This window comes from Catharus ustulatus, chromosome 20 (genome assembly GCF_009819885.2).
Source record: "Catharus ustulatus isolate bCatUst1 chromosome 20, bCatUst1.pri.v2, whole genome shotgun sequence".
NCBI lineage: Eukaryota > Metazoa > Chordata > Aves > Passeriformes > Turdidae > Catharus > Catharus ustulatus.
This window is the reverse complement of record NC_046240.1, coordinates 6,304,407-6,422,553: the sequence shown is the minus strand read 5'-3', so window position 1 is coordinate 6,422,553 and position 118,147 is coordinate 6,304,407. Positions and strand designations below refer to the sequence as shown.

The 118,147-nt window shown below is 43.4% G+C and overlaps 1 protein-coding gene and 1 long non-coding RNA gene across 16 annotated transcripts; one reads left to right on the top strand and one right to left on the bottom strand.

Moving 5' to 3' along the window:
* Window positions 1–3,803: 3,803 nt before the first annotated feature.
* SPAG9 (sperm associated antigen 9) lies at window positions 3,804–65,485 on the top strand. Of its 12 annotated transcripts, XM_033076847.2 has the most exons (32): window positions 3,804–4,131; window positions 10,125–10,245; window positions 20,839–20,909; window positions 28,975–29,069; window positions 33,563–33,716; window positions 38,595–38,805; window positions 39,290–39,389; window positions 39,952–40,073; window positions 41,517–41,528; window positions 42,641–42,655; window positions 43,116–43,173; window positions 43,729–43,881; window positions 43,971–44,022; window positions 44,456–44,586; window positions 45,939–45,995; window positions 46,869–47,042; window positions 47,695–47,824; window positions 48,072–48,164; window positions 48,443–48,610; window positions 49,297–49,468; window positions 50,253–50,480; window positions 51,163–51,358; window positions 51,777–51,899; window positions 52,429–52,509; window positions 52,957–53,024; window positions 54,437–54,585; window positions 55,581–55,752; window positions 56,715–56,828; window positions 58,510–58,548; window positions 59,422–59,598; window positions 59,984–60,121; window positions 61,835–65,485. In XM_033076847.2, the coding sequence occupies exons 1-32, from the start codon at window positions 3,826–3,828 to the stop codon at window positions 61,948–61,950; spliced, it is 3,996 nt and encodes a 1,331-aa protein (XP_032932738.1). In that variant the 5' UTR covers window positions 3,804–3,825; the 3' UTR covers window positions 61,951–65,485. The 12 variants fall into 12 exon arrangements, with proteins under 12 accessions (XP_032932738.1, XP_032932739.1, XP_032932740.1 ...); XM_033076848.2 differs by lacking the exon at window positions 41,517–41,528; XM_033076849.2 differs by lacking the exon at window positions 42,641–42,655 and having other exon boundaries at window positions 3,805–4,131.
* A 29,272-nt stretch (window positions 65,486–94,757) lies between these two features.
* LOC117005367 lies at window positions 94,758–104,145 on the bottom strand. 4 transcript variants are annotated; one of them, XR_004419815.1, is made up of 4 exons: window positions 103,964–104,145; window positions 103,584–103,710; window positions 103,398–103,500; window positions 94,758–95,212 (listed from the first exon to the last, which is right to left on the bottom strand). It is a non-coding gene; the product is annotated as an uncharacterized LOC117005367 (long non-coding RNA). The 4 variants fall into 4 exon arrangements; XR_004419813.1 differs by having other exon boundaries at window positions 103,881–103,970; XR_004419814.1 differs by lacking the exon at window positions 103,964–104,145 and adding an exon at window positions 103,877–103,948.
* Between the last annotated feature and the right edge of the window lie 14,002 nt (window positions 104,146–118,147).

Sequence of the window (118,147 nt, the reverse complement as noted above, 5' to 3'; positions counted from 1 at the left end):
CCTTGAACGATTTTACCACAGAGCTGCTTTGCTTGAGCATTTTATTTCCTTTGAGAGAACTGAGAATAAAGCATCTGGATGGAAATCCACGCTTGTCCCGTTTTTGTTTCCAAACCCAGATGAACTTCCTGGGCTCCACTCCCTGGTTATTCCTGAAAGCAAAACTATGAAGATTTTGCTTCCCTTTGCTGCTTGACAGGGAAAAGTTCAGCTTTTTGCTAACATTGATTTCCTTACTTGGGATCCCTTCTCTTCACCACAACCCATCATACATCCAGAACTTTTAATTAACCTACTCAACCAACCTGCTTTCTTGTATTTAGGGTCTTTTCCCATCATACTTTTCAAGATCTCTGATTGAATAGATAATATTTTAAAAATCACAGCATCATACATTCTAGCAAGTCCTCCTTGAGTTTATTTTGCAATTAGAGTTTCTGAGTATTCTCCTGACAATGCTAATGCAATTTATTCTCTTGCTTTGATACACATTAATGTAAGATGTTTCATAGTACTGAAACAAACCCTAATGCTGTAATCTTCCCTATGGCAAAATAATGCACAAAAATAGAAGAAAGGTCTCTAGAAACAGGATGTTTATACAAATATTAAGTTCAAAGCAGCAATAGGACATCTATTTACAGCCTTATTAAATCTATGTCATTTAATGATTAAAGCTTAGGTGGGCAAGCAGGACTTCCAGCTTTACCATTCTGTGATCTTTGCCAAGTCTTTTAACCTCATTAAATACGGGTCAACTTTGTGACTTTTGAGATTAATCCATGATTAGCAGAGCAAGTTCTTCCTGTATAAATGAGCTTTTGCTGGTGTCTTGGTTTGAAAGACAGGTGTCTGCTAGGGGAGGCAGGAGCTTCCCTTGGGATGGAAAATGTAAACCCCTTTCCTCTGAATGATTATAACTTTGAAATTATGGGGCTTTCAGGCAAAGAGATGGGGAAAGGATATACATTAGTATAGAATTGCTATTCCTTTTCCCTCTCTTTGCCTGAAAACCCCTTATTGTCAAAGTTAAAATAATTCAGAGGGAAGGGGTTTACATTTTCCATTCCAAGAGAGGTTCCCTCCTTCCTTGGTGAACACCTGTCTTGTAAACTAGGGCAGTGTACAACTGCCAAAGAGAAACAGGAAAAAAAATAATCCCTTCATAGAGATAATTTCCAATAATTTAAATGAAAATTTAACTTGAGAAGATGTATGAGAGTACACATCATGTCTTTCAAAAAATATTTCTTAGCTGGAATGATGTAATTGTTTGGTAATAACTAAAAGTGAAACAGCTTTTCTTTCCTTTTGCCACGTTTACAAATTGTATTTCAACTGCCTGTGCCCTTCCTGTACCATGTTAAATATTAGCTTGGGAGGATGATGATGTCTAAAGAGGACTCACAATAAATCCAATATACAGAGCTGGAGTCTTTTTTCCTTTGTCATCCCTGCGCAGACTCAGTGGCTCAGGACATGAAGAGACAAGGCAGCACATGCATTTAAAGCACAGTTCCTGCCTTAGAACCAGCCCAAATCAGAGAAAATTAAGTGCAAGGCTCTGCTGCTCTCCAGTGGAACTGAATGCAATCAACACAGTTAAAATTCCACCCCTTCTCAAGCTTTCTGCCTTTTTAAAGCACATTTTCATTTCTTTGTTCCTGAACTGCTGCTGGGCCACCAGGTTCCTTAGCTGTACAAGTTACATTACCTGATGAAAAATACTGATTTCCCCAAGTTTGACTTGTATAATAGAAGTTACACCAGAGGAGGTTTAGAGGGGATATTAGGAAAAATTTATTCACTGAAAGTGCTGTCAAGCCCTGTCAGAGGCTTCCAGGGCAATGATAGTTACCATCCTGGAGGCATCTGAAAAATCTGCAGATGTGGCACCTGGGGACATGGTTTAGTGGTGGCCTTGGCAGTGCTGGGTTAATGGATGGACTTGGTGGTCCTAAAGGGTTTTTCCAATTTAAATAACTCCATGATAAAATGAGGGATGTGAAACAACTCAGAAAATTTTTAATCTCAGTAGGCATTTTCTTAAATGCCTCTAACAACTCCCATTGTTCCCATGACAGAGCACATGATCCAAGAATGGAACTCCTTGTTCCAAATCCTAGGAAAATCAATCTCTCTCAGCAAGTGCAAGATGCCTTCTAAGCTGCATTATTGCTATGAAAACAGGATTTCTGATATTATCTGGAGACCTGATTAGAAAGGAAAGGCCTTTTTGCTGCCAGACACCAGCCAACACAGAGCCCCGGGAGCAGTTTGGGAGCTGCAGAGTCCCAAGACCCAGAAGCTAAAATCCTACCTCCTTCAGTCATCCCCCAGTGAATCACTGGGTCTATTCATGCCTCTGTGGGTGTGATAAATAAATACCCTGGGAGCTGTTAGACTGCATTGCCTCACATCTGCCATGCACAGAGGGAGCTGCTATGGGACACCCTCACCCCTCAGCTCCCCACCCTGGTCCCACACTAAGGGACTAAAGAGACCTTTTAGAGATGTCCACTCTGGTGACCTGGGGCATTTTGACCTGTAACAGGAACAGTGTGGTCAACAGCCGCAGGAGTGACTGTCCCTGTGTTCTTGGCACTGCTGTGCTCAGTTTTGGGCTGCTCAGTTTAAAAAGGACATGGAAGGGCTGCAGCGTGTCCAGAGAAGAGGAACAAGGCTTGTAAAGGGACTAGAAAACATCTTATGAGGTTGGGTTTGTTTAGTCTTGAGAAGAGGAGGCATAGGGGGGACCTCACAACTCTCTAGAATACTGACAGGTGTGTGTGGTGAGGTGGGGATGGGGCTCTTCTGCTGGGCCTGCAGAGACAGGACCAAAGAAAACGGTCTTAAACTAAGGGAGATTTAGATTAAATACTACAAAAATTTATTTTTACTGTTTGTGTGGTCAGGAATTGGAAGGGGTTGCCCAGAGGGGTGGTGGAATCACCACACTGGAGCTGTTTAAGAGGACCTGGACCCAGCACTGTGTGATTTAGTGCAGTGTTTTAGGAGTTACAGTGGCAGGGCCAGGTGCACGGTCAGACCGGGTGACAGAACCACAGGATCCCAGAGTGAATGAGGTTGGAAAAGACCTTTGAGACCATCCAGCCCAACCTATGACCCAACAGCACCTTGTCACTCAGACTGTGGCACTGAGTGCCACATCCAGTCTGTCCTTAAACCCCTCCAGGGACGGTGACACCTCACCCATTCCAGTACCAGTCACCATTTCTGCAAAGAATTCCTTCCTCATGTCCAACCTGAGCCTCTCCTGGTGCACCTTAGGGCTGTGTTCTCGTGTCCTGTCTCTGTTCCCTGGAGCAGAGCCTGTCCTCACTTGGCTGCACCCTCCTGAGCTGGAGAGAGCGGTAAGATCTCTGAGCCTCCTTTTCTTCAGGCCAAGCTCCCCCCAGCTCCCTCAGCCGCTCCTCACACAAAGCGTGCTCCAGACCCTTCCCCAGCCCTACTGCCCTTTTAAAGGTCTCCTCCAATCTTGGTGATTCTGTGCCCGTGTCTCCGACAGCCCGGCCCGGCGCCGCCCGCTCGCACCGAACGCCATTTTCCGAATGGTGGCCCCGCCCCTCACCGTCACACAGCCCCGCCCCCGATGACATCATCACGCACGCCACACCCCCGGACGTCTCGGCCTTGGCCCCGCCCCACGCCGCCGTCGCGGCAGGCCCCGCCCGGCGCGGCGGGTGAGGTCAGAGCCGCGCGCCGCTCCCCCGGCCCCGCCGAGGCTCCGCCGCCGCCGCCGGGAGCCGCTCCGAGCAGCGCCTGCCGGGCCCCGCCAGGCCCCGCACAGCCCCCGCCGCCGCCATGGAGCTGGCGGACGGCGTGGTGTACCAGGAGGACCCCGGCGGGCCCGGCCCCGCCATGATGTCGGAGCGGGTGTCGGGGCTGGCGGGCTCCATCTACCGCGAGTTCGAGCGGCTCATCGGGCGCTACGATGAGGAGGTGGTGGCCGAGCTGATGCCGCTGGTGGTGGCCGTGCTGGAGAACCTGGACTCGGTGTGCGCGCACAGCCAGGAGACCAGCGTGGAGCTGGAGCTGCTGCGGGACGACAACGAGCAGCTGCTCACGCAGTACGAGCGGGAGAAGGCGCTGCGCAAACAGGCCGAGGAGGTGAGCGCGGCGCTAGGCCGGGGTGGCTCCGGGCGGGCGGCGGCGCCTCCCGGCCGGGCCTGCCCGGGGCAGAGCGGGCGGCCCCGGGAGCCACGAGCGGGGCTGCCCCGTCCGGCCGCGGGGCCGGAGCTGCCGGTGACGGGCTGGGGTCACGGAGCGGCTCGGCAGGAGGATGAGGAGGGCGGGGAGTCCCTCCCGGTGCTGTGGCTCCGGGTGCCCGCGGTGCCTGAGCCGCTGCTCCCGCAGGGATCCCCGATAGCCCCTGCGGAGCGCTGCGGGAGCGGAGCGGCCGTGGAACCGTGCGCTGGCTGCGCTGTCACGGCCCCGCGGGATGCTCCCCGCACAGGGAGACGGATTCTCCATTCTTGCAAAAATAATGACAACGCATTGTAAAAACCGTCGAGATGCACGGTGTCTAGGCTGAAGCCCTTCAGGGCTGGTACATAAAGCTGCACGCAGCAACAGGTGGTGTGGATTCTCCAGTGACATCGACTCCGATTGGGATGTTAGATGTTTTTATTTCACTTTTTGTACCAAGGATCATTTCAGCATAAATAAGGTTGTAAAGCATTAGATAAAGTGATGTTATAAAGCAATACAATAGGAGGCAGCTGTGCAGGATAACTTCCTCCAGCTCATTGTCTTGCCAAACTGCTGCAGGAAATTGGATTGGCAGCATTATCTGTAATAGAACAAGCCCTCTTACAAATCTATTTCCAGGCCCCTTGTTCCGTGCTAATCTCTCTGACTGTGCTCGCCCTCTAAATTTTCCAAAAATCAGAACAACAACCACACTGAGGGTAAACACAGTATTGACAGTGAAAGCTTAAATTAAAAACATTAACCCTGTACAAATATTTGTTTGATTCTAAGTGAGTGCACAGTGTTGTCTGCAGTTTATTCCGGGACTCAGTTTGTTATGGAGTGCTGTAGTATGAAGGGTGTCCCCCCAGCTCTTGGGCTGAGAGATCACTCATCCTGCTTGTCAAACACGTGGTGGTTTTATGATGCCTTATGGACTCCAGGCAGGGGATTGGTGTTACCACACTGTTTCCAGCACAAGCTGACGTGAAAGGGTTTTTGGAAAATCTGTTTTTATTGAGTGTAATAGGAAGGGATTGATAAATACTTTCTGAACTAATTTGTGAGAAAACCCATAAGGCTTGAAACACAGGCAGCATTTGCCAGATTGGAAAATGAAAAGGCCTTGGGGAGCAGGACAGAAACTGTACCAATGTGATGGGATAGAGCATGGGGTAATTATGTTGTTGTAGCTTTTCAGGAACTGTATGTGCCTGTATTGGTGCTGTCCTTCACTACCATTTCTATTTCGGTGTGTCATGATAAATTAACTTGAGGGGAAAGTTTTTATACAGTTTACCAGTGCTCATGCTGCCAGACAGCTGGCTGGTGCTTTCCAAAGTGCAGTTAGACCAAAGAACGTATTTTCATGGTAAGCACAAAGGTCATTTCTGTGATGTGCTGAGATCATTGTGCTGTACAGGTATGAAAGTGTACAGATACAGCCTGGTGTGTTCAGGAGAGGCAGCTGTTAGTCACCCATGGTTGTTGAATATTTTTTTCGATGCTGAGATAACCTGATGAGTGCAGTATGGTTGAAATAAAAGGAGGGAACAGAAATTTAACACTATTTTCCTTGGGCTGGCTTAGCCCATTTATTTTTCTGTGGAGTTTGCTTGTGTCATCTGGTGGCAAAATGGAGAATTTTGAGCTTCTGAGTTCCATATTTATTATTATCTGTTCATACAATCACACCATGGTTTGGGTTGGAAGGGACCTTAAAGTTTGTGTCACTCCAGCCCTGCCATGGGCAGGGACACCATCCACTGTCCAGCCTACCCTTGAGCACTTCAGAGATGAGGCAGCCACAGCTTCTCTGGACAATTAACACACCTTTTTTTACTTTCTGCTTGTTGTAGGAAATTTATTTGCAGCAGTATCTTAATGAACATTAAATAGTTTACTGTTTGGGTAGGGGTCTCCTTACCCCCTTTTTTTAATTTGCCTTCTTTTTTTCCTATGCTTAAAAAGTAAGCATCTTAAACATCTTAAAAGTTGTTGCCTGTGGATTTCTGAAATAATCTTTTAAAAGTCACCTTGACAGAAATTCTGGGCCTACTTCTCAACCCTCTGGGTACAGTCATGATCTTTGAAGTTGCTGCAGAATCACTTGTCTGACTTTTAACATGGTAGGTTTTTTGATAATGCTGAAGGAATGGAGGAACCAGCTGCTCTGCTGTTCTGCTTCCTGTTCTTACCTTCCCTCTTGGTGACTGAGGTAGCAATTACTGCCCCAAGGAAGTGGGAGAGGAATCAGCATTTGTGCTTCTGCTCTTTTATATCGTGATAAGAGTTACTTCTGCAGTAATGTTCTGTTTCATACCTGCACTTGTAGCTGGCATCTGTTTTGTGTGCACTTGCAAAGAGGATAAAATCTACTCCTTTTAGCCATGCCAAATCAGGATATCTTTTAGATTTTCTGCTGTTGGTGGGATTAAGCTGCAACCATGAAAAATGATTTACCACCACTAAAATTGGTTTAAGTCATAGCATGAACTTGATGTCTGCTTTTTGTTACTGTTCCCAGAGGTAACTTTCTTCCTTAGAATTGTATGTTGAGCAAACACTGTGCAGTAAGAGTTTAGGTATTTTTCATTTGAGAGAAGAAAACCAAGATGCATTTTACAGAAAACTTTCACTCTATTTTACACCTATCAGGTTGTTTTCATTTCCATGTGTTTTTCTGTGTCCCAAGTCCATCTGAACTGGCTTTTTAGGTGATTTTTTTTCCTCCCTGCTCCAAGAAGAACTTGCCATTGGCTGAGAATGTGTCATTGTTGCAATACACATTGCTGAAGGACATGTCATGGAGCAGTAAAGATTGCCAAGTGGGTGGGACCCTGACATCAGATCTGCTCAGCATTGCACCTGGGTCCTGTGACAGGAAAACAAGTCAAAGTGTAAAGAAACAGAAATGACATAAATATAGGAAGAGATATTTAATTTGGCTAATAGTGTGCTACTGATTGTGCAGATCAGAGGGTTTCTAATGTGCTGGCCTGTTGTGTAGTCTGAGTTATTTGTTCCAAAGATCTCTGCAAACTTTCAAGTAGGTGTAAAAATGATTACATAAAGATTTTTGAGTTTAGTTTGTGAGGGACTTTTTCACACTTTTTGTATGAGGTCTCTAAGAACAGGTTGGACAAAGGTCTGAAATGACACGCTTGGTGGTGCCTGGAGAAATTAGGATGGATTAAATGGGAGTTGCCAGACATGGCTGCTGGAGGTATCCCAGGCTGGGTTTCAATAGCAAGCACATTCAGGAGGAGCTGTGCATCACATCCTGTGTTGTACCTCATCATAACCTAATCAAAATTAGACTGAGAATCAGAACCTGGAAACAAGATGACCTTTTAAGGATCATTGCAGCTGTATTTTCTATAACCTTATATCATCTGGTCTGATTGTTTTGAAGACAGGTTGGTGTCCTTCAGCTTGCTCTTCAAAAAAAAAAGTACCAAAAATCTCACTTATCACACTTTTCATCTTTGTGGTCCAAACAGGGCATCACTTAAAATGAGAAAAACTATATTTTTGTCTACCTCAGTGTTTTGTATAACCAGTAGGGGTTGAAATGAGAGGATGGCTATTGGTTGCCTAACATGTTCCTACATATGCTGCTGGATTTACATTAAACAGTGCAGGAGATATGCAGTATTTCAGTGCATTGTCAATGTAAATGAAAAAAAAAGTCTTTTAGTGAGGGTGCTCAGCCTGTCCTTGGCTGCTGTGGTGGTTTATGTGACTAGTTCTTCTGTCATACTTCTGCAGGCTTAGTCAGGATGTGATGATCCATTTGCTGGGGCTGTGTCTGTGATTATGCTATCACCAGAAGGAGAAATGTAAAATAAAATAAAAATATTCAAAGTCCAAGGTTCTCAATCCCAAGATCTGATCAGACATAATCTGAGGGAGGGAGAAATACTCAGCTGTAATTACAGAAATGCTTTAAAGTGTAGTAAAGTAGATTTGAACTTAAGAAAATAAAGGTAAACTAGTGGAAGGTAGCAAAACCGTTTGAGGCAAAAGTAGTTTTACCACTTGCAGTTGAAGAACTTGAGAGGAAATGCAAAATTATATCTATCTGTAGTTTCATGAATAAGAATGACATTAATAGCTCTGAATGGCTGTTTGTTATTCATGACTATAATTGTCTCTGGCCATTAGCAAGCTATGACACATTTTTGGGAAAACGTCATAGAAACAACTAAACAAAGATGTTACAGTTTTATAATTCTTTTTTCATGTTTTCCTGTGTTCAGTGTAACAAACTGTGTTGGTCTTTAGCCCCAGTGCCAAATTTGTGTCAAACTTTGAAGCCCTTTTTGAAAAGGGAGTCTGCCAAGAATAGGCCAGCATGACTTGAATGTTAAAGGGGCAAAAGTCTTGAATCAGTTACTACAAAGAAGACATGAAACAAGCTTAAACATTGAGGTTTTCTAATTACATTGGCTAATTAATATTCCAAAACTTTGTTTGGAGGGAGTAGAAAGATTTCTGCACGTTTGTGTTTGAAGAGGGATTTTCGATGGCAGCACCCAAAGAGGAGCTACCTGGGCTATGTCAGCTGCTCCTCGATTGTGTGGTGGTTTAGCCTCAAGCACAGTCACATGAACACCATGCCCAGTCCTGTGACAGCTGTGCAGAGTTGGCTGAAAGGAACTCTTGTTTCACTTCATAGGTTTTGATGCATTTCTACATCTGAAGTACTTTTTAGTCAGAACTTCTTCTGATGACCCTGTTCAACTGAAGCCCTTTTCATAAGGTCATGAATTTCTGCTTTTGTAAAAGCTCTAAAACAAAATGGCTAAAATGTAGTAATAGTTCATTAACAGTTGATGTGTGAGCATTTGAAATATTTTTCCCACTAAAATTTCCTAACAATACATAAGAAAAAATGTTAAAATCAGATTACTGTTTTCAAGTTGCTACCTTCACTGTCTCTTTTCTTCCATGTGGTTCTCAGCTGCCTTTGCCTCTTTAGCTGTTGTGGATGTTTGGAATTTTTTTCCTGCAGAGGTTTCTGGTCAGCTTCTCCTCCCTGTTCTATGAACCTTTCTGCACAACTTGTGTTGGGGGCTTTGTCTTCTCCTTGCCATGCAGAACATAAAGCACTGCAAGACTTAAAACATCTCTGGCTTTTAGGAGTATTCTTTGTGCCAGCAATACACACTGAATTTCTTGATTATTTTTTTTTGGGGTAAGATAAATAGCAGAAAAATGTGCTTTTAAAGCTGCTATAATGGTGTATTGGTAATTTTTATGTTAGGGAATGTAAACACTGATGCATTCATCAGTGTACTCCAGAGTACAGGGAGTCACAAAGTTGGTAAACCAAGGAAACAGAAGGTGGTGGTGATCAGCACAGTTTCCTGTGCTGTTGAGAGATTATAGATGGTTATTAAGGATTTGATTAAGATGATGAGAATTTATAGCAGAATTGGGTGGGGATGGAAAAGATACCAAATAATTTTGGCTGGCACTACTGCTGGTGTGTCCCTTTTGCATTGTCTGTACCTTTGTGGCTAATGGGTGAAAATAACTTCACTGGTGATCAGTCAGAGGAAGGACACCAAGACTCCCTGTGTTCACATGCCCTGTTGGCAATTATTGTACATTAAGTTAAACAATAATGAAACAATTAATATTTATGCTAATCCCAAGCAGGTTCTCTGGAGTAGCTGGCAGTTGATTGAAAGTTATTACACAGCATAACCTAGGCTGGGTGCTTGACTGATGGACCTGACTGAAACAGTTCTTTGTGTTTAAATGTGACCTGTGGGTCTATTCAGTTGTTTTGGTGACCCCCTTGCCCCTTCCTGGCTGTGAAGGGCTGCTGTGTTGCTTCCTACCTGCTGTAAAATCTGTAATTAGTTGTTTAGTCTAACTTTAACTATTTTGTTGTTGTTTAGAAATTCATTGAGTTTGAAGATTCTCAAGAACAAGAGAAAAAGGACTTACAGACCAGAGTGGAAGCATTAGAGTCACAAACTCGACAGCTTGAACTAAAAGCAAAAAACTATGCTGATCAAAGTAAGTAAAACATGGTGCACTCCTTGTAAGTGATATTAGTGCATTTTAATTTTTGTTCTGTGAAGTGATAACACTTATGCTAAATATCTGTGCCCTCTGATTCCTGTACTTAGATAACTGGGTTTAACACTTGTGCAAGTCTGTTTTCTTTTGAATTTAGGCAAACAAATCAGATACGAGCTTGTGACTTGTAATCTGATTCTTCTGGTGTCCTGCTTGTATTGTTTGCCTTTTGGACAGTGCTGTTTTCACATTTAGCGACTTTTTCAGGAGATGCTTAGATTACTTCCTTGCTAGTGATGATAAAATCAGCTGTTTTCTTCCTATTAAACAGCTGTCTATGCTAAAATAAAGGTAATCTTCAGGTTTAGAAGCACAGCTGGGATGAGAACAGGATTGATGGTGATTCTCATTAACTTTTATATAATTTTTGCTGAATTATTTATTTCTGAGACATTTCGTTTTTATAGAAAAGTTTAGGGAGAGCACTTTCCTTTTTAGAGATGTTCTGTGTAATTAAAAAAAAAAATTCTGGAAGCTTTGGAAAAAGATGAGTTATCAGTTGTCTTGAAACGCTTGAAGTTACATATATTGTAGTTTAGACATTCTGCTGGGCTGCTTCTTATCCAACCACACAGTCATTGAATGAAATTTCATTATCTGTTTTTCTACTTTTCTACTTTGAGCTTTAAACCACCTTCTGTTGATGTGAGACTGGTGTGCTCATCAGTTAATATACAGCTTTTATTGCTGGGCCCTGCAGGAATGTAAAGTGAGACTGTGACAAGGCTGAGAGATGACCAGTTTCTAAAAGCAGTACCAGTCATCAAAATAACCCCTTTTCCCTCTTCTTTCTTCCTTTATTTCTGCCCAGCCACATTTCCTGCCCCTAACACAGCAAGTTACAGCTCTTTTCTAGATGAAACTCTAACAGTGCTTCTGTGAAGTTTAATTTTCAGTGACATGACTGAGTCTGTAGCAGGGCAGGAGTATTGGTCTGAGAGTGTTAAGATGAATGTAGGTGGCATCTAGGGCAGAATTTGTCTGAAATTTGGACAGTTCAGAATGGTGTTGGCAAATCTTGGAGGCATCACCTGCTTCATCTGCACTGTTCAAATATTCCCAGATTCTCTACAGGCAGGGGTGGAGGAACACTTCAGGCAATCTTTCCTACTGAAGACCAGGGTGATTATTTTCTAGGATTGTCTCTTTGCAGATGAAGTCAGGCTAAAATGGATAATTGCAGAGACTTGTACCAGAAACCCTGTGGTTCCTGTGAAATGGAGTTGTGTGTGTATTTAAGAGCCTCACTGGAGGGGAAAAGAAAACATGGTAGTAGGAGTTAAGTGGTCTGTTTTGCTAACAAAGACACTGTTTCTAGAAGGCCTGAGCTCTAAACACACAGCCCAGCTTGTTCATGGGAGACCCTGCTCCCTGACAAGATTATGGATCAAGTTTGCAGCCTATCTGTAGGCCATGGTTTATTCTGTTAGTGCAGTCCAAAGGACAAAGAAAAATCAGTTGCATTTCTGGCAATGTATGTGGCAGCATACCTGGAGCTTCTCTAGCAGAAATTACATTTACCATATATTGTGAGCACCATTTTATATTGCTGTATGATTCTGTTGGCATGAAATTCTATTTTTGCTTTGAAGCCTTCAAATATATGTATGATTTTAAAGTTTTATTTGTATCTTGTGTGTATATGTATGTATATATATGATAATAATGAAAATATTTGCCTTAGAAACTCAGTTGTTCCAGTAGAAGCACTGAGGGTTGCTACCTTTTTTTGTAAGAGGTAATATTGCTAAAAACATTAAAGTTATCATAACTACCTAAAGCTCTAGTAATAGAACAATGACTTTTAGATAGTTCCAAAATGCATTTGTTGGAGAAAAAAAATCTTTTTATTAGAGAAAAATCTTCTATGGTGGAAAAATTGTATATTTGGAGAAACAATTGGGCTGGGTTAAAGATGGAGTTTGCTTATGCTTGGCTTTGATAAGCTGTCTGGGACAACATGAAAGGCTGCTGGGAAGATTTGACATGCTGCTGATGCAGAGCAAGATCAAAGGGACATAAGCACATTTGTTGAACATCTAATTAATATTATGCAAGTGAACTGGTTTTCTTTTAGTGCTCTAAATTTCTGAGGTATGAAAACCATACAAGTGTCTATATTTGTGAAGCAGCTTAACCTTACTGCATTGTTTTTTGTTTTATAGACCAGGCAATTGGCATGTTGTACAATCCCAGTCACCCATGTGTCACTTTAATTTAGCTCCAAGTCTTTTAGCTATATTTCTTTTTCTCTTCTACTTCCTATAGTACTGCCTGTGCATCTAAATTAGGCTTTGGGATTGCCAACTGTGTTGCCACGTCAACATTCAAAACAGTGGCAGTGTTATCACTGGTAATGGGAGTTGCAAATGTCTGGCACAGAGCAAGTAAACAAATAAAACCTGACTTTGGAGTGCAGAGTGAGATCACAACATCAGTTTGTGACAGGAGTAATAAATTAGAATGAAAAACAGGTAAAACGTGGTTCTGTGTCACACTTTACCTACAAGACTTTTTGCTTCTTGTAGGCTGCCTGTGCTCTGTGTGCTTTTCCTTCAAGAAACAAAGCCTGTGAGAACAAGTTTTGTCTGTTAAAAAGTTTTGACTCATTCTCTTGAGCACTGTCAGTGCTGATAATTTAGTGAAGACTTGTCAGCTGGGGCAGCTCTTAAGTTACATGGTTGAGTTCAGCTTGATTGGATGTGCTTAAACCTGTGTGCCAGTTAAAATTGCTCAAGAAGTTATGTCCTGAATTTTAAGTGCTTGTTTGTGCAGTCTAAGTGATTGTTATACTAAATCAAAAGAATAAAAAAGTATTTCTTTACACTTAAATTTATCCTGTGGGTTTGCATCCATAGCCATGTATTCAACCAGTTAAGTTGGAATAAAGCTGCTGTTTGAAATTACAGAAGTGAAATCAGGAGGTTATTTTGTGCCAACCAGTTGCTGCATTCCTGTGGTTCACTGGCTTCTTTTCCCCACAGCAGAAATTGAAACAGTTGCTGGCAGATGAGTGAACCACCTTGAAGTGCTCAATCCTTTCTTAGGAGGATTTGGAAGGAAGGGGAGATGACAGCAAGACACTGCTGGGAGGACTGAGCCCAGCAGATGATGAAATCCCAGTGGTGGGAGCAGATGCACTGGAGTTTCCACTCCTGCATGGTGTGCAGCACTCAGTCCTGGTAGTTGATGGGCTGTGGTAGTTGCCTAAGTTGAGTTTGTTGCCAAAAAATGGTGTAATATGTGACTCCCTGGGATAATTAATTCAATTTTACAGCTGCTTAAAGGAGAGCAGAGGCGTAAGGATTTGCAGCTTCTGTTTGAGTGCAGGAATGTGCAGCACTGCTGAAGCTCCTTGGCTTGTGATCCAGCTTTTCATCTCATTTTGCACTGCTGCTCTTGGCTGTAACTTTCCCTGTCCCTTGTGTGGCCTGGCTCTCAGCAGTACCTGCACAGAGAGGGGGGAAGGCAGTGCCTGTGCTCTTGGGGTCTGTGCTGTGTGGAAGGTCAAATAAGTTAAATAGCACAAAGTTCCTGGGGATTTGTGTAGGAATGATGTTGGTACAGGCAGAGTTTTTAGAAGTTCTTGCTGTGGGTGTATAGTAAACTTTACTGAGTGTTGGCAAATGTCTATTTTTGGGTTTATGACTTATCTAGAATTCATGTCATTTTTTCCTTCTCAGCAGCAGAGGGCACCTGTGAATACAATGATGCTATGTGTTCAGTAAATAACATTCTTCTGTTCTGCACTGGTGTATCTGAGGCCAATGCCAATCTTTGATATCAAGTTAAATATTTCTTACAAGAACTTTAAAATAGACTTCCACATTATTTCAAATCTTTGCTGTTGTGAGACCCATAGTTCTACTTGTCATTTGTTTGAAGCATTGAAATGTTTGAAATGTCAATCCTGGACCTGGAAAATGGAAGGCTGTTAAAAACTTTTAATAGCAATACACAGCTCATTTGTCCTGCAGTGCTCTGTGAAGGCACATGATACTGCTGGGATAGTGTTCAGTTTCCAGTTACAGGAGGGGATAAGATCTTCTCAGAGCTCACGGGATGTTCCACTGACTTCTGCGGGGGGCTACAGAGGTTTATTTTAGTTTCCTTCCTTGCCTCTCTTTCTGGGAATGTCAGTTTTCTTTATGTATTACAGACCATAAGTTAATTAAAATTTTGGCAGTAAAAAATGTCTGGTGTATTTTGACTCACTCCAGGAATGGAAGAGCTTTGGCATAAGCTTTCTGGAGGAATCATTCTTGGAGTAACTTATTTATTAGAGGATCTGAAAAGCGCAATGTCTGCATGACTGAAGTGCTTTCTGATGGAGGTGGTAGGCTGTGGGAGTTGAGAGCTTTGGCTGCTTTTCTGGATCTGCCTAGTGCTAAACTAGATAACAAGATAAACTCAATTTGACAAGACAACAGCTATATCTACATGCCTGAGTTTATCCAACCTGAGCGTTGGGCACAACATATATTACATTTGGGGAAAGCTGCATTTGTAAAAGAAACCCAACAAAACAAACAAAAAACCCCAAACAAGTATAATCCCAAGAAACAGCTCCTGGGTTTTGGAGCTGTAAATGTTGTGACACAGCTGATGGTATTTCCCATGTCAGGTGACACCATGCAACTATTGCTTGCTGAAGGTTTTATTTGGGATATGAGACAAGCACTTTGCAAGCTGACCTAAAAACATTTGTTTTCCTCAGAAGCTAAACAGACCCACTGCTTCCATTGGCTTGAAGAGAAAATGCAAGGGCAGGTTTTGTTGCAGATGTTCTGCCAATGTTATTTGATATTTGATTTTCCTCTGAGCTCTCAGGACACCAGCACTGCTGTAATGTACACCCAGGCAGACAGCCACCCATGGGTAATCTGAAGGCATCCTGTATCTGAGATATCTCTGCACATGGGATATCATGCAGCTCATGTGGATCTGTAGTTAACAGAGAGACTCTGATGTGAACTTTCAGCTGTGAAGTTTAACAGAAACAGGAACTTCCCAGAAAATTGTTTTGAGGTTTGATTGGTGTATCTGCACAGATGGTGATGTGAATAACTAAACTGGTGTGAAACAGCTCTGTCAGTAAATGCTGCTTCTAGGGATGGCTCAACTGCTGTTTATCTCAAGGAATACAGGAAAGCTTTTCAATAGATCCTGGAGAGAAGTTGTAAAGTTCAGGTTTGTTCAGTGGGGGTCTGGCTTGTTCCTGCTTTATTTTCTCAGACTGACAGCAGCAGAACTAATCTGATTTCCAGCAAAGGAGGAACAGAATGGCTTGAGTTCTTGTATTTCTTGATTAGCAGATGTGGAACTGAGCTGTTTGCTGGTGTGTTCTCAGTGTAGGTGTTCCTTATCTCTGATAATGTCCATCCTTATCTCAGGTTTGTTTACCAGGCAGATTCCCCCTGCCCTTTGCTCCACTGTGCCTCAGGTATCAGTCACTACATCTGAAAAATCCTTCTGTAAGAAGTGTGACTATCAGGGTGTGCTGGAAAGGGAGGCTTTCCTCCTGCCTGTGCCTTTCCTGGCTGCCCAGTGCTGCTCCCAAAGAGCTGCTGTCTGTGTGCTTTTGGGAGCTAGCAGCCCACTAGATGGAGCAGGGGGTACAGATGGCTCCAGAGCAGGCACCAAGCCAAGCTACAGCACTCAAGGCTAAAATAAAATGGAGCAGGAAATTAGAACAGTGGTTGGCCTGCTTTAAGCTTAGCTGTTAATATACAAAAGTGGTGAGAAGAGCTTGAAATCCACTGGTGTATAATTAACTGCTCGTGTGTGTTTTTGTATTGTAGTTTATGTGCTGGAGTTTGGTTGTTACAGTGATTCTGTTGCTCAAAATATTGCAGTAATTAAGAAAATGACTTAAAATGTCTATCAGAATCTTACATTCTTGAGTTTTTTCTGGCTTTTAAAACAAATCCAGTCTGCTGAAGCTTTTGTGTCCACACTGACTTCATGTGGATTTTCTCAGACAGGGACTTGCTTCAATAGCCAAGTGTATAAATGGAGCATCCCACTGTTTGCAAAGCAACCAGTCAAAAGTTTTCTCAGTGAAACACTTCTTGTACAGAGACTGGGCAAGAAGTTGGATTTTTGGCTTGATTTTCTGTAGAAGTTTCTTGTATATATTCTTGGTTGTTTGAGTTTCATCCTATGTGAGGGATGTCCTGCTATGTGGTTGTCTTTATATTAAATGTTATAGCAGAATGTTTGAAGAGTTTGGTTTTTTTAAAGTTTTGTGTTGGGCTTTTGGTAACAAATTGCAGGGATTTTGTGTGCCTGAGCCATAGTGCAAATTTGAACAGTCCAGGAGTGTCAGGGGTAAGACCATTGCTGCTGCATGTGTTGATGTTTGCTATCAACACAGCATTCTTGACAGCTAAATTATCTTCATAATTTCAGGTACCCTACTTACTAAACTGAGATCTAGACCTGTAGTTCAGTGTAAGAGCCATTTGAAAATGTTGGTCTTGTCAAGTGGTTGATTTTTTTCACTTGTTTTACAAATCAGTTTTCTGTGCTGGTTTGATTTGCAGGTCTTGCCACTTCCAGGTTAAACACTTGTCTGATAGCTCAGTCCTCTTTTCAGTCCACGAGTGATGTGTGTGCTCTTTGGCAACTACTTGGAGGTCACAAGGTCCTTCTGAATCTACATCTTAACTTTGGTGTGGGACCTGCATTAAAGAATAGAGCTGGATGAAAGCTGTTCAAGGAGAGCCTTCAGACAGTCCTGGTGCCAGGAAAGGCTCCTTAATGAGCTGGATCTCTGTCCTGGCTTGTGTAGGAGGAACTTGTAATTCCTCTTGAAGGCATCACACTGGTTGGATTTGCCATTCTAGCAGGTCTGTTTCTCTTTCTCCCCCTCAGGCTTATCAGGAGTTTGAGGCAGAGGACAACATACAGATGAAGGGTGTTCCAAACTTGGTAAAAGCCATCAGACTTGGGAGGTAAGCTCTGACTTTTGAACAGGCAGGGTGGGCAGCTTGGCTGCCTAATTCCTCATAATGCTGTCAGCAGACAGACACTCCAGTTTCTCTAGTTTACTGTTATATTTAATCTCCCATTTTTAGGCTTAATCAGTTTTCTGTGAGAGAACTTTGATCAAGATTGGTACCTCAGGTCATTAAAGGTGTTAGAACATTGACAGTGAGAAGTTTGCACTAGGCCTTGAGTTTGAGTTTGTGGTCATGTTCCAGGGGGATGCCTTCTCATCACCCTAAAAGCACCAGAATATTTGCATTTTATGCTCATACTTATGATGCTTGAGTCTTCCTATTTTTTCCACATATGCTTATAAGAGTGAGTGATGCAACTTTTTTGTTGCATGTTAATTTTGCACATGTATTATCTTAAACAATGTAATCTTGCAATGTAAGGTCTTCCTTGATGTAACAAGGCTTTGTGAAGACACATTGCAACAGAGACAATGGATACTTTTGCTTTTAGTATATATATAATGAAACTAATTTTTTCATCCACCCATAAGAATTTGATATCTTAGTGGAAAAAGGTCTGAGACAGAAATATCAGAGGAACTTTTTGTATTGTTACTTAAGTCAGACTGATAGGAACTATGTCTGCTTGGCACTTGGCAGGCCCAGCATGTGGCAGGCAGTGCCAACACTCAGCTCTATTCCTCTTGGGTGTTACCAGGCCAGACTTCCACTCTTTTGTATGCTGGTGTATTAAAATGGAACTGATGGCAAGTCAGTTTAAAATGTGTTTCTGGGTGCCAGTGAAAGACATTTTGCTCTCCTATTTAGTTTCCCCTTACTGCTGATGGGAATGTTCCTTTAAATTCTTCTGACTGTGTTCAAGTCAGTGGTGACCTCTGATCCTCAGGGAATAGGTGGTCTCTTGCACAGTGTTTAATTGGAAAAAGAAAGTGTGTTCTGTTAGTTGTGTTGGCAAGATCTTATCTTGATGGGAGGCATATTTTGGGTAGAATAAATTTCTGGTGTGCTGTGGCTCATCCTGCTGGTATTGGAAAATCCAGTTCTGAGGACTGCTGATGTGGTGTCTGTTGAGGACATGTAACTTAGTGCCCATCCTCTTCTGACAAACTTCCAGCTCTAGGAGTGTCATGTACTGCACAGCTGGAAATGACTGCCAGAAGAAGGTGCTTAGTGTCAGTTATATCATCTCCTGGGCCTTTAATCATTTTAACCTTTGTACCTAATGAAAACAGTGGTCAGATCTAATGGAGATATCCCCCTTGACTATGCAGCAACACTAGCTATGTACATTTCAATGAACTATTTATTATAACTGGGCCATTAAAGTTTTAAAACATTTTAATTCCTTTCTTCACAGATGGAAAAAGTGGTGTGCTTCTTTATGGAACCTCAACCCTCTTGCAAGAGTGTGTTGTATCCATAACAGTGGGAAATGATTTTGTGGATTTGCTGAAGGCTGGTTTTGGGCAGCTGCATAGAAGGGTGTTGGCAACACTGATGTGGTGTTAACTTTTATTAAATGTACTGTTGAGTACTTTCTCAGAATCCACTTGCAGAATTCATCCCTAGACACAAACTCACTGAACAGTGTTGGGTGCATCACCCAGCTTTGTGTGGGAGCTCTGGGCAAAGCTGAATTGAGCCATGACTTCACCACCCAGCACAAAGCAGCAGGGAGGCTCCTTGGACACTTTGCTGGAGAGGGAGCTGGGCTCAGCAAACACGGGGCCCATCAGTCATGCAGTCTGCATTTTGTGCTCTCCTGTTTTCCCAAAGCAGGTTTAGCACAGTGGAAAGGTTATGAGGGAGATGCTCTGGGAGCTGTGGTGTGTGTACAGCCCAGGCATGGTGTGCTCACGTGGCAGCTGCTGAGTGTCTCTGATGGGCAGCTTCTGACATCTCATAACTCATGACTAGGATGTCAGTCAGGCAAAGATAGTGGATGAAATATGGTCTGTCACATCACAGCTTTGTTAATTGTAAGTTCTGACTCTTGTTTCTGTAGTCTCTTACCAAAGGCTTCCATAAAACTGCACTTCAAGTGTACAAGGAGACTTAAAGCACCTTGTGCCTCAAAACAATAAACTGAACTCTTCCATTCCATAGTGTTCTGCATCACATAAATATGTATTTTTAGATGCATGCATTGTGCTGCAAAGTACATTTTTCCCTGTTGTGTTATAGATACTTGTGGCTCCCCTGCTGCTATTTGATCCAAAGAGCTTCTGTTCCATTTGATAACAGGGCAGAAATGGAAACATTCGATCTGTTATAAATATTTGATGTAATATTTTGGCCAGATATTTATAGGTGGACTGCAAAAGGTTGTGTCAAGGAACTTAATGTTCTCGTAAGAGCAACATTAGATAGGAGTCCAGAATGTTTATACAGATTTGAGTAGGCAGTTACCTATTTTGGTTCCAGCATTTGACTCAGGCAAAGACTTTTTTCCATTAAAGCATACTTATGATAAAATGCTGTGCCAAAATACAGATACATAGATCAAAAATAAATGGTATATTGGGAATTAATTTTCAGGAGACCCAGTTGGCAACATGAAAATATGCAAAGATCTTGGCATTTGTCTTCAGATAGTGTGTGTCTGGCAGTGACTCTCTGGAAATGTGGAACTATGAATTTGAACTTTCTCAGGGATATCTAAACCTGGGCAAGTGTATATAAGCTCAGTTACACAATTTGATACACATGCCTATGTCACATAAATATTGTGTTCAGAAATACCTGAATAAAAAGATGGAATTCACATCTAAGCAGCAAAAATGTTTTGTGTTTGATTAATGCAGTAAGTTCTGTGTAGAAGGTTCTGAATTTTGGTAGTTTTTCTGCAAATTAATTACATTGGGATATCACAGTTTGTTCCAACTCAGTTTCACAGCACACACAGATGAGCTGAGCTGCTCAGTTTGTTTCTTCTCCCTCTTATAAGAGCTTACTGTCTAAAGTTCTGCTAAATCTACTCAATGTGTTTTTAGTTTCTTGCAATACCTACAGAAGTATTCAAATGTTTTCTCTTCATTGCCTTAATGCTCAGTGAAGTGTGATTGAATGCCAGCAGAAACCTTAATTTCTGTACACATAGGGTTTGAACCTTGCCTATGTTTGTCCTGGTTAAACACCTCTGGAAATGGTGTGAATGTGTTTAGGGATCTGATGTAGGCCCTTAGCTGGAGCCCGTGGCTTCATCTGGGATTGAGTGACTTGGCCTCTGCCTCTTCCTGCAGTTTCCATGTGAAACAATCTGGATTGGGGTGAGCAGTAAGCTGGCCTTGAACAGAAAAATCCCCTCTTACTGGCCTAGCAATCAGCAGGGGAAAATAGGGCCTGGGCTCTTCAGGGGAATGCAAATTGCAAGATTGTGCTGCTGTTGATGTACTTAGAAAGCTCAGTGGTAAGAGCTTAAAAACACAAACACTGACATACTTTTTATCCTGCTTTGTGCTGTTCACTACTAGGAATACTCTGATCTGCTTGCTTAGTCCATGGCAAGTCAGTCTCACTTACTACAACTATGAATTTAGTTTTAATTCCCTTTTTTTTTTTTCAGTTAGCAGACTTGAGGAGCGGGAGGCAGAACTCAAGAAGGAATACAATGCACTTCATTCAAGACATACAGAGGTAGGCTGTTACACCAAAATGATTTTGGGGTATCTGTAAAAATGTAGATCTGTGGAAAACCTTGTGTTTTGAGCAATTGGGAAAATTATTGAATATTTTGGTTTGTACACTGAGTTGTAACCAGACTTCATTTGGTGATGTAGTTTTCTTCATTTACATCTAAATGTCTATTCTGTTTCTCAGTGTTTGATTACACATCTGTCATTTTTATGGTTTGGTCAGATATTGAGAAATTTTAAAAAGTAATTTGTTCTTCTAATAAACTTCAAAGAAATACAAATGAAATCACATTTTCATACTCTTTTTGTCAATTTTCTGTGTTGGTTTTATTTGTACCATTGAAGGAACAATTGCTTTCAAAACCTGGCCTACTGGAATTTGTGATTGAAAGAGTTCCCTTGCATACCTTATTGATAGCTATTGAAAATGGGATTTGTTGATGAAGATGGAACAAGTTTGAATTTGTTAATTTAAATAAATAAGAACCACAATGTTTAAGTTGTGTACAAAACATAAAAACAGGACTTGCAGTGCTTCAGTTTTCAGTAGCAGGTTGTGCCTAAGTCATATCATATTTTGGTGGGGAAGTCACTAGGTCCTTTGAATTATTCTGGTTAATCTGGAGTCCCACTTGAGCACAGTTCTCCTTGCTCTCCTTGCTTTGCCTTTGGAAGGTCAGAGAGCTGGTTTTAGATCCTTGCTACCAGAGAGAGCAATGCCATGCTCACTGCTCCCAAAAGACCCATGTGGGGAAAGGAGAAGCAGATACAGATGTCAGATTTAGTTATCTTAAATACTTCCAGCAACTTTAAGTGTTGTATCCTGGCAGCAGCTGAAAAGTGAATTGGAACCATGACCAGTCTGTAGCACTTGTGTGACAAGACTTCTGAAGCTCTTAAAAATACTCATTTATTTACTGAAATCCCATTTGTTACTAGATAGTTGCTTTAGAATGGCACATCTGTTGAAAACTGGAGATCTAAATAGAATGAGAAGTGACAAATCTTAGTGCTGCCCATTGAGGTCTGGCATCCTTTTGATCTGGAAGTACTTCAGAGTATTGGGTGCTTGCAGAGTTCTGGTTATTGCAGTTAGGATCTGTGGGTTCTGTCACAACAGAACTGGCAGATTTTGATTGAATCCTGTTCATGGAGTTCAAGATTAAATGTATTGGGTGCCATTAAGTCAATGAAATGCTAATCACATGTTCTGAATATCTTTTTACATAGGTTTTGCTCCAAAATGGACAACAGCCTCTGCTGGTTAGATTCCAATTTATTAAATGCTTTCACATCTTAAATTCACTTTCTTTGGTGTAGGGAGAGATGTTTCCTTGGGTTTTCCTATTACTGGGGTGACTGTCCTTTCTTCATACAGAAATAATTTGTAGTGCACCATGGTATCTCTGTTCTCCTAAAATCAGAGCTCCTGTTTTCTGTACTTCTCCTTTCAGTATGATTGCTTCCTTGATTTTTTGGGGTTTTTTTTTTTTTTGGTTTACCAGACTATAGTGAATCTTGCAAAGATGCACCTCCTTAAAGAATAGAACATCTCAACATTTTAGTGCTGTATCTGGTGCATGTTTGAGACTCAGGGGTGGAAATCCTTGGGAACTGGAAAGGACTGGCTGATAATAATGCCCAACTTCCCGTTCCCTTTGTGATTTCCTGCTTCCCTTTCTCCCAGCAAATCCTAACACTTTAGGTCTGTGTAGTAACGTTTTTCTTTTAATGCAAGATATTTTGGCAGATATCCAACTTTCATCATTTAGATTTAGCAGTTTATTAGCTCAAATATTTCTATCAAATACTTGGTTCTTAAACTTTTTTCTTCCGTGTTTTACTAGGAAGGGATATTTCCTTCCTTCTGCCTCCACTGTTGTCTTTACAAGTGATCCATCTTTGGTGCTTACTGAAATGGCAATTGTTTTTCTTCAATTGACCAAATAATGAACAGAGCATTCAGAAAGATTTTTATTTTTTTAAATTTAACTCTAAGATGCTTACTTTGACAGATGTCATGTTAAAGATGCAATGTGACTGCAATTTTGTGCAATCTTAATTTCTAGCAATTTTTCTCTCTTCTCTCTTCATTATTTGTTTCCTTCCACCTCTCACTCCCTCTTATTCTTTATTTCACTGATGAATATTTCAGAATTGAATGTTTTTCTCTTCTGACTCTTGACTGAGTTTCTGTATCCATGTCCCTCACATTACCCACCCTTCAACCCTCCCTCCCTGTCTGTGGCTGCCTTTGCTGGAGTTCAGTGCCCAGCAAAGATACTGGCTCAGCACCCCAGGGAATGTCACCCATTTTCAGTCCCAATGGACCAAGCCCTGCTGAAACTGAGTTGCCCTGAGTTCTCCCAGGGATGTGAAGCAGAGAGCTGAATCAATCCCTCTCTGCAGTGTGTGTTGTGCTGAGGGCTGGGAGTTCTTGGAGCTCAGCCTGCCAGAGGCAGGGTCTGCATTGCAGTTCCAGCACTATCCTGCCCAACAGAGAGGTGTGTGCAGCTGCAGAGAGTAGGGCTGCCCTGGCAGGGGACAGCCTGGGGACAGGTTTTACCCTCAATCACCAGGGCTGCCCTGGCAGGGGACAGCTCTGGGGACAGGTTTTACCCTCCATCACCAGGGCTGCCCTGGCAGGGGACAGCTCTGGGGACAGGTTTTACCCTCCATCATCCTGCTGGTCAATCAGTGTCTGCCTTGCTGCCCTCTGGAGAGGGAGTTGGGCTGCCTGCTCTGAGTGCAGGATATCCCATTAAGCCTCCTTCCCACTAAGACTGTACTTGGGCTAAGTGGCTTGGTTCTAAATGGATTAGGGTGTGAGAACCTGAGCAGTTGGGATGGCAGATTGGAAGGTGGGGTGTAGCAGGCAGTGAAGGGATAAAATGTTTGGTCAGAACAGAATGGATGATGGAGCAGCCTGAACATGTTCTGACTTCTGTGCTCTGTTCCTTGTCTTTGCTGTGCTTGCAGTGGGTTTTGATCTTGTGCTGATCATGTGACAAAGCAGTGTGCTGGAGTTCCTGAGGTGGAACTTCTGGAACATAACTATGCAAAGTCTTGTTTCCATCTTCTGACTGTAGAGGACCAGATGCAGGAAGCAATGAGTGCCAAGGGCAGTGTGCTGGAAAGCAGAATGGTTGACAGCAGTCTGGCACAAAAGTCTTAAAGTCTTTGCTCTGACTTAGAAAAGAATTCTGTTAGTTGCCTCTTGTGTCTCAAATACTGTTCTGTTTAATAGAATCTGGCTTGTTTTTGTGCTTGGATAAAAGCAGGCCTGTCTGTTCTTTGTACCTGTGAGGGCTTTTTTGCCTTTGCTGCTGAGATGATGCATTGCTGCTGGTGCCTCTCAGAGCAAGCCATTCAGTGTGCTTTTGCCTGCTGAGTAGGAAGTAAAGGATCTTTCTTTGTTTTTCTGCAGAGTTAAAGGGCATAACTTCATAACTATGACTCTGGCTTTTTAAGGGCTTGGCTGAGGCATTATGTGTATTACTCAGTTGGAAAACTGAGGTAAAGCAATACTTGAGATTTGCTGGAGAATTGACTGATACCTGTGGCCTCTCTCTGCACAGGTTTCCAAAATAAACCTCTTTTTTCTCTACTCAAGGAAGTTATTCTCTCTCCTTTGGGAAACACCAGGCTGAGGTGGTTCGATCTCTTTCCCTGACACAGAATATCGGCTTAGTTTAATGAAGCATAATTGGGCCATGGAAGTTTCTCAGTGTTCTGCACTGATACAACGTGACAGAACAGTGAGCCTGGCTCTGGCATTGGGAATGGACTTTGTCAGGTTCATTAGGATCAACATATCCTCAGCAAGTCCCTGGCCAGGGAACAGGAAGAGAAGGCTGGTTGAGGTGTCTATGCACAATTGTAACTAAGCATGGACAGCTGTCACATTGTCTGTGAGATTAGACTGTGGATATCAGTTCAAGCAAATAGTTTTTCTAAAGCCTTATGCTGAGCATTAACAGCTTGATCTATAAAACCTGGATTTAACATCCTTACATACTAATGTGTCTGCCAGCATCACTGTCTTGTGTGTGGATAAAGATGCATCAAGCTCTCCAGTGGGATTGGTGTTTTTACTTGGGTGAGAAACTCACCACAAACCCTGGAAGGAAAAAAAGTACTTACATGGAAGTATGTTTAGAACTTTGATACTGAATCAAGGAGATTGTAGAAATATCTATTACCTCAATAAATCTAGATTATGTGGGACAGAGAAAGATCTATATACACACAGCTGGGTGCACATTCCCAAAGGGAGGAGCTGCTTGTGCCCAGCCTGATTGGATCTGCAGGATAAGCAGCGAGGGCTGCAGCACTGAGCCTGGTCTGACAGCCAAAGAATTACTGAAACCTGTCTGGGGGAACTAAAGCAGTGACACAGAAAGGAAGGAGGAGTGAAAGAGCAAGGAAGGTATAAAGGAGATGCTCTCAGCCTGGTTAAGGCAAAGGTGCAGGTAACAATATCCCCAGCATGGCATATCCACATTTGTTTGTGACAAGTGCCAGGCTTGTGTACACTGGGAGTGGTTGTATTTGTAAGGGTAGAAATGAAATAAGTGCCAGGGTGTTAATTGTCTTTTACTGAGTGCTGAAGTTCAAGAGGTAGAAAAACCTTGTAACACTTCTGCAGTTGTAAAACTTGTCACCTGCCATACGAGGAAACCAATCTGAGTGTTTTTATAAGGTGGAAAGACATTGCATTCAAAGGGAATGGATTTCATGTTCATGCTGTAATGTGTTCAAAAGTGTCTTGTAGCTGGTTTGTACATGTGCCTTAAAATCATTAACACCTAAACTGTGAAATGCTGTTAACTAAGGTAATTCTTCCAAGTTCTGAGTTTATCTTTAATCCCTTCAGCTAATGGTAATTGAGCAATGTGTTTAATTACAACAATGCTGAAGTGCTCTCTGTGTGTGTGATATGTGTCCTTGGAACAGCTGGTTGCATTCAAAATACTTAGACTTCATGGGCAGCAGAGCAAATTGTCCATAGTGAAAGGTTATGGATGATTAAATGTTAACTGCAGCTTGTATTGAAGAGAAGATGGGTAGACATAGTCAATTATTTATCATCTGTCCTCCAGCATAACTTCAGTAAAAATTGTGCTGAGTGGAGAGCAAATCAATCCATTTAGGTCTATTTTTAAGTCAGTAGTATTAAAACCTTTTTATTTCAACAGCTGAATAATCTCAAAACAGCAGAACTTGTAATCAGATTTTGGGTCCTCAGAATTCTAGTGCATTAATTCATTACATGTTTTTTGGATCAGAGTGGCACTTCATGGATATTCCAAGGCTTGAGGGTCACTTAGATTAAAAGGATTTTTGAATGTCATCTGGTTCAAATCCCAGTGGTTTTGGAGCGAGTCTTCAAATGAGCAGTTAGAGTGGGCTTGCTTCCCAAGAAGCTGCAGTATTTATTACTTCACCCATCAAATTAAGTTTGTGGAAGTTGGGAATTCAGATACCATTTCTTACAACTCTGCAGCACCAGCTGTGGAACTCCCATCCCATGGGGAGGGAGGGTGAGGAACTCATTTCTTTGTGAATGCTATTCCAGTATTGTCAGCTTTTATCCTTGGATCCCTGGGTTGGGGCAGAGAGTGGCCTTTACATGGTGGTACCAATGTTGAGATTTTTTTTGACACCACAGGCACAAATAGCCTGGATCTTTGGAGAAATTGCTGTGCTGAACTGCACATGCACATGGAACCTTATGATTCTATTGATCTTAAACTGTCATGCAGCCCTGCACATTTTGTTTTTCATTTTGTTTTTGGGTTCCTATAGCTTATATGTATTGTGCTGAAGTATGTGATCTACAGATTTGCTTATTTTATTTTCAGCATCATTTTCAGCTGCAGAGCAATATGAACTGAACAGTCCTTTAAATTGACCTGCCCTCCAGCCTCTGTGGGTAATAAATGTGATGAGACATTGCAGTAAACAAAAGAACAGACTGAGAGGAGGGAAGAGAGTAGGTTAAAACCATGTCCTTTGCAAAACATGAAAGTTCTGTGGGTTTTCCTGACCCTGTTCTCTCTTCCCATGTGTTAGCAGTTCCCTGGAGAGGTACTAGACACTCATCTTCTGTTCACTGGCTGAAAACACAATAGTTGTTCTATTTAAAATTTGACTTTAAGAAACCAAATGGTGTGCTGCAAATGGGAATGTTAGTAGGCAGGTCAGAAATACCTTCCTCCCATGAAAAGGGAATGCATGAACAGGATACAGAATGGTCTAATGGTCTAATTTTAAAGTCATGCACTCTTGGGGTATGACCCCAACCACCCCCCTTGGAATTTCTAATCTGTCTGCATTATAATACATTTTTATAAAACTATGTAAAGGAACAATTAGAATACCTAGTTCTGGCTGCTTGGTTAAAATGGAAAAAAACAAATGTGGATAGTTGAAGGTGGAGCTTTCAGTCCTTTTGTTTGCCTCTGTGTGAGCAAGCATTAAAAAATCAGAAAACAAATGGGATGGCCTGGTGCAACACTGCGTTTTGTTGGAGGATAAGTGTTGTAAGCTTTTGACAGCAGTCCAAGTATATTATATAATGTTTCTCTGAAAATAGCATGATATTTTGTTCTGGTCTGAATTATATTTATTAGTTCAGGTGAATGCTGGTAAAACCAACATCTCTGTGTAACCAGCACTTAACATAAGTTACTGTTTTGTAGAATATCCATCAGTCAGGATGTCTTAAACTGGTTTGTTTGAAACTAAGAATATTTATTCCTATGTGGCTAATGCTGGCAAGCAGCATTTGAGAAGATGGCACTAGCTGAGGTTGGTGGCATCTGAAGGTCACACTCAGATACATGAAAGCTGTCTTGAGAGTAACACATAAATGTAGGTTTCCAGGTCCTGCTGAGTTCAGTAGTCATGTGTGCAGCTGTCCCTAAAAGAAAAGATTATATAAACTGGTTGTACAAATGCTTGGTAATATCACTATTCTGAAGTGTTTGTATACTCTGAGTAGAATAGCAAAGAAATTAGTTTTAAAGAATAGTTGTTTGGGTTTTTTTTTTCCTAGAGGAAGCTGTTAAGATATGACCTGAATATGTCTCAGGAAAAAAAAAGTACATTAAATTCATCTTCAGTACATCTGTGATTTTTCCTCTTTTATTGTTCCTAGAGCCCTGTTCATCTGTGAACATGAATGCTGGAAATGCTAATAATACCAAATTGCACATAGGCTTTTCCTCAGGCTTTCCCAGTTTCAAGTTCAGGGATGTGTGTCCAAATGAAGCCTTGGAAGGATGCAGTGATACCTGGTCCTTCTCCCCATGCATGTCCTGGATCAGTTACTGCTGAGAGCAGCATCCTTTGGCTGTGGCAGTAGGGGCTCTAAATAAATCATGACTGCAGGAATGCCATGTTGGTCTGTACTTGTCTCTTGTGAGAGAGAGAGAGAGCAGAGCTCGTCTTGAGTGCTAAAAATCCACAACCCCTCTGTCCTTTTAATGAGATGTCAGTCTAGATAATTTAAAACCAAATTTCCCTTGTAGAAAATATAGAAATCTTATTTGTACTTTAGAAGAAATGGGGACTTCATATTTCTGCCTACAGAAATAATCTCATTATTAGCCTGTGGATTCAGTGTTTAATATTTGAGGGGCATATTGTCTGACCTTCACTGTACTTTGCAATTAGGCCTGTAGTGCCTGTTATGTATCATGTAAAAAATGCTGTTATCTGCTGGACATAGAGGTCTCAGACTCCAAAACTGATTTGAACATGGCACTTCTTTTCCAAACTCCTGTTTGAAATATTGCATGCACTTTCTTTACCCTTAGGGTGTTTCCTGTGCATGAATGTACAAGGAAGTTCTCCAGTATTTTTAATTTATTATGGACTTCTCTTCTGGTTTGTGGTTTTACACACTGTATAATTTTGCTTCTTTCTTTGTTTCCTTAATGCCTCTAAATGCTTTTACTATGTAACATTACAGGGGGAGAATATATTGGTCAAGAACTATGCAGTTGTAGTAAGAGTAAATGTTACTAAAAATTTGTTGCTGTTTCTGTCCTTTTAAACAGATGATACACAATTATATGGAGCACTTGGAAAGAACCAAACTTCATCAGCTAACAGGGGGTGATCAGCTAGAATCCACAACACACAGTAGAATTAGGTAAGCTATTTATTGCTCTCTCACCCTGAAATGAGAAAAAAAAATTCCATTCATTTGTGTTTGCAAGACTTTGTTCTTTAATCCTACAACAACGGTTCGGCTGAATCAGAAAGATTTGTTGCATGATTAGATTGCGGTAAAAGAACAGCGTAGAAATCCGTAGAAAGAGGCTTTTACTGTTGTGCTGCTAAGCGTTGAGATCTACTTCCTACATTAATGAACCTTAAACCATTTCAGCTTTTTGGGGGTGTTTGTGTTGGGGCAGGCAGGAGAATGTCAGCGGCTGTCCCGGCACGGCGTGGCCGCGCCTTTGTGCGCGGAGCAGTGCAGGTGCGTGCCTGGAAACCGCTGCTCCTCAGGGCTCGCTGGGAATAGATTATGCAGATTTGGGAGCTTTGGAACCTCTGAACCCTGCGTGCAAGGAGGGAGAAGCACTCTGGGGCTGGCTGAGCCTCTGCGCTACTGCATCGCCGCTGTGAGGAGCGGCAGGGGGAGGAGGGCGGTGATGTCATTGCTTTGGAGCTGCTGCAGAAGAGTGGAACGCGCTGCTGCCGCTGCTGCTGATGGCATTGTTTTTGTGGTGGCGGCTGAATGACAGACTTTGCCTACAAAGATCCCCCCTTGGCCCCTGCGTAGCCTTCTCGGAGTCGGCGTTCCACCATGCCAGCGCAGCGCCATGAATCCGGGCTGCATGCTGCTGTTTGTGTTTGGCTTCGTTGGCGGGGCGGTGGTCATTAACTCAGCCATCCTGGTGTCGCTCTCTGTTCTGCTGCTCGTGCACTTTTCCATTTCCACTGGGGTGCCAGCCTTGACACAGAACCTCCCAAGGATCCTCAGGTACTCTGAACCACTGAACCCCCTCTTCGTGTGCTCTCGCTGCTCCTCTGCTTTCTGTTCCGCTTTTTCAAACGGATTAATTCGAGAAATAAATTACATATAAATGTCAGGTTTTGTTGTGAATGTGTCTATGATTGTACAGAGATACAATCTGTTTTTTCATTGCCTTTTATTTAAGGTCATTTATGTATCCCTTCTGTGCAAAGCTCTCAACATCAGTTCATTGTAACCTGCTGCAAAAGCTGCAGTGTTAATGTCAGATAAAGCTCACGTTCAGTGTATTGTCAGGTGCTTGGCTGATCTTGTGTAGCGTAAATGTATGCAGCCTGAGGCTTTGTACTATTAACCTGCACCTGTTTTAACCAAAAGGCTTATGTAAGATCAGTTAATTGATGTTAAAACCACGGTAATTAGTCGATCATGTTATTTTCCAAAAATCTGATTATTGGTTGGTTCGGGGGAAAAAAATCTTTCATTATTTAAGCATTAGAGTTCTTAAAGCCTATTCACTATTGTTCAGCCAAATGTTCCCCTCTCCCCTGTTTCTGTACTTGTATGGCAAGTTGCCAGCTGTCTGTCCCCAGTCCCTCCCCCCCAGGTTTGTCCTACGTGCCTGGAGCAGTAGCAGACACAAATGCATTAGAATATTGTGGCTAAAAGTAGTCTTGCTGTGTTTTAATACTGTAATTACAGATGGAAAACAGCTGGAAAAGTTTTAAAAGGCAGCTTTTTGGTCTGAAAACTTGACATGTTTCACTTGTGGTTATAAATTTAATAGTATATTTAATTTAAATGGGAAAAACGCAGGAAATAAGTGTTCTCTGAACAGCTGTATGACTTTCCTCCTTAATTCTTGGTGCATGTAGACTTTGTATGGTACTGTGCTTTTAACTTGGGGCTGTGAGCACAGAAGTGTTGTTACAAAGGTTAAAGCAAATCAATAGATGAAAGAAATACCAATTTATACCAGTAACTGATAAAAAACTTGAATGAATATTTAAATATGAAGAAATAAAATAAATTCAAAGTCAGACTCTGTTGATTCAGCTAGTTAGGAAGGCTGTGTTTGTTTAAAAGGAGGGGAAACACAAACCCAGAACAAATATTTCCCAGCTCTAAAACAAATCAAAACCAAAACAAAACCTCATATTCAGTAACCAGTCAGATGGTTTAAGAAGTAGATTTCTATTTTTTTTTTTTCTTTTTCTCCCCTGGAGTACTTAATGGATTTGAGGGGTTTGGGGAAGCTATGCTTTTTCCTGCCTTTCTGATTTGCTTTAGGAATCATAAATTAGAATTCGCTTTCTGAGTCTTTATTCATTTTTAAAAAGAGATAAAAATATAGGATGAAGGAATCTAACTGTAGAAGAATTGGGGTTTTTTTTAACACTAGTCAGATTTTAGAACTGAGTATCTAAAAGTTCCTAAAGGTTCCTGTAAATGCTTCAGTGCATCACTTCAGAATATTAGTTTAGGCTTTTAAAATATTCTGCTCACTGTGGCATTTTCAGGTATTTTTGGGCACTGGGGAAGCAGAAGAGGTTCTTTGCTTTCTACTCAACAAGCAGTGAAATAAATTGAAATTGCTTCAGTCGAATTGGATCACTTCTTTTAATGCAGACAGTCACATAATAAGATGAATTTCCAAAATTAGTCTCTTTTGCAAACTTCATTTACTGTACAGCATGCCAATGCACCTGACCTCTGTTCTAACACATCAAAATGTGTTTGTTATAAAATTTCTTTCAAACTAATCTGGAAAAAATAGCGATACCACATATGAACTGTGTTGGTGCCCATTTAATATTCTCTCCTTTGAGGACTGCAAAGCAGATCAGCTTTGTGGCATGTCCTGCAGTAAGGAAATGTGCTGGCCCCATAGTGCAGCCCTAGCAGCCACTGAAGGGCAGCTTTTCTTCCTCCTTTTTGTTCCTGCACTTCTTATCCAATGAAATGGTCTCAGCCCTCTTTTGACATAATCTCAGCTTCTGTGCTTGTCTTTTGTTCCCCACATGCCTGAGAGTTGTGGGAAATCTAAAGCAAAGCAGGACCTGTTACAATAGTGGGAATCCTTGGAATCCACTGTGGGCTTTCTCATTCCAGCAGTTGCAGATGCTGGAACATTATCTGTTGTTTTGAGTTTTGTAACCCAGACTGATTTTGCTTTTCTCACTTTGCTGCCTGCTTTGTTGTGCTAAACTACTTCACAATTCATGACTTAATTTGGAATAATTTTTCTGAAAGGCCAACATAGCTCCAATGTGAGAGTTAGATGCAATTACCCTTGTGAAAAGGAGCATCTTTGTACACCTGGACTAAAGAAGGTCCATGCCAATTAGAATTGTTTGCTGTTTGAACATTGTGATTTTGACACTGTAAAATTTTCCAACTAGAGTTTACTGATTAATTGCTAAGTAAAATCCTTTCTTCACTAACTTTTCTTCAAATAAACAAAATCAAAAATATGTCCAAAAATGCTTAGCTTTTGCTTTTCAGCATTCCCTGCCATATATTTATTTGCATGTATTTTGTATGCAGATACTAATTCTGCCTAGGTTATATTTAATTTGTGAAGGGCCTTGTGAAAGAAAGCACGTGTGGTTGTGACTTGACTTTTTATAATGCTAAAATGTGAAAACTATGCCATCACTTCTGCACACTTTTATCTTCTACCTCTACTATACTTAAAGCTGTGCTAGTTGATTACAATCACTTTTTTCTGCATTACATTGTTCTGCCTGAACAAACACTTTGCTTATCTCAGTTCTAGGCCTGGCTGATATTTTTCCTTTTCGGGGCTGGCCACAGCATCCTATGAATGGCATTGCACACAATGGTTTTGTCTCTTGCTAGCAGAGACAAATGAAGCAGGAAGAATGAATCCTTTTGTTCACTTAGCACGCTACTGACCTGGGGATTTTGTGTTTCTTTTGAGGGTTACTACATAAACCTTTGGAATTGCCAAATGCGATTTGCCATAGGGACGTAGAAAGAGTGAAGAAGTGAAAATTTGGGATGAAATAATTTGCTTTGCTGGCACAAGCTTTTGTGCTGCTTTAGGGTGAAGTAGAGTGTTGAACTGATCTTGGGTAAAACTACACAATTTTTAGTTGAGCCAGTTGTAGCATTGGTAATTCCCTGACCCAGTTCTTTTCTCTTACACAAATCCTTGTAATTTCTGTGATCTTCAGGAATAAAATACCCAATGATTTGAGAAGAGGCTTACTGTTTACAATTTTGCAAATGCTTCAGTTGATGATTTAGCTGTTGTAGAAATTATGTGCTTATATCTTGGAGAAAAAGGTACAGAATAGTATTTTCAGTGGTGGCTGCTGAAAACTATTTTCAATCTGAAGTTAGGAAACGTTTTTGTTTTATGTTTCTGTTGGTGTTTCATTTCTGTAAAACTTTTGTTTGCTACAGATTAGCTGCAGTGTAAATCAATAACTGCTATTTAAAGCCATGGAATTGACTTGGCAATTGTGAAATGAGGAATTATTGGGTGCTGTGGCACAGTCTGGGAGTGCTGCACTGTGCATTTAATGGATGTTTGAACCTGGAACTTCTCCACTTCCCTGCTGATTTCAGAGGCCTGCAGGAAAACAAACTGTGGCACATGTGAGATGGCTGATGAACCCTGCCTGTCTTTCCAACAGGAAGGAGCGTCCAATATCCCTGGGCATCTTCCCATTACCTGCAGGAGATGCTCTCCTCACGCCCGAGGCTCAGAAGGACGCGGCAGAAACACCTGCAGCAGAGCACTGGAAATTCCACGAGCTGAGCCAGCCACGCTCTCACACCAGCCTCAAGGTGAGCACAGCCTGGGTGCCAGGAAAAACTCCCATAACAGCTGGTAGGTCTTTTGGAGAATGGAAAAAAAACCAAACTAAATTGAAAGAGAGGAGGTAGATCCCTAAAATATCTCTGTGTAAGCCGAGTGTGTTGCTTATTCCAGTGAGCTTTGAGGGAACTTTCCTAGTACAAGGAACCAAGTTTTGGGGGCATTTTCCAAATGGGTGATAATAACAGTTTAGTTCTCTTATTCTCAACAGTGGGTCTTTTCTTTCTGACTAAGGACTCTTTCCAAAGGTCCTAACTTGTTTCCCCACACTAGATAGTGGGAACAGTCTAATTTGTTTTATTAATGCTGCTTTAGAAGGAAAACTTTGGTTACTACATGGTAGTGCTCTTCATACAGCCTCTGCCCACTACCAGGTGTGTGGTGCAGGTAGACACAGAGCTGAGAATGACCTCACTGTCCTAAATCAGTCTGTGATCATGACTTCCCTTAGTTGTAGCTTGGCTATAATTCCTGCAATTGTTCTGTGTTCCAACTGTGAGAGGGTGGAATAAAACAATCTGCAGGAGTGGAGGAATGGGTGCAGCGGGGTTGGAGTGTGAGTCTGGCAGTCTAGGGTGCAGTCACAGCACAGCAGGAGGAGGATCTGCAGGGTGAAGAACTCCAGAATGTGTAAATCCTCCAAGATGTATTTCTTGATGAGGTTTTTTGGAAGCCTGTGGATGTGCTGTTATTTCTGGAAAGGCATACAGCTGAGAAGAGTTTCCTCTTAAGTGAACTTAATACCTGTCTAGAGGGGAATATTAACTGATCAGAACTACAAGAACTGTGTGGGGGTAATAGGAATCCATTTACTTATCATAGAGGTCATAAGGAGATAATGGGAAGAGTAAGCAGTGGTTAATTATAGGGCTATCAACGTGACAGTGTGTGTTTGCTTCTAAAAATTTGGCACTTAAAAAGGATGCCAGTCAGGAGGTTGGATCTTGAATATGTCCAATTCCCTTTGTCTTATGTTATTAACATCACTGAATGGGCAGATTTTAGGAAAGCTGACTGAAATATAACTTATGTACAATAAATACAAGTTATGACTAGGAGTAGGTGGAGATGAGGTGGAAAGGGAACCTTGTGATTCCATCTTTCTCCTCAGAAAATTGGTTAATCCATATTGTCAAAATAGGCTTCTTGGTATAATTCTTATAAAAATAATGCACTGCTAAAAGCAGAACTCTCAAAAATAGCACAAACTGTAGTTATGCAAATCTGTTTATTCAGAATAAGTTCACTGAGTCCAAAGCAACATATTTACTTTGTATGTGTGAATGCCAAGTACTTCTGAAGTGAACCTGTTGAATAATGTTGAAGTCAGAACCTGTTTGAATATATTGAAGTCAAAACCAGCATTTGAAACTTTTTTCTCTAATACTTTTCTTCTGAATATTTTTAACATCCTGTGCAGGGCACAAACAAGATTCTGCTACTTTGTAGTATCTGTTTTCCATTCATGCCTGAACCTTTGATTAGTGGTCAGTGTTTCCTCCAAAAGTATCACAAAGAGGAGGTGGCAGAGATGAAAAAATCTGAGAATTCTGTAGCTTGTGCAATAGTGACATTGCTAGATGTAATTGTAAGATGATACACAATTATGTACCAGTCATTCTTTTCTACTCATCCCTGCACAGCATTGCAGATGAGTTGCTCCTTCAGATATAATGATTGCATTTTTAAACTATTTTTTTCTTTTATTTCAGGAAGAGTCTTTTGGCAACATGACCAAAAAATAGCCAATTTTGCTAAGTCAACACAGTACTGACTTTCAAATATTTAGGCTTCGAAATATTCTGATTAATTCAGTGTCACTTAGTGAAATTGCTTTTGCTTTTCTTTAGTTCTAGAACCAACATTCATAATAGTTTAATCTTTGTGCTTTCCAAGGGTAAGCTAAAAAAATACCATAGATAATAAAGTCAGAAATGTAAAATAGATGGGGTGATTTGAAATTCCCTTAGGGAAAGAACTATTCTATTCCCTGCTTTTTTTTTTTGTGCTGTCAAGCAATTTTCCTTGAGCTTTGTGTGTGAAAGTCAGTGATCAGTTTGTGCTGCATCAGTTAGTGGATGCTCTTGGAATACAAAGATGTAGAAATGTTTAAACAGAGCCAGCAGCTCTGCTGAGGTTTTATTCCTCACTTGTGTGAGCTCTGGATGCCCTTGGTAAGGGGCACCACTTCCTCCCTTCTGTATCTGCTCGCTCGAGTATGAACCATTAGTCAGTGCCTCAGCTTCTCCCATTCAAAAGGCAGTTGGGTAAATTGCAGAGTGGTTTTTTCTTTTCTTTTATTCCTTTAGAGGTGTCTGTGTTTCTAAATGCTTTTGAGACAAAATCAAATATTAATAATTGGTTATTCTGCAGTTTACTATAAAACAATGAGAACTGTCAGTAGTTGATAGGCAGCTAGTGCTGGGTTTTTGTTTCTAGAGCTTGCAAATTCAATGTGGAGATGGTACTATAGGCTGCAAGCTTTACATTTATCCTGATATACATAAATGTGTGTTTTACTCCCTGTCCCCACACAAATAAAAATTTCAAAAGGAGAAATCTGTAAGTTACAAGTGAGACAGTGTATATCTACATGCAGGTCTTTTCTGTGTGTTTTTAAAATAACCTTAAAATTCAGTTTCATTTCATCCTCAAAAAGACATGCAGTGAATTTGTGCTTTGCAAAATCTAAATCTGTTTTGTTCTTGACAAGTTCAACCACATTCTCTTTAAAAAAAAAAAAAAAGTCACAACTTATCCAGGACTCTTGCCCTCAGCTCTGATTCCAAGCTAACCCTACAAGAACTTTTAATAAAAATTTACCATCCTGCCTTCATTTTACACACAGCAGCCTCAACATATTTATTTTCCCCAACAGTATTCCTCTAATGGTGTGTGCTAGAAACTATTGGCCTAAACAGGCAGACTTGTTTTCCTCTCTGCAGTGAGCTGCTGGTCACTGTCATGTGCTGCTTAAGTCATAAATCAACATCTGATGTGGGTCTGGCCATGAATAGGAGGTAAAATGTGAATGAAGGAGATGAGAGAAGAGCCAAAAAAGGGCTGTTAGGACATTCAGGTAGTACTCTGCCCTCCCACCTGATGCAGCTCTGAGTGATGTCCCAGTCTGGAGTCCAGCAGCTGGGTTAAATCCAATTGGTGCCATACTTATGGGTCTTGACACAGTGTCACTGTAAATTGTTGCCAGGAATCAGCTTCTGAGGAGGAGCTGTTTACTGATGTTCCTTGGTTGATCTGAAATGTACAGTAATTTCACGATTATAAGCCACACCATTTTGAGTAAAATTTTGGTCCGAACCCAAAGTGCAGCTTATAATCAGGTGCGGCTTATATATGGACAGAGAACAAAAAGTTGCTGTTGTAGTTTGGAGGACAGGTGTCTGCTGAGAAAGGCAGGAACTTCTCTTTCAAACGGAGAATGTAAACCCCCTCGCTCCAAATTATTATAAATTTGAAATCAAGGGGCTTTCAGGCAAAGATATGGGAATTAGGAATAACAGTTCTTTACTAGGGAAATTAAAATAGAAATACAGGACTACAAAGAACAAACCCCAAACCCTGACAAAGTCAGAGTACAACCTGACTCAGGCAGGGTGTTGGCAGCAGTCCCATTCCATGGTGGCTGCATCCTCCTGCAGTGACAGATGTGGCTCAGTTGGAACAGTGCTCCTGTACAAGGTGCAGTTTCCCTCCGGAGCTCCAGTGGTGATGTGGAGAAATCCGGTTTTCCTCTGGAGTCCAGTGGAGAAAGGAGCTCCCTTAGTGTTCCAAACCCTCTGTTTTTATCTTGGTAAGAAATGTTGGGCTCTTCCCCCTGGCTGGAGCAACTCCCAATGGGATGCAGTAATTTTATCAGTCCCACAGTGGGACTCAATGGCCATGAGCAGAAAATGACTGGCTGGAGGAAGGATGGGTTATGAAAAGATAAAGAACAATGCCCTGCCTGGTTTCAGTGGATGCCCATTAGCAGAATATCTCCCACGGAGATCAGGATCACTGCCCCACCCTCAACAGATGGTGATAGAACAGATACCTTTTATCACACTCTGTATTGTAACCCAAGACAGTTGCTGACACCCAGAGGTGTGGCTTATAATCAGGTGCGGCTTATAATCATGAAATAACTGGACAAGTGGTTCCTGCACTTCCATGTTTCATTCCCAGGGTCAGCCTGTGCTCACAACTCTGACTGGGAAGTGCACAAAACCTGAGTGAAGTGCTTGCAAATATGGAAATGTTCAAGGCCAGGTTGGGCAGGCTTGGAGCAACCTGGTCTAGTGGAAAGTGTCCCTGCCCACAGCAGGGGGTTGGAACAAAATGATCTTTAAGGTCCTTCCCATCCCAAACCATTCTGTGGTTATGATTCTGTGAATTGCTGCAGTTGTTTATCAGTTAAATCCATGTTTGCATCAGTGCTTCAGGGCTGCTTGTTAAGGTACCATGCATATTCTGAACTCTCAGTTTTATAACACCTTTGGGAAGATGAAGCAGTTCATTGTGCAGCTAGAAGGACTCTTAGAATGAGAATGCTGCTTGTTTTGTGGAAGACTTCATAGAAAAGTATTGACTAAAATTGTCAGCTGGGATCAAACATTGCTATTAAAAATAAAGGCATTTTTATGTAGCTATAACTGCCTTAACAAGAGTGAAACAGCTATAGATTGAAGATGACTGTACTGGCTTAAAATATTTTTATACATCTGTCTTTGCATTTGCATAATTTTTAGTAAAATACGATTATTTTGTTGTCCATTCCTTACTTTATATACCCAACTCTTCTAATAACACTTTGTATTCATGTTTTACTGGTAATGGTGCAATTCTAGGATGAGCTCTCTGATGTTAGCCAAGCAGGCTCCAAATGTACTACTCCAGCATCCACAGCTGCTTCAGATGTTCCTGTGCTGCCTGCTGAAACCCCTCAAAAGGAAAATGTTGAAGGGCTTGCAAAGGACTCAGAGATGTCAAATGAGAAGCTGGATGTAAGCAAGAATATTGAAGTACAGGCAGCTCAAGAGACAAGAAATATTTGCACTGGTGAGCTGCTTTAACTTCTTAATGTAGGGTTACTATGGACCTCATATTTGATCACTTATTAATTGCCTTTTGTTGTGCCACAAATGAGAATGGGGTTTTTACTCAATATTTTAGGGAGTACAGAATATTGGTCAGAGATAAGTCTGTTGTTTATTGGTGACTTTAGTCCTTTTTTCTTCTGAATCAGAATTATTTATGACATTTATTTGGCAGTAGAAAAGGCACAAAGAGTCATGAAGTGTTGGACATCTTGATTTCAGTTACAGAAATAGTAGGAAATAACTGCTTGTTGGATGACTTGTGTTACATTCAGGAGAGACTTAGAAATTCCAGTGTCAGAGTATCAGAATCTGTGGGTCTTTTTAATTGAATAGAAGTATCCTAAGTTGGTGATTGCTTACTTCTAAGAATTATAAGTAATTATAAGAATTACTACTTATAGTTTATGTATCATGATGATTTTGTTTATGTACCTTTGCCCCAGGAGGAAATGAAAATGAAGAAAAATCTGAAGTTCAGGCAATCATTGAGTCAACTCCAGAGTTGGATATGGACAAAGATCTCAGTGGATATAAGGGTTCCAGGTAAGTTGTGTGTTGTGATTTGAAGAAGACAAATTTTAGAAGGTTATTTAAAGATGCTGTGTATGGGAATTTTCCTTTTTCCTGTCTTTGTTTCATTCTTATGATGGAAGAATAGAATTACCCTGTATGGTGAATATTGAGGGTGTAAGAGCTTTGTGTGAAAGGAACCCCTTCTCTGACCAGAGGAATATTTTGACCTCCTACTATTCAGTTCTCTTGCATTCTTGTATTAAATGTCTTACAGTTTAGCTGAGCTGTCTGTTCTTCAGGCATTTGGGCTGACTAAGTCCTGACACAACTGAATTTCTATAGGCCAAAACTTGATATGCTTTAATTTATTAAAATACTGTCCAGCTCAGTATCAGCAACTGCTTCAAGTTTGAGATCTTGGTGGCAAAGCAGTATTTGAGAATAGAATTTAGAACTTGTAAGCCAACTGAAAGCTTGTGGGGTTTGTTTGAGGGAACAAATGAACTCCTGGTAAAAAATACAGAGAGAGCTTTTCTTTTTGTGGGAGTGTTATCTCCCTGCTTTTTCATGTTTTGTTTAATTCTCTGCCCAGCACTCCCACCAAAGGCATCAAGAACAAAGCATTTGACCGTAACACAGAGTCACTCTTTGAAGAGCTGTCATCTGCTGGTTCTGGCCTAATTGGAGATGTGGATGAAGGTGCAGATTTACTGGGTAAGAAAGGTTATTTAAAGATGCTGTATACAGCAATTTTCCTTTTTAGGAAGTGCTTAATTATTACTGCCAGGCTTCATTTGCATTAAAATTGTTTGAGTGGCATCCTAAGGTCGTTATTGGAATGCAAAAGCAGAAGAAAGTGTTTGTTCTTTCTCTCTGTATAACGATCTTAATCTTTTGGGACACATCCTACACTATTCTCCATTTCTCCCTGTATGTTCTCTTACATAAGGATTTTTATCTCAAGGAAGGATTTTTGTCTTGAACTAGTTTTAAGTAGTTTTATTCAGGTCGTGCCTGATCTGTAGTGGCCTGGCTTTATCACCTCCTTAGGGATTTTAACTTGAAAGAGAATTGCAGCAAATGAAATGATGGTAATTTGAGAATCAAACTGTTAATTGGTAGGGGAGGGGAAACCCATATTTCTCCTTCCCCTTAGCAGCTTGCTGTTGTTTCTATACTGACTGAAAAAAATTTGAGTTTTGAGTTGAGCAAGATCAAAAAGATCATCAGAAGAATAATCTTTCTATAAACAATGTAGCAAGATTTTTTTTTTGTTATATAATTGTTCAGGCCTCATTTTGAAATAATGAGAGCTGGTACTATGGAATGGATAAAATGCAGATGCCAGCCTCAGGTGCTTTCAGAATGGGTTGTGTGCAGACAATCAGCAGCTTGTTTGCTTCTGTCCTCTGAGCCTGCAAAAATACAGATTGTTGGGACTGTTAAAACTCCTGTGTGCAATCTGGATTTCTGGTTGTTCAGTGTTCCAGAAACTTATTTTACATCAAACATTTCTGCAGGTATTATCACTAGAAGTAATGGGCCTATCTCCAGTGTGAGATGGTTTTTCTTTGTTGTCACTCTGAGCAGTGAGGCTCTCCACATCCTTACTGTCATTCTCCATCCAAACTCTTGGATGTCATTCCATTGCCACAGGGACAGCTAATCACACATTCTGCATGCAAAAACACAGATACTGGAGAAGTATTGACATGGAGCAACATCCATCCCTTAGCTGGGATAAACTGATAAAAAAATCAAACTATTGTCAGGATGTCTTGATTCTAATGCTTTGTTTCTAATAGGCAAAAAATAATATGCTTTTTAGTATAACTTATTAAAGGTTTGTCAGTGAGTTTATGACCATTTTCTGTAAATTTACTGCTGGAAACACCAGTGGATGCAAACTGAGCCTAGGGTTATGCCTGCGTTTGTTATGCAGAATGTGTTGGTCTGAAAATTTTGTTTTAGAATTGTCATTTCCCTTTGAGGACAACCATAGTCCAAAACTTGAAAAGCCACACCTGCATCCAGGATAGTGTGTGTGTTTGAAGCATTTGGACATGTTCTAAGTGAGCATTAAACTTCAATATGGAGTTGTGTAAAAATAGTTAATTGGGATTCTCTAATCTGTTTTCTCTTGGGCTGCATACCCAGGGGAATATTCTGGTGTGTATGCTTCTTTTTTCAAAAAATCTTTGAAATCTGTTGCTTCTCCAGTTAGGCATTCTTGGCTGCTGCTCTCATAAAATACATTCTCTGCATTTTTTCCCTGCTTGGTGACGTTTTTTTTTGCTGTTGCACTTTGGCTTTCTAGTTTTTGTTCTTGCATTATAAAAGATCCTGAGACCTGTTGGACATGATCCTACTTTTATCTATCCTACTTCTATACTTTTATCTGTGATACTGAAAATGTTTAAAAAGCAATAGGAACTTGAGTAAAATCTCTTGATGGCTGCAGTATAGGGGATTTCTCCAGATATTGATAAAATAACTGTGGCTATCTAAGTGACTTCAGTTAATGGCCTTTATTTTGAATCCAAAGCCCAGAGAAGGAAATGTCAAAAGAGGGAACTTTGACTTGCATGTCTATTTATAGATACCTTTTTTCTTTGTTATCCAAATATCTTTAAAGTCTTCTGCTGCCAAAGTTGCTTAGAAGATTGTGTTCCTAAAGTATTTTAAAAGGCCTCCACCATTAAGATACCTTTTTCATTCATTATGTTAATCTTGAATTAACATAATTTCTGCTGTTATCTGTGTGGTAATTATTTTGCTATGCAAAATACAAAATAATTATTCTTTCCTGAAATTACCTTTTCTAAAATTCTGAAAATTATATTAGATATGCAAAAAGTAGGGTGAGAAATTAATTTCCAGAAATTTAAGTAGCATTGAAGTAGTTACTTGAGAAGTTATGTTCATTTTTTTCTATAATAACATATTAATTGGAAACTTCTAAATGGTTTAGAATTTCTTCCAAGAACTGTGCTTCTAAATTATTTCACAGAAAATAAGGGACTTTAAACCTCTTATGAAAATCAGTAACTTAATAAATCAATGGAAATGGTTGTGACTTAAATTCTTCAACATCAGTCTTCTCTATAAATCCTGCTTCTAATCACATCACATCCCACTTCAGATTTTTGGTGGTGGCTTTGTTTTAGTTGGCTCTTATTTCCTAAGTCTAAATCTCTTATTGCTCCTCGCTCATACTACACCTCACATGAAATGTTTCTTGTTCTTGTTTTTGCTCTACATGGAATGCATGGGCTTTAAAGACCATAATTTCTTTGGTAAGGTATCATTTGCTCTGGGGAAATCTGCAGGGCTTTCACAATCAGAACTTTATTCAGCATGTCTTGTGTCTGTAACTGATACACTTTGGTATCTAACTTGGTGTAAAAGACAGTTGAGCATTTTAAACTTAACTTTTTGTGATCTAATACTTCTGTAACATGTGCTGTGTTTGGTTTTTGACTCAGTACTGTAACATCTAAATACACAGAGCAGCAGCACTGGCCTGTGCTTAGTCAGGGATGTCTTTGGGCTTTCTTTGAAGTCAGACTGGGAGAAGGTGGGGGGGAAAGGTCATTGTAGAAGGTAGGTTGGACCTGAAACTTCAGATAGCTCACAGTTCTTCTGACAAGATTGTCATTCTTAAAATTCAGTTGATTTTAGACAGTGGAAATACATAAGTTTTGTCAAAACATCCATTTTATTTGCTAATTTAATGTGTTTGTTTCCTTTGGAAAGGAATGGGGCGTGAGGTTGAAAACCTTATATTGGAAAACACTCAGCTGCTGGAGACAAAGTGAGTGAGAATGTTTGTGTAAAAATACTGACTTCCTGTTATATCATTATATTTTCAATATCCTGATACAGAATTGAAACTATACAAATGTGCTTTCAATTCTAAGTGTAGTGCATGATGATTTTATTTTTCAGTAAGTATTTTGAATTTGTAGGTGTATTTGTCTGAGTTGGTCTTCTTCTAGAAATTAAGGACCTAAGAAGCAAAATCTACTGTTATCCTTGTAAGGCTCCAAGAAATCAGTGCTGTGTCCTGAGGAGATCAACTCCCTATCAGACACACAGCTTTAAGTGCAAAAGCAAATCCACTGGAGTACTGTTGAGGAATTTATTCTAAGTGAACTGATTTATCAGTACATTTTTCTAATAGAGAGGATGTGAATGTGTTTGAATGCTGGAGATTTGGGGTGAGATGGTTTGACCTCTAAGAATGCTGTATCTCTTTATAGCAGTTCTATGTAAAACATGTGCAGGTATTCAAAAATAAAACAAGGCTGAGGCTGAACTGTGAGACCATGGTCATCCTCATAACCATGTGTTTTCAATGTTTGTCTAGAAATGCATTGAATGTAGTGAAGAATGATTTAATAGCAAAGGTGGATGAATTGACCTGTGAGAAGGATGTACTACAAGGTGAATTAGAGGCTGTAAAACAAGCAAAACAAAAGCTTGAAGAGAAGAATAAAGAACTGGAAGAAGAGCTGAGAAAGTAAGTTTAATGCCATGGTTGTAAGAAAAGGAAAAGAAGACGATGTCTACTGTGGTATTTAATGCAGCTGTTTTTTACTTTGTGTTTAGAGCTCGTGCAGAAGCAGAGGAGGCAAGACAGAAGGCTAAAGAGGATGATGATGTAGGTGTATGTGTGTGTGTGGTTTTGTGTGTGTAATTCAATGGGACTTTAGAAATCTGTGTGTTTAGTGAGTGCTACTTAAACTTACTGCTTAATAAGTAGTGGAAAAGTTCCTCCCTGTATAGAAATGACAGAAGATCTAAAGAGCACAAGTGAACTTTAGTTGACAGTGATTAGTTTGCTTGTTTTCCTCTCTGCCCACTATTACCACACTCTTTTTGAAGAGCTGTTTTCATTCACATTATATTGCATACAAAGGATGGGTGGAGAGGAAGGTACAACTCCGATTTCCAAAGGGCCAAACTATTTAAAATCTGGAACTGTGCCCTAGCCTGGCTAGGGCAGCCTCCTGGCTGTTCCCAGGAGCAGAGGGTGGCTCTGCAGGGCCCTGTGGTGCTACTTTGTCCCTGCCACGTTCGTTCCTTGTGCCCAGAGCGACGTCCCCACGGCGCAGCGGAAACGCTTCACGCGAGTGGAGATGGCGCGGGTGCTGATGGAGAGGAACCAGTACAAGGAGAGGCTGATGGAGCTGCAGGAGGCTGTGCGATGGACTGAGATGATCAGGTGAGTCCTTAACACAGCTCCTGCTGATTTTTAGCTGCAGAGGGATCTGCTCAGCCGATTTGTTTTTCTCATGAGGAGTGTTGTTTTTAGGTTATGGGTGTGTAATTTGTCAGAATGGTTCTTGGTGAGACCTCAGTGAAGATGTATTACTTCATAGCAGAGACACAGAATGGCCTCAGCAGGGCATACAAACCAGGAGGGTTTCAAAGCTGCCTCACTGGTTTGGATAGGCCATTCCCAGTCCCTCCAGGAGGCTCAGAAGCTCCATCATCCCAACAAATGGTTCCTCATCCCAGAGCTCCTCTGGGGAATCAGTGGGGTTGTCCTTTGTAAGACAAAGGAATAACTGACTCTGGGTGGCTTTGGACACCTGTTCACACCCTGCTCAGTCCTGTGGGATCCTGGAGAGCTTTCATTCCCTAATCATGATGTGAAATACACACATTTTTTCAAGATATGTTTATTTTGGAACAGTTACAAAAGTTGGTAATTGTAAATAATGTTTATCTGGTGGGCAGTAAAAATTACTCTGTGTGTACACATACCTTGTGATGTCAAAATAGGGATAGTGTAGTCTTCAGACTGAGCATCATTCCTTTGGAAGGACTTGGATTGCTCAGGATAAAACAGTTTAAAGTTCTGCAAGGTGTGTTAAATATAAGCAATAAAGATGGTGATGTGTTCTCATTTCCATCCATAATATTCAGTTGTTTGGAATGTATGGTTTACAAACCTAAGTCTTCTGCCTCAGACCTCATCCTTGTCCCTGACCACATGTATCAGAGGCTGTGGTGCTGCCTGCTGGCCATGGACAGCAGTGACATGGAATTGTTCCCATTGTCCTCTTGCCTGTGACCCTTTAGGAGGAAAATGCACATTCCCAACAGCCATGGCTTGTTTTCTGTTGCTGTTGTCTGCTGTAGAAATCCTCTCTTATCTCTTATCTGTGGCTATGGGAACACTCACTTTATCAATTATTTACTGATGCATTGAAGATGAATAGGCTTTAAAACAAAAAGCAATGGTTAAAATATTAAATAGGGGGAAGAATAATTTAAAACTGTTTACTACTTTCTTGGAGTTTTTTTACTACGAATTGTTATGCAGACTTGTCTATTCTGTCTGAAAAGTTGCCAGTTTGTTTGGGATGCAAAGAAATGAGGATGAAGTTTATGTAACTATTTTCTCTAGTGGGAATTTCAGTTCTGTGCTCTGATCAGTAAAGAAGGAGCAGTCTTTGTTATTTTCAAGATGTTATCCTTTTTAAAAAAATAAGAATTACACACTGTTCCATTCCTTTTCATTTTTTTAGTTGTTGCTTACTCAGTAAACTTGGAATTCATTTCTTTTAGAGCATCCAGAGAAAATCCAGCCATGCAAGAGAAGAAAAGATCAAGCATTTGGCAGTTGTAAGTATAGAAGCACAACTCACTGGCAGAAATAAATAAAGACCCTAAGTGATGAGCTGGCACATTTGTGTATGTTAGCTAATTATTTTTTGGCAGATGAAGATATCTTAACCCTTCTCCTCTTGTTGCCTAGCATGCCAGCTCGGTAAGACTGGTCTGGAAGACAAAATGTATTGTAAGCTGCAGCATGTAGTGAGTGACTGTGCACTTTGTGACATTAAATGCCAAAGTGCTGGAATTTTTTTTCTTGCTGAATGTGCACCAGGATTCTTGTTCTGAGCAGATTTTCTGGATTCATTTTTTGATGAAGAGTAGAGACCTGAATAGTGTGTGTGGATTGCATTTATTTCATCTTCTTTTCCTTCTGTGAAGTACAGCTTACTGATTGTTACATTCTCCTTGCTGACTTCAAGCTCTTTAAATCTAAACCGGTGTTTTTCACAACAAGATATTTGTCAAATAATCCTTTTGATGTTGTGATTTGCTGATAACTGTTTTATCTTGTTGTCTAGAAAACAGTGGGGTTTTTAAAATGCTCTCTGCATGAACTAATGTCCTTCATAGAACTGTCTTCCAGGTGTGATGCTCACATCCTAACAACCTTTTGTTGCTTCTCTGTAGATGCCAATTCAAGATGAAGTTTCCATTGAATTTGATAAATGAGATAATAATCCTTTAAATTTTTCTTACACCCATGATTTTTTTGTGCTTTGAGAGTGTTGCTGAGTGTGTGGTGGCTGCTGCTGCTATGTTGGGCTCCAGTTTCTTACTTTAACAGTTTGGAGCAGGCTGGCATATGCGGTGTTTCGCCTGCAAAGTCAAATTTGGATATATCTGACAAATCTTGACTCTTGTCTTTTTCTCTTCTTCTAGTTTTAGCAGGCTCTTCAGTTCATCCAGCAATACAGCAAAGAAACCAGAACCTCCTGTCAATGTTAAATATAATGCTCCAACCTCACACATTACTCCATCAGTCAAGAAAAGAAGCAGCACCTTATCTCAATTACCCAGTGACAAATCTAAAGCCTTTGAATTCCTCAGTGAAGAGTAAGACATTTTGGTTTTACACTAGTAGATATTCTCTATCAACTGTTTACTCTTTCAGTCCTCTGAGATTACTAGCATGCTGCTAAGTGAAATATAATGTTCTCCTGAAGTGAGTGTTGATTCATAGGGTCTCAAGATAGTGCAGAGTGAAATGTGCAGCAGTAACTGAAATATTCTACTTGGTAAATACCACTGTCTTGCAGAAAAGTGCATTTAGGCACAGGAGGCAACACTTGGTACACTTTTATATGCAAATGTTGTAGCTGGGCAATAACTGTACAGGTACTTAGGGTTCACTTAAGAGTCAGACTAATAAGAATCTGCAATTATTTTTTTCTCCTGTGCTTTGTTTTGGCAATATATCCTTGTGAGTTACAGCTTTTAAAGCTCCTACTGGAGGTACACAACCCAAGGTAATTTCTTTTAAGACTGCTGGCAATAGACTTTCTGGTTTTGCCTGTTTTTCACCAATCCCTTAAAAATAACCCACAGGAAACCTGCTGTTTTGATAGGTGAAAAAAACTAGGGATATCCTGAGGTAGCCCAGTGCTTCCACAGAGATCTTGGTTATTGAGTTTAACAGCAATTCCCATTGCACAAGGTATTCTAAAGAGCATAACTGAGCAGTTCCTCTGTCCTGATTGCTGCCCAGAACTGAAGCCAGCTTAGCCTCACGCCGGGAGCAGAAGAGGGAGCAGTACCGCCAGGTGAAAGCTCACGTGCAGAAGGAGGATGGCAGAGTGCAGGCTTTTGGCTGGAGTCTACCTCAGAAGTACAAACAGGTAGGATGTGTGCATGTGAAATGATAACAGCTCCATGTTTTGTAATATTTGAATAGGGGTATGATTTCACAGCTTGTGTTTGAGTGATTCCAGCTTTTTTTTTGGTTGGACTTAGCAGTAAAGAATCTTTCTAAAGGAAACAACAATGCAAAACTCTTAATTGTGTTTAATAAATTCTGAGCAACTGATTCCAAAGATTGTAAACCTCTTTTATAGGTAACATTTTTCCTATTTGTTTTTTACCTAGGTGGCAAATGGTGGACAGGGTGAAAATAAGATGAAGAACTTGCCTGTACCTGTTTACCTGAGACCTTTGGATGAGAAGGATACCTCTATGAAGGTAGGATATTTCCAGTGATGATAGAGAGACTTGGGCAAACTATAGCTTGAATATTTTTGTTTTGGATTCAATTACATCCTTTTCCAAATTAAGTTGTTTCTTTTTAAAACAGTGAAGAATTTATGTCACAGTAAAATGTATGTGACTTTAATTGTAATTAATAACTTAAAATGGACTTGGGCTATATAATAATGTTGACATCACTTAGCATATTGAACAATACTTGTGTCTCTTTTTTTAGTTTAGATTCAAGTGAAACATTTCTTTTTTCTCCCAAGCTGTGGTGTGCTGTAGGGGTGAACCTGTCAGGAGGGAAGACACGAGATGGAGGCTCTGTGGTTGGTGCCAGTGTGTTCTACAATGATGTGACTGGTGTGGATGCAGATGGCAACAAGCAGCAAACAGGATCCCAGAGTAGCTTAGATAAACTAGACCAGGAGCTCAAGGTAAGGTCACTGCAAGGCACATTTAATAAATTATGTAGTTATACATCTTTACTGTGTAACTGTAGAGTAATAAAGTATTTTCTAATCAGGTTGGTTGGTAACAAATAGATTTTTCTTGGTTAGTCATTAGCCCAGGGTATTTGGGTTATTGAATTCAATTATTAAGTACTTTGGTTCTTCCCTTGCTGGTAAATCTCAGGAGCAAATTAATTTTACATCAAAATGATGTACTGCTTATACCAGTGCTGCCTCCTTTAAAAACCATTTGTGTCAGAACTATTTATGTTCTAACTGCCATGAATGGAATTCATATTAAAGACATAAAAACAAAGTGTTAATGTTGAAGTGCTTTGGGATATCACACTGACCTGTGGTGATACTGAGTATGGCAGTTGGTGTGACAATAATGTTTTTATTTTGTGCTGGTCTGACTGTATAATTATACAGTGTAATTATAATGTTTTATATATTTAATATAAGTATGAAATATGAGGGAACTTTATACTCCAGATACATAGAGAACAAGTAACTGCATGTAGTTTTACAGTGGCATTGAAGATATTTAAATTCCCACATAATTATGTGTATTTCTGTAGGTGAAAATGTAAGACCATAAAAGATCAAAAGTAATAATTCTATTCTTGTCCCCCTTTCTGTTGTTCATTTCTGCCTTTGTTCTCCTTCAGGATCAGCAGAAGGAACTGAAACATCAGGAAGAATTATCCAGTCTAGTTTGGATCTGTACTAGCACACATTCTGCTACAAAAGTTATCATTATTGATGCAAATCAACCAGGGAATATTCTGGACAGTTTCATTGTTTGCAATTCTCATGTGCTTTGTATTGCCAGCGTGCCAGGTAAACACTGTGTCAATATTTCAAGGAATTGTGAACATCACAAAAAGAATAATATGTTGGTTGCTTTTTGACTCTTCAGCCACTTGAAGATATCAGCAAGTCTTGGAGCTCCCTGCAGAGGGAATCCTGGTTGCATTTGAATGTATTTTAAGTCTTCAAATTATAAGAGGATTGAACATGAGAAAAAGGGGTTATTTTCAGAGCAAAGCATCTATTGCCCCTAAATTCTTCATAAAGATATAGATAGGTGCTGTTGTGTACATGCACTGTTATGAAATCTGATTTTAGAGGAAGATATCATTAAAATAGGAAGCTGTTTGGAAAACTGCAGGTTGAAATACAGTGAATGACATTGTAGTGCAGCACTTGTTGATCTTGCTTTTGTTTTGTGAGCTTTGTGACAGTGTCCACAAACATGATCCATGTGTGCTGATCACATTAAAATATCCCTGTATGTAGGGGCTCTCTGCATGTTTATTCTCAGTTGCTGGAGAGCTCATGCTGTTTGAAGCTTACTTATGAGATAAAGAAATGATTCAGCTTTATCCCTATGAAAAACACTCAGTGACAGGACCCAAGGGAATGGCCTGAAGTTGTCAGGGGAGGTTTAGGCTGGATATCAGGAAAAGATTCTTTCCCAAGGGGTGATCATGGCAGCAAGAGCTCCAGGAGCTTTGGACAATGGATTGTTGGGTGTCTGTGCAGGGCCAGGAGCTGGACTGGATCTTTGTGGGTCCCCTTGGAGCTCAGGCTATTATATTATTCTAAGTTTAATCTCTTTCAGGAGCAAGGGAAACAGATTACCCTGCAGGAGAAGAAGGCTCCCAGGAAGCAGATTCCAGCCAAGTGGACAAATCCTCCCTGTGTGGCAGCATGACCAGCAACAGCTCTGCTGAGACTGACAGCCTGCTGGGGGGCATCACCGTGGTGGGCTGCACTGCTGAGGGTCTCACAGGGGCTCCTGCTGCCCATGACACCAATGGGGCCTCACCTGTGGCAGAGAAACAGTCAGGTATGAGAGAAACACTGCAGGAGTGTCAGGATGGCCAAACACCTCGAGATGCAGCTGGAAATCAGTGTTGCAACTGCTGAGGTTAACAGTGTGGAAGCTGTGATAAAATAAACTTTCTGTACATCTGTATATTGTAGCTGAAAACGTGGTGGAGGTGACATGAAATGGGAATTGGCAGCTGCTTCTTGCAGGTCTTTTTGAGAGAATTATTGTGCTTGCTCTAGAGAGATTTTAATGTAATATTTGAAATGCAGATCTTCCCAAAGAATGACTAAAATAAATGGCTTGAATTTTGTCAAGTCTTAATAGAGATTTAAGTGAAACTGATGATTCTTACTTTCTTTTGTCATGTGCCCTGCAGAGCTGTGTGATGATATGATTGTCAATGGATATGTGGTGCTTTGCCTCATTCCTAATTAATGCTGTCCTAATTAATCATTTAATGGCCAATCTGAGCCATCAATCACTGGGCTGATACTTAAAGTGTATTTGACATTTGTTTATACAGTGCAACCTGCTAAAATGTGGGCATTTCTGATGTGATGTTTTTGATTCTGATGTGGAAATTTTAACTGTCTGACTATAACAGTTATTCACTTCAGTTTTAAGTATCAAGTTCTGTCTGTTTTAAACAATTCTATCACAGTTGTTAAAACATTTTTCAAATTTGTTTGTTTCATAGATATTGCAACTGAAAATAATTCAGTAGATGAGAACATTCCAACAGCAGAGGAGGCAACAGAAGCAACAGAAGTCAATGCAGGGACAGGGGAAGACACAGCTGATATTGCACAAACTGGAGTCTACACAGAGCATGTCTTCACAGATCCCTTGGGAGTGCAGCATACAACAGAGGCATCTCCAGTGTATCAGCCTAAGTACCTAGTCTCAGTCTTCATACCTCTTAAAATGTTGTTAGAAAAGAAATATAATGTTTGTAGGAGCATAGCATGGAGACAAAATGACTACTATGTTTTTTCCTTTTTAAATGTGTTGAGGTCTTGGTACAGACTGTGCTTTATGACTCTCTTCTGCCATTCCCCAGAGATAATAATACTGACAGGCTTGAATGGAACCTGGTTTTCATTGTAAAATTAAATGTTCACTTGAAGAAACTCATTGTTATTGAGGTTTTAATCTGTATTATACTTTTATGTGTGGTTACTGTGTTTTTAAACACCTCATGTGCTTCAAAAGCCAGTGTAGGAACTCTCAGTAGTGAAGTAAACACCTGGGTTATAGCCTGAGTAATCTGTGCACTCCATTAAATGTATTTTTACTGGTGTTTTTTTCTAGTACTGAGTCAGAGTTATATAAGGATGTTGCAGTTCTGCCAAATGAGCAAGATCTAGTGAGAGAAGAAGCACAGAAAATGAGTAGCCTTTTACCGACTATGTGGCTTGGAGCACAGAATGGATGGTGAGGAAGTGTTAATCGTGTTACATTTATTTATAATAATTACTTTAAACTTGCTTCTTGTGCCTACAGGCTGATAAGTCTCAAGTCAAGATTAAGCATAGGATGATCTCAGGAGAGCCAAAACCTTGAATACTTGCTGCATTTTTAGGCATTATAGAATTCAAAGGAAGTATTAGCAAGCCCTTTTTTGTTAGATAATGCTTCATCTGCAGAGAACTTCTGGGGTTTTTTTGTAGTCAAAGAAGTTGTTATGGTCTGTTAATTCCATACCTTTCAGTATTTTAGTCTGCTAGAAAAATGTATTGTAATTTTTACTGCAGTTGGCTCTGCAAGGGAGTTTGTAATGCTTTAGGCTTCTGAAAAAGCCATTCTGCAGCTCATGCAGTTCTTCATTTCAGTGTATACATAATTTCCAGTGGAAGATGAAAACTTATTTTCCCTCTGATTGTGGATTTCAGTTTATAAGGGTTTTGCTTGTGGTTGTTTTTGTATGGTAGTGCTTTTAATCCCTCCTGATTTGTCTTTGCAGCCTGTATGTTCATTCATCAGTGGCCCAGTGGAGGAAATGTGTTCATGCCATTAAACTTAAAGATTCTATTCTCAGTATTGTGTAAGTCCTGAAAGAATGTCATGTAAATCATAATGAATCTCTGTTAAAATACTTTCCAAAGTAGTTTTATATTTCCTCCTCAGATATTGGGAATGTCAGTTGCCATAGCTACCTGCATGCTCTGTGAGGGACAGTGGAAAGCTTCTGGGGAGTAAGGCAAATAAAAGGAATCTTGTATACATATTGGAAATACAGAGCCCAAACAGTTACAGGTTGCTATCTTTGCTGTTTTCTTCAGGCATTGTAGCCAGATATATTTCAAGCTCTCTGAACTGGATTTTGACCCCTTGTTCCATCCCTTCTCTTGAGCTATATGGTAGAAATCAAAACACTGGGGCTAATGTGACTGTAAAAAAACATGGTGAAATATCAAAAACCTAGCTTTAAAGCTGCCTTCTGAGCAGAGCAGTCTAACAGAGTGTGTTGTTGTGCCTCCTTTTTCCCCAGACATGTCAAAGGAATAGTGTTGGTTGCACTGGCAGATGGGACGCTGGCGATCTTTCACCGGGGAGTTGGTAAGGCTTGTGTGGCATCTGGAAACCAGGGAGTTTTTAACAGCAGTCAGGAAAGATGTGTGCCATTTGCATGTTTTGATAATGTATTCCCCAGTTACCTTTTCTGGGTTGTCATGAGAAATATTTCATTATTTTAGTTGCAGATTGAAGTGCTGGTTTTGCACTGCTGTGGTGCATTCATGGAGTATTTTCTTTCTCTGAAATGGAGAATGGGATGGATCTGAGCTAAATAGGGAAGAGCCATCTGAAAGTCCACTTTGATCATCATCTCTCCTGCTTTTCATTATGCTCAGTAGTCATGTCTTCTGTTTTATTAGTCTTAAAAATTGTCTCTGGGCAAGTCCTTCAATGAGAATTTTGTAAGCATCCCTTTAGAATTTCTGTCCAAACTGCTCCTGAACTAGCTCCATTCTTCAGCCTCCAGAAATAGGATCTAGAGGGGAAGGTCTTACTATGAGTAACTGGAACTTATCTATTAGCTTCTTATCTATTCATTTCATCTTTCCTTTGTGATACTTAAATCCTTGTACTCAGCATTTAAAAGAATTGCAAAGGTTGCACAACAGTAATGCAAACACTGGAAAAGATGCATCTGGGATGAAGTTGTTTTTAGTGGTTTAGTTTTGTTGTTTATTTTTTGAAAACTCACTGCAGTGGCTTATAACACCTAAGCCTCTCTAGTGAATGTCATTGGTGATATGTGGCCTTAGTTCAGCCTACAGAAGAATTTTACTTGGTGCTGAATGACAAATGTAGTATGCTTTTAGTAGATTTCAGATCTACTTAAATTTCTTTTCTAAGATCTTGCAGAATAATTTTTTAAAATCTTCTCTGAACTCTTCTATGTTTAGGCATAGAAGCAGCAGGTGCCTGGTGCTGTGTGGGAAGCTGTTTGTTTTCACAGGTGTGGCAGTTTTGGAGCCAGGCAGGTGTCAGAACTCACTGAGTTCCTGTGACAGCACCAAAGTCCATTGATGGGCACCCCTGCTATAGGGGCTTCCAAATTCCCACTGACCAATCAGGTGCCTGCATTTGGGATGGACTGGGCTTGGCTGGGTCCCTGTTCGGGTACCAATCTCACCTGTGATTATCTTACCGGGACTCATTTATTGCTGTTCTCTAACGAACCAACCTGGTCAAGATATGGCCAACCTGCTGATTTAAAAACATTTTGTTGGATTTTTAACCTGAATCATTGTACAATTTTATTTTTTAAAAAAGGTAACATTTGGGTTGTTAGTTGCTGTTTTTTTAATGAGGAGCCTAGCCATAAACTTGTACTGACTTACCCAGATTACTACAATGCTTCAAAAAAACTAGACTTTTAAGATAGCTGCTTACTTGTAAATTTTCCTTTAACTAAACACAGGTTCCTATGAGTTTTGCTTTTTGTTTTCCTCCTGTTTTTGCAGATGGTCAGTGGGATTTGACCAACTATCACCTCTTGGACCTGGGCCGGCCGCACCACTCGATCCGGTGCATGACAGTGGTACATGACAAGGTCTGGTGTGGCTACAGGAACAAAATCTATGTTGTTCAACCAAAGGCCATGAAAATAGAGGTAAGTTTAATGGTGATTAAAATAATTAAATGTTGTGTTTTAATGCTGCAGCTCAGAAACATCTGTTTCCATCAGTATGGAAACAGGCTACCTAGGAAATCTTTTTTATGAAATAGTTTTTTTGGGAGACTTAAAGCTGGGATGAGACAGTTTTCACTTATTGAAACCAGATTTTGGGAGATTCAGTTCTCCACTTTTAGCTGGCCAGAAATTGGGAAGAGTCTTTGTGCAGAGCTTGCAAGGCCAGCTCCCAGCTTATTTTGTGTGCCTCATTTTGTTCTCCACCCACATGCAGAGGTTTTTAAGTGTTAATTTGTAGTGTACTCTCCTTCCAGTTAGAGAGTAGTTTATACAAAGTGTGTGAGCTGATGTTTTATCTGCAGTGTGTTTAGTCTGTCATCTCAAGAGCAGAAAGTGGCTGAGGTTTCTGCAAGCCTTGAGCCCTAGAAGTGCTTCAGCTCCTGCTAATTGGCCTGAGACATGGGCTAGGCCTTTGAGGGTGACTGCTCAGCTCTTCTGAAAATACCAATCACCCAATAATAACCTGATTTTGTGAAGAAGACTATAAAAATATATGGGAAAACTAAAATGAAGTTCATATAAAATGAAATGGATTGTTTTGCTGGTGGATAGTGTGTATTTTGCACAGGTGGGGTTGTTTATGAGAGTCAGTCATGATGGAACAAAGGAACAAAGACACTTTTGGGCACAGCCACCCTGTGCTGTGGCAGCAGCATCTCAGACCAAAAAAAGGCTCCAGGTTCAAGGGAGACAGAGGCTGGAGCAGGCTGGGATGAGATGGGTAAATGAAGACAGAGTAGGAAATTACAGCTTTGAGATCACACTCAGGGAAGGGAATCAGCAATTTTAGAGCATCACATGCTATTTGTGATAGAGCTAAACACTGTCTGTGATCTTCCAAATCAGAGTGTTGTGCAACCTTTCTTACTCCTCCCTTTGTTTTACCTTGTGATTTGAACCCCAATGTTTGCTAGAAGTCCTTTGATGCCCACCCAAGGAGGGAGAGCCAAGTGAGGCAGCTGGCGTGGGTGGGGGACGGGGTGTGGGTGTCCATCCGCCTGGACTCCACGCTGCGCCTGTACCACGCGCACACCTACCAGCACCTGCAGGACGTGGACATCGAGCCCTACGTCAGCAAAATGCTGGGTGAGTCCCCAGGGAAAGCTGCTGTGGTCCTGCTGCCTGCAGCTTCCTTCTCCTGCTGGGGGTCAGGCAGTTCTCACTGCGGGTTTGGGGTAAGGGCAGTTCAGATGGGTCTGTGCAAACTTGGATCTGGAAGGAGAAGCCTGAGTCGGTCTGTGAAGCATGATGGGGGTGATGGGTCATCTCTTACAGTCTGTTGGCCTTACCTGGTGTGTAAAATGTCCTTAAAAGCTCAGAACTAATGAGGAAAATGGTGATTCAGTTGGGCAGGTACCAACAGATACTACAATCTTTCTTTTTTTATAGTGATGCATTTTTTATAGCTAAAAATGGGAAAAATCCATTACCTGGCTGGAAAAATTGCCTGTAAAAAAAAAAAAAAAAAAAACCCACCCTAAAATAGTAAATTTTTATTGCTGTTGAGCCAAGTAAGCTTTCTGGGTTTGGTGGTTTTTTGGTTTTTTTTTTCATTAATACCTGTATAAGAGCAATTTGACCACCTACATTACACAACAAATATAGGTAATTAGGCTCTGGGAAATCCTTCACAAGTCACTGCTGTGCATTGCTCGTGGCTGGTCAGCCTTCTGCTCCCCTCATCATGCTAATGAATGAGAAATTAATTTTAATGGATGACAAACCACTACTATCTTATACCTGTGAACTCACTTTTTTTGTTTTAGAAGATGGTAAACCCCAACAGATTTTACTGTGCACCATTAAGGAGCTGTTATACCTTTTTTGCTTTCTCATAGCTAATGTTAGACTCTTGCAGTATAGGTTCTCAATTTAATTGCAGTGCTGTAGCCTTCCAGGTTATCTTTACAACTTAAATGTGCTCCTCTACTTTGTTTCTGTGAGAAGTGGGAGGGAATTACTTGTCTGTGTGATTTGGGAGTTCTCTGTTGTAGAACTAAAATTATTCTTGCTCATAATTTTTGATGAAAAGCATCTTTTGTTTTTAGGTACTGGTAAACTGGGATTCTCATTTGTGAGAATCACAGCACTTATGGTGTCTTGTAATCGTTTATGGGTAGGAACAGGAAATGGTGTCATCATCTCCATTCCATTAACAGAAAGTAAGTAAAATATCAATGAATAGCACTGTGCAATATGATTTAGGAAAAAAAAACCCAAAAACAAAACAGTATTGAACATCATTCAGATGCTTGCTAATGAATAGAAAGCTTCACTGCCAGGTCTGACTCTTTCAGGTTTGTAACAGATCAGGACTGTGTGATGTTTAGCACCTAAATCTGTGTATGTGGTTACAATTACTCTGAGAAAATAACACATCTCCAGAATCTCCTGTACTGCTGTTTGAGCAGAGTTGGCTTGAATCAAAGGGGTACTTTGAAACCTTAGAGCTGAGCAGTAACAACATTGATAGAAGTTTATTGCTTATATGAGCCATCATTAGTTTCTAACTAATGTTATTTTTGATTGCCATATGATCACAAAGTGGACTTTGATTTGAGCACCTTGGTTTTGTTGCTAATACAGTTTGATTGGCTTTAGTTCTTAAGAACTCATCACGAAGTGGATATAAAAGACTGGAACAGAAGTAGCACAGACTGCTTTAAAGGACACGTTCAGAGTTGTAGGAACTGTAAACACATTCTTCAAACAGGGCACTAACATCCAGGTCAAATTCCAGTCATGTCAGTCCTGGGTTTTGCTTAATAACAGACCCCAGACTCTTGCCATAGGCTGAAGCTAATTGAGGGCAGTTGAGTCTCAGGAGAAAAGAGCGGCTCAAGGACAAGCCAAATCTTAAATAGGTAAAGCTTGGGAAGAATCTCTGTGTAAATTGATTGCATTTGAATCTTGTGTCTTAGACTAATGGTTTTAACAGCTGGACAGAAGTTTCAGAAAATAAAATGCAGACCTTTGATAGTCCTAATTGTGCTGTTGTTACCTAGAAAATAGTGCAGTCTGACAGGTGAAGTTTTAGGGTGATTTAATAGTGAAAACTCTTCATGTTGTATCTGCTTTGTTGAACAGCAAACACATGCATTGTTTCTCATATTGTTCCATTGCATTGTCCATCCATACAGTAACTTTTTTTTGCCTTGCATGAATGTATTAAGGAAGGACAGACTTCCTGTCATGGATTTTGAGACATTTTAAATCATGCTTTCAAAAATTATAGCTCTTAATTTGCATCAAGCTTAATTTAATGTTTCCAGAGGAATTTGTTTTAAACCAGGAGTGAACATGAAGAAATCCCTATTAAAGCTATTCAGTTTCATTTCAGTTCTGTTGGTTGGTTGTGGGTCAGAACAGCCTTTTGGGGGTAGCCTGATAGTGGGGCTGAGAACCCTGGTGAGAAATATTAATGGTTTTTAAAAGCAGTCACATCCTTGCATGAGCAGTGGCATCTCTCAGTCCCCTGGGTTTCAGTAGCAGGGCAGCAGATGATGTTCCAAAAGGGTACTTGAAAACCTGAGTAGTTCTATATTATTCTGAAGCCTCCTGCCAAGGAAAGAGAGAAAGGGGAAACGTTGCTAATCAATAATAAACCTAAAAATATGTGACAGTGCTTTTGTGGTCTATTTTATACTGAAACTTCTATAATAAGATGCTGTTCTTTGTTGACTTTTGATTGAATCTTCTGTAATTAAATATCTATTGGTTTTTTAGGAGCTAAAATTTTAAGCTCTACCTTATCAAAAACCAAAATATGAGTGGTGGGTTCTCATTAATCCTTCTCCTCTACTGTCATACCTATCCATTTCCCCTTTCCTCCTTTCTCACTAGCTGTAATCCTCCACCAGGGACGTTTACTGGGGCTGCGGGGTAAGTGCAGATCCTGAACCAAAACCTATTTTCAGGCTTCTAATAGCCACTTTGAGGCTGTTTCCCACTCTTTATAGATTTACCCTTTGTATGTTCCTAAATGTTTTTCCACTTGCAGTTACTGCATTGCAGCAGTTTTATGTTTGCTAAATGGCCACCAATCTGCTCAGCAGTTTAGCATATCATCCTGTGTTGCAGCTGAACTCTCATATAGACTGTTTTTCTTCCAGCCAATGTGAAACCACATCTTATAACTTTGTCATTAATCCACATCATTTGCTGTCTTGTTACAAATCACTGTTTCTTTCACTACTTTGATAGTCTTTGGAATGGAGATGGCTTGTATGTCTAGCATGAGTACTTCTCTGGTTTAATGTATTTTAAAACTTCTCAGTAAAATCTAGATGTAGAATGATAATAGGTTAGCTCTTTCATGCCCACAGGTGGCTGTTTCTAGAGAATTTTTGCTGGCAAGGGCATACATTCATACATTATGATTAGTTGGAATGAAACTGTATTTAATGACATATTTAAGTAGATGGAATTTGCTCATACTGAAACACATAAGAGGTAGTTATTTTCTATGAAAGATACAGTCCTGTCACAAATTATTTTTTCCCAAAAGTAGGATATTGAAATCTGGTGTTTATGCTAGACTAATAAGAATCCTGCTCCATTTTCTGATGTACTTAAAATAACGAAGCATGCAATCTTTTTCTTTCCAGCTCTGTCTTGAATTGGCATTGCTGCCCTCCTGTTTCATTTTTATCTAAGTTGGCTTTAGCTTTTAGATGGTACCATAAGGTTTCTTAACAAATAACCACTTCAACAATTTGTGTTTTGAAGTAGAAAACATCTCCTCTTCTTTTACAGCCAATAAATCAGCAGCAGGCTCTGGAAACCGTCCAGGGAGCGTGATCCGTGTGTATGGAGATGAGCACAGTGACAAAGTGACTCCAGGGACATTCATCCCCTACTGCTCCATGGCACATGCACAGCTCTGCTTCCATGGCCACAGGGATGCTGTGAAATTCTTTGTTGCAGTACCAGGTGAGGTTTTGTTCTCATCTTGAAAAGGGTTTTTATTTTGTTTGGGTTTTTGTTTGTTTGTTGTTGTTTTTGCCTTCATTCACTTAGTTAAACACAGTGTTTAGGCAAAGATAGCAAGAGTGTGGATTCATACTTTCAGAAGCAATGTACTGTATTTTAATTACAAGGCTTGTCTGATTGCTAAGTGCAGCCGTGTTTAATGGGAGGAAATGGGATTGATCACAAGCAAGGACTTTGCTTCCCTCTGTGGGAAAGGTGCTGTGCTAAGTGAGCACTTGTCTGGTAAGAAGGCCCTCAACTGCTTTAGGCACTGTCATTCAATAACCAAGCACAGAAGGTTTTAGTCTGAGATAAGGCATAAAAAAGTGTTCTGTTTTTCACCCAGGTCAGGTTGTTTGTCCTCAGAGTAGTGGTGGAACAGATCTGACAGCTGATAAACAAGCCCAAGAGTCCTTCAACCAGAGTCCCTTAAAATCAATATTGGTGATAAGCGGTGGAGAAGGATACATTGACTTCAGAATGGGTAAGAAATCGGAGCTTTCAGTGAGTCATACTTCATACTGAAAGGGTATTAACCACAAAAGTGCTGCTGTAATTGCAGTGAGTGCATTTGTGTGGTCAGTGTACCCAGTCTTTACCATACACTGCAGGGGTAGAAGTATGTTTGTTCTGACACATGCCTTCAGTTTCTCCTCCTCCTCCCAGTAAACTGTGACCTTTGGGATGACTGTGTAAGAAGGTTTATTTGAAACTCTGCTGTGCAGTCATGTACCACCTTCCTGTTTATGCTTTCAGTCTTTCTTTGGCAGATTAATCTTCCGTCTCAAACCTCTGGAAAACATGTCCTTAGTTAAATGTGCAGCCTGACTGAAAACAAGTTGTGTTAAGTGAAGAACACTCAGTGTAAATTTTACTCATTTTTGAGTGGGAAGGAATAAAGTAGATCTCTTATCTCTGCATGCCCATAGTATTTGATCATGCTTTTCTTGGACAGCCCTTTTGCATGATCTAGCCCATAAAGAGTTCTTGTGTAAACATGTATCTTCTTTTTTAATTGAACTCTTTGGGGAAATAAAATACGAGCTGTTGTGATTCTGTGCTTACAATCTGCAGCTGGAGGCCTTTGGCATAAAAAGGTGTCACAACTCTTAGACCTGCTTTTGACCTTTTGCCTAAATCTGTCTGTAGTCTTTCAAAACCAACCAAACAGAAAAACAACCCACATAAACCATTACAAAGGAAAACCCAGGAAGGCCATCCCAAATCCTGTCATCCCACTCATCAGTGACAAGCAGGTTCCTGGGGTGACCACGTTGGATTTCTGGGGGAGGCAGGGCTGGAGGAAGTTGTGTCACAGTGCAGTGAAGGCTCAAGTGCTGTAGTCACTGCAGGGCAGCTGGAACAGCCGCATTCCAAATGCTCATTTTGCTGTCCCTGTGAGCTGGGTGCCAGTGCTGCCTTAGCCCAGCCAGTGCCACAGGAGCCCAGCAAACTGGTCAGGAGCAATTTGGGGCTACTCTGTGTTTAGCTCCCTCAGCCCTCCAAAGGAGTCTAACCAGAACAGCAGCCAGAATTTGATCTGGCACCTTCCTGAAGGTGTAGCTCAGTTCCTGTTTTGTCTGGTTAAAGTGATCTCCTGGATTGATGGTCCTGGCTGTCCATGTGCAGTTCAGTGTCACCTTTGGTCCCAGTCAGCTCCTGTCACCCAGGGTTCAGATGCAGCTACAAAACAGTTCTTCTTTTTGTAAAGTAATAATGGAGAATATGCTCAAGGCTGTCTTTGCCACTGTGGGTGGAGTTGTGACAAGCTGGAATAACTGGAACAGGAGGAAAGAGTGGGAAAGGTTGACAATAGACATGAATGTTGTGTTGTCTCACACGTGCTCAATTACAGCTCTTGTCCCCAGGGCACTTTCTAGTGGCAAAACCATCTCTGTCTGCCTGATAGTTTGCAGATTAGGTGTCTCTACTTTGAAGAGTTACAAGTAATGAAACATGTAGGATATGGATACTTATTAAACTGCCATTATTTTTTGGGCTAGAAATAAAGAATATGGCCAGCAGTCTGCTAGGCTCTGAGATAGTTATGCAACACACTCTGTTTACATTTACAGACTTTAATATGTTTTTATATCAGCATATGGCAACATTGTCTTTTTAGTGTTTTTCTTGTCTTGGTGCTTGTGCTGTTGATGCTGTTCTGGTTATTTGCCTCAACCAAAGCTGTTTTTTCCAGGTGATGAAGGAGGAGAATCTGAACTCCTGGGAGAAGCTCTACCACTTGAACCTTCTGTAGCCAAAGCTGAGAGGAGTCACTTGATAGTGTGGCAAGTCATGTGTGGCAGTGAGTGAGCCTGTAGGATGCAGCTGGAGACCTTAAAAATGGGGGGAGAAAAAAAAAAAAAGCTTCTGCATGTTTTTTTTTATTTTGTGAACCTGTTTCACTACATGATGTTGAAGCATTTCTTTGCTGTTTAACTTTATATTGCAGACCTGTCATACCTTTAGCTATACAGGAATTAGCTTGTGCTGTTTTACTGCACCCATGTTGAATGGAACTGGGAGGAAATGAGAAGTTTCTCCAGCTGGTGTGCACACCACAGTGAGCAGCTGAGACAGTTTTACTGTACCACAGCAATCTCATGTGTTCACTTCTTTGGTAGTCTCACTTGAGTTCAGCTTTGTTCCAACTGAGCTTCATTTCACTGTATAATGCATTGGGTGAAACAGCAAAGTTATTGCCAGAGTATGAAAAAAATGCACAAATTAGAAGATGGATTATTAAGACTCATTCAAATACTCAGTGAGGGCTAAAACAAACTGTATATTTCAGCTTTTGTTTTCAAACCTGGGAAATCTTGCTCATATTGTGTACACGGTTTAATTTGTTACATTCTTCTGAATTTGTGGGGGGAAAGAGGAGGCTGTATAGGAATTAAAATGAAAATATTTAAATAAAATTGTATTTTCACTATTGAACTTTAAAGTTTGAGAACTGCTGCCCTCAGTAATGAGCAATTTTGAGTATCATGTTTTTCCATCTCCCTGACTCTGTTTCCAAAGGGTTTACTTAGGCTGATATCAATTGGAAAATAACTGTAAAATTCTCAAACAGGGGATATGTTTTGTTCTTTTCTTGTCTTAACTCCTTATGTCCTAAGCACTTAGAATGATCTTCTCTGCCTAGCTGGTCAAACTCACAAGGCACTATGTGTGTGAAAGTTGGAGACCTCCTTTAGAGCATGAGAAAAGACTGAGAGTGTACAGGAAAAAAAACCACATTCTGCTCAAGTGAGATCATAAAGGAAATGTAGTTCCAGATAATTAGGTAAAAAATGTATTTTTTGTAGCTCCATACCCAAATTTAGTAAAGAAAAAGAAATAATTTAGCAACAATATTATCAGGTAACACAAAGAGAAAATTACCAAAAGTCAGGAGACTAAAATTAGGCTGACATTCTGTCTACTCACCATCTATTTTTTTAACCATAAATGTGAGTTTAAGACTGTCTTCCTTTTACACTGAAATTTCTGCATTAGTATCAGACCTAAGTTAAACACATCATGATTTCTGTACTTCAGAAGATTTAAAAAAACAGATTTGCTCTTTAATTTAGTGTCTGGAAAATAAAAGTTTTGAGGGGTATTAGCAAACATCCAGCATTTATCCCTGAAAGGCTGGAGCTGTTCAGATTAGCAGAGAAATTTGATTGTGAGAGAACTGAACAGTTTCAGAGGAGTAAATATAGAAACACTTTTTTAAAACTGCCTAAACATTTTTATGCAATAGGAGCAGTTCTGGTCTATCAGGCAAACATGTGTTTATATATTTTCTTAATTTTTTAAATGAACACATTTAGCTGAGGTCTATTGTGTAAATATATATTTAGGCAGCTTTTTCAAATGCATATCATAGCTGATAAACCAGAAAATCTCCATTCAGGTCTATTGGTTAGATTTATATGTATAAATACTTTTTAAGCAACATATTTTGTACACAGCTGTTCCTCTCGTAAATATGTATTTAGGACATGAACTATGTAGTAAAAAATCCTTATTAAAGATGTTTAATACCTTGGTAGTATTTTTCTCTTCAGAATGCCAAAAGCAATGAGAGCATGTTGTTCATAATTTGCTTTCCATATTCATCTTGAATGTCACTCTTAAAGTACTTCGGCTTAAATATAAAGTCTGGAAGCTTATTAAAAATTATACAAATACTAATTATACACAAGTAACCTGAGTCAACACTCTTAGACCTATTTTAAACTTATAGGCATGTATGCTGAACATGAAGCACATCTGAATTGACTAATGGGATTGGATGTCTTAAGAAAAATGCTGTCTAAACTTTTACTGTTGTGCAGAATCTTCACTGTGAGTGGTGCAGTTTAATTGCTTTTCCTGCCATTTTCTTGAATTTATTTTTTTTTTCTCTTTGGAAAACACAATCTCCAAAGTTTTTTACTCACTGGTTGATTGTCACATTCTCGTGTTCTTAGGAAAAAACAAAAGCGCACAATTCTGTTCCTTGGTTCTGTGTAGGATTAATTTGTTGTTAGAGGCGAGCTGTTTTCTCTGAGTGGTGTCACTGCTCCAGCTGGAGCAGTGCAGCCTGGCAAGTGTGTACCTGCTCTTTTGCCAAATGGAGCTGGCCCACCGTGCCATTTTAGTCATTTCAGTGGGCCAGCCCCTGCAGATATTTCAGAGAATGATTGATTGCTTCTGTCCAAAAGTGGAAGGGTTTTAAAGCAGATAGTAGCTGAACTGTGTAGCACTGTGGGTGTAGATAAAGGCATGTGCACTTCTCTGTATTTCTCATTTAAAACCATTACCCCTGTCCTAGGGTACAGTAGATTGACTGGGTCCCTGTTGCCATCACAGTGTGCTGGGCTCTATAAACTCCCCTTAAGGTCACTTGGAAAGGTGAATAAACCACACAAACCCCAGGCACTGGGATGACAATACACCCTCAACTCCGTCTCAAGAATGTGTTTATGCATTACACTCGTGATTAAAGCATCATATAAATAGGAGCTAATCTCTTGATAGCTACAGCTTGTTAATAGTTTGGAAACATTTCGAGCACAAAATCTGCAGCACATGACTTGCCTGGGTTAGGGGTGTTTGCATGGTGAGGGTGAGGCTGCATTGTCCATTCCTTGGGAGGATCTTCCTGTGCTGGATAGGACTGAGCTGACAGAGCGTAGACACTTTATCATAGGCTGCCTTAGTAACAAACAAATGTTAAATCTGTTTTATTATACTAACTGTTCTAAAGAACGTGTGTCTTTAAAAAATGCTGTGTAACTGAATATTTATTTCCATGTGAGTATTATAAAAGTTACCAAAGGATTAAACCTGACTTAGCACTCTGTAAATGGCCCTGTTGAGGTGGGCCTTGTGAAGGCCCCACTCTGTAAAATGAGACACAGTAAACTCAAATGCAGTTCTTCTTTAGGGAAATTCAATGTTCTTTTCTAACAGGGTTATGCCATAATGTAACAACCTATATTGCACCTCAAAGCATTTTTCTATACACTAAATGTCTCTCCCACCCTCTAACAAGATTAAGTTTCCTTTATTAATTTTGTTGATGCACATTTCTCGATCTTTTAAACATATATTTTAAACATTTTATGGTCTGTAATTTTTGCAAGTTTTGTCTGTTGGACACTTTACGCTGAATTTTACTTGCCTCTGTAATCTGAGATGGATTCTACAGCGTTAAACTTGCTGTCTGTTAAAACTTGAGGCTTCTTTTCTGTGAGCAGAAGAGCTCATATAGCAGTGTAGTTATTTCAGTATTTATTTCTATTATTGAATCCATGAGGTTCAGAATGTAACTTTGTACATGAAATATATATAAATATGTATATGAAACATGTATTGGGTCAGTGTGTTTTTTGTGATCTCATGTTAATTTTGCAGAGTTTTGGTGCTATCAGAAGACACAATTTGGGGGATTTTACACTAACACCAAATATTGTCATTACAAATGATTTGTTTGAGCCAGCCAGGACTGATGTTATCCTGCTTTCTCATTATGGGCCCAGAGAAAAGCTGAGAAGAAAAGCTGTGATGTCTGTGCCTCTCTTGAGATACAGATCTGGAGGAGATCTGCTTGATGCAGCTTGGATGAAATAGATGCTGACACTGAGATTTATTTTTGAAATTGTTTCAGCACAGATTCATCCCAGCTCAAGTGCTCACTGGTTACTTCCTGCTCATCCAAGGAAATGATGTGTTTTTAGGGCAGAAGAGTGAGGACATGGTGTCTGCAGAAGCAGAACACTTGGCCAGAGCCAGGGTTTCATGTTTTCCCAGCTCTCCTGCCCCTTCCTTAGCATGTTTGTCCAGGTGTGTCCCTGATCAGTGTGGCAGGAGTGTCCTAAGAACCCCTGGCTGTTCCCAGGGGCAGAAAGCTGTGCTGGGGACACAAAACCCCCCTGCCCTCCCTGTGAGTGTCACTGCAGCTGTTACTGCTGCCCTTGGGCACTGAAGGGCCCACATGAAGTTGTTTTAAACTTCCAGAACAAAAGTGCTGCAGATTTGTTTGCACAAATGCATGTGCAAACACTGGGATCATCCTTGGATGAGAACCACCAAATGTCCTGTTACCACTGTTGTACCACCTTGAAGCTTTATAAACCTGGTCCTTCAATAAGCAAAATTTTTGGTAGTTTTATTGAGTTTTCCTGTAAGATTTTTGCCTCTCCAGAACAGATGTCCTGATGCATTTCCCTGGGTTCATGTGCATTGCCAGGCAGGTCACACCCTGCACTGTGCTAAAGCAGAGTGTGTCTGTATTAAAAGGGAAGAAACATCATAAATCTTCACTCTGGAGATGTTTCAGCTCTTCCAGCAGCCCTGGAGCCCCTCAGGTCTGTGTGTAATTGAATTTTTCAGATCTGGTGTTGAGAGAGATGTGAGAATAGAGTTGTGAGCTGAGCTAAGGTGTTACAAGTGGTGTTTGGAGACTGAAGTTTGAAGCCATTGGAAATAACAAACCTGTGTGCACTGGGCTGGGATCATGGGGAAAGCACTCACTGTTTCTGAGACAGATTTCTGAGAAGTTCTCTCAGTTGTGTCAGTCTCCTACACAGAGAGGTGTTGAGGGCAGAAAATATATAACTATACAAACTATTAAACTTTTTCAGTGCAAATGCCTTTATTGAAAAATACTTTTTTTTTGCTGGAAATTAAACCTCAAGCTTACTGAGAGAGACTATTTCCCTTTTTCTACAATGGAGTAAACAGTAAACCAAAATCTGGGATTCTTTTTGCCTTCACCTCCCATTTTCAGCATCCTGTCTGAGCAATACAGTCTGGAGCTGGTACTGAACATCCTGCTGATCTCTGATGCTCAAGTGCTCCTTAATTGTCCTGTAGAACAAGCTGTGAGTGAGGGGCCTCTGGCCACCAGCTCCTGGCAGGGCCTGCAGGACTTACTGTGTTCTGTGGGGTTACACTTGTTTAAAAAAAAACCTATTTTGAGTGCAAATTGTTTTCCACTTCAGGATGATGGTGGGAAGGGAGCTGGTGGGAAGAGATGTGGATTGGTGCTCATGACACTGTGCTTGAGCTTGTGGCCAGGAGGAGGAGCAGTCTGAGTTGTGACACAAGGTGGTGCTCTTACAATTCAAACACAACGTGTAGAAATTCATTCTACTGGAGCCTTCCCTTCTCCTGGCCTCCTGCACAGCCAAGCCTCAGGTTCCCTGGAGCTGCTCTCCCAGGTCAAGCTGTCTAAGGAAGGACAGGAACCCAAGCACTTGGTCACTCTGGGGTTCAGGAGATGCTCCCCTGCCCTCACCCCAGGAGTGCTCCAGGTGGGATTTGCCTCTGGAGCTGGGACCTCCAGTCCAACTCACCTAACTCTTTTGGAAAGGGAAAGCTTTTGCTTCATTAGACAAAAATAAACAAAAATAGACTGCTGGGCACCGAGATGGAGCCAGGCAGGGTGAGGGATGTGAGGTTTCTTGGCATTGCAAGGGCTGAGCAGCTGTTCCCCAGCACTCCCTGCTGCTTCTCCAGCCTGCAGGGAAGTTCCAGTTTGCAGGTGGGAGTTAAAGGCTCCCTTCACCCATTCCCTACCTGAGAACAGCAGCAGGTGTGGCTGCAGGGCTGAGGGGCTGATGCTCCTTACATCTCCAGGGATTTGGGGCAAGTTGTGGGGTGCTGCCATCTCCTGTCCTGAATGTTCCTGTGTCCAGGAGCCTTTTAGGCTGTCTCAGATTTGGGGCTTAAATGAAGAGGAAAAGGGAAGAAAACCCAAAAAATCATGTTGGAAACCTTCCTAGATATCACATCTGCTTTTCAGTTCCAGCTTTTGGCACACAGGGCTGAGATGGGATCAGTGTCCTGGTGCTCTGGGGCCCTGCCCTGGCTCAGGGCTGCAGGGCTGGAGCTGGCACCAGCCAAGCCCTTTGTGGCAGCAATAGCAGAGCTTCCTCCCAGTGTCATCTCAGACTTCCCCAAATCCTGGTCTGCAGACACAGATCTGGGGGTCTCCCTTTAAAATTAAATTTGGCTGACATTTGCTATGAGTTGAGGGAAAGAGGAGAGCTGATGGTGCTGCCCTGGGTCAGAGCACACATCCTGCTGTCCTGGCTGGTGGTGGCTGAAGGCCCCTGGAGGAGGGAGCAGGAGGATGGGGAGGTGTCCCACAGCTCACCCTGCATCCTGCTGTGTCTCCAGGCTGCATCAATCAGCTTCTACCTTGTGGAAACAGCTGGACTGATGGAAAATGGTGCAGCTGTCTGTATCCAGCAGGACTGAAAATGAGGAAATCAGAGAGCTCACTGGTTTGCAAAGGCAGCTGCAATACCCTGGACACTCTGGATGAGAGTGATAGAAAATTTTGCCACTTTTTGTCCTGCCACTGCACAGGTGCTCCTGGCAGATGCTGTTGCAGGGATGCAGGTGCCACACGAGGCTCTGTCCCTTCTTGGGGCATTTGGATTCTGCTCCTGGGATGGCACAGAGATATCTGGGATGAGCAGCACATGGATCAGGTGTGAACTGTTTCAGTCTTTCAGGCCAGACATGGTTTGGGGTCGGTAACTGCACAAGTTGTTAAAGGCTGATGGGGGAAGCTGAAATCCAGGGGACAAAAGGTGCTGAGGACTTTTTTGGCTGCTAATTGATGTGTTCAGTGAGAGAACAGCAGGATGTCTGTGTGGGTGGGGAAAATTGAATCCTTGTCAAAATTGCCCAAAAGGTAATGAAAATCCCTGAGATAAGAGAGAGGTGAATTGTGCAGCATCCACAAACCCATTAGAGTCCGGTTGAGTCACTTGCAAATAAACACTGTGTGGGTGCTAGGGAGCTAAAAAAGCTCTTCTGCCCTTTGCAGATGTGCTTGTGTCTCATTTCCCCTGAGAAGGAAGGAAAGGAGGGAGGGAGAGAGGAAGGAAGGATGGATAGATTGAGGGATGATGCATGATGGATGGATGGATGAATGGATGATGGATGGATGGATGGATAATGGATGAATGATGGATGATGGATGGGTGATGGATGGATGGATGGATGATGGATGGATGGATGGATGATGGATGGATGATGCATGGATGGATGGATGATGGATGGATGATGGATGGATGATTGATGGATGATGGATGGATGGATGATGGATGGATGATGGATGGATGATGCATGGATGATGGATGGATGGATGGATGGATGATGGATGGATGATGGATGGATGATGGATGGATGGATGGATGGATGATGGATGGATGGATGGATGGATGGATGATGGATGGATGGATGGATGATGGATGGATGGATGGATGATGGATGGATGATGGATGGATGGATGATGGATGGATGGATGGATGATGGATGGATGGATGATGGATGGATGGATGGATGGATGGATGGATGGATGGATGGATGGATGGATGGATGATGGATGGATGATGGATGGATGGATGATGGATGGATGGATGATGGATGGATGATGGATGGATGGATGGATGATGGATGGATGATGGATGGATGGATGGATGATGGATGGATGATGGATGATGGATGGATGATGGATGATGGATGGATGATGGATGGATGGATGATGGATGGATGGATGGATGATGGATGGATGATGGATGATGGATGGATGATGGATGATGGATGGATGGATGGGGGGATGGATGATGGATGGATGGATGGATGATGGATGGATGGATGATGGATGGATGATGGATGGATGGATGGATGGGGGGATGGATGATGGATGATGGATGGATGATGGATGGATGGATGATGGATGGATGATGGATGATGGATGGATGATGGATGGATGGGTGATGGATGATTGATGGATGATGGATGGATGGATGGATGCTCAGCCAGGCCCAAGCTCAGAGGTTCAGGGGGTGCAGCCCCACCTTGGCATTGCAAACTCAGCACCAGACACAAGGTACCATCCTTGCCTTGCCCAGGGCTGTGCAGCTTTCCACATGTGGGATGAGAAAATGAGGAAGGACATTTCCAGAGGGAAGGAAGGCACCAGGAACATCCCAGCATCATCTGCCTGGCAGTGCCAGTACTAGAGAGCACCAGGACAGAATAAAGGTTTCATGCAAAGGGGGTGAGGAAACAGCTTTACTGCTTCTTGGGTGATGACCTGCCATCAGCTGGGCACAGCAAGTCAATGACTGGCTTTTTCAAACATTTTTAATGGTTCTCTGAACTTTCCAGGGTGCTCAGAAGGTTATTTCACCATAGCAACCTGCATCTGCAATAAAGCCCCAAATGTCACCTCTGGGCCAAAGCTGTGGCTGAAGTGCAGGCAGCTGTGAGCAGAGGTGGGTACAGCTGTGAGCAGAGGGGGGTACAGCTGTGAGCAGAGGTGGGTACAGCTGTGAGCAGAGGGGGGTACAACTGTGAGCAGAGGGGGGTACAGCTGTGAGCAGAGGTGGGTATAGCTGTGAGCAGAGGGGGGTACAGCTGTGAGCAGAGGGGGGTACAGCTGTGAGCAGAGGGGGGTACAACTGTGAGCAGAGGGGGGTACAGCTGTGAGCAGAGGGGGGTACAGCTGTGAGCAGAGAGGGGTACAGCTGTGAGCAGAGGGGGGTACAACTGTGAGCAGAGGGGGGTACAGCTGTGTACAGAGGGGGGTACAGCTGTGAGCAGCTCTGGGCTCAGGGTGAGGAGTTTACACCATGATCCCTGTGGGGCTGCTCAGCCTGGGAATTTACAGCTCTTCACACCCTTCCAGTCCAGGTTCTGCTGCCATCCTGGTGTGCAAATTTCTCTTTGAAATGGCTGCAGAATGGCCTGAAATGTCCTGTTCTCAAAATGGCCTGGTTCATCAGAAGGGCTGGAGGCATGAGAGCCCCTCTTGGCTGACAGCAGGAGAGAGGGTTCCTCACTTCACTCAGCCTGGAAATCACACAAATGGGTCACAAACCTGCAAAAGGAAGCACGGAGGAGACTTTTGGAGGGTTGAAGAGACTTTAACAAAGCTTTGTCTGGACTGGGGAGTTGAACTGTTCTTGTTTGTGAGCTGGGTTTGCAAGCAGTGTGAGGTGTGATCTGAAATCGGACAGGAGAAGGTGAAGGAAATGAGAATAGATCCCAAGGAGAGGTTTGAGGAGGCAGCACTGGCAGGGCTGTACCTGCTGATGAAGTGGCATTTCCATGTTCCTCCTGAGGGTCAGGCAGGCTTTGCTGGGCTCTCTGTGCCTCGAGCAGCTGGGCTGCACCACACCAAGCTGGACTGTGCTTCTCACTGCTCAGTGCTGCTGAGAAAGTCAGGGTTCAGGAGAGCTGCAGATCAGACTGGCACAAGTCTGGAGATTCTTTAGTGCTGGTGGTGTTTGGTCTGCAGCTGCTCTCCACCCAAATACTGGCCCCAGGGCACAGTGTGCAGCACACCTTCCTCCAGGGAAGCTCTGCTGTTTGGACAAGAGCTTTGTTCCACAGCTGCTGCAATTTCCTTTCTTGTTTGTACAGATTCCATTTTTTAGGTATATCTCACACCCTGCTTCTCATCACTTCTCATCACAAACCAAATAAATCACTGATGCTGCAGAACCTTCCTTCCCCTCCAGACATGGATCACCCAGAGATGTTCTCAGGGGTGTGAAGTTGCTCCAGGGCAGTGGTCACAGCCCCAAAGCTGCTCTCAGGCACAAGAGCAGGATTGTTGGGGTGTGCTGTGCAGGACCAGGAGTTGGTCTTTGTTGATCCTTGTGGGTGCCTTCCAACTCAGCATATTCCATGGTTCTACATTGCTCCTTCATGGAAGAACATGTCAGGGCTGAATCTTCAGGGAAGCTCCAAGGCAGCAATGGCATCAGAGTGGGATGTGGAGCAGAGATGCTCCAGAGTCAGCCCCACAAGCTCTGGCATCACAGCAGAAACACTGCCAAGCTCTGGGGCAGATCTTTCTGCAAGCCAAGATGTGGATATGACCCCTCTGTTTAATTCATCTCTTCAAAGGTTTTTCTTGCTGGCACCTGAAGAGATGGAGAGGGCTGAGAAAGGAGCAGTCTCACCAGCACACTCATTGTTTATAGGGCAAACACCCAGGGCCAAGGTTGGGGTGGGGTTTTCCAACTGGGCACAGCTACAGTCCTCATGAGAAACCAAAGGCTGGCACTTCTGGCTCTCCTGTGCCACGGGGCAAGTGCCCAGCTGCCCTCCAAGCTCCCATATCTGCTTTGCCTTAAAAGAGCCCAAATCAAGAAATGCTCCAAAAAAATCTCACTGGGGTGCTGGAATTGGAATCTTCTCTAAGGCCAGTAGTAAATTACATAAGACTGTAGGTCATAGCTCAAGATAAACCTTTTATAGGCCATAAATCCACATTTCCTGGGTTTTTATAGCTTCTGGTTAAAAACGTAAAAATACTTTGTGATTGGAATAAGCCAGCTGATCATCTCTTGACATAAATTCTGTGCTGGGGAAAGCTCCTCATCCCATGAGGCTGTACCCTGTGGGAAGGCAGGGGATGTCCCCAGGGGAAAGATGGGCATAAACAAAAATGTCAGGTGTGTGTGTGCTGTAATTGAGGGTCTTGCCAGTGCCACATCACCACAGGGTGACACAATATTGTGACACCCTTTAAACCGTGTCAGCATCCAGCATCTTTATTTCTGCAGGTTTATGGTGGAGGGTGCAAGATCTTATTGGCCTTTAACATCCTGGACTTTGCTGGCTATCTCCCTCTCCCCTCATAGCCTGTATTTTGGGATCATTCCCATCCACTCTGGATTTTGCCTGCTTGGCTCAGCTGGGCAGTGCTGAGCAGGGTGCCTGAGGTGTGACTGTCCCTGTGAGGTTTCCTGAACCATGTGGCACTGGGGACCCCACTGAGCCTGCAGTGCTGCCTTGCTCCCCAGTCTTTCCCCGAGGATCTTCTGCCTTCCTGACTCTTATTTTTTGCTGAGAGGTTTTTATCTTGCAGTTGTGCTAACTTTCAGCTCAATCTGCGCTTTGACTCATTTTAATATTGTTACTATCTCAAACCTACTCCTTGTCACATATTTGGGGAGTAGGCAGGAGACATCCAAGAATCTGAAGCCAAAAATAGGGAGAATGAGAGAAAATAAAATGATGACTTTGAAGCTCTTCTGACTCAAACCCAGTCTAGCTGTGCAGCTGCAGGTGCATGGGGAACCCTTGGGGAGACACCCTGAGCCATGGGCACAACTGGACATCAGTCCAGTCCCACTGCTGGGCTCCTGCTGGTCAGGTCTGTGCCATGAAATTCTCCTAAACCTCAGCCCCTGCTGGCTGCCTTGTTCTTCAGCCTGTTCACACACTGAGCAGGAGCAGCACTGGGCTTGTGGCTGCTTTAATTTCTTTTAGGATCATGTTTGATTAAGCCATGTGTTTGTTTTCAAAATCCTTGCCCATTTCATGCTGGTTTTAACTACCACTTATTCTTAGAGCTGAACTGGTTTTAAATTTCCTTATTCCAGTCCGAGCTTTCCTGGTCCCAGAAGAGAAAACAGATTAGCCAAGGGCTGTTGTGGTATTGAATTTCTCCTGTATTGCAGTGTCGTAATGCTTGAGTCAAGTTTCCAGGGAATAGCAGCTCAGTTAAATAATCCTGCTTCTGGAGGAGTTAAAGAAGACGTTTTCCACTCAATTTCATGCATGATATTCTGTGCAGAATCTAAAGAGCAGCATAAATTGACTTGAGAGGCAGCTTTTAGCTGACCATGACACACTGCTGTGGGCACTCAGCCAGGTGCTGGACCCACGTTGGGGTGGGCACAGCAGCAGAGAGCCAACCCTGATGGGCACTCCTGCTCATCCCTGGTGAAGTTTACTGGCATAAAAACATCTTTTCCTGGGGAAATGGGGCACCCCAGGAACAGGCAGTCCATGCTCTGCACAGCGTGGGTGTGTTGGGAGGCTGAGGCTTCATCAATGAGGAAAGGGCACAGCCAGGTGTTCTTGCCTTGATAATTTCTATCACCTGAGCACCAGCTAGGGTTTGGACAAAAGCTTGGATTGCAATCAAACCAACCCCTCAGGGGCTGGGAACTCCCCCTGGAAGATGCAGCTGCCTGGGATGGGGCAGCCCAGCAAGCACAGATAACTCCAGACTGGAAGTGGCTCAGAGCTGTGGCTTCTCCTTCCAAAACCACCATGAAGGAGAGGCTGATGTGCCTGAGCCTCACACAAGCTGTCCTGCATCTTGCTGGTGCAGCCATGTCCCAGCAGCTCCTGAGAACTGCTGGGGATAGAGCCCCAAGGGGTACCTGTGCCTTCCTGCTTCTCCCTGCCCTTCCCTCTCCCTGCAGGAGCTGTTCTTTCATCCCCTGGAAAACCCCACAGCTCCATGGCTGGGGCTGGAAGGAGTGTGGTGGAGCCTAACACAGAGCAGGGGGGCAATGCCCCACCAGAGCCTGGCATCAGCCCTCAGAGCACTGCCCAGCACCCTCTGGTTGTGGCAGTGTCCAGCTGGGAGCCAGGACAAGCTGGGAGCCAGGAGAAGCTGGGAGCCCAGGACATGCTGGGAGCCAGGACAAGCTGGGAGCCAGGACAAGCCATCTCTCTGTTAACCCCCTGTGAGTTTCCTGTTGCTGGGGAGGCCCTTGCTTCATGCCCAAAGACACTCAAGTGCTTCATTATGATCTATAACTCTGAGGGATTGTATCACCACTACTTTTAGTGCTCTCACTTCTGGTATGAGCTCTGTATCTCTTTTCAGCCTCTTATTTTCAGTTTCTTATTGCTGTTTCCTAAACTCATCCACAGCACCAGGTGGGCAGCAGCTGGGGAAGTATTTTTGTCTGCAGGCAGCACAGTGGGGACAGGACCTGCTGGTGTGGGGGACAGGCACAGTTTTGGCTGTCCAGCAGCTGACACCAGCCAGGGCTGCAGCCAGTGTGAGGCAGCTGAGCCCAAATCAGAGCCCCATCCCAGGGCAGCTCCTGCACCACTCCTGCTGCAAACCCAGCCAGGGTGGGTCTGTGCCAGCTGTCCCCAAACACAGCTGAGGGCACAGAAATGGGGGCTGTGTTTGCTTGGGGGCCTTGTGCTGTGGCTCACAGCGCTGAGGTGTGTGAGCTTGGTGAGGTCTCAGTAAGGTGAGCCACATCCCTGCTGCACATCCCACACCAGGGAGGGATCCCAGCACGGGGGGATCTGCAGGGGGACAAGCACAGAGTCAGGTAACTCCCAATCCCTCCCCTGTCCTTCTCAGCTCCACTCAGGGGACCCTCCCTTGGCACCAGGGCCTGGCAGGGACCCAGAGCTGGATGGGACAGAGAGAGGAAACCTGGCCCTGGGGGACACGGCAGGGCTGGGAGAGGAACACCCCAGGGCTCCTGGCTGCTGCCAGGGGGACAGAAATAGCCATGCACAGCTCCCTGGAGAGCAGGGGCATCCACAGGGAAACCCTCCCCTGCAGCAGTGCCTGGCTTGCTCCCATCAGTGCTGCTCCTCCCAGCTGCTGCCTGCTGGTTACCAGCACCACTCCATCCCCTCTGGGTAATCCCTTCCCTCCCTGCAGGCCAGGAGTTCACCTGAAGGCCATCAGAGGGATTTAAGCTTTTAGCAGAGGAGTGAAGAGGTTTTGGAGAGAACTAAACCTGCCCTGTGTGAACTGCTGAGCTCTGGGTCTGGACCTGACTGACAGGCTGGGGTGTTCTGTGCTGTTATTTTATGGAATAACAAGGCATTTCCTGTAAAGCAGCAATCTGGAAATGCCATTGTCACAGGTTGTCTGTGCTGTAGGCACTCAGCTGGTCCTGACGTGTGTGAGCTCCAGTTCAGGTCACTGCCACCACCACCACCACCATCCATCCAGAAGGGACAGCACTGGCTCACAGCCTGGGTTTGGTGTGGGAACACAGCACCACACTCATCTCACCATGATAAACCAAGCCTGCAGCCCTGGAGCAAAACAAAGTCACAGCTTACTCCTGTGCACAGAAAATCAGGATGTGAGCAGGTGAGGAGCACCAGGAACTGAGTCCTTCCAAATCCACAGCAGTGCTTCAGGAGCCTTTGCAGGATGTGTTCCTGTGGGTGCTTCTCTATGCCAGAGCAAATCCATCTGCTCTGCAGTGAAGCAGGGGCTTGTAACCCTGAATGGGGCCATGGCTGGAGACAGAGACACAGCCCTCCTGCTGGTTCATGTGACAAAAACTCTATTGCTCTGGACCCTCCTCAAACAGGGGGTTTGAATTTCCCTGGGGTGCACATGTGATTTGTTGTTGTTTATGTCACTCATTTCCATGTCCAATGGTGCATCTGTACTTAGGGTTTGATGGGTTGGCTGGGACCCCCTGTATTTGTTCAAATCCATCCTGTCAGGGCTGCAGCTTTCAGGCCAGCTGCAAGGTGTCAGGGGCTCCCAGACCTCCTCCACCAGTGCTGCCACCTTCCCTCTGCTAACTGAGGCATGGGAAACATGTCCAAGGTGGTGCAAGACAGCTGCTTCCTTCAAAGGGAATCTTATGGACTGAATTCTGTTTCTCCCCCTGGAACATATGCCGAGGTGGAGCTGGGGATGGGATGGTGATGGATGGAACAGGCAGATGAAACAGCAGCAGGGGTGGGCAGGGGCAGGGGGAAGCAGCATCTCGGATCTTGCTGGCATTTGTGGAGTGTACAACTGACAGGAACATTTCAGGGCTATGAATACAAGCTGACGTGTGCTGCTGTGTGCAAGCCACACTCCTGGGACAGGACATGTGACAGCCTTCAGCAGACAGAATTTTAGGCAGCCTCTTCCAAACCAACCACCTTCAAATCAGCGCCTGAACTTTGTTTTTGCTGTGCATTTTTCTTTTTTTATTGTTGCAGGGTTTTATGGCTTTTTGTATCAACCTTGGTGCTAAGATTGGGTTTATTTAGTGGTGTTTTTCTGCTGTATCCCCCCTGCTGCTGGTTTCTGCTGCAGCCAGGGCTGAGCCCAAGCTCAGTGTGAGGGATTACCAGCTGGATGCTTCCATGGCCCTTTATGGAGTTGGATTTTAGTAGCAGACAGTGGATGGCTGCAGTCATGGACATCAGGCAGGACCACGGGATTCTCCTTGACTGACCAAATGTAATAGCAGGGTATTTCTGCTAATGAACACTCACACACATGTATCTGCCTGTGGGTAGTGGGGGCTCTGAACAGAGTCCCTGTGTGAGATTCACTTCAAACCAGACAGTGTGGGAGGCCCAGCTGCTCACCAAAGGGATGGGCCCCAAATTTAAGCTTTTAAAAAGCTCCTTTTTCTCTACTTTTCATTTTTTCTTTCCCTTACATGAACAGGGCAATTAATCCTTTGTACTGCTAAGCATTATTTAATGCCCACACTGCCTTTCCCCCTTGCTAATTTGGGTGGAAGTAGCAAGGTCTTTCTGTGTGAATTCAGGAGGTTTATCCTCTGGGCAAGGCACTCTGAGGATTGCCAGTAGCAATGTCCCTGTGCCCCTGAATGTGTGATTTCTGTAAGAAAACCAGGCTCAGACAGGTGGGTGAGATGATCTGGAGCTCAGTGCAGAGAGCATTGGCTCCATGTGTCTCCTCTAGGCTGGAAACAGCTTCAATTGGGCTCATGGGCTGGAAAAAATTAGGAGGAAAGGGTTGTGTTCATGATGGGTCATGCCTGAGCAGTGGCTGGAAGCAGCAGCAAGTTTCTCCTGGATTATTCCCCCCTCCTCTCTCCCCATAGCACCTTTTTCCCCTAAAACCTTTCAGACTTGGGCTGGTCTCCAGCCCTTTGAGACAGAAGCCATGCCTACCTAACCCCACCCTGCTGAAGTGGATGTGAAAATTAAGCAGGCTGGCTATTTCTGAGCCATGAGTAAGATCAAAATGCACATGTTCTGACAGGCAGCAGGATGTTCTGTCACCCAGGATGGGGTGGGTGACCAGGGGCACCCACTGCACCCCCCAACTCCAGAAAAACAGCAGCCAAACCCCAAACAGCCAGCAGAGCTCATGGCACACCTGGTGCCTCAACAGGCACAGGGTATTTGGATAAGGATATTGGTTTTATTCCCTTTTTCATGCACCACATCTTTTATTTAATGTGGGGCTAAAATAGACCATGGAGTAAAATTCCCAAATACTGAGGTAGAGGAGTAAGAGCCTGAACTTCCTGATCCTCCAGCCCAGTAACCCCAGTGATCATCCTGATCCTAAGGAACAGGCAGCAATTTTGGGAACTGAAGGTGATGTTTTGGTAAGGGCAGGTAAAAACAACCCCAGCAGGAAGTGGCTTGCTTGTATTTTCATTTTCAAGGGGGTCATGAAGGATGTGTTCCACAAGGATCCCAGTGCTGTCAGCTCCAGCAGCTGCCAGGTATTTATCTGAGGGGTACCCAGGGAGGTGCAGGGGAGCATTCATGCATGTGCCCACTGGAATGGCATCCAAAACCATGGCTCTGAAACGTGTTTTCATTTGGAAAACGCCCAGCTCAGGAGGTTTGCTGTACTGCAGAAGAGACCTTCAGTGCTGAAGAGTAGGATGGAGTTTTCTGCTCTGTGATTTTATCTTGGGCAAGGGCTTGCAGTCACTTTTCTGTATCTGCCTCCTTCCATTTGTGAGTAAAAATCTGAGGGTTGGCTTTTGGGGTTTTTTTGGTAGTTTCTTACCATTACTGCAATGAAAACAGTCCTCAAACATTATCACTAAAAGCTAAAGGCAGGGAAACACTTGCACTTCAGCAGGCTTCAAAAAATCCTGGGGTCTTGAACTCCCAGCACGGAACGGTCGGGATGGGACCAACAGAGACACAAGACCTGGCTGCCCTTTTCCTTCAGCTGCAAGGGCAGTGTGTGTTTGTGCTGAGCAGGGGGATGAGGGGTCAGGGCAGGGTTTGGTTTGGGAAGGGGGATCAGCTGTGCTGGAGCATCCTGCGGAGACACCGGGTGAGTTCCTGCACCCGAGCGCCTGTCCCTGCCCTTGGCAGCCTGCACAGCGATCCTGCCAGAGCTTGTCACTGCCTTGGCATGATCTGAGCTGTCTGCACCCATCCATCATCCATCCATCCATCCATCCATCATCCATCACCCATCCATCCATCCATCCATCCATCCATCATCCATCCATCCATCATCCATCCATCCATCCATCCATCCATCCATCATCCATCCATCCATCATCCATCCATCCATCCATCATCCATCCATCATCCATCCATCATCCATCCATCCATCATCCATCCATCATCCATCCATCCATCATCCATCCATCCATCCATCATCCATCCATCCATCATCCATCCATCCATCCATCCATCCATCATCCATCCATCCATCATCCATCCATCCATCATCCATCCATCCATCATCCATCCATCATCCATCCATCATCCATCCATCCATCATCCATCCATCCATCATCCATCCATCATCCATCCATCCATCATCCATCCATCCATCCATCCATCCATCATCCATCCATCTACCCATCCATCCATCATCCATCCATCCATCCATCCATCCATCATCCATCCATCCACCCATCCATCCATCATCCATCCATCCATCCATCCATCCATCATCCATCCATCATCCATCCATCATCCATCCATCCATCATCCATCCATCCATCATCCATCCATCATCCATCCATCCATCATCCATCCATCCATCCATCCATCCATCATCCATCCATCCACCCATCCATCCATCATCCATCCATCCATCCATCCATCCATCATCCATCCATCATCCATCCATCATCCATCCATCCATCCATCCATCCATCCATCATCCATCCATCCCCAGATCCCCCACAGCTGCGCTGCTCGTCACCCGGAGCAGGGAGTGAGCCCTGGGCTGTGTCACACCTGGACACGCTTGCAGCTTTCCAGGGAGCTCTGGGTGCTGCAGGAGCCTCCCCTGGGAGCAGCCCCTCGCCAAACCAGGGTGCAGAGCCCAAGGGTGCAACTCAGCAGCTCAAATGTCACGACTCAGGTGCAGCTGGTCTTACTTCATGTATTTATTTCGTGTGAGTAACAGCAATGTATTTTCACTCAAACCCTTCTGGTGCTCCAGAACTGATTTTGCAGCTCAGGCCATGTGAAGATGAGCTGAAAGCAGCCCAGTCCCTGGCTATGGACACTGGGAATTCAGATCTGCATTTACTCAGCTTTGCTTGCCTTTCCTTACCATCAGCCAAACCAAAACCTTGGCTCCAGCTCCCCATGAATAGTGGCAAACTTTGGATCTGAGCTCCAGTAATAAGCAGTTGTTTGCCCTGGCTGGAGGCTTATGACTCTGCAGGAAAAGATGTTTCTAGGTATTATTCCTAAACAGAGAATGACAGCTCAAAGAAGAACCTTGTCCAGCCATGCCATGTGTTCAACTCTTTGAGTTTCCAGGGCAAATGAATAACTAGAATGAGACAATGAACGAGATAAATAACATTTAACTGGTGCTGTAATGAACCTCAGCAGTCTGCCTCTGTGGACACCCTGCAAATTCATCTTCATTGCCATTTTGTGTGAGAGCCTTAAAAAAGGCTGTGACTTATTTTCCAAATCCCCTGAAACACAATTGGAATTGAGCAACAAATTCCCAGTGGTGTCATTTGAAAAATCCCAGGCCTATCCCTACAGGGAGATAGAGCTGCAGGTTAAATACAAGCTGAGAAGGCCTGGGTTTCTCTGTGCAGGATGGCAGTGTGCAGAGGGAGGATGGCTGTGTCGTGTGTCATCCAGCCCCTGGAGACACCAGGTTTGGTTACCAGTTCCTGGATAGGGGGGAGGTTGTTGTGCATGAGGAAAATTGAGGGTGTGCCACCACAGGGCCCCAAGTGTGTGCCTGCCCACACCCCCAGACAGCCTCAAAGCAGTGGATTCAGCCTTTTGCCCTGGTGTGGCCACTCCACCACATGGACAGGGTTTGTGGCCAGGTCTGAGCTTGGCATCCTTGTTGGAGCCCTCTTGCCTGCCTTGCAAAAGGCTCAGCCTTGTTCCTGGGGTTAAAACAGAAACCACAGCAAAGAGTCAAGAGCTTTCCCAAATAACTTCTGGGGAATTTGGCTTAGGTAAATTTAGGAAGAAATTCCCTTCATCTTGGTCTGTGGGCAACCTTCTGGCTGCTCAAAACTTTAGAAGAAGAAATGGGGGAGACATCTGGAACCACCCTGCTGTCTTTACTCCCTCAATTGCGGTATAAAATACCAGGGAAGTCAATCTTCTGGCTGTACACTTCTCAGAGTGGAGCAAAGGAGTAAGAGTGGGGATCACCCTTCTCTGGGGAGCAGCACTTTTGCACACTCACTCTTGAGGCTTTCAGCTTCCAGGCAGTAAAAAGCAGAAGCAGCTCTGTCTCCCTTCCAGATGTGCACAGACAACTGAAACAGAAACTAGGCCACAGCAAAGGATGCGCAGAAGGCACATGACACTGCATCTGTGTTTGTCTTTAAGATCATCTCTTTATCCTTTTTTCATTAAAAAGTAAATGGCATTTTACGTCTCACAAGCTCTGCCTTTGCAGGTCTGTAGCAAACCCTTGTGTGTTAATTGGATTATCCTCACGGTGTCTGTATGAAGGGGAAGATCTGCAATTCCCATTTTTTAGGCAGATCAGCCCTATCAAAGCAAAGCACCCCCCACGTGTCCCACCAGCCAGGAGCACAGGTGTGTGAGCCCCAAATGCCACAAGGGACACAGCTCTGGGGGATGGCTCACTGGAAAGGCAGCACACACTCAAACTCCCATCTGCTCTGCTCACCCACACCTCAGCAGGTGAGCCTGGGTGGGATCAGCTGGGATGCAAATCAACGATTTCCTTGCAGGTAAGGTTTCTCCTTTTTCAGAGGAAAATGGGAAGGGAGGGGCTGATTGATGGCGTCCCTCTACTGACATCCCAATCCCAGCCCTGATTCCTCAGTCTGTCCTGAGATGGGCTGGAAGGAAGAGCGGGGAGATGGTGAAGGCATCCATCAGAGTGGAGGGAACGTTTCCATGACTTACAAATCTACCTTCAAGCTTGGAAAGGGCAGACTGGGACATGTTTGCAAATATTTGGCATTCACCAGCAAACTATGATTGCTTACTCATTCAGAAGGGGGGGAAAAAGGGACATAAAAGCAACAGACACAGACAGAGCTCAAGTAGGTCTGCAAAGAGGATTCCCTAGGTTTAAGCTCTGTCAGTGGGGCCACTTTCCCTCTATAGAGAATGACATGATTTCCACCTGCTATGTCACGTTCAGAATAATGATTTCCACCTGGTATGTCACGTTCAGATGTTGTGTGCCCAGGGTTTTGTGAAGATTAATTATGTTTATGCCATATAGTGGAGTTTAACAGTTATCTGTGGATTTCCAGGGAGAGAGGTTATTTCCTAAGGCATCGTCTTGGGCTCTGCTCAGTCCAGTAAATAACTTGACAACTCCCTTGGCTCCACTCCTTGGGCATTTCTTTAAGTGCAGCCTTGGAGCACACTGTTCTTAAATCAAAGCATAAAAATAACCAAACCAGTATCAAGTGAATTGTAGCAGCTGGAGGAATGGAGGTAATAAACAAAGTTAAAGCAGCCTGATAACAATATCCTGTTACCAAAGAAGAATAAGCATTACTCTCTAATGGTGAAACACAAAACCTTTCTAGTGAGAAGGCATTGATTTTCCAAGAAAGGAAGGGGAGAACAACCCGGAGATGCGATGCAGCATGTGTGGGCACCACGAGGGTATAAGGATGACAACACTGAGCAAGTATCTCATCTCCAAAAGCTCAGGCTGCCTGACCTTTAGCAGTGCTCAGGATTGTGTGTCTGTTTAGGATGTCATTAAACAAGGCAGGCTCCCTCCAGCAGAGCAGTCATTTGAGTGGGTTTGGAGAGTGAGATTCCAGACCAGCTACTCAACGGGCTTGGAAAAGTCACATGCCAGAAATAACCCAACACAAAAAACGAGTTTTGGATAATAGCTCTTTACCCCTTGTTCAGCTTGGTTTCCATGGCATGCCCAGTGCAAATCCCAGTGCTTGGGGTGCTGGAGAACTGAGGGTGGGATAGGAACATCCAAAAGGCAAATTTAGATTGACTGGAATAGTCCTGGGATCTTGGTATTTGGATTTTGTGTGATCACTGTCAGCTCAGTGTGAGAGGGAGGGAGGGAGGGATGGGAGGGAGCTGCTGGTGCTCAGCCCAAGGTTTAGTGCTCTAAAGCCAGGGGTGGTGCTATGAGCATGTCTCCAGCAGCTCTGGGTGGCATTTGAAAGCCACTCTACAGAGCAGAATAATGAGTGTGAAGAATTGTAGGGGAGCTTAAAGACTGACGTTAATTACCCACTAATTTTCTAGCTGTGATCCATGAAACACTTGTTGCTGATCCCCAGACAGATGGCTAGTCACATAGGACGGGCTTCTCCTCTTTATTTCCATCTGCTATATTTCATTAAGACAGCTAAAAATAAAAATATCCCTAATGTTATTTTTCCATGCAAGTTACTGCTACAGCGACTTGATGCGACTGCGAATAGAAGAGTTTCCAAGAGACAAGATTTTCTTAATTAATTTGTGATCTGTGGCATGAAAAGTAACTGCAAATCCCTACATGAGATTCATCATGAGCACTACACTTACTTCTAAGAGCTATTTATCTAGAATAGTCATTTCAAAACATTTTTTTTTTCTGGTTTAAGAAGAGAAAAGAGGCTGCTGTCTCTTCTGAGTAGAAAAAATTGCCATTTTTAGTCTCTAACCAGTTGTAGATGGTGCCTACGAAATGGAGATGTAATCAAGGAGATCCTCCAGGCATGAAATCCTCTTTCCCTCTGTGTAGTAGGATAGCTCCAGAAACAGCTTTTCTGCACAGCTCTGAGCCTCTTGTCAGCCAGCACAGTGCCCAAAACCCCCCTTAGGGGGAATGCGTTTTTGGGAGGTTGGTTGGTTCTGTCTTTCACGGATTTTTTGGCTGTAGCTGAAGTGTCTTTGTGAGTGGAGAAGCTGGGTTCTTGCACACGCAGCTCTAACAATTTATGAGTATCATTCCTGATGTATTGAGGTGTTTCCCTGGGAAGTTATGGCCCCTTCCACCCAGATGACAATTTACAGTAATTTCACGAATACAAGCCGCAGGAAGAAGACTAAAATTTTGGTGGAAACCCGGAAATGCGGCCAATATTCCGGTGCGGCTAATCTATGGACAAAAATGTGATATCTGCCGTTACCTAGTATCATGCTGGTCCAGTCCCGAGCCAAAACAGTCTGAAATCCATGGTTTCCCGTTGTTCCGACGATGAACCAATCAGAGAACAGCTTATTGCCTGCCTGTGGATGGCGGCGTTACTGAGGGGCGGGGGTTGTTATCGGGGTGAGTTACCTCGGCAGTTCGATAAAAGTGTGTGATATTTCTCTGTACTTTTTAAAGTGTTTTCAGTCTTGTGCGGCTACGGGGCTGGCTGGGCTCGCAGGGAGAGGGCTGGGGGAGCCTCTCTCCCCTCAGGGAGAGGGGTACAACGGCCGCTCCCCCCGCCCGGCTGCGAGGGCTAAAACGGCCGCTCCCCCCGCGGGCTGCGAGGGCTAAAACGGCCGCTCCCCCCGCCCGGCTGCGAGGGCTAAAACGGCCGCTCCCCCCGCCCGGCTGCGAGGGCTAAAACGGCCGCTCCCCCCGCGGGCTGCGAGGGCTAAAACGGCCGCTTCCCCCCACGGGCTGCGAGGGCTACAACGGCCGCTCCTGTGCCAGCACGGAGATGTGGCTCCGCTCGGAGCTCAGCTGCCTGCCCGCGCGGCTGAGCAGCTGTTTAAAGGCAACGCGGATCCATTGGGAATGCTCGCAAAATGACCACACTATTGTTCCTGTCTTTTTCGGCTTGTAAATAAAGGGTGTGTCTTTTTTCACTTGGAAACAATGTTTCCGAGGTCGGCAGTAAGCCAGTAAGCCCCGGCGATCCCGCGATTGTGTTACTAAATGACGACTTTGTGAAAGTTCGCTGCGAACTAAAGTGCGGCTAATATTCCGGGTGCGGCTTATCTATTAACAAAGGCAACAATGTTGCCAACACACCAGCAGTGCGGCTTATATTCCGTGCGGCTTGTATTCGTGAATTTACTGTACTTATTTTCTAAAAGGGACAAAAGCCTGAACCATTTATTTCTAGTCCTTCCATGCCTTTCCCACAATTTCTTTCAGAGGGACAGAAGCTCTCTGTATTTCATGATGAAGAAGTTTCAGTATGTTTTAGAACAAGGAACTGTGAGGTGGCCCCAAAGCCCCAAAGGAAGCACAAACAGAGAGAACAGGCAGTCCAGTCCAGCAGTAGAAGCTTGGTGTATTGAGGAGCTCCAGGGACTCAGCTAACACTTGGTCTCCAGAAGTTTGGATGAAATCTGGGGCTGGTATCTTAGACCTGGGTTATTTTTATTCTTGACTACACAAGCCATTGCCCCAGACCTCCTGAATGGTTACCACAGGTATTTGTGTGGGATGAAGAGCACTATAACTTCACCCTTTCAGAGTTTTCAAGGTCTGAAGCCAACGTGCTGGTTTGGAGCCCACAACCCAAATCACCACCCCTGCTCCATCTCAGTGACACTGCCCACAGCTCAGGATCTTTGTTCTCACCCCTTCTTCATTAGCCTGGAAAAGCAGGCAATCTCCCCACCCTCCTGGCAACATTCCCACGAGGAAATTCCTCCTCCCAAGCCACAGCCACAGAGCCAGTCACACAGCCCTTCCTCCTGCTGCATTTTCCCCGTGTGCTGGGGCTCTGCTCACCCAGCCCATCATCCCAGGAGAACCTTTGGCTCCATTTGTGTGCCTGCTCTTTCTCCTCCAAGAGCAGCTATTTGAGTTCCACCCTAAGAGCACACTGACTTAGGCCCCAGTTTAGGAAAGAATTTTATCACATGCTCAAGTGTGGTTGACTTAGCCCTTCAATCTATTTTTAGCTTATCAGAGCAGGGGTGGGCAGAGCCCTGGTCCTCTTAGGCACACCAGGTCCTGGGAGCTCAGCTGTGCATGAGCAAAGAGCAACGTGCCTGAAGGTGAGCAGGAGCTCAGATAAGCCTGGCTGCTGAGCTGGCCTCCCTCCAGCCACGGTGCCATGGCTTTTAAAGCCTAATTATCTGCACAGCACAACGCAGATGTGTCAGCCCCATGGTGGTGACACACTGCAGATTGTTGGGTGCTCCCACCCCAACTCGCCACCTCTGCGTGGTCATTAAACTCTGGGCAGCCTGTGGCTGGCTCAGCTTTGCTGGGATGTTGGGAATCCTGAATAAGGACTTAATATTTGGTATCTTCAGAGCAGAGAATGCGGTTAAAGTAGGCAAAACCCAGTGATCACCTTCAGTTCAGACAAAAAGTAATCCAGTAGTACTGCAGTCAGTATTTTATTCTGCTTAAACCACAGTGAGGCTGGACACAGGAGCACCTCACTTTCCTGTTCATCAGAACAGAATGAGGCTTAATGACAATGGCTAAAGGAACAGAAAGACACCATGGGTATCACTGAGCCACTGAGGACATTCACCTTCACAGTCTGACACTTAATTCAGCTCACATAAAAATTCCAGTGGTGAAGGGTGGAGAAAATTGAATGCTGAATGAAGACTTTTGTTTTCCTGAACAGAGCTGAAATGAAGAAGAAGGTGGGTGGTGAAGATCAGATTTCTCCCATAGGTCAGGAGTTCAGTGCATCATAGGATTTCATGTCATGGGGCTGCTCTCCTCCTCACTGCAGCCAGCCAGGACTCTGCACATCACTGAGCTTTTACTCTGGGCTTCCTCCATAAGATATATGCTGTGGTCAGAGTACTTACTAGATAATTTTAAGTGTATTTTGAAGAGTGAATCATTACCTTTGAATTCTACAACACAGCAGAAGATAAAATTAGTTGCTGGCTTGCTTTCATATAAAATATAAAAACAAATGCTTCACTGGATTGTTGGTACAGCAAGTTTATTTTGTACAAATTTACTACAAATATTAATCTACAAGCCTCTGGTAGCTGTGGTCTTGGATTCAAAGGTATCTGGAGTCTTGCAGGGACAGAGGAACCAAAACTCTGTGAAATGTGGCCTGACCCCAGGTGGAGGGAGTGAGGGAAGGAGCTGATCTGGGTTTGTTCAGCAGGGGACAGGGGGATCTGAGCCAGCAGCACTCCTCACACAGGTCCTGAGTGATCCCACTTCATAACTGCATGAATTATTTATGCATCTTGGGGAGAGAAACTATAGCCACATCTCAAGCTGAAAAAAAGAACCAAAAAACCAACCCCCAAAGCCACAACAGCTTAGCACTTAGCTGATGGCTGACTTTCTGAATAATTTAAGTTCAACAGGGATATCCATGGTAGACTGGCATGACCTCCCATGGACATCTGCTCATCTGCAGAATAAAACGAGACTGAGGGAGGGTGTGAGCTCTCTGGCAAGCCAAATCACAATATTAAATTATGACAGAGGAACACAAGCTCTTATGCAATAAAATTGTGGGGCAGTGGCTGAGAATCCAGTTGGGGAATCTCCCCTTCATCCAGCAGCTGATGAAGGCTGAACTACAGTCCTGACCCAGCTCTGCATGGTGCAGAGCACCTTGCAGCTCCCCTCTGCCCTGGGAAACCTCTGCCCCACTGCTGATGAACCCTCAAGGAGGTTTCACCCTCCCTAAACCCAGGACAGCATCTGCGACCTGCAGTGCGTTCTCTCCTTACTAATTCATCTCCCAAACATTTTCACACTGAAAAAAAGGCTTCTGCAGGTTTCAGCACATTCTGGTTTGCCATGTGAGGAAGGACTTTTCCCGTGTGAGGCTTTTGCTGGTGCTGTAGGACAGCCCTGGTGCAGGGAGAGCAGTGCCAAGGGCAGCAGGGCTGCACAGAAGACACGTCTGTGTTCCTCGGATGCCACGAATTTCTCTGAAAGCCAAGAAACCTGAAACTGCAGAGGCAACTCAGACTTCCTCCTGCCATGGAGTCGAGGCAGGCTAATTTTAGTCACCGTGCACTATGCAAATCATCATTCTGGAGCTGAGTTTATTTTTTAAAGTGCTGACTGCCAAACTTGCTGCAGGGCACAGGCTCTTCTTATGGGTCTTAAAGAGGTTTGAAACCAGCTCTTCATTTCAGATGGAGGGGTGGCCCAGGGGGCCCTGTGAGGAAAGCAAACTTCCAACAGGAAAGGTCTAGGTGACTAGTTTAGATGATACACTGATTTTTTAGCTGGCCAGAATTAGCTGTAGGTGGGATTTTCTGAATCTATTTTTGATCCCATATATAATTTTTCTTAATTCCCCTCATGAGCTCACCCCAGGGACCTGCAGGAGATGCTGGGAGTGCTGGTATCTGCATCACACTCAGGCTCTGCACAGAAAGGGAGCAGATCACTCCTGGGTTTGAGATTTACCCTCAAATATTTGGTACATTCACAGAGTTCACTTTTAAGTGGGATTGATCTGACTTCCTAGGGAAGAAGTAGCTCTTTAAAACGTTGCTATTAGACTGTGATTCATGGCACCCATTGGAAAGGCAGAGGCAGGCATGGGGAGCACGAAGCAGCAAGGCAGGGCACCCTTCCAGGAAACCCAGGCTTCATCATGGACAGCAAATTGTTACATTTCTCCTCAATATTAAAAAGATTTAGCATGCAGACTTTCATCTGATAACTTTCACAATGTCTCTATCACAAGTCATGCTATGGCTGAATTGTTCTTTATGTTTGAATGAAACAATTCTCCATTATTTCTTATCAACTTATCAAGGAGACCTTCAGGAGTTCTCCTTTCTCAGCTTTGAGAGTAACCACTTCCAGGTTTGAGGTCTTACCCACAACCTTCAAGGCATTCATGGATCCAAAAAGGATCTGAGTGCAGAAGGGCACTTGGAATCCTGAACTCAAAATTACGTGGGAGAGCAAAAGCAGGAGCTGTGAAACTGTGGAACTGTGGAACTTCTGTTTTCTGCAGCTGATCTTCATCCAAGGGCTTGGGATGTGGGGCTCCAGCCCGGTGAGTGGTCCAAGGAGAATTTCTCCTTGGAATTTGCTCTGGGTTTTAGGCAGGACTAAAAGGAAAAAAAATGTGCATGGAAAAACCTAATTTAGATACAGAAGTTGTGAAACACCCAGCTGCATTTAGGACATGGGAAGGGGCTACACTGGATTCCTCTGGAGCTGCAGCGTTGTGCATTTATTTCCATTTAGATGCTGATTTTGCAGGAGTTCAGCAATGCTCAAAGACACCACCAGGATTAAAACAAATAACTGCAGGGCTGTGTGTACACCACGTAGCAGCTCCCCAGCCATTGGAAGGGTGGGACTGAGGAAAAATAAATTTTCCATTATAAAAGCCTGAACAATCCAGTTCCTTTGGGGACACTCAAGGAGCTGCTGGGTGCTGAGTGTTGGTGGCTCTGTGCAGAGCCTGGGCTGCCATCACAAGGCCATGCAGAAGGAAATAATTCACATCTTCCCAAAAATGTATATTCCATGGTAGTGGAGCCAAGCCCCAAATCCAAGAGCACTAAAGAGCCTGTGCTGAGATGAATGGTGTGCCTGTGCTGGTTGTTCCACAGGGATGAGCAGACCCCTCCCCTCCCAGCAGGGCTGTGCTCTGCTTTTGGACATTTTCTGTGTCATTTCATCGCCCCTCAGCTTCATATTAAATCTGACCTTTCCACTGCACTTGACTGGGGAAGGTAATCACCTGCTTTGCTTTCTTCAGGGTCATACATCATTGAGTGTGACAGGTAGATAAGTGTACCTGGAAAATATGGTTGCATGTGAGACTAGGCAGGAAAAAATATCTGTGGGTAGGTCAGGATCCACTTGAAGACCTGCCAGACCTGCCTGAGTGCAAATATATTTTTCAAGCTGGATGTTTAACTCTTACTGGCTCCTGTGAAAACTCAACAGTTGCAGAAAATCTTTTGCTTTGAACAGTGGAGAGAGACTCCAGTCTCCACTTGCACAGCCCTGAGTGAGCACCAGGAAAGATGGTTCTGTGATTGATGGTGCTGCAAAGAGTTGGGGAGTTAGGAAGGAGGAAAAGGAATGTTTTAAGTCTCATGCAGTGGCTAGAGATGGATCTAAACACACCATGGTCTGGAACTGAGGCTGACTTGCACAAAATACACATCACCCAAAAGGAGTTAAATACCTAAGTGCATCCTCAAGCATCAGGGGAATATTCCCTGGGGATAACAATAACCTCACACAAACAGCTCTGTTTGTGCATTCTTACAGAAATTCAGAGATCTCTTCTAATTAGTGCAACTACAAAAGATTTTCATCTCGTGTAGATTTGATTTGTTGTACACTGAAGATAAAACCAACTCGATACAGAAGCATCATCCAACAAAAACAAAGGCAGTTTAGCTAAAATTGGTTTGAAAATACTCATTAATTAGGCTGAGGTAAATTTGTATATATGTGGGCTTGCTAACACTCCTTCCCCCCTCTTCCTACCTAAATGGGACTAATTATTTCTCTAATTATGATGTAATTATGCAGCCTTGGGACCATTGATTACAGATGCACTCCTTGTCTTCTGTTTTGCATGAATCCAAGCAGAAGAGAGGGATGCTCCTCTGGGATGTGCTGCTGCTCCTTTTGGCTGCAGCCTTGACCTTAAGAAAGAGGAACAGAAAAAAATTGAGTAAGCTGAGCTGTTTATAGCTGAACTAATTATTTTGATGTGCTATGACAGCAGGGTCATAATCTGTTTTCTCTTCACTCAATTAATGGCAATGGAAGGAGCTTTCAATACCCTGTAACAGTGTTTGTTGGCTGCAATACAAAGCTTTTCTGAGTGTCTCAAGATGTAGGAATTTGAAACACAGGAACAGGGAGCACAAGGTGTGTTGTGTTTCTGGCTGACATGAGCAGCACTGAGGAGCTAAAGGGGGGTGCTGCTGAGAAAGAAAAAATCCACAGTTGGGAGGGAAGGTGGCAGACAGCAAATCTGTGTGAAATTCTACAGGACAAAGCTCAAGGGGCTTCTCATAAAGTGCTTGGGGCACACCATGGAGTTGGAAATACAAAACTTTGCTATTCCCAAGTGGGGAAACTGAGGCAGAGTGCTTAACTTGGCAGAGGTTTCCAGGCAAGGTAATGGCCAGGGAGGGACAATCTTGGTGCATGGTCCCAGAATACATTCAGAGAAAGTGAACTCACACTGTTTTTCCCTGTCCCTTTCCTGACACTGTGCTGCTCCTGTGCACAAGTTCTGTGAGGTGTGACCTGCTGGGCTGCAAATAGGCAGGGAAAAGGTGGAGGGGACACAGGGAGATGTCTTGGCTGAATTTTTTTCTTGCTCATTATTGAAGATTTCAGCAAAAAAATCCTCCCCCTGAGCACTGTGATGTGTTTTCTAGGTCTCTGAGGAAGTTGTTAATAAAAGCTGTTGCTGCTCTCTGTTTTTTGAGCAGGACAGGATAGACTTTTCCTTGTTTTAAGTTTTTGAATGAAAAAAAACCCCAAACATGGAGTGCTTCATTATATTTAACCAAGACAGAATTTGCAATCCTAAATTTTTGCGAGTTATTTCTGGTAGAAAAGCACTGTTGAACCTCAGGTCCTCCTCCCCCTCCATGGTTTATAAAATAGCTTTTCTTCCCTGCTCCTCTGCACACTCTGGGTGTTCCACAGCTTGTCCCTCTCTGTGACCACAAACCTCCTGCCAGGGGTTTGCTGTGCTTCCAAGGCTTGCTTCACCACGGCAAGAGAGGAGGGAAAATATCCACTCTGTCCTCTTGTGCAGCTTTGGTCGGGTCCCTGAAATCTGTGCACTTCTCAGATTGCTCTTGGTGACCTTTAAGGCTCCCAGAAAGCAGGTGCTGTTTGTGAACCTTTCTGTGAGTGTTGCTTTGTTTCCCTTTGATTTATCCTTCTCAAACTCACAGGTCAGGCAGTTGCAGGTACAGTGCAATATTCATGAGAGGCTGATTTATGCAAGGCTGTGCAGCAGGATTACAGGGCACTGTATGTTATATGCAGCTTTAATTGCTTTTTATGACCAAAGGACACAGCCAGAGTTTCTCAAATACGGAATTTATGAGAGCCTCGTTCATGCAGGGTTTAAAGGGCCCCTGTCTCTGTGCCCTGCTCAGATGGGGAGATCTGGGGAGATGGGGGAGCAGCCTGTGCAGGGAACAAAACTGCATCAAAAACACGCAGGGCAGTCAGCTGGACACTGCAGAGCCCAGGCACTTCTCTGAGTTACAGAAAAACAAATTCTGTGAAATACCTGAGTCAAAAACCTTTCAGGAAGGCATTTTCTGTGCAGTTCAGTGCCACAGGTTAACTTCAGGGCTTCTAAAAGCTGTGACAGTGCAAACCAAGTAACAGAGGGTATTTGTGTTAAGTAGAGACATTTGCTCCCCTCCTGTCCTGTGCACCCACAGACACTTTGCTCCTCTTCTGGCTTAATTTTGCATTTCATATCTTACCTGCAAGTCCTTTCCTCTGAGAAGAGCCTCTCTGCTCACATGAGGAGCAGGGTTTGTGTGTGCCCAGTAGCTCACCAGGCATTGTTATTCACCTGGAATTCACATTGGAGATTATCAAACAGCCTGGCATAAAGGTTCAAGATGTTAAAAGCAATAACATGGCCCAGGAAGGGAAGGTGCATGTCTGCTGTGGTGAATTACCCATCCCTGCCTTGCCTGGAGTGTTACACATCACATTACATGTGCTTGCATGCCACAGGGCTATTTTGGGGAGCAAGATGATTCTTTGGGAAGTCACTGAGGTTTTTGTAGTTTGGAATTGTTGGTACCTTCAGCAACCTGTCAGTGGGCTCCTGATGGGAGATGCCCCTGGCAGCCTCTGAGTCCCTGGGGGAGGATGAAGGGGACCTGTTCCAGCCTTCACAAGCCCAGGGCAGTCATTTCCAAGCCTGGTGTCTCACAACAAGGCTTTTCCTTTTCACGGTGCTCCAGCCTGGTCAGTGCACGGCGCTGGCAGCGAGCTCCCAATCCTCCTCTGAGCCCAGCCTGGACAACTGCAAAAATCCCATCTTCAGCTTCTATTTCTGCAGAAGGAGAGCTTTTCTTTCCATCCTCCCTGCCTGCCATGCCATCCAGGAAAACAAAAAGGCACTGCTAACATCTGCTCTTTTCTCCTCCCACGCACAGGCTCTTTCTCGGCTCCCCATTAAACCCTTCCCACGCAGGCGTAGGCAGCTCCTTCGTGTACATCTTGGAGTACAATTTTTTCCCCCCCCTCCCATCTCTTGGGAGCAACATTTGCAAGAAGTGCCTGGTGAGGGTTTATTTTTGTTCTTTGCTGAGAGTTTTCGGTTGGCAGTGCTCTGGTTCTCCGAGTGCAGCTCCTCCTGGCTCTGGAGCCAGCCTGGGTGCTCTGCAGACACTGTGGGGGTGGGAAGGGATGCTCAGGGGATGGGGAACCTTCCCACTGCTGAGCTGTGCTCAGGTGCATTTGCTTCTACCAAGAGGGGTTACTAAGGAAACAAGGAGATGAATTTCTGGGAAAAACACACAGACGTTCCCATTGAGCAATGAGCAATAGCCACGTCCTTCAGCTTGGATGTTTGGGGTCTGTTCTTTGGCCCCCTGAAATTTTAAGTGTCTGATTTTTGAACCTGCCTTCACTCTCTTGTCCCTGGCTTGTTGCAGGGTGCTGAGCCTCCACCATGAAACACATAAGCTCTGAGTCACTTCTGCTTCTGGCAAAGGGAACGGGAGAATCCATCTGGGCTCGTTCCATCCTGGAGAACTTGCCATGTTTTGCAATCTGCACTTGCTTTTGTTGTTTTCTTTTTTTTTTTTTTTTTTTTTTGTTTCTCCTCCAATCAGAGTGGGCTGGCTTCTCCTGAAGCTGGCGTGGCTTTTTGTTACAACAGGAAAAAAAACCCCATCAAAATAAATTTTGCTGGGAATCTGAGAGATTCGAAGCTGAACAAAGGTGCTGCTGTGCAGGGAGCTCTACAGAAGATGTTTGGCTCTTTCCCACAGCCCCATTCAATCTCCAATTGTTGCCAATTATCAGGTTATGTGTACCTTGCATTGTTCCTGAGGCTTTGATGGAGGAGAAGGTTCTGTAGGAAATTGCCTGAAGGGTAAAAGCAGAGGCAGAGGGACTGGAAGAGTTTGGACTCGCTGTTCTGGTCTCCTCTGCACAGCTCAGGGGATGTGAGGCTGGGTTGTGATGCTGGGCCTTGGATTGTGCAGGACTGGAGAGCAGAAACTGCAACTCCACCAAGATGTGCCAGTCAATGGAATGAGTGATTTACTGCAGCAGAAATAGCAATTATCCTTGGAAATGAAACAAGGTGATTAATTGCATCACAAGCTGCAATCTCAAGAGCACCTACTTCATAACATCAGAACAGGAACGGTTTTAGATCTAGTGTTACTCTAGAAGGGGGGAAATACATTTTTCAAGTCAAGCAATCAGATGCAAACACTGAAAACAGTTCAGAAAATGCTGTAAAAGGAACATGAATAGGAGTGACATCATTAAAAAGAACATTTCAGAAGGATTTATAACACCCAAGTGAAGTTCTCCAGTATAGAAGCAAAGAAGAATAATTATTTGTTTTTAAATTTTAATTGTGTTCCCTGAATAGTGTGTTTAGTTTGGGGGGACGTGACACAATGGTGTATTCTCCCACCAGTCAGAAAGTATAATTCAAGTTATCACAATGAACACTTGCTCATTAAAAATAAAAGTAATCTAAACTTGCAGACCTGATGGGTTTTGCAGTGTGATTAACTTGGTGGCTTCCAAAGTGTTTAACTCAAACAAAGGGAAAGTTCAAAGAGTATGGTTCAGTTTATCTTACCATATAATTTTATTTTCCTGTGAACACAGAAAATTACAAGTGACAGTCTAGGTGGTTTTGATAGATTTACAATGCCATTGGATTGCACTGAGGCCACACTGAAGACATATTCCTTTTAGGCTTTGCTATCAAAAAATTGAAAATGCCAGTTTGTTGGAAATTAATTCCAGAAGAAAGGAAGGGAGTTGTTCTTCCCCATGAGCTATTCCTGCTAAGCCTGGTGTGCAAATGGCAGTGGGCATGGGGAGAAAGTGCAGAGTCTTGCAGCAACAGATTTATTTTGCAGCAGGGAAGGGAAGTGTGGAATTTGTTTTATCTGCATGGGAGGGTCTGCATTGTAACCAGTGACAAATCTGTCTTGTCCAGCTCTGATGGTTTCTGGAGATAGCAAAGGTGTGCATGAAGCAGATCAGCTTCTTCTAGAGGGATCAGTGCTTTTCCTATGGGAAATAACAGATTTTACTGTTAATAACTGAAATGACTGCTTTTACTGTTCATAACAGAAATAACTGCTCCATCCAACCAGATCCTCAGGCTGATCCAGAGCTGAAATCCATGAGAAGTCCCCACAGCAGCTGCAGCTTTGCTCACTCTTGAGAGGAATAAAGTGCTTCACACACTTACCCAAGGGGCTGCACCACTTCAGGGCTCCATTTCAAACAGAGAATTCTCAAATTCTCAGAGGAGAATTCCCAAGGCGGGTCCCTGGGGAATGGGATGATGTTGCCCCTCCTGGGAAATCCAGAGGTGGCCATGGTGCATTGACAGCTGAGTTTGTCCTCACTGTGGTTTTGGGACAGTGCTGGTACCAAGGACAACAGGGAAAACAAAGGAATTTTTTTGATTGGAAGTTTCAGAACTTGTTTCAGGATCCTATATATTGACTTTTGGAAACATTTTAAAATTACCTGAAATGCAGCTGAACACTATTTCCAGCAGTCACAGTTCAACCTGGGATATCACTATTTTGCACTTTTTAATAATGATGCAAAATCTCTAAAGTGAGGGTTACACTGAATAGTGGTTTGGATTAAATTATTTTGTCTGCTTTTTGTAATATTATTAATATTATGGTGCTGTTTTTAAACCAGAACAGTTGATCCAGCAAGCATGGTCACAGCTTCCAATTTAGTAGATCTTTCATTATCTACCAGGGAAGGGGAAAAAAGGGACAATATTTTCCTAAATATTTCTGCCTGACACTTGATCTCTGGGCAGGCATTGCTGAGCTGAGCTCGCTGCTTTGGCACCAGCACAAACCCCTCTGGACTAGCAGATCTCGTGGGGTCACAGGGTGGTCAGGAAGAGCCAATGGTGGAAATATTTTTGGGATGAGCTGGGATTCCCTCTGAGATCCCAAATAGCACAGGCAGCGTTGCTATTTAAAACGAATTTGACATTGCAGAGCACAACCCCATTCAGCCCCCCCACAGCTACATTTAATTCCTACCTAAATTTCTACCTACCATTCCACTTCTACCCAAACTTTGCTGGTTTGTATTAAGACATCTGAGAATGTGCAAACCCCTTTATCAAACCTTTCCCATGAACCCCCTCCTTTTTCCATGAAAAGCCTCCTGGCACACCACCCCAAGGCACTGAGGCCAAACCCAGCTGAGCTGTGGTCAGCTGGGATGGAAGCCCAAACCCCCAGGGATGCCAGTCTGGGACAGAGGTGTGACTGTGATAAGGCTGGATTTGCACAGAACTGGTTTGGCAGGGCTGAGCCATGAAGGTCAGGGAGAAAGGGGACGTGGGGTTATTTGTACATGGGGTGCTGGTGGCTGAGAGCAGCAGTGTGTGGTCAGGGATGGATGGAACCCTCAGCACCCAGGGACACACACACAGCCTGTCTGCTGTCAGCAGGTTTTCTCTCCAAAATAACCCCCTTGGGGCTGGGCTGAAGGGCGAATGTGTGAGGCTGAATCTGCCACCACTGGTGGCATGAGCTGGGGGCAAAATCCAGAATTCAGGTCCCTGCAGCTGCAGCACCTCTCATCTATGTGCAAATGCTGAACTGGCACAAGGCAAAGTTTCTTTTTTTAAAGCCCAGTCCTGGTTTGTGCAGTTTAATGATTTCCTTAGATATCTTTTTATTTATTTCCACTCTCTAAAGGCTCCTGGCTCTTTAACATTTTTTAATGGTATTTTCTGAGTGTGTTCTCAAATTAAATGTTGCTGAAAGCTGCCTTGCTTAAGAGGATGGGGGTTTGCAGAGAACTTGGGCCTGATTCAGCAAAAGCACTTGATTATCTTCAGTTTAATTTTACAAAGTAGTTAAGCACATGCCTACAGCAAGGTATGTCCTTAAGTCCACCTCTGCTGAGCTAAGTGTTTAAACACGTGCTTTGCTTTAACCCAGAGACAAGGGAGTTGGAGCATTTGCTTAAATATTCCTCAAACCTGGAACCTGAGCAGTTCTGGCAGATGATTACCCTCCTGCTTTTCTAGCACTGGTGGATCTGTCACACTGCTAAAAACACTGAAAAAAACTAAACACCTTATACTGTGCTATTTCTGGTCAAAGCAGGAGCAGCTCCTCCCCAGTTTGGGGCTGGAGGGACTTTAGTTAGGGCAGGGGAGGGGGTGATGCTCTGGAGGGAGTGAAGCTTTGTGCTGTGCTGCTGTCTTGCTCTATATTTGGATGTTGTTGTACAGGCACAGTGCAGGTCCCTGCCTGAAGCCTGTGGGTGTTGCTGAAATACAGATAATAAATGGCTGGTGTGATTTGACAGAAGTCACTTTGCTGTACATCCCAGGGCTGCTGCCTTTCCTGGATGTGCTGGCTGTGGTGGGAGTTCTCCAGCTCCCTCCTGCTCTGAGCCTTCAAGTGTGTTGTTGTATTTAAGACTGGACCTCACTGAAGGGAAAGCTCAGGCTGGAGATGTTCAGGGTTGGGTTTGGCACTTTGTCAAAATAGTCAGCAGGGCTGGTCTGAGGCTGAGTTTAGCAGGTTGGGATCAGCAGGGCTTCCCCAGGATCACCTGTTTGGTTCGTGTGCTGAGTTCCTCTGAAACCTGGGAGATTGACAGCCCTGTGATTCTCAAATCAAATTATCCTGGAAAGCAGAAAGGCTCCTTGGCTGAGCCAGAACACAGTATTTCTGGGATTCAGCAGCTGCCTTAAATCACAGCTTTCCTAATCCAAATTTGGAAGAAGTGCCATTCAGATTTTTGCCCCAGTGGTTCACTGTGATGCCACAAACACAGGAGCAGTGGCCAGAAGGGGAGGCCCCATCCTGAGTGCTGCTGCCTGCTCCATGTGAGCAGGCACACATCAGCTGTGGGTAAATAAAGACTTTCATTCTGTGTTCAAAATAAAAAATATCTTTAAGAACAGTGAGCCCAGCACCAGTCCCAGGTGCTCTCCCACTGCTCTCTCCAGTGTGACAGGTGAGCACTGGGGGTGCTGCCTCCCTTCCTGCACTCAGGAACCAAAGGGATGATGAAACACAACTGTTACAGCAGCACTTTGGGTTCATTTGCTGGTGATTTGGATAAAAGTTTCATTTTCCAACATAAGGAGCCTCCTCTTTCCCACTCATAAAACTAAAGGTTGAACACGTAGTTCCAGCACCAGGGGAAGGACTGGGAAGAAGATAAATGGATAAAAAAACTGGTGTCAGTTTTCAGATGGGGATGATCCAAGCACTGAAGGAAAGATCAGATCAATTCCCAGCTGTCCAGCCGAAGCTCATCCTTTGGATGGGACAAAGCAAAAATCTGGATCCAAAGAGCTCTTGATGTGGCTCCCCTCTTGCTTGTCTGGTCCCCCTCTGTATGCCTTGCAAAGCTCTGTCAGTACAGACTCTGCTTCCTTCCCTCAAGGCATAGGGGAGATTGAACAAGTCCTCCCTTTTTTTTTCATATTTCAGAATATATTCCTTCCCTGCAAAGCTCTTGACTATTCCTATCTTCTTTAAAAGTCTTTAAAAAAAAAAAAAAGAAGAAAAAAAAAGTTGTTTGTGGTGCTAATGGTATGGAATGAGCTAAAGCTTTATGCCATTTTTAGCACTTTTGGAACAGAGAGAATTGGAGGATCTGAAAATATATGCTTAATCGCCCCCAGGAAAGACTGCCATAATATTTTGGGTTGCATAAGCAAACTAAATTGGATATCTGGAATCTATTCAAGACCTTTTGATCAGAGAGCTTTGCAAGTGCAGAAAAGTAAAAACACAGACAGATGGGGATTAGAGTTGAGCATCAGGAGAATAATTTCCTCTTTTAATTTCAGTTCTGCCAACATATAAAAAGCATTAACAATCCAGTTACGTAACGTGCGTCAGAGCCTGGCTGGACAGGGCAGGAATTCTCCCTGTAATTAAGTCATTACCCAGCCCACGTTTGCTCCATGGAGGTGGGAGTCTCTCTGCACCTCCCTGCCCCCCCTCCCTCCAAAAATCTGGGCAAATGTCCTGGCCAAAATTAGAAGCAGTTATCGAGGCTAATAGGAGCTGCAGGGGGTTCAGGGAAAATTGAAGCCTGCTCTGAGATACTGCTGGGCTCACAAAATCCAATTGACAATCACTTGCAAACCCCAATCCACTCTATTTCTATCTTTGTCACTAAATCAGCTTCAGTGGGAGAAGAGAGATCAGGCTGAAGAGCAAGAGGAGATATTTTTGCTGATTGTTTGATGTTGGGAACAATAGTGCATAATATGCTTGTTGTTCTAATAGTGGGGTCTTTGAGAGAAGGAGATACAGCATCCAAAGACTGGAAAGAGTCCTGCAAATTTGAGGCTGCAAAGGCTGGCAGATTTGACTAGATTTCTGTTCTTGCCTGTTTTTCTCTATTTGGGGTATATTTTTGCACACAGTGGTTGCTGCAGAGTGATGCAAAAAAGCACTAAGAGGATGGTCTAAATAGAACCACTTATATTTCAGGATCAACTCACTGGACACGGCTTTTGGACAGATTTTGAAGAGTGTCTGATTTTCCTGAACATCCATATTAAGAATTATTTGCCTAGTGAGGTCAGCTCCCTAGACTGCTCATGTCTGCAGCCTGAAGATAAAAGTCACTCCTTCCAGGTAGTTGATTTTTGATTTTTTTTTTTTTTTTGAGAATTTCTGCATGCAGATTTAGCTGCAGTTACTTTTGCTTGCCTTCACTCTTGTTACACTGAACTTGGAGGGGAGTAGGTGTGAGATTTCATGGACTGGGTCTGTTTTTCTTAATTTCAATTAATATGGCATATAGGAAGAGATCTGTATTTTTGGCATTGCTTTATGGTGCTGTGCATGAGCTCAGAGGAGTCTCCAGGCAGTGTCTGCAGGAGTAGAGCTTCCCCTCTGACCCTAAGAAATCCCAAACTGGCCAAGACAAATCCCTGTCCCTGCCCATGGCAGGGGTTTGGAAGCTGATGGTCTTCCAGGTCCCTTCCAATCCAAACCCCTCAGTGTTTCCAGGAGCTGCCCTGGGGTTTGTAGATGCACACCATCACTTCTCACACTGAATTGCTGAGCAAGTGTGAGCCCAGCCATTAATCAGACCTGGGCACTGTGATTATTTCTGGACCACAAGAAGACCACAACAAGAAATCATGTGTGAGCCACAATAAATAAAAATAAAAATAAGAGAGAAGCATTAAAAAATTAGTTGTACACACGACTGGCACATAATTTCATTTCAAATGGGTTATACTGTAGGTGCAGATGAGATCATAGCTGCTATTTAAGGAGGAAACCTCTACTTACATAAATGTCTGATTATGCAACTGTCATGGAAACCACAGATGACAAAGATGTATTAGATTAGCTTGTCCATTCCCTTGGAGCACAGGATTGTTCCTTGTGGTTTATTTTTCACTCCAGATTTTAAGAACTGATTTGTGGCTACTGGGTGCTGAACTTCAGAAGAAATGATTTATAGCCTGAGCTAAGCTGTCCCTTTTCTAGAGATGATTTTCTTTGGAAACTCAGGAATAGAAATGCTTAAAGTCACTGGTTGATCCAAGGATCCTCACACCAGTGTCTAGTTCATCCTTGTATGCTTGGAACACTGTGGATTTCATTCCTTAAAATACAGACCAGAGTCTTAGAGACTTTACTATCCTGCCTGATCTTTCTTTAGTTTTCATCCCCTGACTCTGTTGTCTTTCTAAATAATACTCCATTTTCTTGGTTTTGCACTCTCCAGTGTGTCCCTTGTGGTTGCTGCTTAGCCAAGCTATACAAATTTAGCTGCTCTTAATCTTTGCTCATAGGTCAGTCTTTTGAGCCACATTCATTTTTGCTGCTGCACAGGGAAATCGGCAGAGATTAGTATTTTAATCTTCTTTCCCTGTTTAAAGAAACCCCAGGACACACATTGAATGGTTTTCCTCTGACTTGAAATTAAAATGTTTTAAAGTAAGTGTGTTTATATCTCTTTTTTAATTTTCACCTCTAGTTCCTCTCAGTCATTGATTTGGCTGCTCTCCTGCCTTAGAAATGATGCTTTTTGGAACAAATTGAACTTCAGTTTGGTTTCTTATCATAAACAGAGTGACATTATGTCATGAGCTATATGTTTTAGTCTCAGCCATGTTCATTCAGCAGAATTAACCTGAACTGGTTTTAAACCAAACCCTCTGGGTTGTCCAGCCCCACCAGACATGAGATTTGGGAGGATGCATAGCAAGACAAAGGCAAAGACAAAAAGATTAATGCTAAATACCAGTGATATTTAGCCTCATTTTTATCTACTGGTCCCTCTTTGATGGTGTTTTCTGCTCACTCACCATGTGTTTGGTTGCTGTTCTTTTCCTTAAATGTGGTCTCCTGGTTCTCTCTTAATCCCAATGGTTGCTGAACTCAACTCCTGCTCCCCTCATGTCCAATTCAGAAAATGATAAACAATTATAATGAGTATTTCTTGTTCTTAAGACCTACTGAGGGCCATGCTTAAAGAGTTTAAAGCAGTAAATGATTTTTATGTGTAGCAGGACTTCAGCTAGGATCACAGGGCAAATTAAATTCAGGCTGTGTCAGATCCCAGGAAAGAAGCAGGCTGGAGAGTTGGGCCCTCTCCTCTGGCACAGGGTTCCAGAACCAACCTGTACCTGACCCCTAACCATGGATGGTGACAGAGAAGCTGCTGCAGGACACAGGGAGAAGCTGACACCCAATTTTGGATTTGCATGAATCCAAAATACAAAACATCTCTCTCTGAACCATTGCATCAGGCTGGCAAGGTAAGTCTGGTCTCTCTGGAGCAATCTGAAAAACCCTCAGTGTGGTTCTCAGTGCAGCCCTGCCCAGCAGTGACCCACCCCACCTTCCCTATCTCCAGGGCTGCTTTAGCCAGCGCTGTCAGTGGGACTGAACTGTTCCATTATCTGGTGCCTTTGCAATGTGGGAAAGTGTTCAGAAGGGACCACTCTCTAAATCAAAGGAGTGACTCAGTCTCTAGGGCCAATTCAGTCACTGGTTTTTATTTATTAATTTTTTAATTTATTTTTTCCTGAGGCAGCTGATACAGAGAGCAATTACTGTGGTGATTTTTCTGTGCTGTTGGTCTCGATTGAGTGTGCCGTGGAGGGACCTGTGATTATTTCACACCAAACCTCACTGCATGGCAGTGCTTCCCAGCTTTACTGAACTGAGACAGATCTGACCCTAGAGATGAAAATCTGAATTGTAATGTCTCACCCTGGATATCCTTCCATTAGGGAGAAGACAGTGAAGCACGGTGCTTGTGGGATGATTTAGAAGACAAAAGCACTCCAACTACTCATTTTAAATCACAGCAATTGGACTATGCACAGCCAAGCCAACTGGTTTTGGAGCAGGTCAGATGAGTTCCAACCTCCTCTTTATCAACAGGAACCTGCTTTGTTGCACTTCTTAAAAGAACAAGTTACCCAAGGGAGAACTTGCTGGGTCCCCCTCCCCATTTTTCTGCAGCAGATGCCCAAGTTGCTGCCATCCTGCATCCCATAAACACATTTCTGCAAGAATGATCCCTGAATTTCATCTAAGAGCCTCTGAGAGCCTTCTAAATAATTTCAGCATGAGCTAGCCTTAGGAAGTTAAAATCAAAGGCACAAGGAGCAGCATATTTAATAAGATGGAAATGGCAAAATGAGAACCACATTGAAGGATTTGGGACTTTTCTCCCTGTATGGATTCCAAAAGGGGTCATGGGTTTGCAGTGCTCTGGCAAGCAGAGAGATGCTGTGCATTCAGCACAGGCAGTAATTACATCTCCTCTTTCTAAATTATCAGGAAACATCTATATTGTTCATGTGGGTCTGGATTATGCTCCGAGAATAGAATGTTCCCTGCATAAAGAGCACGGCTGGAGTAGATCAGTGAGGATGCACTCAGAAACATCAATTAAAGGTAATACAATTCTTTAGTGTGGCATCAGGGAGGGAGCAGAGTTTGAAATTCTGATCTTCCCAACCCTGCCTTCCTCTCTAGGAAAGCGACAAAGCAGAACTACTCAGAAATTCATAAGGTTTAAAAATAAAATACTTGTCTCCTCTCATTCTCATCTTTACTCAGATTTCTACTCGGTGCTGGTTCCCAGCATAGTAGATGAGTGTAATGTTTTTCTTCAGATCTCAAAGTTCTGTTGGGTTAAGGAGTTGTCTTTCTGGAAGTGTCACGAGTTGAGTACCTTGGGTTTGAGTTACCTGCTTTGGGACACCTGAAATCTGATTGCCTGAAGTGCCAGGAGCCATCAGTGATCCAGTGGAAGTCGAGAAAATCAGGTTCCGGGCTCCTTCAGAGCAGCACCTGGAAATTCAGATTTTCAAAGTTAACAGTGATGTCTGAATACAAAATAACAGCAAAACTCTGATAAATCTAGACTGTTTTACCTGTCAGTATGTGACACCTGGAGCTCATCTGCAGAGGGGTGAGTAATGTGGTCACCTTCGGACACCATTAGTAAGGGACACGTACGTAAATATTGTCACCACATCCTTCACTGGTCCCAGATATTTCCTGTTATTGAGGCAAATGAGAAATTAATGTGAATTGTCCTTCAGCCTATTAGTTCTGCACGCCCTTTGCAGGCATTAATTCAAATCCAAAATCTGAGCCTGGGTTTGAGCCTCCCCTGTTCTCCACGCGCTTCATGCGCAGGTTCCTGCTCAGGCACATTTGTTACCTACGTGACACTCATTCATCATCAGGATTGCAACTGTGAGGGGTGGAAAATTTTCTTCTCGCTACTCGGAAGGAAAAAGGACCTTACAAAGAATTTATAAGCTTCTTCAGCTGAGTTAATTATTCAGGAAAGGGTTTTTTTCACTGCAAGGAGCACTGGCGAGCAGATTCCATTCATAGCTCAAATGCCAAGCGACTTTAGCACCTTTGGTTTTAGTGGCTTATTTTATTAATATTAAGGTGTTGGAGCAGGGGGGTTAGTGTTTTGGGTCCTTTTTTTTTTTTCCTTTAATGCTTTTTCCCCTTGGGCAGAAGGCTGCTCCCTTTTCGTCACAGCCTGGATAATGAATTGCAGTGTACAAAGCCAGTCATACAATACGCAGCAGTGGCAGCGAGGAGCAAGAATCTTTGGGAAGGGTTTCCATAGAAACATTGACGTCCTCCTGGTGAACAGGACACTGAGTTCCTTCAATGGGAGGTATGGGGTTTTAAAGGAGCAGTGAGGTGGCTGGAAGCCAAGGCAGCACAGCTATGACTCTGCATCTCCCAGCAGAATAGGGGGTTGGAGCTGGTGGGAGGGGAAGGAAAAAAAAATTAAAAATTACCCAATTACCCTCGCATTATCCAAACATCGGATTTGATGGCTCCTGCTTGAACGGTGTTGTACAGAGCCTGGCAAATAATTAAACTGCTGACCGCAACGTGTGCGAGAGCCGGCAGCCAAAACTCATAAATACTCAAGGCTGTGCTCTGAACTAGCAGCTTCTAAAAAATCTTGTCAGATTTTACCACTGACTTCATCCCCAGAAGCCTTAAATTCAGCACAAATGGGCATGACGCAGGCACAAACCTCCCGGGGACAAGCAAGGTTGCACTCGATGCGCACCCTTCCCCTCCCTGCTTCTCTTGGAATGAGACAAGTGTTTTGCTAATGTTCCAGCTCTGTGTTTTAAATAGCCCTGTGTCTACCCAGCTAAATAGTGGCACAGTAGCCCTGTCTGGAAGAAGGCTGTTTCTAGAAGGAAAACAGTCAGAGGAAATGTTTTTGCTGGAAATCATACAAAATAAAAAGGCGGCATGCAAAAGAATTCGCTGCCGAGCGCTCCCCAGTGTTTCTGTTCAGGCACACAAAATGTTTTGTTTCAGAGCAATTCCCAGATAAGACTAATGTAGGTGACAGAGTCAGGCCCACCTGACTCCAGGTGTTGTTCAGAGCCTCCCCAGGCCGTGGGGGTTGGGGTTCTGGTTCTGTTCTGGTTCTGTTCTGGTTCTGGTTCTGGTTCTGGTTCTAGTTCTGGTTCTGGTTCTGGTTCTGGTTCTGGTTCTGGTTCTGGCTCTGTTCTGGTTCTGGTTCTGGTGTGAGCCCACAGCTGAGACAGCGAGCAGCCACCTGACCCAACAGGGCTCTCTCAGCTTGGTTTCCCCAGCTCTGACCCTGAGCTGTATCTCCAGCACAATTCAGATGACTCTCTGGGTACATTAATGTATTTCAGCATCTCATGTGTGTCACTCTCCCAAACAGGCTCATAGCATGGCTTGGGCTTAGGGACCTCAACACTCACCAGTTCCAGCCCCTGCCATGGGCAGGGACTCCTTCCACCAGACCAGGCTGCTCAGAGCCACATCCAGCCTGCCTTGGAACATTTCCAGGGATGGGGCAGCCACAGCTTCCCTGGCCAGCCTGTGCCAGGACATCACAGCCTCACTGGGAAGAATTTCTTCTTTGTGCCTAATTTAGCCTGCCCTCTGTCAGCTTTAAAAATACCCAATACCCAAATATCTTCTTGGGTGAGTCACATGAGGTGAGGAGCACCCATTGCAGCTCTTCCTCTATTTCTCTCCAGTGCTGATATCTCAGGGTGAGTCACTGTTTACCCAGCAAACCCCTGTGGTGTGGGATTTCCTTTGGGAGGTGAGCTGGTGGGAAGCTGTGCTCCACTGGGACAGCATGGAGCAAGGAGCAAACAGCTCCATGCAGGAGCAGGTGCTGTGGTCCTGAACCAGCCTTGTCCTCTCTGCAAGACAGCTTCTGTTATTCAAAAGTATCTTGCAGGTTTCCACACATCTGTTTCTTGATCAAATCCTTGCAGAGTGATTATCAAGAAATGCATCCACAACCCCAGCACAGCTGAATGGGAGCCCCAGGTACCCAGCACCTTGTGTAGCCTGCTCCTGACAGTCTTCAAAGCCAACCACTGCAGTGTGGCTGCTGACCTTAATCCTGTCCTTTGCAATGTTCAGAGACTGTGGCTATTTATACCGCTCTTATTGCAATGCTGGAAACTCTGCTGAAAGCTAAATTATTTCAAATCTATATGGGTATGATGCCACATGAAGTTCTGGTTTATAATTTCATAGCAAAGACATCCATTTGTTCAATGGGCTCCAGGTAGGGTGTTTGATACAGGATATGGCATTGATCTATTTGCAGAATGTTTGCAAGATCATTTTGGTTCAACCTGTTCAGCAAGATTCACTGTAGATGCAGAAAGACAAAAAAGTCAGTGAATCAGAGGATCTCAAAGAAATGTCTTGAGTTCCAGGGACTTATTCAGATTGTTTCCCAAGGTTGATGGCAGGAATTGCTTTGAATGGAATAGGAAGAGAGGGTAAAACAGATGTCCATCTTCCTGAGGAGTACTTAACTTTTCTCATCCATTTTTCTCAGTGTTTACCCTGTTTTGTGGATGCAGAAGACTTAGAAGTAAGGACCCATTTAGAATGAGAGATGTTTTACTTGAGCACTTTGTCCTTACTTACAACTTAGGGGAATTTGAAGGCTCATTATTCTTTCTTGATTAACATCCCTTTGTAAGGTGTTCAGCTAGCATGACAATGAGCTTGATTTAAATATCCAGGTAGCCTGGATCTGCATGTGCCAGGAAAAGACAGAAGGCAAACCAGAACCCCACATTCACCACGATAAGGCAAGCTGGGGGCAGTGCCTGGAGCTGATCTGGAGGGGCAGGGACTGTGCCCAGCTCTGGTTGACAAACCCAGAGCACATGGGACTCACGTGCTGGCATGAATCTACTTGTGCCTACACAGAAAGGCAGTGCTCAGTTCTACTGAATGAGGGAAAAATCCAGGTAGAGCAGGAGGATGCTTTGGTCTGACTGCATCTGGGCCCTACAAGCACCCTGGCATGGCATTTTTGGAAGAGTGAGCAATAAGTGAAATTATCTACTTGACTGGTATTAAACCAGTGCATGCAGCAGTCCTGAATTCCTCTGAATCAAATCTTACCACAGCACTTCCTTTTCCAGAGGTGCTCTCTTCTCTTCTCTTCCAGGTGATCCACAGAGCTCAGTGCTGTGCTGGGGGTGTTTTAGGCGAGCCTCAGGCACTGCCTGATCGAGCTGCTCTCACTCCAGCTGAACAAACACTCTTCCAAAGACACTTAATGAAGTTAAACTTAAGTTATGAAACCTGATGGCCCCTGATAACCCCTTTGGTGCAGTGCTGAAGTGGTGGGCCAGCTCCTCAATGGAAGTGAAGTAATTCCCACTAAAGGCAGATTGATGTGCTGCTGGCAGGGCCATGCTGTGCCCCAGGGTTTGCAGCGATGCCTGGGTGATTCTGTGCTGGCTCATGTTGGTGGAGAATTCCTGCAAATGTCTCTGCATGCTGCTTAAAACTTGTGTTTGGCTAAAAACAGAAGACAGGCAGTTCCCTTTTCATATCTTGCAGTCAAGAGCTGCCAAAGATGTGTAGATGTTTATATTCAGGCATTGCTGTTCAGAGGAAGCATCAGTGCCCTGCTCACTGGTGAATGGGGAAAGTCTCCTTCTGCACCTGAGCCTGCTCCCTTTGGGTGGATCTTCTGGAAAACTGCAGGAGAACCACAGCCAGCAAACACTTTGCAAATCCACTACCCAGATGCACTGCTGCTCCTGGACTAGAGCCTGTGCAAACAGCAGGGAAATTGTATTTCCTGTGATACATCGTTTGAGCTTTCCTTCCAGCAGATCCTGCTTCTTTTTCACATCAGCTCCTGTGCTGAATCTAGGACACAGGAGATGCTCAATCCTGCCTTCTGGGCTCTCCTTCATCAGATTTACAATGTTTTTGTGCTCCAACAGTAATCACAAGCTGCTCACATTAAATGCCACACTATTGGAAACTCTTTCCAAAGGACTTTGATCGTTCCTTGCAATAGCAGAAAACAATGTATTTCTTTCAATAATGAAATATTAATTCCCACTTTATCCTTCAAAAGGGTGGTGGGTTTATGTGCCTCAAATGTTATACAAGCCCATTGCAGTGGCCATTTTGAACACCTAAATTTCCTATAAACAGCTGAAATGTCCAAGGTGAGGATCCCACAGTTGCAAACACTGCCTTTGGAGAGTGGGAGCATGTGCTGAAGAATAACAAAAAGGAAGAATAGATTTTTTTAAAGATGGGAATTCAATACCAAAAATTAAGCATGGCCATAACAATTACAGCCATCTAGTGGGCAATTTTTTTAAAAAAAGAAAAATAATATTGATATTCAATTTCAGTAGCAAAACACTTGTAAATTAAAGAGGTCTGGCATATAACCTGAGGAACAGCTTTCACTGTTTTGTTGGTTTTTTGGGTTTTTTTAACCTATTCTTCAGGAATACATAAAATCTCAAATCTTTTCCTTCTTGTATAGTAATCTACAAATATTAGGAAAATTAAATCTCATCTGGTGCTACTGTTTTAATGAGGGACTTGCTGAGAGTATTCAATGAAGTGTGTTATTGCTCACACTGCAGCTGAAGGGACAGGGCTGAATTTTTTAACAGAGATTTCCTTTCTCCAACTGGTTCATTAAACTTTAAAGTTAGATATATGACAACACAAGCTTTAAGTTAAGTAGTTGGCAACAAATCAACAGGCTTCACAGAGTGATTAAGGATCTCTTTCTGCAGACGCTTTGTACATGTTCTTTTGGCTCTTGATGTCATCAATCATTTCAGGAGCTCCTGGGCTTCACAGGGTATTTCATGTTGATAGGATCTCTGGTGAATTTCTACTGAAAAAGCAAATTGGAAAGTAAGCATTTCATCTGAATCTTTGCATATCAAAAGGAAGAAAAAGTACATCCTTTCATTTATCTTACTTTTTTATATGGAGCATATGGGCTGAAACACTGAACTTCAGATCTGAATTCCAAAAACTCCAAAGCATTTTGATTTAGCCCATAATAAAATCTGCACTGGGATTTCATAACAATGCTTTATAATCCACTTCCAAAGAGGGATAAGATTCTCTGTGAGGGGGTTTGCTCTTTTAGAAGTTTTTGTTTTGTTTTTTGGTTTTTTCTTCAAACTTACTCATCTGTATTCAAGATTTTAAATACATATTTACAGAACAAACAAACCTCCTCAGAATAATTTCCGCAGGCTTTTGATGGCATGCCTCAGAGTGGAAGAACAGGCTATAGGATCTCTTAACTCTGTGACAAGAAATAACTGGCTGTGAATTTTGGAAATCCTCTCTGGCATGTGTTCAAGCCAATATTAATGCAAACCACCCCATGCCAATCTCCTGACTCACCCCAAATGCAGTTCCCGACACTCAGCCCACTGCTGGCCTTTCCTAGGAAGAAAACAAAGCAGCTCCTCCCTTCCTTCCTGAAACCTCACGTGCCCCAGCTGCTGCTGGACAGGGCATTTCTGTGATTCCCAGTGATGAACTTGGGGAGTGAGGCTGTGCCAGTCACCCTGGAGGGTGTTTGCAGCAGTGAAATTGCTCTCAGTCCCTGGGCACAGCGTCCTTCAGTCCTTGGAGGTTTCAGGTTTGGAGAATTAAAACCTCTTTGCAGCAAGTGTGTCAAATTCTCCTTGTGCCTCTGGTGCAAAGCTCTTTGAAGACAGATATGTGTCAATTATAGCATCATGTTGCACTCCTAAATTCTATATGTATTTATAGGACTCAGTGGTCTTTTCCAACTCAAGATTCTCTATGATTCCATTATATTTATGTATTATTTACATAATATATAAATATCCAAGTAACCCTTATCCAGATGCAGGCAACATTTGCAAACAAAACTGCTGTTTAAATATTACAGTCCTGCAGAATCTTGTGTGTTGCAGGAAATCTCACCCCACACTTGTTTGTGCCAGTTCCAGGAGGGTTTTTATTCCTTGTCCTGCTGGCAAGATGTGAGGAGTGAAGGGCAGAGGCCATGCTGCTCTAACTATGAATTTCTTGACCTCTGACAGTTTCAGTTTTTTTAATCACAGCCTTTTCTAAGAACAGGCTGTGCAGTGTAACTTGCCATATAAAATCCTGGATAGATATGGAGCTGGATTTGTGATGCAGTTACTGGTATTTCATTAACCTTTATCTTGACAAGTGGAAATAACACGCAGTGATTCAGGGGAAATTTTTCACTTGCAGAGAAAAATGGTGCCAAAGGAAAGCAAGTGGGCTACAAATTAATAAATATAAATCTCAACAGCAGGAATCAACTTCCAGCTGGACTTGGCCACTGTGTTTTGGGTGCATCAGGGCTGGGTGAGGATGCTCTGTGGGGCATGACAGGGTCACAGCTCAGGAGCCCATGGGTGACCTCAGCCAGCCTCAGGGCCCCTCCAGGCTCCCTCCTCTGTTTTTTCAAGACCTGGGCTCAAGGATTGTCCATCCCACTACGGGCTGTGCCTCTCCATGCTGTGCTGTTCCTTCAGCCCTGTGGTTCCACTGGGCTCAGCTGCTAAAAGGCTTTTGCTCTGGAAATAAAAGGCCAAAAGGCTTTTTATCTGCTTATACTCACAGTCCTGTTATGTGGATATGCAACCACCAACCCTCCAAAACCCCAGGGACAGCATTTTTAGGATGATCTGAGCTAAAATACAGCATCTCTACAACTGCAGCCTCGATGGTGGCCAGAGGAGCACCCGGAGGAGAGCTGGTGAGTAATAAGGAAAACTGATGTTTTTCCAAGTGAAAACCAGCCTGACTCACCTCTGCTTTGTTTCTTTTATTGTTATTTGTATTGCTGTGATGCCAGGCAGCAGATTTCAGCTATTGAGTCCAGGGTTTTATCACCATGTAACAGGACAAAGTGCCCGCTGAAATGCTTCCAGACTGAACCAGTGGGAGCAAAAAAGAAAAGGCAAAGTCACTTGCTCAGTGCTGCCCTGTAATTGGGGGCTGCCCTACTCCTCACTAAGCACCTTCTCTCACCCATGGTGGCATTTTTTCCTGCTGGCCTTGCCTTGCTCTAAGCCCAGGTTTATAAATAGCCAACAGCATTTGTTTTCCAAATAAAAGATCCCCTTGGCACACACATTCCAGGACCTGTCGTGCTCCAGGGGGAGCACTTGCTGCGGGCAGGGGCTGCTCAGATCCCAAGCTTTTTATCGAGATCCTGATCTGAGGAATCAGGAGAACAAAACGCAGAGGTGACCCCACACCATTCCTCCGGCCGTGCCACCCTCCAGTGAGCAGCACTGCCCTGTACAGGCAGTTCCCTGCTAGATTAAGTCAGGATCTATTCCTGGGCAGGGATGCCATGGAAAATGTCTCTCTGGAACTGGTATCTGCCAGGGATAATGTCTCTCTCAAGCCAGTGTCTAGCACAGGATAAGTTTGAGACACACATCAGCCTCTCAAGGCTTTTTTAACCCCGTGAGTGCTGCTGATGCAGGGAGCAGTGGTGCCCACCCTGCACCTGCCATGCACAAGAGATCCCACAGAGTCCAACAAAATACCAGGGCCTGGATCCATGCATCAACTGAAGCAGAATAATCCCCAGATTCAGAGAGAATAGCACAAACAAAGAGAACCTAGACGTCAAAGAGACAAAAGCTGGCTGGGAAATCAATGCAGAAAAGCTCTCCCCAAGGTCTGAGGTTTAATGAGAGCTGAGTAGGATGGGACTTGGCATAGACAGGAGCTATTAGGAACAGCAGAGAAGAACAGAATATGCAGATAGTGAGAGGGGAGAACAGCTGGAAGAGGAGGCTGGGAGGAAAGCAGGTAGAGGGATGTAAATTTTGGTTTGTGTGTACCAGCACAGCAGCTACAACCCTGCAAGATGTGGTCTAGCATGGGAAAAGCCAGAGGGCTCCAGAGGATCCCTGCAGGAAGCAAAGCTGCTCAGCTGCTCCAGGGGGACAGAAGTGGTGGTGACACTGAGAATGGACACTGCTGCTCTCCTGCTGCTTCCAGGCTTTGTTCTAGCCCAAGAGTTGGAGGCAGTTTCTCTGGCTTTCTTTTGGGGGGTTTGGTGGGGGTTTGGTTTGTTTGTTTGTTTGTATTTTTCTTTTTATTATTGTTGTTGTTTTGAGGGGGTTTTGGTGCTTTTTGTTGTCATTTTTTTTGAGGGTACAGATGGGTTCTGCAGTGGCAGCTGTGACTCCTGCCCAAGCTCCCTGGGCTCTCCAAGCACCCCAGCATTTGCTGAGAGTGACCCTAAAACTGAGCTAAGAAATGAACTGTGCCAAGTGCCACCTCTTTGGCTTGGGCTCACCACGACAGAGGTGTTGGTGAATCTCTGCTGGTCTGACCCACCATGGCTGGAGCATCCCAGCCCAGCATCACCACCCAACAGCAGCACAGCAGGTGGGCAGAGGGGTGAGGGTTTGTTTGCACTGATTTCAGCTCACATCTTGGCTAGGGAAGACGTGCCTGGCACTCTGGGCAGTGATGAGTGACTCTTGAAGTAAATAATGAGCCATTCTGAAGGGCTGTGCCCATGTATTAGGACAATTATTGCTTTCTTCCAACCTCAGCTGTGTCAAAATGCATGGCTTCTCTTTATGAGAAATTCTTATCTCCATCTGTCAGTCATCTTGTCTCAGTGGGAAAAAAAATCCCCAAGCCCTGTCATATCAGAAAATGAGAAAATTATCAATATCTAGAGTGCATGTGAAAAATTGGAGCTCTTTCTCCATTTGGGAGAATGAATCTTGGTTGTAATGTCTTATAAATGTTAGCAGCTTCTCAGACATTCAAAAATGTTAATGATCCTGAGGTACCAAAATAGCTTGCCTTGGAGTTCTCCATATTAAAAACATTGTCTCACCCTCTGCAGCCATCTCCAAGTCTGTGAGAGCTGAGTGGTCCTGTCCATGGCTTTTTGCATTCAGGGAGCAGAGGCAGGATTAGTACATTCATGCAAACACAACAGGCTCTGATGATTGCCTGCATATCAAGAGTCAGGATCCAGCTCTGGTGCCTGAGATCAGCCTAATAAATACTATCAGCTTCCTCTAAGCATTGGAATAGAAAAAATCTGTCAACAGCTGTAGCTTTGAATGGGAATCCTTGAGTTGAGGAGATCTCTCATCTTCAGATTTCCACTGGGCTCGTTACACTGTCCTGGGGAGAGAGGAGGGAGCACAGAGGTGACAGCCCCAGGAGTTGCTGCTGGGCTACCAGGGGTGCCAGGGATGATAGCCCACCCCTCCCCATCACAGAGCCAGTCTGGGGCCCTGGAGAGCAGCCCCTGACTCCACCTGCTGCCCTGCAGGGGAAGGTGGGTGCTCAGGTGATGGGCTCAGCCTCCCACCCTCCTCTCCTGCAGCCACACACACATCCCTGTGCTCCCAGCCTTGTGCTGTTGTTGCCACCTTCAAAAGCTGATTTTGGAGTGTCCCCATGGGAAACCTGCACACAGCTCCTTCTCCACAGGTGTCTCACACTGCAGCAGGGCCCCAGCTCCTGCGCCTGCACTCAGCTCTGTCCCACTGCTTTGGGCTGTCACCCACCAACATTATTCTATTCTATTCTATTCTATTCTATTCTATTCTATTCTATTCTATTCTATTCCTTCAGATATATTATATATATATCTGTATATCTATATCTATATCTATATATTATATTCCTCCAGATATATTCCTTCCTGAAGCAGCCAAGGCTGCCACATGCCACCACGTCCCCAGGCATGCAGAAGAGTGGTTTAATCCAGATCCAAGCTTTATCAAGGCTACCTGGAACCACAGGTCTGAGTCCTGGCTCCACTGAAGCTGGCTGGGGGCTGGAAGAACGTGGCAGAATTTGCTATTTCTCCAGGCACTCCTGTGGTAGGAGTCACAATTACATCTGAATCTGTTGGCTATTTTCCTTTTCAAATATCTGTCCCTTTTGCTTTTATGAGTCATCAACTGTTTTATTTCCCTTCCAGTTTAGATTGTTCCTCTCACTGTAGCTTGGGCTTTTGCAGATGGATGGGACCCAGGAGAGCTGAGCACAGAGCACTGGGACTGAAGACCCAGAACACAAAAGGGGCAGCTGGTGCTCAGCAGACACCACAAGTCACTTAGAATGACTTCTGTTTCTCAGCTGTTGTTTGGTTCAGTGAGGTACCTGCAGCCTGAACAACAGGCAGGAGCAGGGATTGCACTGATGGGCTGTGTGGAGTGCAAGGTGAGGTTTCAGTGTGGCAGGGCAGAGGTTTCAGGCCACATTTGCCTCAAAAGTCCTTCCAGGTTGCCCATTAGCTGAGCTCCCAAGGAGCCACAAAAATGACGTTTATTGCATTTCTTTGAGCCTACACTGGGCAGGTTCATTTAAATGATTTGGTGCAGGGAAAAATGGATGTTGGTAGGGCTTCAGCCATGAGTAGATGGGAGTGCTGCTCCTGGAGAGAGGTCCAGGCCACTCACACTGGGCTCTTCCTCCTCCTGCACCAAGGTGTGCTGGCCCTGAAGAGAGGTTTCCAAACCTTCTTTGAGTCAGGTAGGTTATTTCTTTTTTTTTTTTTTTCCATTAAGTTCCTCTGTTCTGAAACGGAATTGAGTTTTCTGATCTAATTGCCCTTCCCTTTTCAAACAAGTAGAATGTCTTTGAAAAACTGCCTGTACTTTTATACACCCAACATCTGGTTTTGGTAAAAAATCTGTAAGTTTTCAAATATCACTTGCAGTCTAGAGGGAAGTCAGGGTGATATTTAGTAGATGATCTTTGCCCTCATTTTTTAAAGAAAAAAAACCTCATCCATTAATTCTGCTGCTGGCAATTGAGAAAGCAGTTGGGCTGAAATTTTAAGTGAACAAACACTTATGGATCTATTTATACCTGCCCTGAAGCAGACTACCATAGGTGGAAATGCTGTAATTATTTCCTCTCCCTGGTTCCCACTGTCCTATAAAGATCTCCTGGAGCAACTTGTTAACAAGTTACTGCTGCACATGGTGAAATTACAATCAAGTCCTTATTATCAACCAAACCAAATTGACTAAAAATTCCTAAAATTGGCAGTAGCAAAGGTGAGAGGAGTTGCTTTGAGACAGCTTTTGCTTCTTAGCCCCATCTCTCTAAGAAGGCTGAGAATTACAAATGACAAATGTGGCTGGCAATTGAGTGGGGACAGGGACTGACAGGGACTGATGGGGACATGCAGCATCAGTTTTTCCTGTGTTCCTTTTTCCATCACTGCATGGTTCCAAATTAATTCCTCTCCCTAAAGAGTCCCTCTCCTTTGTTACCTTCCCACTCTTCTCCCACCTCCTCCTCCCTTGGATTATTTCTCAGAGCAGATGATCTCCACTCACCATCCAGGTTAACTCTAGTTTCAGTACCAAAGATCATTTAGGCTGAAAATAGCTTTTACTGGGCCCATGTTAAAACCCAGCAGTGTGTGGTGACCAGCTATCCAGCTGCTCCTCAGACAGGGTTATCCATGTGCCAGTTCTCCCAGCTCCATGGTCTCAAGCCATCACATCTCAGGAGGGTGATGAACTCAGTTACAGCTGATTATGGACCACATGGGAGGAGCTGAAGAAACGGGGAAAATCATTAATATTCATCCAGACAGCCTGTTCTTTAGAGATTTTTTCTTTTCATGTAAGTTTGGGTTTTTTTTTAAAGTGACATTAAATTGTTACTGCTTTATATTCATTAGGAAATAGCCAGTGGTGATATTTACTGTTGCCTTCTGGGGTACAGGGTCCAAATGACTCAGTTATGAAAATAAGAATTATGCTGTGGCCTTAATCAGAAGCATGAAATGTGGCCCTAGAGCTCCAAGCATGAAGTAATGCTGCTTCTGGAGTGAGAGGATATGGATGTGCTACAAATCCTGGTGCTGTGAACTTCTGCCTCCCCTGCAGGACAAGGGAACAGAACCCTGAGCTGTGAACAGGTAGAGGGTCTGGAATAGCCTGGATGGAGTCAGGTGTGCTCTGTGTCTTAGTGATGCCCTAAATGTCCAAAAGCTTCTTTACTATAGGAAGATCTTTTAAAAAAGCATCTTTGTGCAACCTGCTTGAGTAAGCCAGCATTAGTGGGGTTGGATCAGATATCTCCAGAGGTCCCTTCCAACCCAAATCATTCCATGATCCTGTGATGAAATTGGGAAAAATTTCTTCACCTAAATGGCTGCCAAGAACTGGAACAGGCTGCCCAGGGCAGTGGTGCAGTCACCATCCCTGGAGGTGTCTAACAGACTTGCAGGTGTGGCACCTGGGGACACGGGTTAGTGCTGGGCTTGGCAGGGCAGGGTCACAGCTGGACTCGATCTCACAGATCTTTTCCATCCTTAGGAATCCTGGGATAAGATTTCTCACCCATGGCAGACTGGTGGGGGGAGGGAACAGAGAACTAATGAGCGCCTAAGGTGAAAGTCACAGTAGAGATTTCAAAATCCTCACTTCATTAAAGGAGTAAATAGCCTTTTTGACAGCAGGAGATGCAAGGCAGGTACCAATTCAGTGCCACTGTACAGCAATATCCTCTGGAAGATTTGCCAGATGGCTGGCAAGCAAGACTTTTAGATTGACTTTTTTTTCCCAGCCAGCCATATCATCATCCATCAGACAATCACTTTGCACTGACATTGCAGAGTGTGGCTGTCTCCTTCTTGCCTTGCTCCTGTTTATTTCCAGCAGACTTATTTATATCTGGAATTGATATAAGTGGCACGATTTTTTTGTTTCATTAAAAGATTCCTTATCTAAACTTTAAAAAATTTGTCTTCAGAGAGATCAAAGTCAACCCCATGTATGTCTGGCACCCCTAAGATTTTCTTGCATGCCTGGAAAAGACATTTTGTGGCAGAGTAGTAAACTATGGTGACAAGGTTAAATATGAATTCTTGGGTACTAATACATGACTATCATACAAGCTTCTTAATTATTATTTTCCAAGAGGAGAAACAATGTTGACAGAGCTTGCCCTGGCAGATGCAAGTCAAGGTAAAATCCAGTGCCAACTGCAAGCATGGAAAATTACATTCCACTGCCCAGCAACTCACAGTCAAGCAAGTAAAATATGATTTGCACAGCTGAGCAGAGGCATTGTCAGGGTGCTAACCTAGGAGCCAAAACCCTAAACCCCATCTGTCATGACCTGTTCTTACTCCTGGGAAAACTGCATGCAGATGGCTCCCTAAAAGAGGCTTTTAATTCTGGGTACCTTATTTATTAATTTTGGGGTGTGAATCTTTATGTTCCCCGATTTCTAAACAAACAGTGGCCTGCTGTGACTAGGACAGGGCTGTCTCATTCCTTCCTGTTGCTGGGGAAGGCATTTTCTCCCAGCTTAGCTCAATTATTCCAGGAATCAGCAGGTCTCTGTGCACACCCCAGCCTCTCTGCCTGTTCCCTGCCAGTGCCATGGAAAGGATGGGGTGTTTGTGGGTGCTTTGAAGGAGCAAAGCTGAACAGAATTGCTGAGTGTTATTGTGGAGGGTTGGAGTACATCCTGGATATGAATCACCTTGCTCTTTCTGACCTACTGTCCTAATTGAAACTAATTTATTCCTCAGATGCTCGTCACTGTTCGGGTTGTACCTTTTCACAATGCAAGCAGCAGCCTGGAGCTGCAGGTGTTTGCCTCACTCCTTCATTACATGACAAATTAGAGGAGATTTAGTAAACAGACATGCTGAATCATGGATCCTCCCCAAACGTGACCCCAAATCCCTGCCCTCTCGTATTGTTGTTTTCTGAGGCAGGGTCAGGCCAGGACATGGCTTTCCCATTGGCTATATGAATTTTACTGCTGTGCATGTTCCAGCAAAATCCAAGGCCTTAGAAAAGCAATTCTGTGGAAGCTTTTTTTTTTTGTCAGGGCCTTTACACTCATAGTTTAGAGCAGAAGCTGCAGGGCAGGGCCAGCAGAGCTGCTCCTGTTTGATTGCACAGGTGCTGCTGTTTCTTCAGGAGCCTCCATCACTTTGTGGATCAGGGATGACAGATGTCCCAGCCTCTTCCCTGAGCATCTTGTATCTCTATTTATTGAAGGGAGGACTGATTGCCTGCTCCAAGTGACAGCCTGCCTGGCTTCATCCCTTTGAAGAATTTCCATCCAAGGGCTTATCTTTGCTGCAGAATGAGCTGGAACT

Coding starts and splice junctions, on each gene's coding strand:
- SPAG9 (XM_033076847.2), top strand. CDS start 3,826: ATGGAGCTGGCGGACGGCGTGGTGTACCAGGAGGACCCCGGCGGGCCC. Junction 53,025..54,436: donor GATCTTTCACCGGGGAGTTG/GTAAGGCTTGTG, acceptor CTGTTTTTGCAG/ATGGTCAGTGGGATTTGACC. Junction 59,599..59,983: donor ATTCTTTGTTGCAGTACCAG/GTGAGGTTTTGT, acceptor TTTTTCACCCAG/GTCAGGTTGTTTGTCCTCAG.